Source organism: Zootoca vivipara, chromosome 15 (assembly GCF_963506605.1).
Source record: "Zootoca vivipara chromosome 15, rZooViv1.1, whole genome shotgun sequence".
NCBI lineage: Eukaryota > Metazoa > Chordata > Lepidosauria > Squamata > Lacertidae > Zootoca > Zootoca vivipara.
In genome coordinates this window covers 4247966-4362412 of record NC_083290.1, presented here as the reverse complement: position 1 = coordinate 4362412, position 114447 = coordinate 4247966, and the positions used below count along the sequence as shown (strand labels likewise).

General features: G+C 46.6%; 2 protein-coding genes across 2 annotated transcripts; both read right to left on the bottom strand.

The window, feature by feature from the left end:
• Window positions 1–17768: 17768 nt before the first annotated feature.
• YPEL2 (yippee like 2) lies at window positions 17769–73717 on the bottom strand. Its single transcript, XM_060268576.1, has 6 exons — window positions 73699–73717; window positions 70142–70290; window positions 37990–38304; window positions 27335–27378; window positions 26720–26828; window positions 17769–25890 (listed from the first exon to the last, which is right to left on the bottom strand). The coding sequence occupies exons 1-6, from the start codon at window positions 73715–73717 to the stop codon at window positions 25801–25803; spliced, it is 726 nt and encodes a 241-aa protein (XP_060124559.1). The 3' UTR covers window positions 17769–25800.
• A 7667-nt stretch (window positions 73718–81384) lies between these two features.
• Window positions 81385–112933, bottom strand: GDPD1 (glycerophosphodiester phosphodiesterase domain containing 1). The gene is made up of 10 exons (XM_035140108.2): window positions 112645–112933; window positions 101125–101167; window positions 94184–94319; window positions 92557–92602; window positions 92135–92253; window positions 91771–91860; window positions 91255–91388; window positions 88985–89044; window positions 87449–87500; window positions 81385–83916 (listed from the first exon to the last, which is right to left on the bottom strand). Exons 1-10 carry the CDS (start codon window positions 112778–112780, stop codon window positions 83770–83772), a joined length of 963 nt encoding a protein of 320 aa, XP_034995999.1. The 5' UTR covers window positions 112781–112933; the 3' UTR covers window positions 81385–83769.
• Window positions 112934–114447: the final 1514 nt, after the last annotated feature.

The window sequence follows — 114447 nt, the reverse complement described above, 5'->3', positions numbered from 1 at the left end:
GCGCCTTTTGGCACCCTGGCACAACCAACACGCCTCTGCACACACACACACACACAAATCAGACACTCTCTGCAGTGAGAAAAGTGCCAGGAAAATGTCCCGGGAAGTGGGGGAACGTCACCACGGCTTGACACACCCTTGCATAATGTCCCACAAACAAATCAAAAGACATGCTCAATAAACAGCCAGCGTCATATCTTCCTGGAAACTCTGTGCAAATGAAGCAGGGCAAATGTTCTTAGGAACATGGGAGCCTGGCTGCTGGGTGAGGCTAGAGGGGGACCCATCTAGGCCAGCATCCTGTTCTCTCAGTGGCCAACCAGGTGCCCCAATGGGAAGCAAGACTCGAGTGCAACAGCGACTCTCCACATTTGCAGTTCCCAGCAACTGGCATTCAGAGGCAGTGAGAACATAGGGCATTGATTGCCCTACCCTCCACCGATTTGACTAATCCTCTCTTAAAGTTGTCCAAGTTGGCGAGCATCACTTTTCTTGTGGGAGGGAGTTCCAAAGTTTTAGCGATGTGCTGTGTGTGTGGAGAAGCACTTCCTTTTGACTGCCCTGAACTGTCCAGCATTCAGCTTCACTGCATGGCCACAAGTTCTAGCATTTATGCTCAATAAACATGTTGTTGTAGTTCCCTCTAGGGTAGGGGCTCTGTGGCTTGAGTAGCTGCCTGGATGGCAGAAATTCAACAGGTCAAACTTATCACTGCATTGAAGCAGATTTGCATGGTATTTCTCTCTCTCTCTCTCTCTCTCTCTCTCTCACACACACACACACACACAGTGTATCTCATTCTGCTGTTTCCTGCCAGCATTCCATCTGAGACTCTGATCCAGCAAAAATCTGGCTCTATCAGCGCTTAACTCATCGGTCTATGGTTCTCTGTCTGTGCTGGCTACTGCCCCAGCGAATGAGTTTTTAAAAAAGGAAAACCGTCCTCTTCAAACCTCCCTTTGCAGGCCCATAAATCCAAGACTCTTTCTTCCCTGGCTGTAAGCATTTGCTGTTTTACTTACAAAGGCTGAATAAAAATAGCTCCATGATGGGGAAAGACCCCCCCCCAATCCCATCACCCAGTGGAAAAGAAAACATCAGTCTAACTTTCCAAAGGAAGCATGGAATGCTGTTCAAACATACATAGGCGTGCACACTCCTATATTGTATTATTTTTGAAAAGGGTTCCAGGCTCCGCATGGAACAGTCTGGCTGTGTACATTTTCCGTTGGGGCAGCAAAGCAGTTGCAAGAAACGCCAGGCTTTATCTCAGCTGAAACAAATGACCCATCTTCACTATATATTTAAAGCACTATCATGCCACTTTTAACAGCCATGGCTTCCCTCTCCCTCCCCCCCCCCAAAATAAAAGAATCATGGGAAATGTAGCTGCTTAAGGGTGCTGATTGTTGTTAGAGGAGACCCGGTTCTCTTCCCAGAGCTGTGATTGCATGGCAATGTCCCTCCCTCCCTCCCCGTGGAAATAATTGACACGTGACACTTTGAATAAGGTTAATGGGCAGAAAAGGCCAAAACTTTATTGGTTACAGATGTTGAGTGGTATTGGCTTAGGCATTGGACCCTAACCGGCTATATCCGACCCCAGCCCGTGTGCTGGGAGTCCGGGAAGGGTTAACCACCAGCCAAGGAGCCCAGTGATGCACATCGACTAGGAACTCCCCCTGGGGTCACCTTATCCTAACCTCCTTAGGCTTCGGACAGGGCCACGCACCCGGAATCCTTTAACAGAATTACCCTTCAATTTGCAGGGCAGATGATGGCGCTACCTCTACCTCCCCTCCTCACTTCTCAAGAAATAATCCAATGCCTAACCGCCAAACCAAGGGTTGTGACAAATTGCTACGAGGTAGGCGAAAAACCAAATGGCTGGTGCCAATTCGCCAAGTGGAAAAAATTCCTACCAGGCCCCTCAACGGCGACCAACCGAGGTCCATAGCAAGGTCAAAAGATAAGACTTAAAGGGCGGGTGGGCGCATATACACACATGCAATAACTGGTTATCTGAAAGTAAATGAAAGACAACGTAAGGTCAGGAGGATCGAGGATCGCAGGTCGATTACTGAGAGGCCCGAACGTACCCCTTGTAGGCATTAAGACTTCCACCTCCCCAAGTCTTTAATCCTTTCGGCAGACAACCTTTCGGCAGTAGTGGCGGTGCCAATTCTGAAGGAGATAGCCTTGTGCATCACACATGTGAACTGGTGGTGCGTGAGACGGGAGCCGTCCTGGTGAATTAGTAGTGGACCCGGGCCAGCTGGCCTTAGATAAAGTAATCGCCTAGTGTCTTTTACCGGGCAGGGCCCCCTTTGCCCGGTCGCCAGAAGGCGAAGATTGGCTCCCTCCCCCTTTTGTTGTTTCTGAGTGGCGAATATGCACGAGCAAGTGAGAACTGGTCAACGTTACATCGCTTAACATGATACCTTGGGCAGCGTCGGGATGATCTTCACATACTACCTCGCCGACCCCGAGTGCCCCAAAATAGGCTATAGAATAGGCCGCAGAAAATAGTCGTGTCTCGTATTTGGACCAACAAATATTCCTTAGCTGCTTATGAATTTGGTATAATCACTCAAATGTTATGGGCCTCCTATTATCGCTGGTGGGAGGCTGTAGCCTGTGCCAGCCCTTGAGTGCTCTCTGGACTAGAAAATCTGTGCAAGGATCAATAGAATAAGCAGCCTTGCAGAAGGAGATAGCTGCTGGCAAGGCTGCTTAGTACCTATTCGCGGCTGCTCCCTGGGAGGGGCCAGGGGCATTTCTGGGTCCCTGTTGGGAATTCCCCCTGCCACCCCGAAAGGACTGTATACCTTTGAAACAGGAGGTTGCTGGATGGAAACCCAAGCACTTCTCGCACTCATGCCTGTACTTACAATTAGGCCTCTGGCATATGCCCTTGTTATAGTCCCAACATACCCTGTGGTGTGGGCCCTTCCTTGTTTCGAATCTACCAGATTTCACTGGTTCCTGATGTTTCTTCTTTACATAAGGAACCACATGCTCCCTCCAGAGGTACTCATCCCTTTGGTCCCAACGTGTTGTTGGTGTAAAAGCAGCATTTCTCCGGAAATGTTCGTCGTATGTTATAGCTGCAGAATCCCCTGCTAACACATAGGCCCTCCGCACGTGAGACCAGTATGCAAATAAATGCATTCCTCTCCGGGGGTAAGCGGCAGACACCACCCCCGCAAAGACCAGGTAACCATCCAACCAATTTTCAAAAGTCCGCTCGGCACGGGGAGTCCTATACCTACCCCTGCCATAATTCCACTTTTTTTCACCATTTCCCATAATTCTAGTAGGCGATAAAAGGGTGAAAACATCAACGTAGTGCCCGTTTAAAATTTTTGCCCGCTTCCTTTTTGACAAATGAGTCCCCAGAATAATATCGGTGGACAGGTTGGTGGAAGTCTTTACCTCCTCCACCAAAGCTCCTTCCTTCCACTCCAGTGTTCCATTGAATGACCTCCGGTGGGAATTAGCCCTTCTTTCATGGACCCATAAAGGAAGCCCTGATTGGTCTTCCCCGATCCCCCAATACGTTCCCAGTGGGGTGTCACTGTCAGTGTCGGAAGAGGATGTACCTGTTCCGTCCTCCGTATCGGAAGGTCTGCTTCTCTTGTTCTTCTTTATGGTATGTTTCTTAGTCTTCCTCTTTTTCCCTTCGTCTTTGTCGTCCCCTGTATGCTGCCCAGACCCCGCAGGCTGCTGTATCACTTCTCCATCCCCGCACGTATCAGAACCTGCCCCCGCAGTTGGAGCCCTAGATTGGCACTGAGAAACCTGAACAATACTTGGGAAATCTGAGAGAGACTGAGAAGACACGAGGTGAGAATCTGATGAGCGAGACCTGCTACCAGAAGGTTGTGAATTGGAAGTGGCAGACCGCCGTGCCTGCGAACGCGTCCATGGGCCCTGAGCAGGGTTGCTAGAGGTACATGGGAGCTCCTCGCTGCTGGGCGCTGTATCAGGAATACATTCCGGGTTGTCCCCATCGGAAGAAGTCAAGCTATTGACCAAAGGACTCAGCTGCTGATAGAAAGTTTGAAAAGCTGAGAAAATTTGCAACAGTGCTTGAGCGTTGCTAAGGACACCCGAGCCCCCTGCCCCGTTTTGCCCACGGGACCTGCTAGCATTGGAGCGGTTTTTTGGGGGGGCAGAAGACGGTGCTTGCCGTTTACTCTTCGAAGCCATTTGACTGCAGCTGCTTGCGCCTGAGATAAGCGGAAGCAGACTTGTTGAACCGACTGCTAACGCTGTTGTGGAACAATCAGAAGAAATTAGCAATAAACCTAACTTGTCCTCCACTGTTATTGACAAAGGAACCGGCTGGCCGACCAACTAGTTCAGTACTGTCTACTGAATCTCCCACCGCTAGATTAAGGCGAATGAAGTAGATTTCTAATTGAAAACCTGTAATTCCTATTATTTATTTATTTTTATTATTAATATTGTATTTTTATTTGTGTGTGTGTGTGTGTGTGTGTGTGTGTGAAAAGCCAAGATTTGCTTTATAGACTTTTAAAACCAAGCAAGGAGTTCAAGTCAGCCTTTGATTAAAAAGCAGGTAAGGGAATGGAACTTAAAAGATTTTCCCAATTAACTTGCTGTGCTAAATTGGCAATGGAATGGCACTGATCATAAACCTTAAGATTAACTAAGGCAATAATAACAGGCAACTGTTTAAAAAGGCAAATGCTGAGGAAACAAGAAAACAACAGCAGGGTAAATTCCAAGCGGCAGATTATCAGGGTTTACTGGTAGGGATTCGCCCTGCACAACTAAACAATCGAGGGGCGAGCTAATATGGCTCTTGAGCCACGTGTTCCGTTCTTAAAGTAAGCAAATGCCGATTGCGTAAGCAAAGCCGTCTGTAAAGCAGCCGCGTTTTCCCTCAACCAAAATGGCCGCTGCAGCTACCCACGTGGTCAAATAGATTTAAAATGGCCACTGGGCCACACACACCCCACGGCCTACCGGTAATACAATAGTTGCCCACAACAATAATGGCCGCTGAGGCGACACCTCGTGTTTCCCTGCCTGAGAAAAACACGACCATGCGACCAGAAACACAAGGCGCGAAAGCGACCACTTTTAAATTCTTCCAAGTCACACGCGAAGATAAAAGGACTGGTGTAGCAGGGGAATCGCACAGCAGCCTCCAGAAAGCAGGCAGCAATCCAGAAACAAGGAAATGTAAAAGTTTTTTTTTTTACAAGCTGCACTACACTGCAGCCAAACTCAAACCACAGGAGCCCAAAGCAGGGGAGGAGAGCCTACCGTAACCAAGCGATGTGAGAAGAGAGTGAAGCAAATGGTGGTCGAAGCTGGCAATTCGGGTCAAATAGGAAGGACAAATGAACCCTTAGGGCCCCCACACACACACGCTCACGAAAACGGGGTTTGGGGTTTGCAGGCGGCGACGGAAGAGCAGCCGAGGAACTTGGATGCTTCCTAAAATATTCCTCCTCCTCCTCTTCCTCAAAACGCAAAACACACAGGCAAATAACCACTCAACCCCACACAAGCAGCAAACCGGGGCAAAATCAATCAGACCCAAAACACCCACATGCACAAAGACCTAGTTTCCTAACGCTCCTTTTGGGAGCGCGGCGAGGCGGGGATAGAGAACTGATCCGTGCAGCGCCTTTCAGCTGTTGATTCCAAACGCGCTTCACAGCTAACTTGCTGGAGCTTGCGGCTCCTCTCGGCGCCTCTCAGGTGTTGATCCGCTGCTAGCTGCAAACCAAGGCAGGCGGCTGGAGTTCGGTACCCACGCGGCAGCGCAGCGAGCGGGGGGGGGGTCCCCTAGCAAAGGGGGACGACGGCGACGCCGCGCTCCCGCCTCGCTTCCAGCAGATCCCAAAAGCAAAGGGAGCAGATGAAAAAGAAAAAAGAAAACCTAAAAACAATGCACACCGAGATGCCAGCTCCAGTGATTTCGGCCAGAAGAAGAATGGCGATCCGCGCAGGTTCTTGATCCGACGAAAACCAACGCAGCTGGTGAGCAGGGGATGAAGAGAGGGGAATTCCCTCCCGCGCCCTGTTTAAGTAACGCAGGACACGCCCCCGGGGAGACTGGATTGGTCGGAAGAAGTTCCCTCTTCCCAGGGAACTCTGGGAAATGTAGCTGTGCTGGAGTGGTTATGAGGGGCGCTTGTTCTCCTCGCAGACACTGCAATTCCCAGGGTGGTTAATTAGTTAATCCCTCTTCCTAGGGAACGCTGGGAATTAGGATCAGGCCTGTAGCTCTTCTAGTCCAACATCCCGTTCTCACACTGGCTGTCCAGATGACTGTCGGAAACCTGCAAGCAGGATTCGAACCCAAGAGCACTCTCCCCTCCCACAATAACAAAAAACTGGCATTCAGAATCATTACTGCCCCTAACTGTGGAGGCAGAGAACAGCCTTCATGGCTAGTAGCCATTGCAGCCTAAATTAAGTATCATGAGGACTGGAGCCTTGGTATAGTATTTGTAGGAAAGGAGCCTTGCCTTGGATTGTAGAAGCTCCCAGACCCAGTCTTTGGCATTTTATATTGTGATTTTATGTTGTGAACTGCCCTGAGATCTACAGGTATAGGGCGGTATACAAATTTAATAAATAAAATAATAAATATCCAAGTAGGGCTGCGAAAGACACTCTGTCTGAAAACCCTGGAGGAAAACACACATGTGCACAAATACACAATTCCAACCTTCTCTCCAGAGCTCACTTTATGCAGCGGTAAAGCATTAGCTAGTCCTGGCCCGCTTTCTAGACAAAAAATAAATGACATCTGCTCAGACCAGAGGAACAGGCACCAAGAAACGGTCTCCATCTGCTCACCTATGTGCTCTGCTCCCAAAAGAACCACACTACGCATCCCTCAGGGTTGTTCACCTGCCGTTCTTCTCCCAGGTGATGTTCGTGTCTGCTGCATTTGGCTGTTTCACAGATCCAGTCTCAATGCGACGATCCTTCTTTCAAAGTGACTTGGCATTCTTGCAGTCTCCGGCAACCGAGAGGCAACAAGACGGAAGGATACGGAGTCATGGAGAGAAAAGTTTCCTTCCCTCTCCCAAAGCAGTAGAACTCCGTGGGCATCCCATGTTGCAGGATTCAGGACAGACAAAAGAAAGTGCTTAACTGAATGTCAGCCACATGGAAGCCTTTTATTCATTCAGAGAATAAATGAATGAATGAATGAATGAATGAAATTTCTGGCCCTGTAGATGCTGTTGGACTCTATCTCCCATCAGCCCCCACCAGAAAAGCCAAGAACCAGAGATGATTGAAGCTGTTGCCCAGCAACCTGGGAAAGGCCACACATTCCCTATCCCTGCTACTATATATGTATTAACATTTAAGTGTGGCAGCCTCTACACTTTGGAACTCCCTCTTATCACCAGGGAGGTGTCTTCACTTAACTCTTTTTTTGGTGCCTGCTAAACAACATTTTTATGTAGGCAAAACTATCCAGGTAAGTACAATGTTGGCATGCATTTTAACCTGGCTTTTTGCTTTTTGCTTATTTAATACCAGTGTACTGGAAGAAGCAAAGATCACCAGTGTCGAAGCAATGATTCTTCAACATCAACTTCGTTGGACTGGTCATGTTGTGCGGATGCCCGATTATCGTCTTCCAAAGCAACTGCTCTATTCCAAACCTAAAAATGGAAAGCGTAATGCTGGTGGTCAACAAAAGAGGTTTAAAGACTGTCTCAAGGCAAATTTAAAAACATGTAGTATGAACACCAGCAATTGGGAAACACTTGCCTGCGAGTGCTCCAATGGGAGAACAGCCTTTATCAAAGGTGTGTTGGGCTTTGAAGACACTCCAACGCAGGACGCAAGGGAGAAACGTGCTATGAGGAAGGCACACTTGGCAAATCCACACTGTGATCAACTCCCGCCCAGAAACCAATGTCCTCATTGTGGAAGGACATGTGGATCCAGAATTGGCCTCCATAATCACTTACAGACTCATTGTTAAAACTGTGTTTATGAAAGACAATCCTACTCAGCTACGAGTGATCACCAAAGAATTATTATTATTATTATTATTATTATTATTATTATTATTATTATTAATGTTTTAAGTAGCTGTTTTTAACTGCTTTTTAACCTCTAACCTTATTGTTTTGGAAACAGCTTTGGAAACGTCCCCTGCATGCAAATACAGACCATGGTGGATTGAGCAGATGAGACCAATTGTGCATCCAAACGGTCAAGAAAGAGAGTTTCTGCACATGCTGTGAGGGGCAGGTGGGGCTAACCCACCTGAGAACATAGCCCATCTAGAAGGAAAACTCTGATCCTAAACCTCCTCTTCCCTGCAGGATATCTTCAGAAGAAAATGCTAAAGAGTAAACCCTACACAAATCTGGAATGGAGTCCCTAAGACAGTTGGATGGCACCTGGTACGCCTCCTTCCAGCAACTCCTGCAGCCGAGCTGGTGCCAAATGTCTTGCCCTGCTTTCCTTTGGACCACATCAGTGAGGCCAGGGTGTGTGTGTGTGTGTTGTTGTTGTTGTTGTTGTTGTCTCGGCAGCAGCACAGGACCTCCAGACACACTGCCCAGGCTTGTGCCCCAGGGAGATCACTTTGATGCAGTTTGACTTCACCCCTGGAGGCACACTCCATTGTCTCTCAAGACCAGGCATCCCCAAACTGCGGCCCTCCAGACGTTTTGGCCTACAACTCCTATGATCCCTAGCTAACAGGACCAGTGGTCGGGGAATTGTAGTCCAAAACATCTGGAGGGCTGAAGTTTGGGGATGTCTGCTCAAGACAGACAGATGCCATAAAGAAATAGCTTTGATTGTGTGTGGTTTAAAAAAGAAAGAAAGAAACAAGCAGTAGATATAGATATAGATAGATATAGATAGATATAGATATATAGAGATAGAGATAGAGGGATATAGAGATATAGATATAATGAAACGAAATATAGTCACAATAAAGCACACCCTCTTTGAATTCTGTGGTTTTACATATGAAGACATAATAACAATCATTTGTTCCTTAGCAGGTCTTCAAATTTGTTGTTGTTGAGTCGTTTAGTTGTGTCCGACTCTTCGTGACCCCATGGACCAGAGCACGCCAGGCACTCCTGTCTTGCACTGCCTCCCGCAGTTTGGTCAAACTCATGGTTGTAGCTTCGAGAACACTGTCCAACCATCTCGTCCTCTTCTCCTTGTGCCCTCCATCTTTCCCAACATCAGGGTCTTTTCCAAGGATTCTTCTCTTCTCATGAGGTGGCCAAAGTATTGGAGCCTCAGCTTCAGGATCTGTCCTTCCAGTGAGCACTCACAATCTCAGATGAACAACAATCATGACACCAAAGCCAAAATGGAAAAGCTGTGTGTGAAAAACTAAGTGCAGTACACATTAGGATTCTGTAGCTTGTAGAACCACCTTTGGCAGCAATAACATGAACCAATTGTTTTCTGTAGGACTTTATCAGTCTCTCACATGGTGTGGAGAAATTTTAGCCCCTTCTTCTTTACAATGTTGCTTCAGTTCTTGGAGGTTTGCTGGCATTTGTTGATGTTCTTAAGGTCCCACACAGCATTTCAGCTGGGTTGAGGTCTGGGCCATTGCAACCCCTTGATTCTGTTCTTTTTTTTTCAGCCATTCTGTTGCAGATTTGCTGGTGTGCTTGGGATCCTTCTCCTGTTTGCATGACCCAATTTCAGCCAAACTTCAGCTGTTGACTGTAGAATACTTTGGTATGCAGAGGAGTTCATGGTCCACTCAATGACTGCAAGGTCCCCAGGCCCCGTGTCTGCAAAACAAGCTCAAATCATCACCCCTCCACCACTGTGCTCGACGGCTGGTATGAGGTGCTTGTGCTGATATCCTGTGTTGGGTTTTTGCTAAACTTGGCATTGCGCATTATGGCCAAACATCTCCACCTTGGTCTCATCTGTCCAAAGGACATTGTTCCAGAAGTCTCATGGTTTGTTCAGATGCAACTCTTTAAACAAAAGCTGCACTGTTGTTGTTTAGTCGTTTAGTCGTGTCCGACTCTTCTACCATGTCCTTTTTAGAGAGACAGGCTTTATCCTGAAAACCCTTCCAAACAAACCCTACTTGTTTAGTCTTTTTCCACTTGTACTATAATGAGCTCCAATACTTTGGCCACCTCGTGAGAAGAGAAGACTCCCTGGAAAAGACCCTGATGTTGGGAAAGATGGAGGGCACTAGGAGAAGGGGACGACAGAGGACGAGATGGTTGGACAGTGTTCTCGAAGCCACCAACATGAGTTTGACCAAATTGCAGGAGGCAGTGCAAGACAGGAGTGCCTAGCGTGCTCTGGTCCATGGGGTCACGAAGAGTTGGACACCACTAAATCACTAAATGACAACATAATTAACTTTAACATTTAACCTGCTAACTGAGACCTGTAGAGCCTGAGATGTAACTCTTGGGTTTCCTTCAATTTCTCGTGAGCATTGCACAGTCTGACTTGGGGTGAATTTGCTGGGACGTCCACTCCTGAGAAGACTGGCAACAGTCTTGAAAGTTTCCCACTTTTGAATAATATTTCTCACTGTAGAATGATGGACTTAAAACTGGTGGGAGATGGCCTTAGAACTCTTCCCAGTTTCATGGGCAGCAGCACTTGCTTCTCTGAGAGCATTGTGTCGTCTTTGCTCCTTGAGGGACGCGGGTGGTGCTGTGTTCTAAACCACTGAGCCTCTTGGGCTTGCCGATCAGAAGGTCGGCGGTTCAAATCCCTGCAACGGGGTGAGCTCCCGTTGCTCTGTCCCAGCTTCCGCCAACCTAGCAGTTTGAAAGAACACCAGTGCAAGTAGATAAATAGGTACTGCTGCAGTGGGAAGGTAAATGGCGTTTCCATGTGGTCTGGTTTCCATCACAGTGTCCCATTACGCCAGAAGTGGTTTAGTCCTGCTGGCCACCTGACCCAGAAAGCTGCCTGTGGACAAATGTGGCCTGAAAGCGAGGTGAGCGCAGCAACCCCATAGTTACCTTTGACTGGACTTAACCGTCCAGGGGTCCTTTACCTTCCTCCTTGGCATCGTGTTAAAACACACCTGAATGCTCCAGACCGGCTTTTATAGAGATAGGCACACTTGCTGATGATTGATTAAGCAAGGGGATTTGCATTTTCAGTCCTTGTCTGTTACTTAGCTGCTGAGACCACATAACACCGGTCCTGAAAGACCTACATTGGCTCCCAGTATGTTTCCGAGCACAATTCAAAGTGTTGGTGCTGACCTTTAAAGCCCTAAACGGCCTCGGTCCAGTATACCTGAAGGAGCGTCTCCTCCCCGATCGTTCTGCCCGGACACTGAGGTCCAGCGCCGAGGGCCTTCTGGCAGTTCCCTCGCTATGAGAAGCCAAGTTGCAGGGAACTAGGCAGAGGGCCTTCTCGGTAGTGGCACCCGCCCTGTGGAATGCCCTCCCACCAGAGGTCAAAGAGAACAACAACTACCAGACCTTTAGAAGGCATCTCAAGGCAGCCCTGTTTAGGGAAGCTTTTAATGTTTGATTTCTGTATTTTAATGTTTTGTTGGAAGCCGCCCAGAGTGGCTGGGGGAACCCGGCCAGATGGGTGGGGCATAAATAATAAATTATTATTATTATTATTATTATTATTATTATTATTATTATTTCCTAGGGAAGCGGTATGAGTGTTATCATGGTATTGCTACAAGCTATTGAATCCTAAGGTGTACTTCTGTTAAATAAACCATGACATAGAGTCATACGTCATGTGTTGTTGTCGTTCATCTGAAGCTGCATTTACCTAATTTTAAGACCTGCTAAGGAACAAATGATTGCTACTATGTCCTGATATGTAAAACCACATAATTCAAAGGCAGTGCACTTTCTTTTTCCCCATGGCTGTAAAATAACCCAGGAGCAAGTCTTGTTGAACTGAATGGGACTTACACTTCTGAATAGAGGCATATAGGATTGCACTGACTGCCAGACCCCAAAATATGAACTTCCTGCCAGCAGGGGCCTGTAACAGGACCCAAGGACTTAGGCTCTTGGAAATACTGTATGTACTCATCTACGCCGGGTTCAGAATGCACCAACAGCCTGTGTAAAGCCTTTGGGGAAGCGGGGGTCACTGAATGGGAAACAATCTCCCTTTTGGATCTGAAATAGCACCTTGTGACTGGAACAGCTGCAAGAAATTGACCGGCTAAGCTGCTCGTGGGTCGTACACAGCTCTTGGGGAAGAAGAGGGCCGTGTGTCAAAGAATATTTGCTTGACAGGAAGGGAAGTATATGTCTTAATTTTTAAAAAAGCCTCTTGCTTCAATAAAAGACTTGCGGCATTTTAAAGACTAACAGATTTAGTGCGAGCACAAGCTTTTGTGGACTCAACTTCACTTTATCAGGCATGAAGAGCAAATCCAAACTACTGCGGCCCGTGTTTTGTAAGCCGAAAAATGGAAAACGAGCGAGGTCCCAACTAAAGAAGAATGGATGGAACTGATGGAATATACGCAGCTTGCAGACCTAACATATAGAATAAGTCAGGGGTCCCCAAACTACCGGTAAGGCCCGGGGGGCGGATGCGGCCCAATCGCCTTCTAAATCCGGCCCGCAGACGGTCTGGGAATCAGCATGTTTTTACATGAGTAGAACGTGTCCTTTTATTTAAAATGCATCTCTGGGTTATTTGTGGGGCATAGGAATTCGTTCATATTTTTTTCCAAAATATAGTCCAGCCCACCCCCCCAAGGTCTGAGGGACAGTGGACCGGCCCCCTGCTGAAAAAGTTTGCTGACCCCTGGAATAAGCGAACAAGAAGAACATACGTTTAGAGAAGATTGGAAAATGTTTATTGAATATATGGCGGGGAAATTGTGTACACTTGAAAACGTTGGCAGCATTAAGATAAATTCAACAGTGTGTAAATAAGTTTTGATGGATGTCATAATGGAATACTGAATGGTTGAGTTTATGTAAAATATGCAGGGATTTATGGTGTGCAAAATGAACCATGGAAAGAGAAGAAGGGAAGTCATTGATATTTTAAGGATGTTTGAATGAGTATTCAAAATTGTAAAACAGAACATTTAATAAAAATGATAATAAAAAAGGTCGTCAAAGACAAGACGCAAAGCTGAAATGCATGAAAGGTTAAGCCTAGCGACCGTTTTCAACAGCTGAGTGGCAACAATAGTGTTCTTCAGGTATACTCTGCTAATTTATCACCCATGGAGGGAGGCAGTGTGGTGTAGTGGTTAGAGTGTTGGGCTAGGACCTGAGAGATGGCAGGGTTCAATTCCCCTCTGGGCTAAGAAGCTGACTGGGTGAGCTCCAGCTGCTCTTGAACTATAATTACAACCATCCCTGACCACTGGTCTTGCTAACTAGGGATGATGGGAGTTGTCATCTAAAAACAGCTGGAGACCCAAGTTTGGGAAACATTGTTTCGGGCAGATGTCTTCTCCAGGCCTACCTGAGGATGCAAGGACCAAATCTCTCCCTTCTGCATGCAAACCAGCTGCTCTAAGCTGGTGGCGGCTGGGAGGCAAGAGAGAAGGCAGGGAGCCCAACATTTGGGGGAGGCAGAGTCAACGAGAGGCAGCGACAACTCAGCCTAGTTTTCTCCCCATCCTTCTTGCTGCTAAATTCTACAAGGTGCAACACTGAGACTATGAAGAGAAGGAAGCTGGCCGGCAGAGGCAAGCCCTGGACTGGTTGTAAGTAAGGACAGGAGAGAGGGGGGCTGGCTGAGAGGGCAGTCAGAGGTGGATGGGGCAGTGCCCCAATTGCCCTAATAAACCCGCCTTCCCTGGCAGACTCTCCAACATTTAGCCAATGAAAATAGGGACATCTTCATCAACAAACAACATTATTATTATTATTATGCAGCTTCCAACAGATTTTTAAAAATAAGAAAGCATTAAGCATTAGACAAACTTCATTCTACAGGGCTATTTTCAGGTGGCTTGGGGGGGGGGGTTGGATAACTCCATACCCTCCAACATTTATCAGATGAAAATAGGGACATCCTAAGGAAAAGCGGGACATTCTGGGATCAAATCAGAACCGGAACGTCTTCTGTAAATAGGGACACTTAGAGGGTTTGCACTGGCTCCCCCCCGAACCCCAAGTTACTGCTCTGCCCTTAACAACTACTGTATTGTACAAATATATCAAATATATGAAAGGATGTCATATGGAGGAGGGAGAAAGATTGTTTTCTGCTGCTCCAGAGAAGCGGACACAGAGCAATGGATTCAAACTTCAAGAAAGAAGATTCCACCTAAACATTAGGAAGAACTTCCTGACAGTAAGAGCTGTTCGGCAGTGGAATTTGCTGCCAAGGAGTGTGGTGGAGTCTCCTTCTTTGGAGGTCTTTAAGCAGAGGCTTGACAGGCATATGTCAAGAATGCTTTGATGGTGTTTCCTGCTAGGCAGGGGGTTGGACTGGATGGCCCTTGTGGTCTCTTCCAACTCTATGCTTCTATGATTCTATGTATTAGAAATTGACCTGCAATCAGTTTAAAATGTAGGGTGTAGGCAACTTTGCAAATGCAGAACTCAAGGCACCTTGGTGCAGAATTTGGAGTTATGTGGGAGGAGGCAGAGGAAGCAAGTAGGTGCTTGAAAATAGTGGCCAAGCCTCCTCCATTTCCTTAGAGATCTTTTGGCACCACTCCTGTGAACAGCGGGAGATGATGCCCGCTAGGCGACCTCCCCCCCCCCCTTGCAGCTGCTCTCTGCAAGGCATTTAATCTAGCTATGCCCTGTCCCAGGAAAAGAATAACCCACTGTGCTATTTATACCCCAAAGCGTACATCATGAACAGAAATAGCCCCCCGGGCGTCAGAACGCGCTCTCGAGCTTCAGGGCCCATTAGAAAATCTGCTGTTACCAGGAGCAGAAAACCTACGCCATCCACAATGTTACCTAAATATGTCACAGGCAGGGATGAAGCAAAAGAAAACAACCACCACTCAGCAGTCACCGAGGTTCCCAGAACCACAAGGCCCCACAAGCTCAGTGCCAGGACACCTGCTTGGAATGCAGAAGGCCCCCCAGTTCATTTTCAATATATTTAGTTTGGCTTGCCACATCAGTTTGCAGATTTGCACGAAAATCCATCAAATTTTAAATGCTGCAATATGCACATTTCTCTAAGCAATTTTGCCTAAGAGGAACTTTTGCAAAGCAAATTCCCTTACTTTAAATGCCAGCGTGTTGTAGTGGTTAGAGTCATGTACTAGGACTACGGAGACAGCAGGATTCAAATCCCCTCTTGGCCATGAAGCCCACTGGGTTGCCTTGGGCCAATCACAGCCTCTCAGCCTACCTCATAGGGTTGTGAGGAGGGTAAAATGTGACGAGAACCCACGCAGGCCACCTTGAGCTCCCTGGAGAAAAGGTGGGCTATAAATGTAACAATGAATTATAATACACTTCTGCATGTCATTTTCACAATTATATGCACTTTTATGAATACTTTACCCTAGTATATGCATTTGTTTTGTACCCATTACTTGGCTGGGTAAGTGCTCTACAAAATCCAGAGGAGGGGTGTGTTTCAGCTAGGATTAAGCAGGCTTGTACCTTTTCATGTGAACAGAACCTGATTTCTCTCCCATTGCTAGATCCTGTTAAAAAGATGTTAGGCAGAGCAAAGGATGGGGGAAAGTGCCTCCTCTCCTCTCTCTCTCTCTCTCTGTATCAAGCAGTTTCATACATAGAAGAAAACAATTAACACCCCCACCCACCACCCTGAGCCTTAATGACCCGGCTAGCAGCTTGGCTGTGACAAGATGAACAGATGCCAAGCCTTGCTCTCTGTCCCATGAAGCCATTCCTATTAGCTGAGCTCCTGTTCCAAGATGCAAACGGAATGGTGATTCATAGACAGGGCGGGTGTTTTATCTGCAGATTTGCTCCCTGGTCACAACAATCCCACGGAAGGACCGTTGCAAGGCTATGTTTTGCTTTATATGGTGTCTTGCCGTATGTCCATCCAGTTCAGTATTTTCTACATTGGCAGCAGCTTTTCAAGGTCTCAGCCAAGCAGTGCCTCTTCCAGCCCTGCCTGGAGAGGGTGAGGATTAAGCCTGGGGCCTCCCCCTAAAAATGAAGCAAGATTCAAGTCCTCATGGTTCTGAATTAAGGTCAATTTAATTGGAAACTGCAGGAGCTGCCTTTAGATACTGAGGAAGATCGTTATTCCACCTAGCCCAGTATTGCCTGCACTGACTTGCAGCAGCTCTAGAAAACCAGATGTTGTAGTGTGGAGCACACATTTAAAAGCATTCATTTCGGAGTAAGACCGGGAAAGACCTGGGTTCAAATCTCCATTCAGCCACAAAGCAGCAGCAGCAGCAGCTCACCTTACGATAGAGCGTTTTGAGCTCTCTCTTTGCCACCCGCCCAAACGCATCTTCACATTTCGGCAACACAACACCAAGAGGCTAGAGGAGGTGAAACCCAGTACCGGGGTATCATGTCACCATGGAAACAGTGGGCTCCTCCATCCCACTGTCATGGAAACACAAAGCTACAGAGCAGGATGAGTGAGAAGGAAGATTCTCTGCAGGAAAAGGTCAAGCTGTTTGGATTTGGGGTATAACTTCTGGCCACTTCAAAATACTGTAAGCCAGGTCTAAAAGGACTTTGCTGTCTGAGGGCGATGACAAGACATAGACACCAACAGCTGTTCAGTCTTGTTTTAATGGCATGCTCCTCCACCTGCCTCACTTTGTCCAAAGGTAGAATCATAGAACCATAGAATCGCAGAGGTGGAAGGGATCCTGAGGGTCATCTAGTCCAACCCCCTGCGATGCAGGAATCTCAACTAAAGCACCCACGACAGACGGCCACCCTACCCCTGCTTGAAAACCTGCAATGAAGGCATGTCCGCAACCTCCTGAGGGAGACTGTTCCACTGTCAAACAGCTCTTACTGTCTTCCTGATGTTTAGTCGTAATCTCCTTTCTTGTCACTTGAAGCCATTGGTTTGAGTCCTACCCAGAGCAGGAAAAAACAAGCTTGCTCTATTTTCCAGGTGATAGCCCTTACGATATTTGAAGGTGGCTATCCTATCTCCTCTCGGTCTCTTTTCCAGGCTAAACATACCCAGCTCCTTCAACTACTCCTCATAAGGCTTGCTTTCCCAACCCTTGGTCTTTTGCCACCCTCATCTGCACACCTTCCTTCCAGCTTGTCAATGTCCTTCTTAAATTGTGGTGCCCAGAACTGGACACAGTATTCCAGGTGGGGTCTGACCAATGCAGAATATTGAGCAGTACCATTCCTTCCCTTGATCTGGACACTAGAATTCTTCTGTTGATGCAGCCTAGAATAGCAATAGCTTTTTTTGCTGCTGCATCACACGCTTGACTCATGTTAAGCCTGTGGTCCACTAAGGGCTGGCACCTCTTCAAGCCTTAAAACCTGGAACTTGGGAGGTTTGCCAGGTGAGCTCAAAAAGGTCCTGGACCTGTGCATATGCCTATCACAATGGAGACAGAGATAATCACCTGCTAACTCAGGGGGCAGGGAATTTTTTCACCAAGGGCCATATTCACTTCTAGGTAACTTTCTGGGGGCCACATGCCAGGAGTAGGCAGGGCCAGAAGTAAAAATGGGTGGAGAAATCAGCATTACAAATCTCAGGTATTCTTTCTTAGAATCTCGATTCCCCCCCTCCTTTGAGACAATGCATACATTCAGAAACTGTAGAGTTCGTTTGTTTTAAGCAACAAATAAAAGGAAGACTGGAAATCACCACTACCGCAGAGCTGTGGCTTTTTAATATTGGAAAACTTTTATTATTTTATTTCTTTTCTCTTTCAAATGAGCACCAACACATATCGTAAATAGGTCAACAAATGCTTCCTTCCTTCTAATACTGAAGTACTATGTACAATTATACAAAGGACATGACGAGGTGAAGACCCCCCCCCCCAAAAAAGAGGAAATAAACCCCAAAACTATTAAAAACATTTATTACTGAAGCAAAAAAAACAAACAAACGACCTGAATAATATGCCAAACAATAAAAATAAAATACAAATAAAACAAAAACCCAAGAAATATGTACACACAGTTTGTAAACACAAGGGCGTCAACACGACAGGCTGGTATTGGAAATATAGTTGCTTCATTTAAAGAAAGCATTAAAGGTGCCCACTGTATCTTACCCATAATGCTATTCTGCTCACAGTTAAGTGTGCAGAGTTTTTTTAAAAATTTAAAGTTAAAAACCATTTGCTTTCTCCTTCTTCAACCGTTTTCCAGCATTCAACTTCCTTTTTCTTTAAAAAAAAAAAAGATTCCTGAAAGTCAACACACACACACAAATATTCCAGAACATTTCACTCCCCGGTTTTCTCTCAGGCAAGTAAAGCATTTCTTAAGCTACTCATCCATTTCTTTCATCATGAGCGGTGCAAAGCTGGGTGTGTGGGGTGGGAAGCGCGATTCTTCCCCATCATTGAAATGATACTATGAAATGTATATTTAATACATAATTATCTCAGTTCGAAAACACAGACATACACACAGGAATAAAAAAAAACAAGCAAACCAATATGCGAACACGAGGAAACAAGAGATTTCACCTGCTTGTTTTGTCGTTTAAAATGTGTGTGCACCAGAAAGTTTTATGGGAAGGGGCAGGGCGTGTGGAGAAATGAAACACATGCTGCATTGATCAAACATACTGCCAAGGAGTCATATTGCCAAAGCGCAATCCAATAATTTGTGCTGTTGGTCCACTTGGAGGTTTATAGAGCAATCAAAACTGGGGTAAAAGGAAAGATTTAACAGCGACGAAAAGAAAGAGAGACCCATTAACGCCAGAGATGTAAACATGTCGCCAGAATCTAGAACAGGGATGGCCAGACTTGGCCCTCCAGCTGTTTGGGGACTACAATTCCCATCATCCCTGACCACTGGTCCTGTTAGCTAGGGGTGATGGGAGTTGTAGTCCCAAAACAGCTGGAGGGCCAAGTTTGGCCATCACTGATCTAGAACTTACAGAAGCTCTGCAATTTGAAGAGCCTAAACGGATAGAATCAGAGGTTGCCACCTTTTCTTTCTGGCCCTGCTCCTGCGCCTTTAAATGACAGCTAAATAGAGCCGCTGAGATGTCACATGAGGGGAGGAAAAAGACCCCTCCCCTCACTAGTTCCTCCCCATGCTGAGAAATTTTGCTCTGCCTACAAACTTGTGTGTGTGTATGTGCGCGCACGCGCATGCGAGGGTGCTGTTAAAAAAAGGTGGCAATCCTAGACAATATCTGCTGCCGCACATCCCAAAAACCTAAAACAGGAGGCCTGCTTACAACACTAAAGAACAGGACAGGAAGCAGCTTGTGCTTTTTGGAGATATTATTATTTTTAAAAAGGACAATCTATGTTGCCAACTCACTAGCCTTGCTATGCTGCCCGCCACTTGAAACCAGATTCTAGAAGACAGTTTCCATATTATTCGCCTCACAGAATTAGATGGTTCACCTGGTACAACAGAGATTTATGGAAATTCGGCAGCAGAGATTCACGAGCTACTTCTTGTTGTGAACAGAGTACGGCCACTTCTAGTGCTACAGTGACTCCGGAGGCAATGAACAAGCTCTGAAATTGATTCTTTGGTCTGGCTCAGAGGAAGCCTCTACATACAGACATATAGACAGAGGTGGCCCAATACATTTGGTGGTGCCTAAGGCAAGAAAATCTAAACGGTACCTCCCTCCCGCCCCTCCACGGTAAACATGTAACGAAATAAATAAATAATAGACAAGTTTTTTTGATAAGAAATCATTCCTGCATCGTGCACCAAAACCTAGCTAATGCATCCAGAGGGATAGTCTGGGGCGGTGCGAGAAATTAATACCCAGCGAGTCCAATGAAGGGGTGCCTGTTGCACCTCTCTTGCAGTAGGGGAGGCGCATGCTGAACACGGACTCATGCAGAGACACACAAGAGATGGGCTTCTCGGGGGCAGCAGGGAGGCCGGTTTCACTGGTTGTGGCCGCTCCCACTGATGGCAGGGATAGAGGGGAGAGAGATGTTGATGGGCAAAAACTCCCTTCACCCCCAACACCACTAGCCGCGTCCGGAGAGCCATTGATGTTCCCTAGGCTGTCAATCAGGCTGAAAGGAAAGACAAAATAATTCACCCCTGTTTGGTTAGAGAACTGCTCATGTTAGCCTACAATGCCAGAAAGGAGGAAAGGAGACAGTGTCTTTCAAGAACTGTTCCTAGGTCCAGATGAGGGTCTCAGCTAGGCCACATCCGCACCCAACATTTAAAAGCAGTGTTATAACATTTTAACATACCCCTCAAGTGTCCTGGGGGGGGGGAGAGGGACACCCTGTTTCTTATCGCAAGAGAACAGTGGCCATTTGGGTTGCTGTGATCTCACGGCATGATCTCTCCTACGAAATGGTTTTTTTTGGGGGGGGGTTGCAATTTCACACAGTGCCCGAAACAAGTGCTGTGCCATTTTTGTCCGCCCGCCCCCGCCACAAAAAAAGCTCACAACTTTGCGGGTGTCAGGAATTTTACTTTTTGAAATACAGCAACCAATCCCTCTTTCCCAGGGAACTCTGGGAACTGTAGTTCTGAGTGGGTAATGGGGGTCTCCTAACCGCTCTCAGTACCCATAACAAACTAAGGCTCCCAGAATTCATTGGGGGAAGCCATGGCTGCCTAAAATGGTACCATAGAGCTTTAAATGTATGGTGCAGATATGGCCTAAGGCCCAGGGCACAGGTTTGCAGTGGGTTGAGGTGTTCCTGGGATGTCCCTGGACAAGAAGATCAGGCAGCTCAGAGTGGCTCAGGAATCTACTTTAAGGAAGCAGACAATCCCAGTAAATCTTGAGAGATTTCCCAAACAGAGGCTTCCCTCTAACACCCTGGACACAAAAGACTAGGCAGCCTGGTGCTATTTAAATCCAGAGCTTGGAACAGTCTTCCAAACGGCAACCTAAACTTCCTTGCTTCTAAGTATAGCTCCACATCTGTTTTTGCCTGCCTTGTGCTTTAGCCCCTTCCCTTCAGATGTAGGTACAAGTCACATCCCATCTGAAATCAATGAAATTCCAGATTATGCTAATGGAGTTAGAATTTTATCTTCAATTTTATCTTGACACTTCATTTGGCCCTGCCTTGGCAAATATATACGGTATGAGGGTCCGTTCCCTGTTTTATCCTAACAACAAGGCTGAAAGCTGGCCTTTCCTGAAGATACTTGGGGAGCTCTTTTGACACTCGAGTGTCCCGATTTGAAAACATGTTCCCCTGATTCAAACCTGAACACCCCAATTACTATATCGTACAAACATGTTTTCCACACTGCTCTCTGGGACAACAATGAGGGTGCTCCAAAGACAGAGACTTTGAAAAGACGAAAAGGCACAAGATTTAAAACAACGTCATGCAAAAGTTAGCAGCATAGCGTAAGCCATTGAACGGCACTCACTGAGATTATCAGGAGCTACCTATATACACTCAAATGGAAGTCCCGAGACAAGGAATTATTTCAACATCTGTCTCTGTCTACATTCAAGAGTGTGAATTACCGCGCGTCCCTGAATTTATTTATATACTTAAAAATGAATCCTTGCCTCCAGACGTTCCGATGGGCTTCTCATTAACCATCAAACTGACTGTATTTTAGTTTGTTCCCTGCCCTGCATTTCTTAAGGTCTTGTTTGATTTGAACGCAACTCCCTGCTAACAAACATCTGCCAAACATCTGCATTATTTCCCTTTAAATAATAGTTTGCAGGACAGAGAGAGAATAAAAGTTTAGAACAATTCAAAACTGTAACACGCAAAAGTGGTTGGGGTGTAAAAGCACCACATATATATTATTTTTTAAATTCAACATTATTAACATAAAAGGTACATATGCTACTGCCTTGTATGGTATGTAGATAATATAATCAGGGTGTCATTTTTATATGATCCATGAACCCATACAATTCCACTCAAGGGAAAAACAAAGTGGAATGGGCAAGGAGAGGAATAACCATATCAAATTCTGCAAGTCAGAAGGATATAATTCAAGATCTATTCTTTCTATCAGCCAAGGGAAACACTATGAGACAGGGACGGTGTTTCCACCTACAACCTGTAGGATTCAGGGAGGAAATGGTCATGGTTCTAGTCCTCATGATCAGGAGATAACTTCAACTCTCATTGCTTAATGCTCCCCCCCCCCCCCGGAGAAAACGGCTGACCTCTATAGTCTGCTACCCATCAGGAAAAGATGGTACCTATCAACTAACTTGGGGACAAAAAAAATAGCTAAGTTCTTTGGTCATGCTGTAAAGTGAGAAAGAAATCAAATTTCTAAAAGCCATTGATTCAGAACACAGTGTTTTTGAGCATAAACTCAAAATCACCGGGGGGGGGGGGGCATCCGGATGCTGATGGGCTTCCAACTCCCAGCAGCCTCAGTGGCCAGCATGGCCAATGGTGAGGGACGATGGAGTCCAACAACGTCCAAGAAGCACAAGTAGTTTAGGGCACCTACTTTGGGCTCTTTCCCTTCCATTACCAAACACAAAATGCTGTCACACGAGTCTGTACTCTAAGAGCAAGTGATGGGTGATTTAGCAGCAAAATCTAGCAAACGTTAAGGCACCCCCCAAACTGTGGCCCTCCAGATGTTTTGGCCTACAACTCCCATGATCCCTAGCTAACAGGACCAGTGGTCGGGGAAGATGAGAATTGTAGTCCAAAACATCTGGAGGGCCGCAGTTTGGGGATGCCTGGTTAAGAAGCACTTGAGGTTAATGTTTTAGCAGAGCAGGGAGACTGAAACTAGATCTCAGCAGGGACAGCCCAAAGGGTGCTCTCGATATCAGATGGTTTAGAGAGGGGCATGGGCTGCAGCCACACTTAATAAGAATGGGTGTCCTGGCAGGTAAACAACAGACGCTTGTAGTGGAACAGACTTGGATTTTGAGAGACTGGACTTCCCAGGTCCAAGCTGGGTATTGCACTGTTATTAGGACTAGCATGTAAACAGGTTGTATGGGGAGGTCTCAAGGTTTCTGCTTATCCATTCATCTGCAAAGGATCTCGCCCCACAGCCAGATCTGTGCCCTGAAATGCATCGTTTTGCTACAAAGAATGATTATGGGGGGTGCTTCTCTTGCACCATTAGAGCTAATTAATCAGCAAACATTAGTGATTGAACCAAATTCCCTCCTCACCCCAAATTTTCTCTTTGTTTATCACTCTCAAGCGGGCCTTTCCTCCACTGCTGCTAACCTGAGTTTCTGCCGCAGAAAAGGGAATCCCACGAAAATCTCCAGAACTCAACAAAAGGTTCCAAAGAGCCTGGGGGAGGCATTTTAAGAGCGGGACGGTTCTCAAAGCCTGCCCTGCCCTGACGAAAACAAAAACCCACACCAGGGGCTATACTAGATCTCTTTCTTGCCAGCAGATTGCGACAGATTTGCAGAGCAGATTAACCTACATGTGAAGATTTCCACCAATAAAGCAGGGGGGGGGGGGAATGAGAAAAATAGAGAGGCAGCGAGGGGGGAAGGATGGAAAGGAATTCATTTAGATGTGTACAAATTCAGTCTGACTTCCCTGTCAGACACCTGATCGCTTTGATGCAGAATGCAAATTCACAGTGTCATTGACAATGCATTGAAATGCAAAAAACGGGGGGCTCTCAAAGCTCTCCCCTTGCGGCCCCCTGTGTCCCCCCCAAAAAAACTCATTAACTTGACCAGAGGGAGGCCTGGAAGCAAAACAGGAGTGATTCAAAAGAGGGCTACCCCTCTGCCATGCACAACCCTGGCCCTACATAGAACATTGGCAAGTAATATTCCACATACACCCTGCAAATCTTAACAGACAGTTCACATGGTTTAGCCCCAAACTGCGGCCCTCCAGATGTTTTGGACTACAATTCCCATCTTCCCCGACCACTGGTCCTGTTAGCTAGGGATCATGGGAGTTGTAGGCCAAAACATCTGGAGGGCCGCAGTTTGGGGATGCCTGGTTTAGCCAGATCCAACGGAGACAGAAATTTCTTCTAATATAGTGGGTAGGGAGAGGCAGACAAGGATTCTTACCTTTGGGAAACTGAGGCCTGGCTGCTTTCTGATGGCCACTAAACCTTGGTGCAACATCAGGAGTAAGACAGCATCTCTCCTTCCCAACTGGGAAGGGCAATATTGGCAGTAGCCCCAGATGTGGGCAGGCTAAAATGGCCCGCCATCATTTGTGAACCTCTATACAGAGCCGTTCCTCTATCTCTCGCACCGAGTAGAGAGCACTACATAACAGAGTAGGGGAAAACTGTGGCCCTCCATGTGCTACTAGACTACAACTCCCATCATCCTTGACCCTTGGGCCATGCTGGCTGCTGGGAGCTGGAGTACAACGACACCTGGGGAGGCTGCAGGGTTCTCCACCCGGAGGTTTTTTTAGAGTCCTCTGCTTCTTTTGGAGCTGCCTCTGTTCAAAACTCTCTCTCACACACACAACCCCCCCCCCCCCCCCCACTGCTGAACCAGAACTTAACACACACTTAGGCTCTGAAACATTTGTTACTGCCCGAGTCCACCACCCCTGTTGTGTTTTTGTTCTTTTTAAGAGTCACACTGAACAGCACAACTGCAGGTCGCCAAACTTATCATCTGCAGAACCAATCCAGGTTTGTTTCCATTATCCTAATGAGACCAGTCACACACCCCCAAATCAAGCAGTCAGGAGGCTGCAAAACTGCCAGCAATTTTGTTAAGGATATAGATCACCACCTCCTTTTGGGGCCCCATCTGCTCCCCCCCCCCGCCTCAAATGTATTCGCTCCATTCAATTTTGAAGCAGGACACGCTTCCTGCACTTGAAGTGTCAACCTCGTGGGAAGCAAATGGCGAAGAGTTTCCGATCTCCCAACATCGGCACCGCAGTGTTTGGGTGGGCTTGCTCACTGGGGAACAGGAGACCAGGGAGGGCTAGGCAGAAGCAGAGGGTGTCGGAGAAAGAGCCACGATCCCAGGACCTGCGTTTTACACACACACACCCCGTCCTCTCAAATCAAACATTAGTACGAAAAAGACAAAAATCCAGAGATCACTTAAAAAGAAAAAAGCAAACCAACGAGGAACACAGACCAGTCTGGGGATGCCACTAGCGAAGAGTTTTTAGGCTACAGTCTTTGAGATGCTGAGAGGATACAGCCATGAGGTATATATATATATTTTTCTGCGGTCCACAAGTTTCAAGCCATGGTTGACCAGGAATTTTTTTTAAAAGGCCAAGCGGGGAAATGGTGGGGGCGATGGAACTCTCCTGCCCGTCCGACGTCTGAAGACCCAGCACTCCTTCCCTCGTGCCGGGACCCTTGGATTAAAAAACACACACACACACCACCCCAAAACCAGCCTTCAGTTTGTACTGAGACAATGTCACTTAGGGAATGGTTTTGAGGGGCATCGAGTTTGAGTCCTCCTTATATCTATACGCACCCCCAATGCCAGAACACAGAGGAGTAAGGGAGCTGGGCAGGGGAGGGAGGGAGGAAGAAGGGGACCAGAAGTCAACTCACAAACAAGAGACAAAAGCAAAGAGAGACAGAAGTTATTGAGGCCGGTCACCGCTAAGGATGGCAGGAGGAGTTCTGTGAGGAAGCATCTCAACATGACGACGACGACGACAAGCCCCCAAACACATGGAACCAAACGGTTGTCAGTCACTCGCTCATATATATATATGGGGGGTTTTTCGGGAGATAAAATGTTTGGTAGGATGACAAACTCCCTCGCTCTCTCGCCCGTGTGCGGCCCGTGTCTCGTCGCCATTCAATCCCAGCCGTTGTCCTTGATCATGTGAGCTAATTCAATGATGTATTTGCCTTCCTTATACTTTTGACTGCTTTCGAACGCGTGTTCCTGGAAAGGGAAAGAGACAGGATCAAGACAAGGAAAAGAAGGGGAGCTAAGTTCCTCCTGGTTCTCAAGTCCAGGGACTGTGATGTCTGGAAGCTCCAGTATGAAATGGCCAGTCACCACAAACAGCAGCTCAGCTTCTTTTAAAACCCAGCTGAAGTGTGCAAAAGCTATGGGCCCTTTCTAAACATTGTGTATTAGCAGTGGTTTGGAAGGAAACATACAGAGGCTCACTTTTTCTTTTTTGGTTCCTGAACTGCCCAACCGTGTTTTGGAAACATAATCCGATTGTTCAAAGGACGGAGGGTTTTAGCGCCTGGCTGGCGCAAACTCCCAAGGTCCCTTTTGCAACAGGATCAAGTTCACGGATTTATCCCAGAGGCTGAAATGTTGCTAACTTCCCCAGCTGCTCAGCAGCCGACCGCAACTCCAGCCTTGCTGAGGAAGAAGGCATCTCTCTGGGTCATTTAGCACACCTCAAAGCCAAAGTAGGCTTTGCCACGCCAAAAGGACCAGCTAGCTGGTATTCAGAAAGAGACCTTGTCCCCAAGAATAAGGCATGTGTTTTATGCAGAATCAGAACATTGTTGCATCTAGCTCAGTACTGTCTACACTGGCTGGCAGCAGCTCTCCCCTGGGTTTCAGGCAGGGGACATTCCCAGCCCTATCTGGAGATGCCAGGGAATGACCTTTCCTGCATACAAAGCAAGGGCTTTGCCACTGAGATACACAGCTTGTCCTCTAAAAATAAAAGGAGATTCCAGTTATCATGGTTTTGAACAAAGGGCTGAAGGGGACAAGGTTTTAAGAAACAGCAGCAGGACACACTCACGTATTTCCAGCCCAGCGTGGTTTTGCAGTTTTCACAGTAAATGTCGGCAACTGCATGCAGTCCTGTTAGCAAAACCCGTTCTTCCGCAGGGCCGCAACCCACATTAACTCTGCAAATGGGGGACGGGGGGGGAGGGGAAAGAGAGAAGTTTTGATTTACAGACCCAGGTCCATTTCACTGCAGCAGCTGTGTTTCTCACGAAGCACACGTCTGTTCTTACATGCATAAATCAGTATCATGCCACTTCAAGCAGTCAGGGCTGGTTAACTGAAAAGGGCAGGGATGGTAAAACCCGTGCGTCTCTAGACCAGGCACCCCCAAACTGCAGATGTTTTGGCCTACAACTCCCATGAGCCCTAGCTAACAGGACCAGTGGTCAGGGACGATGGGGATTGTAGTCCAAAACATCTGGAGGGCCGAAGTCTGGGGATGCCTGCTCTAGACATTGCTGGACTCAAGCTCCCATCCGCCTCAGCCAGCATGGACCAGCGCAAAGGGATGATGGGAGTTGTATTACAGCAACATCTGGAGGGCGGCAGGCTCTACCTCTCCCTTTCTGACGACAACAGTGTCAACGGAGCGGGGGGGGGGTTGTGGTGGAACCCAGACACTTACACTGAATTGAAGAGATAGGCCCGGCCTTGGCTTCCTTGAAAAGACTGTAAGGCAAAATAAAAATAGCGTTTGTAATGATGGAAGTCACACCCTGTCGACAACCTTAAAATAAAAATATCAGTCCCTGATGAATTATTAGGAGTGATCTCAGTTGCAGCAGCATGATTTTGCACCTGGGTGGGTGGGGGAGAGAGCATCTTTTAAGTCAGAAGAGGCTGGTGGCGATTAATTCACTCCATCCTTGCGGATCCTCTCTGCAAAGCAAAACAACAACAACACCCCAACTCCGCAGCCTGGTAAGGATTGGTGGTGGACCTCAGCGAATCCCTGACCTCACCACCCTCTGGAGCAGTTACAGGGAGAGAGAAAAGACCGAGAAGTGTCTGTTCAAGGAAACGTGGATTCTTGCAGTCTTCAGGTCAGAAAAGTACCAGTGTAGGAGGAGATGTTTAAGAGCTTGAGAGATCAGTGCAGGTTAGAGGTGGGGGGGGTAGAGGGAGGGAGAGAGAAGCTCAGATTCTTGTTTTAAGAGAGTAAAATGGGCTTTATTGACCCTGGATGGTAGCATCTAGATTACACACACAAAAAAAGGCTTGCAATATTTTCAGACTTTGGAACATAGTTAATTGGCATAACAAACCCCAGACCTTCTGATCCCAGGGTCCTATGTTGACATACCAAATGCCAGACCTCCAGATTTCAGGACCCCCCCTCCCCACTTCAGTCAGAGGTTTATGGCACCTCTGACTCGGTGTCCTCAAGTGACATTAGCAACCAGCTCTCCTCTGGCCTCATCCCCCCCCTTCAAACGCACAAATGTGCCAGACACCTTTTGATTGGTCCCCTGATGATGGCTGGCTTAATCACATGAAATGGCCCGCCCACAACGAGAATAAACAGGCTCTACCTCCATTTAAAGGGCTACCCCCACCCCCACCCCATCTGAGTTTTGCAGAGTGGAACAAAGACAGTTTCCCCTCCCCTCCAACCTCTGGGGGGGGGTGTTTGCAAAAAAAAGAAGAAAAAACACCATTTGGTTTGAATTAAATATGTGGCAGGGAAACTTTTCCATCTCATGCAAAGGTTTCAAAGAGCCACACACCCTTTGTGAAGACAGAGAACATAGTAAGCCAGACTATGGAAAACAAAACTCTCTCTCTCTCTCTCTCTCTCTCTCTCTCTCTCTCTCTCTCTCTCTCTCTCTCTCTCTCTCTCTCTCTGTGTGTGTGTGTGTGTGTGTGTTCCCCATCCCAGGTCAAAGAAATAGGTAGAGTTGGTTTTTGAGTTTCTCATCAAAAAGAGCCAAGAATAGTTCCTGCACTGCTAACTGTAAGGGAGACACTCTCATCTTCCAACAGAACAATTGCTTTCTTCAAAGTCTAATGAAAGATACACCAGCATATTAATTCTGCCTTGCAGCAACCAAAGTTTCTGGCCCACAGACATTCCTTGCTACCCTGCCTGCCCAGACAGAATTTCTAATAAACTAGGGATGGGTGAGCTGTTTCATTGCCAAGGGCAAAAAAAGAAAAAAAAACAACTCTCTGATTTAAAGAAGAAACCTTGACTGCCTGATCACCTAGAGGAAAACTCTGACTCGCCACAGGAGACTAAGCATACATCACCTCCCCCAGAACTGCAAGGCTGAGCTAACTAGCACAAAACAGGAACTGTTTAGCCACCCAGATGCACAAGATTGTTGTTGTTGTTGTTGTTTAGTCGTTTAGTCGTGTCCGACTCTTCGTGACCCCATGGACCATAGCACGCCAGGCACTCCTCTCTTGCACTGCCTCCCGCAGTTTGGTCAAACTCATCTTCGTAGCTTCGAGAACACTGTCCAACCATCTTGTCCTCTGTCGTCCCCTTCTCCTAGTGCCCTCAATCTTTCCCAACATCAGGGTCTTTTCCAAGGATTCTTCTCTTCTCATGAGGTGGCCAAAGTATTGGAGCCTCAGCTTCACGATCTGTCCTTCCAGGGAGCACTCAGGGCTGATTTAAGAGTGGATAGGTTTGATCTTCTTGCAGTCCATGGGACTCTCAAGAGTCTCCTCCAGCACCATAATTCAAAAGCATCAATTCTTCGGCGATCAGCCTTCTTCATGGTCCAGCTCTCACTTCCATACATCACTGCTGGGAAAACCATAGCTTTAACTATACGGACCTTTGTCGGCAAGGTGATGTCTCTGCTTTTTAAGATGCTGTCTAGGTTTGTCATTGCTTTTCTCCCAAGAAGCAGGGGTCTTTTAATTTCGTGACTGCTGTCACCATCTGCAGTGATCAAGGAGCCCAAGAAAGTAAAATCTCTCACTCCACTCCATGGACAAAGACAACATGCACAAGATAGGTATGAATTAATTTGATAGCTACTGACCCCAGTCTTTCAACCAAATCCACCTGATTTCATGGCTGTTTAACACAAGGTCCTTGCTCGGGTCTCTGCACTAGAGAGACATTAGGAATCGTAAACAAGGGACTGCAGGAATAATTCATTCTCTCTCTCACACACACACTCTCTGCAGGGTTTTCATCCGGCTTAAAAAAAAAAAATCTTTGATTAGCCCCAGAGAGGGACCCAATTACCATAGAAACACTTAGCAGATTTCAGATCCGAAAGGTCAACGCCGAAGCTGTTGATCCCCCTCAGGTCAGATGGAATGATTCAGATCTATTTTTAATCAGCATTCGCAGCTCCTACACCCACTCCATTTCCCTTCCAGCCCACCAGTTCAGAAATCTCCACCAGAGGCTTAAAAATAAAATAAACAAAGCACCCCACCCACACCCCAAAGAAACAGGCCACAAGATACCTCTGTAGTGTGCAAGGGGGCGGATAGTGGGGGAAGGACTTTAAATTAGTTGGAGGGGGGAAAGGAGGCCAAACCACAGAGTGGGAAGGAGCCGTAACTGAGTGGTAGGACATCTGCTCGAAATGCAGAAGGCCCCAATGGCATCTAAGAGCGGTAGACTCCTAATCTGGGGAACCGGGTTCGAGTCTCCGCTCCTCCACATGCAGCTGCTGGGTGACCTTGGGCTAGTCACACTTCTCTGAAGTGTCTCAGCCCCACTCACCTCACAGAGTGTTTGTTGTGGGGGAGGAAGGGAAAGGAGAATGTTAGCTGCTTTGAGACTCCTTCGGGTAGTGATAAAGCGGGATATCAAATCTAAACACTTCTTCTTCTTCTCCAGGTAGGGGCTGGGAAAAGACTCCCTTAACTGAAATCCTGGAGGACTGTGGACAGTACTGAGCTATGTGGACCAATGGTCTGACTCTGTACCGTATATGGCAGCTTTCGATGGAGATAGGGAATCAAGAGGAAAGGGAACTTTGGTCCCCCCCAAATTATGATTAACACACATTAGTATAGGGGCGGACTTTGGTAATCTTTCGTACTATGGAGCCCTGTGCAAGGCCCATATCTGGCACTCCTAAACGAGTCTTCTCAATTTTGTGCCCCCTCGGCTCGGCACCCCTCTTTGGGGGGAGCAGCCCTAAATTGGGCACTGCATTAGTATATAAATACGTGCATTATGCCCCCCCCCAGGCTGCCCTGCTATGGCAGGGCGTAAGTTCCTCTGCCCCTTGGGAGTCCTGGGCTCCCTCTGTAAGAAGGGTCTGATACAGCGCTAATACACCTGTAGCCAATCGGAAGCCACGTTGGACATTTGGGTTCCAAAGAACGTTCACAAACCAGAACACTCGCTTCCGGGTTTGTGGCGTTCAGGAGCCAACCCGTTTGACTCGCAAGGTGTTCGGGACCCAAAATATGACTGTATGTGCTTTTCAAGGGGTTCATACTCATTCTGCTACCAGACACCCCCAGACTTCGGCCCTCCAGATGTTTTGGACTACAATCCCCAACATCCCTGACCACTGGTCCTCTTAGCTAGGAATCATGGGAGTTGTAGGCCAAAACATCTGGAGGGCCGCAGTTTGGGGATGCCTGTGCTAGACTGTTTTTGCCCAGATTTGTCTTCCTGGGTGTCAAGAGAGGGACTGATTTGGTGGAAGGGGGAGAGATGTCCCTGGAGGTGGTGGCAGTCGCGGTACTTGCTCAAACATCTTCATGCAGCCGCTGTATGATGTAAACATGCAGCCAGCCATAATGCAATGTGGAGATAACACTGCTTTCTTTTACGTACCTGTTGGGAAGACTGCGGTGTTAATATTCACAAGGAACACTGAACACCCGGAGCTCTATATAAATGCTAATTCTTTTCACATAATACTGCCCTTACAGTTCTCTCTCTCTCGTTGGAAAACAGCCTTACAAACAAAAGAATCCTACTTCTGAAAGATCAGAAAACAGGAGAACGGCAATTTATTCCCTCAAGACTGACAGGTGGTAGAGGAAGCCAAACCCAACAAGTTATATCATACAGATTTTCTACTGGGGGAAAAAAAATTAAGCAAGTATACTGCCTTGGCCCAATAAAAAGCCCAGACGATTCGTGGCCCTGACATGAGTTATGAGATGATAAACGTGATCTGTGTGGTTTCTATCTGAAAATGAACGGAAATGCGGGTGCGAGTAAAACATGAGTCAGAAGCGTGACGCAGCGTCTAAAAAGGCTAATGCAATTCTAGGCAGCATCAATAACAAACAAACAAACAATAGTGAAGTGACCAAATAATGAGAAGTAATGGCAATGTTCTGCTTTGGTCAGTACTTACCTAGAGTACTCCAACTAATACAAGGCGCAGCAGGTTATCGGAAAGAAATGGAATGTTCCCCGCGGCAAGGAGATAAAAATGGCAAGGGGGTTTGGAGACCAAGCCATGTTTTGGAAAGTCAGAATATGTTTAGCCTGGAGGCAGGAACAGGAAGAATAACCTGCCAGTTCAGGCTGAACCCGTTCAGCATCATGATCTCACAGCGGCCAACCAGATGCTTATGGAAAGCCTGAAAGCAGGAACTGTGAGCAACACTTCTGGTTCCCAGTATACTGCCTCCAAGTGAGGGGAGGATTAGGGAGGGGAAGGGGCAAAGAGACAATGCAGAGCAGGCATAGGCAACCCTGGCTCTCCAGATGTTTTGGAACTACAACTCCCATGATCCCTGACCACTGGCCCTGCTAGCTAGGGATCATGGGAGTTGTAGTTCCAAAACATCTGGAGAGCCAAGGTTGCCTATGCCTGATGTTGTAGAGCAATGGTCCTTCAACTTCTCCCTCTACCTCGGACCACTTGGAACTTGGTGGACCACTTAATGAAACGCCCTCCCATCAGATGTCAAGGAGATAAATAACTATACAACTTTTGGAAGACATCTGAAGGCAGCCCTGTATTGGGAAGTTTAAAATATTTGATGTTTTATTATGGTTTTTATATGTGCTGGAAGCCACCCAGAGGGGCTGGGTAAACCCAGCCAGAGGAGTGGGGTATAACTATAATTATTATTATTATTATTATTATTATTATTATTATTATTATTATTATTATTCCTTTCATAAGAATTGTACAGTGCCTTGCTAGGTGCTGTATAGTTTTTAATTGCATTTTTACAGGCAGGTAAAACACAAGCCACCTCCTGAATGTGTCTCGGTCACAGAAAGGATTGAATGATTCAATCAGAATTACTTGCTTCCCTGCAAAGGAGTCCAATTGGAAAGTGCCCAGAGGATGGAGCTATGGATCACACAGAGATCCACCGGGAACCCTCCTCTGCAGGCCATGCCACACAGTTTGAGCTTTACTGTCCTGTTTTTTCATTTGCTTTGATTTTTCCTCCAGGAGGTTTGCAGCTGTGCCCAGAAAAGGATTCTTAAAAGGGAAGAGATTTATGGTGGGGGGTGGGGGGGTTTATTGAAAGGGCAGCTCAAAGCCTTACAAACGTCTCCAAGAGAGTAGCAGTCTGAGTACTTGGGCTGGGAGAGCCCATTTGAAGAGAAGGAGGAAAAAGGAGGTGTGGGAAGGCCGGCAAAAGCATTCCCCACATATTTCCATAATCAAGCACATCACTGTTTAGTTATTTCTTCTTCTTTTTTAAAAAAGAGAGACAGATGCATCCAAGTCAGAAAAAACCAACCTATTGGGCATGCATGTGTTTGAGAGAGCTACAATGTGTCACAAAAAATGCCAAATTTCCCTCATTTAGGGCAGGGTTGGGTAGAATCCCAGATGTGGCCCCCAGGCCTCTCTCTCTCTGGCTCTTGGAATTGTCTTGAGGCCACACCCTCTTTCCTCAGGCCACGCCCTTCACTGGACTTGCTGCACATCCTAAGTGAGGGTGTTTGGGCTTAGCTGAAAGGTGTTTTTGATCTCTGATCATAATAATATAATAATAATAAATATATTATTTATACCCCGCCCATCTGGCTGGGTTTCCCCAGCCACTCTGGGCGGCTTCCAACAGAAACATTAAAATACACTAATTTCTTAAACATTAAAAGCCTCCCTAAACAGGGCTGCCTTCAGATGTCTTCTAAAAATCTGGTAGCTGTTTTCCTTTTTGACATCTGATGGGAGGGCGTTCCACAGGGCAGGCGCCACCACCGAGAAGGCCCTCTGCCTGGTTCCCTGCAACTTGGCTTCTCGCAATGAGGGAACTGCAAGAAGGCCCTCGGAGCTGGACCTCAGTGTCCGGGCAGAACAATGGGGGTGGAGACGCTCCTTTAGGTATACTGGACCGAGGCCGTTTAGGGCTTTAAAGGTCAGCACCAACACTTTGAACTGTGCTCGGAAACGTACTGGGAGCCAATGTAGATCCTTCAAGACCGGTGTTATGTGGTCTCGGCGGCCGCTCCCAGTCACCACTCTAGCTGCCGCATTCTGGATTAGTTGTAGTTTCCGGGTCACCTTCAAAGGTAGCCCCACGTAGAGCGCATTGCAGTAGTCCAATCATGCCCCTTGCTTGCCAGGATGGAGGATAGGCAGAGAGGCATGTACGAGCGGGTGCAGAAATTAGCCTGCAGCACATTTCCCTTTGTTTCTCCACCCACCTTCCCCTCTGGCTCCGCCTACCACGTGGCCCTTGGAAGGTTGCTTAGTAGAGAACGTGGCCCTCAAGCAGGAAAAGCTTCCGTGTCCCTGGCTGAGGGCCTTGGAAAGCCAGTGGTTGTTGGCTTCTAAATGCAGAAGTAGTTCTCCGTCATGGACTGACTGGGTGCAGAGGCACCAGCTGGGAAACCCCCAATGGATGAAAGCTCAGAGCCCAGGAAGTGGCGGTGGGACGAGGAGGAGAGGTCAGAGGGAGCAGCCTGGGAAGAGGAGATGTTGGAAGATGAAGAGGCAACGGGGTTTAGTGAGCAGGAAGAAGATGTGGCAGAGAGCAGTCCAGAATCAGGGGCAGAAGTGGAAGCTGGAGAGGGGCGGGGGGCGGGGGGAGAGAAGGAGAGGCTCCATCACCGAGGGCCTTCTAGCCACGGTTCCCTCACTGCAAGAAGCGAAGTTACAGGGAATGAGGAAGAGGGCCTTCTCGGTGGTGGCGCCCGCCCTGTGGAACGCCCTCCCATCAGATGTCAAGGAAATAAACAACTATCTGACTTTTAGAAGACATCTGAAGGCAGCCCTGTTTAGGGAAGTTTTTAATGTTTGATGTTTTATTCTGTTTTTAATCTTTTGGGAGCCGCCCAGAGTGGCTGGGGAAACCCAGCCGGATGGGCAGGGTATAAATAAAATAATAATAATAATAATAATAATAATAATAATAATAATAATAATAATTACCTGTAGCAGCAGGTAGCAGGATGGTTCAGTGAGTAAAGAGGATGCATACATTCTGCATAATGCCCTCCACCGGACTCTGCTCTGTGGGTTTTTTTGAGTCAGCCCAAAGACCGGGAGGATCTGGGTTCTAAAAACCCACTGGACAGGGCAAAGGTGCAGTTGGTCGCTACCAGACCCACTGACCACACCTAGACATTAAGACATTTGTGAAAGCAAGTGGGATACAAGAATCCACAGAAAGAAACCATGCCGCATCTGCCCGTCGCCACTCTGCTTTCGCTTAAACCTCCTAAGAACTTTCTTGGCCAGACTACAAAGCCACTACGTAGATCTTCTTACAGATGAGATACAATGCAGCTGAAACAAAAGCCTTTCACCCTCACACCTGCCAAAGACAGCCGGGGGGGGGGGCGGGGACAGATGGACCCACCAAACCACCCAACGAGAAAGCAAAAAATGCATTTCCATATGCTCACTTCCTGGAATGGATTTAAGGGGCCTACTTAAAAGCATAGGGTGATCAATGTGCCTCCCCAAAATAGAATCTGCTAATTAAGGACCACATTTTCCTTTGGAAAGCAACACATCTATGTGCCAAAAAGTTTCAGAGAGATATATATATATATATTTGGTGGAGGGCAAGAGAGGGTCCTGTTGTCTTTGTTATTTCAATTTGATCCTTTTACATGGGTTTGTTTTGTGGTATTTTATGCATTGTGCCTTCCCATTATTTTCATTGATTATAGTTTAGTAATTCTTTATTGTAATTCTTAAGTGTAAAGAGTTTAATTATTATTTGCTGACCTTTAATTTTACAGTTTGCTATTACATTCTAACAGATAACTGCCTGTTGCTTTGTTCAATATGTTGTTAGTTTTAAAGTGATGTTTTTATTGTGACTTTTGCGTATGGGGTCAGAGTGTTATTAGGTGTGTGATTTGTCTCTCTATTTTGTTGTTCCTTCGATTTGTAAACCGCCTTGTGTATGGTGTAATATAGAAAGGTGGGACACAAATAAAAAGTGGAAACGGGAAAAGTGAAAGGAAAGGGTGGGGGGCTTCCAGACCGAGGGCCATTGATGGGCCCTTTGCACCACTCCACCTGGCCCTCAGGACTCTCCCCAGGCCACATCCCCTCCTCCAGCTCACCCCTTGCACACCCTCCTTGCATGTTTTTGCCTGGCAGAAAAATGTGTTCCTGGACTCTGTATTCTGCTCTGGTCAGACCTCACCTGGAGTACTGTGTCCAGTTCTGGGCACCACAGTTCAAGAAGGATACTGACAAGCTGGAACACGTCCAGAAGAGGGCAACCAAAATGGTCAAAGGCCTGGAAATGATGCCTTATGAGGAACGGCTTAGGGAGCTGGGTATGTTTAGCCTGGAGAAGAGAAGGTTAAGGGGTGATATGATAGCCATGTTCAAATATATAAAAGGATGTCATATAGAGGAGGGTAAAAGGTTGTTTTCTGCTGCTCCAGAGAAGCGGACACGGAACAATGGATTCAAACTACAAGAAAGAAGATTCCACCTAAACATTAGGAAGAACTTCCTGACAGTAAGAGCTGTTCGGCAGTGGAATTTGCTACCAAGGAGTGTGGTGGAGTCTCCTTCTTTGGAGGTCTTTAAGCAGAGGCTTGACAGGCATATGTCAAGAATGCTTTGATGGTGTTTCCTGCTTGGCAGGGGGTTGGACTGGATGGCCCTTGTGGTCTCTTCCAACTCTATGATTCTATGACTCTGATAACGCCTCTTGCTTGGCTGCATGGAGGGCCGAGAGCGCCGGACCAAGAGTGGCTATAGAAATGAGCCTCCTGTCTAAAGGTAAAATGCCAATTCAATGATCCACCCACTTTGTCCTCTGGTCCTGCCCACCAACAGTATGTAGTCCTTGGAAGGTTGGCCAGATGAAAAGCTGTGCCCTCCTCTGACCCACAGCCAGCCTCTCTGGGCAGCCAAGGCGACTCCTCAAGACGCCTGCAGTTGGCAAAGAGCTCAAGGCAGGTTCCCGGGAATGGTCCTTTCCACGGCGCTTTGCAGGCCAATAAACTTATCCCAGCCTGGCCTACCCCGCAGGCTTGTTGGCAGGATAAAACTAGAGGGTGGCGGAAACCTACACAGAAGAAGGGAGATAGATACGGGAGAAATAAATGCACTGAATTTTATAGCAAGCCTAACCATGCAATTATCGGAAAAGTCAAGGAGGCAGATGAGGAATGCCTCTCCGAGGGAGTGTGGAAGAGGCAAACTACACCACTGCTTTAGTACAGGAGTGTCCAACTAAACATCAGGAAGAATTTAATGACAGCAAGAGCTGTTTGACAGTGGAGCAGTCTCCCTCGGAAGGTTGTGCGCTCTCCTTCCTTGGAGTTTTTTTAAGATTGTACGGCCACCTGTCATCGCTGCTTTTTTGCCGAGATTCCTGCATTGCAGGGGGCTGGACTAGATGAGCCTCGGGGTCCCTTCCAACTCTACAATTCTATGATTCTACAGGAATAGGAACCGAGAGGCAGTGTGGTGCAGTGGTTAAGGTTTCAGACTAGGAGGGCAGGGGCAGGGGAGGGTGGGAAAGAAGCCACGGTTCGAACATCTGCATTCAGCCATGAAGCTTGCTGGGTGACCTTGGGCCAGCCTTGCCTACCTCGCAGGGTTATTAGTGAGGATTAAGAAGAACCTTATATGCCTTTGGAGGAGGGGGCAACATGATTCCATAAAACCTGGTGGCCGCCTTGTTGCAGCTCAGCTCCTCGGCCTAAAGCTTTCCACATGGGTCATTATCCAAGGCAACGAGCCGTTCCAAAATCCCCATAAGAGATGCCCGGTCCACACAGGAACATCGCAGAAGAACTCTGCTGGACCAAGACAAGGCTGATTCAGCCCAGCATCCCGGGGTCAACCCCGATGCCTCCAGGAAGCCCACAAGCAGAGCGGAGAGGCAACTGCCCCTTCTCCCCGCTCGCAAGCCCTGGAGTCCGGCGCTCCCAAGGCGTACCTTGGAAATGAGTTCGTCGTGGTTTGCCAGGTGGGCTCTGCAGTGGATGCAGCTGTAGGTTCTGTGGCACGAAGGCAGGTAAGCTTGGAACGTCTTGGACCGTGTCATCTTCACCATTGGAGCCACGGAGCGCTGGGTGAACTCGGGGGTGGCCCACGAGGCGCTCCCACAAGACGGGTCGCAGGGGAAACACTGGAACACGCAGGTGAAGGCCGTGGCTTGGCAGGGGGCGGGTGTGGGGCGGGCTCCACACGCTGGCGATGGCTTCGGGGGAAGAGAACCTGGAGCAGGGGCCGGTCGACGACCTGCTCGGACCTGCAGAGGGCAGAAGAAGAAAGAACAAGGGAGTGAAACAAAGGGTTTAAACAGATAAAAAGCCGCACAGGCAGACACCTGAAATTTTTCAGGTTCCGGCAACCCTGATATTTCTCCAAGCAGAAAGTTGAATTCAAACCTGGGTTTGCATGCATACACCCCTGAAATCTCTAAAGTTCCCGTTCTGAATGAGAAACACCAGGTTTTCCAATAAGGAAATTAAATTTAAGCCTGGGCACACACACACAAATGCACACACACGCAGAAACATCTATAATTGCTCAAGTTCCAGTTGTGAATGGCGAACTTGTGTTTGCAGAAGCACACACAGCTAAAACCTCTCATATTTGTTTCTTGCATGAGCAGCCCCAATCATTTTGCAATGGGGAAACAAATAAATTAAAAACCTGTCCCAGTTCACACATCAACACACACCTGGAATCTGTCAACTCCCAGTCCCCAATTATTTGCTGAGAAGGAAATGCAATTTGAAATATGCCAGGATTTTTCCCTGAGCTCCTAGAAACGGCTTTCCTTACGGCACAACCTTAGGTGGGTTTACTCAGAAGTTAGTCCGAGCAAAGCCAATGAAAAAGTTAGCAAGCATGCCAACGTCTCCAACACCAGATCTCTCGAAAGCTGTCTTCGGTGGAGATGCGAACACTAGAAATTTCCTTTTAAAAGAGAGATAAAAAATAGGGGTGGAGAAAAGAGCTTCTCCAGAAACATAGTTGTGCTTTCACAACACAGAATACAAAACAGGTTAGGCCTGTTTGCTTTCTGAGCAGTTTTCAAGTTTCTAGCCCTCTGTCTCTTTATTTTAAAATCAATAAAATGAAGCCTCCAGGGGTGCATTTGTGGGGCTAAAACTGACAGTTTTTACAGTGTGCAATCTCATCTACATGTTGACTCAGAAATAAGCTCCATTAAGCTCAATGGGACTTAAATTCCAAGAAAGTGTGCGCAGGATTTGTAGTCTTAGCACCTAAGTATTTCAAGTATGAGGAAGGGCCGCCTAGAGCTCAACGAGAGAGCGCTTGCTTTGCAAGCAGAAGGTCCCAGGGTTTAATCTCTGGCATCTCCAGGTAGGGCTGGGAGGCACTCCTGCCTGAAACCTTGGAAAGAGGCTGCCAGTCAGTGCAGACAATACTGGGCTAAATGGACCAAAGGTCTGATTCAGTATAAGGCTGGTTGCTATGTTCTCAACAGAGACGCGGGTTGCCTCCCAGTCAGGCCTATATCCTTTTACCCAGGGCAGGAAGGCGGGGGGGGGCAGGCGGGGGGGGGGCTGTAGCTTTCCAGATGTTGGTGAACTCCCACCAGTCTCAGGCAGCATGCTCAGTGGTCAGGGATGACGGGAATCCAACAACATCTGGGGCAGAGTTTCTCAATGTTTTTAGCTCCCCTTTTAGCTAAAAATCCCACGCTGCCCCTTCAAACATGGCTTGCCTGATTATTTTATTTGCATCAAAAAATTTTTAACTTAGGCTGCTGATGTTTTTTGTAAATCATTTTTATTAAATTTTCCACTTTAACCACCCAATCATATTCCAAATTATACAAATATCAGTTAATCAATTAATCCAAATATTCAGCCAAATTATGTTTTTTTGAAAACACTCACTCGCCCCTCCCCATATCTTCATAAGCACACACCCAAACACCCCCGGGGAGAGGCATACCTTCCTAGTTGAGAAACAATGATTGGGATGGATGTCACAGGTTCCTAAATTAGGGTCACAATTCAAAATATATTCATCATCATGTCCAAGCACCCCCAAACTCGGCCCTCCAGATGTTTTGGGACTACAATTCCCATCATCCCTGACCACTGGTCCTGTTAGCTAGGAACGATGGGAGTTGTAGTCCCAAAACATCTGGAGGGCCGAGTTTGGGGGTGCCTGGTCATGTCTCTAGTCCTTTTACTTACAGAGTTGGTCAACGGATGGGGTAATTGTCAAGGAACTGCTTTTACTTATTGAATAAATTGCCATATATTTGTGGGGCTAGAACCTCCATTTGCCTGAGGCTGATGGGAACTGAAGTTCCAAACATCTAGAAGGTGCCAGGCTGGTCAACATGGGTTTATGGTTTGCAACCCTATATAGTGGTGGCTTGCAAGACGAATTTAATTCGTTCCAGGACTCAATTCGTCCTACGAAATATTCGTCTTGCGAGTCACGGTTTCCCATAGGAATGCATTGAAACCTAATCAACGTGTTCCTATGGGCTCCGGGGGACTGGCCAAGGGGAAGACAGGCAGGGGCAGCCACCGCACCGCCACGCTTCGGCTCCGTCCCCCCTGGCAAAGGAAGATCAGCTGTCAGCATCCCGCGCTGACAGCTGATCTTCCTTTGCCGCCTTACTGCGCTACATTCTATGGCTGCGCTTCGCAAGAAAACCTTGCCGTCTTGCGAGTCCCTCGCGCAACGCAAAATTCTTTCATCTTGTGAGTTTTTCGTTGCGCGAGGCATTCGTCTTGCGAGATACCACTGTACTGTCAGCGATTGGGGGTGGTAGCAGTTGAAAAAATACTGAACGAAATAGGTCCTTTGCATGATTACTCAGAAGAAGGAAGTTAATTCTACTGTGTTCTACAGGACCTACATAGCAAGTGTGTGCTGTTATTGGGCTGCTATTTTTATTGATTTAAACAGTGCTTATATTTAGGCAAGTCAGTATATATATACATATATATGTATATATATATGTACCTTTAAAAACAACAACCTTCAAGCAGCAAGATGCACTATTTTCATATAGATATATAGTTTGGGGCATATGCTGATTCGATGCAGGTTTCAAATATATTAAAACCTCAGGCAATCGATCAACTGAGGACCAAATGACACAGTATATTTTTCATACACAGAAACTCGTCGTTTTTATTCTGAAGAGGAGATAAAAAGCAGCAGCCCCCATTTGGTCAAGAATGTGCCCCGATCAAGATTGGGGTCCACAAACCAGGTCCTTGCTGAAAATCATCTCTCCCCAAAAGTTTTCTGAAAAGAGCATCTTTGGGAGCCAAAAAGCACATGGATAGCATTGTCGCTGGACAATCCCTGATCTGCATTATGGCCCCAGCTGTTCTTCCTCCAATTTAGAAGTGGCCAGTTTAAACATCCTTCCGCATATTAAGCATTTCACCTATATTTGAAGTAACACAACCATTCTGCTAAAACCATAGGGTGTTCATTCTTCTTGATGTAAATACGCTTCCCCCCATCCATTGTATTACCTGGGTGGTTTTTTTTTAATCACTTTACTATCTGGTTAACTTGGAAGGGAAACTCCCCAGCAGACAAAATGAAAGGGGGAAAGCAGAAAAAGTTTTCTCTAAGCTGGCTGAAGTAACTTGCCAAAAGCAGAAGAATTGATCTCCCAAAAGGTGACCTCCAACTATTTCTGTCCTGCTGAAAACCATCTCCCTAACAAAAAGACCCCAAACCACAAATCTCAACACAATGAAGACGTTCCCCCAGCTCAGCAGAGGCAGGGCTGCTGATCACTCAGGGGGATTTGAGAGATACCACAGTGGGTGGAGATAGTAGGAGAGCAGAAGAGATCCCAATTGACCCAGCCGCCTGGATCACTAGACAGAAGGGAAGTTTCAACCACAGACTTCTTCCCCCACAGAAGCCCCCGGGGCGTTTAGAGGATGTGAAGCAGAAATATCCCCAAACTGTGTGCTGGGGTACCAAACCCTCCAAGTGTCCCTATTTGCGGCTTCGGACTCTCGTACCTACGGGGCCGCCTCTCCTGGTATGCCCCGCGGAGGACCTTAAGGTCCACAAACAACAATATTCTGGAGATCCCGAGCCATAAGGTGGCTAGATTGGCCTCAACTAGGGCCAGGGCCTTTTCAGTATTGGCCCCAACTTGGTGGAACGCTCTTTCACAGGAGACCAGGGCCCTGCGGGATTTGTCATCTTTCCGCAGGGCCTGCAAGACAGAGCTGTTCCGCCTGGCCTTTGGGTTGGATTCAGTCTGACCCCTGTGTTTTCCTCCCTCATGGTTTGGATTTATGGACTACTTAAAATGAGGCTGCATTTTAAATTTTAATATTGTATTTTAATCTGCATTTTAATTAATTGTTTTAATTGTTTTCTTTTCTTTTATGTCTTTTTGTAATTTCATTGGTGTTAGCCACCCTGAGCCCGGTTTTGACTGGGGAGGGCAGGGTATAAATACAATATTATTATTATTATTATTATTATTATTATTATTATTATTATTATTTTCAGGGACGTCCCTGATTTAGAGACACCCGGTTTCTGATTTGATCCCAGAATGTCCCACTTTTCCTTAGGATGTCCCTATTTCCATTTGAGGAATGTTGGAGGGTATGGAGTTATCCGACCCCTGAGCCGTCTGAAGGCAATCCTGTATAGGGAAGGTTTTTTAAAAAAGAATGTTTAATGTTTTATTATGTTTTCATATATGTCGGAAGCTGCCCGGAAGTTGGCTGGGGCAACCCACTAAGATTTGTGTGGTATAAAGAGTAAAATTATCATTGTGGAATGGGACATCAATATTTTTATCTGAGAAATGTTGGAGGGTATGGGGTACCATTGCCCCACAGGATGAGAAGCCCCCAGGCCCCATATGCACCATATATTAAGAGTGGGATCATACCAAGGAATTCTGGGAGCTGTAGTTTCTTAAGGGTGCTGAGAGTGGCAAGGAGGCCCTTCTTCCCATCACACAGCTACAATTCCCAGAGTTCTCTGGGAAGGTGGGGTATTACATGAAATAGCTCACAGCTCCTGTAAGGCCAGCGTTGCGGGGGGCTGGACTAGAGGATTCTTGAAGTCCCTGCCAACTCCGCGATTCTAATGCCGGACACTCCAAAAGGACGCTTTTCTCCCCAGCCAGCTACCGAGGATCCCTGCTCCGCTCTGCCCCAGGAGGGCAATGACAGGCACGAATGCCTCACTTGTCTCGTAAACTGCTGAGCAAGGGCCCTCTGCCATCACCATCGCAGTAAACTCAGCGCTTTTAAGCCTAAAAAAGAGAGAGAAAGGGAATGCAACACTTTGCAGAACTGCCAACTGAGCAGATCGGCTTTTCAGCAGGGGGGGAAAAGGGGGGGGAGCCCTCGAGATGCTCTGAGCTTGCCTGCCGCTTGCCAAACCTCTCCGATTCCAGACTATGGAAAGTGAGGCAGGAGATGGGGGTACACACACACAGGCTTGGGACGCAGGTGGGCTACAAGCCACAATGGCTGAGTTCAGCCTCCACTGTGGGAGGCAGCGAATCCCAGTTGTTGGGAATTAGAAGTGGAGGGAGTGTTTTTGTGGCGCTCAGGTCCTGCTTTTTGGGCTTCGCATTGGGGTATCTGGTCATAAAATCATAGAGTTGGAAGAGACCACAAGGGTCATCCAGTCCAACCCCCTGCCAAGCAGGAAACGCCATCAAAGCAATTTTGACATATGGCTGTCAAGCCTCTGCTTAAAGACCTCCAAAGAAGGAGACTCCACCACACTCCTTGGTAGCAAATTCCACTGCCGAACAGCTCTTACTGTCAGGAAGTTCTTCCTAATGTTTACCGTAGGTGGAATCTTCTTTCTTGTAGTTTGAATCCATTGCTCCGTGTCCGCTTCTCTGGAGCAGCAGAAAACAACCTTTCTCCCTCCTCTATAGGACATCCTTTTATATATTTGAACATGGCTATCATATCACCCCTTAACCTTCTCTTCTCCAGGCTAAACATACCCAGCTCCTTAAGCCGTTCCTCAGAAGGCATTGTTTCCAGGCCTTTGACCATTTTGGTTGCCCTCTTCTGGACACGTTCCAGCTTGTCCGTATCCTTCTTGAACTGTGGTGCCCAGAACTGGACACAGTACTCCAGGTGAGGTCTGACCAGAGCAGACCTGGTCTACAGTATTTGTTTACCAGCAGGGAGTTCCCGGCACCACAAACCCAAAAACATTGTGTTTTTTTATACGGATAGTGACTTTGTGAGTTTTAGGGCACAACCAACCCAGAGCTCCTACCTGACCCAGCCCATTTGCTAGTGTCTATTTAAGGTTCATTGGTCCGCCATCTTGATTCAACATGGCGTCTGGTTTCCAAACACAGATGAAGGCTGCTTCCTCCACCTCGGGGACCCTGCGTTGCGCGATGTCTTCAGAGGCCTCCAAATCAACAAGGGTTTCCAATTAACCCAACCCTTAACCCAGAATCGTGAGGACTGGGAGAGTGTTCTGTTTCAGTGGAAGAGCCTCAAGCTTTGCCCAGGCTCAATCCCCAGCAGACCTCCAAGCAGGATGGAGAAAGACCTGCATGGCTGGAGAGCTGCTGCCAGTCAGTGTAGGCAATCCTGAGCTTGATGGGCCAAGGGTCTGACTCAGGATTAAGGTAGCTTTCGGAGAAAATGGGCTGCCGATTTGTGGATCCTAATCCAACTTCCCGCTGTGTAAAGAGGCTGGTGTGAATATGCCCACACGTCGCCATTGTTGATCGCACAAAAATACTGTATATAAATAAAACCAGTTGCAGCCTCCCAGGGCCCCTTCTTTTATGCTTTGGCCAGCTCATGGCTGGATGGAAAAGGCCTTTTTGAGCTATTTAAAGCCCAGAGCCTTCTGTTTCTATTCCTGATGGGAGAGCTGCCGGAGTATTTGAAGATTAGGGAGTGTTTGACTTCCACTCCCTGCTCCTTAAATAGGGGCTTCCCTCAAATCAACGCCCCCTCCAGCGGTTTAAAGCTTTGTCGAGAAGGAGATTCTGTTTTTGGAGGGAGCCTTTGCCTGGGTGGCAAGGTCTGCTCTACCCACACGCCCTTTCCCTTTCATTCTCTCTCCCAAACACACATGAAAAGGCTTCCCCTGCCAATCTGGGCCAATCAGCTGGCTATTATGGGCAGAAGAGCCAGCCAGTATGAGATCTGTTGGCAATCCCTACTGAGCTGTAGATAAGTGTAAACTTGCTGAGAAGTGTGAATGATAGTGACCAGCTGGAATGTGTCCTTGAACTCTGATAGTGTCTCTTGCTAGTCTGGATGACGGCCAGAGAGAGGCTTGTGTGAGCGTGTCAAAAAGTGAAAATCTGGACACAACAAAGTTGTTGGAGCTACACGTCCGACATGAGCTGGCAACCCTACCCACTGTATGAAAAAGCCACAAAATTCACAAACAGAAAGGAGCATGGCCTTTGAACCAAAAACACTTCCCCACCTTAACTTATCCTGTAAGAATGTACAAATCACAGGCCAGATCATTTGCCCACTTAGCCCAATATTGCCTGCTTTGACTGGCAGCAGCTCTTGCCAGCTACCTAGGGTTCTTTCCAACTGGAGGTGCTGGGGATGAAATTTGAGGCAAAGCATATGTTCTATTCACTGAGCATTGGTCTCTTCCCCATATATGCACGACTCTTTTCCGGGTATAGAGCGACTGTGCCTTCTTATTGGACATTCTGCCCTCTGTGTATGCTCAGGGGCAAATTCTTACTACTGCTTGATGTGCATTTTAAACGTCTAGACTGCACTCATCTCACAAGGTCTGACATAGGTGCCAACCCCCTGGGTGTCCGAGCACCCACAAAATTCCCCATGGAAGGGCCGGGCACCCATAAATTTCTGTGCCAGGGCCATGCACACAACATGGTACCCAAGGCGCCAGGGCTCCCATGGTCAAAGGGCCATGTTGGCACTCCTGGGGTCTGGCAGGGAGGCCAGAGCAGAACAATGCATTTTTCCCCTATTTAGAATTATTTTCGATTTTATTTGTTTCCTGCATTTCCTCCAAGGAGGTAGTGTGCTAGGTCCTCCCCCCCCCTTGATAGGAGCAGCTTGATGATGCCAACAGCCCCTACCCCACCTTCAGAGGGAGCAGCTGTCTGTACCTGACCCACACTTGATGGGGCGGGGGGGAGCAACCTCTCAATGGATGGCGGGTGGGCAGGCAGGCAAGGAGCAGCCTCTGGCTTGCAGGCCAATCAAGGCCCGCAAGATGTTGTTTCAAAACCCATATTCACCTTCCACTCAGCCGGCATCGCTCTGATGGGGGCAACATCAACTAATGGATGCAGGTTCAGGGTTAGATCCTGTGCTACCTGCTGAACAGATGCATGCAGCACACAGCTGTCTGAAAGCTGCTTTCTACCCAGCCCCGGGCTGCTCTTCAAAGCTCAGCTTCCCAGAGGTTTAAAAAACAGCGCTGGACTTTTTGCAAAGGGGCTTTCCAACAGGCCCATGCTGCTCTTTGACGTCCTGACGGTTGGGGCTACAAAGCGCAGCCGCATCTGATGTCACAGTGAGGGCAGGTGGCCTCCTAGGCAGAAAAGTTTCCTGCCCCTGCTGTAGACTTGCTAAAGCAAAATTTTAAAATCCCAATCCTTAAAGAAAAAAATTAACATCCCACAAACCTCTTCCACCAAGCTTCATCCCTTCCTCACCGCAGTTTTTATTTTGCCAGCCCCCCCTCTTGAAGAAATGAGACACTTTTCACACATTCATGCAGCGAGGGACCCCAGTGAGAGATGCTGGCTGAATCGTGACTCACCCCAGTGTCGCACATCACTCTGCTGTGCCTTTTTATGGTGAGGGGGTGAGACAGAAGCTGTATCCTACTTTCCCATTAAATATATATATATATTCCACAAACATAGGAGGCTGCCTTATGCTGAGCCACACCATCTAGCTCAGTATTGTCGACACTGACCAGCAGCGTCACTCCAGATTTTTCAGGAAGCGGGTATTTCACAGCCCTACCAGGAGATGTCATTTGACATTGAACATTGGACCTTCTAGATGCAAAGCAGATGTTCTAACACCCCACCCACCCACCCACCGAGCTAGGGCTTTGGAAAGGAGAATATATTGTAGGTTAGGAAGCATCACATTATTGGGGGTTGCAGGGACACATAAATTTTATTTTTCTATTCCAGCATGGTCAGGCAGCCATGCGCCAAATAAGCGACTGAACTTCAACTTCAGTCGTGGCCACGGAATAGATCAAAAATCCTTTAAACTGGAAATCCAGAAGTGAAGTGGTGCTGATAAGAATTCCACCTCTTTTTTGAAAGCTGAAGACATATACTTGGGAAACTTCTTCAGCTCTAGGGCTGCACCCAGTAATGGGCAACCTTCCAAGGGCCACATGCCACAGGTGGGCGGGGCCAAAGGCAAAAGTGGGCAGAGCAACAGATGTGAATTTTAAAATCTTTGGCTAGTCACATATTTGGGCATTATCAGAATGAACAGACACACTCCTGCCCGGGGGGTAAACAAGGAAGGTGTAGAACTGGGCTGGCAAGAGTCCAGAGGGCCACATAGAGAAGCTTGGGGTCCGCATTTGTCCCACTGGCCGAGCCCTGCTGTAACACAGCCAGGTAATAGATTGAACCCACAATCCCATGTTTGGCTGGGTTGTTGGCATGTCTGTCTGTCTTGCAAGACAAACTGTTGGAGAGTTACACTGCCTGCCTACACTGTGGCTGTAGAGACCAATATGGGAGAGACATGTTTTGTTGCAGTTGGGGCAGAGGATGACGTCTGGTTGTGCTGCTACAGACAGCGTTTCTCCTCTCTGCGCTCCTCCCAGAGGGCATTCCTCTGGTCACTGTTTTGCATGCACAAACTGACTATCTATCCTTCAAGCACTGTGTTCAGGCTCCTCCCAGCAGCCATTCCCACACAGCAAGGTTGATGTTGCCAGCCTTCGTGTCATGTCTGCTGACATTTTTATACAGAGTTGGTCTGCCAACGGGCCTGGTGCCTGAAGCATGTCCTTGGGGACCCTGCCATCTTCCATTCTGTGAACATGACCAAGCCAGCGTAGACGCCGCTGAGACAGGACTGCAAACATGCTGGGAATGTGGGCTTGGGAGAGCACAAATTTGTTTGAGACTCTGCCCTGCCATTTCCTGGGTTCCATTTCCAGCACAGCAACTTTTAGGCTTCATCTACACTTTAAAGCAGCAACATACTTCAAACTGCCATGGCTTCCTCCAAAGCACCTTGGGAAGTGTAGCTTCCCTGGGAAGCGGGACTCATTGCTACACCGCTCTGGAAATTGTAGCGCTGCATAGTGTCTCCTAATGTCTTTCAGCACCCTTAACAAACTAGAGTTCCCAAGATTCTCCCTTCTTCTTTTTGTGGGGGAAGGAATACTTGACTCTTTATAAAGTGGTATAATACTGCTTCATATGTAAGGTGCAGATGGCGCCCGAAAGTACAGGTGAAACTCGGAAAATCAGAATATCGTCGAAAAGTGCATTTATTTCAGTAAAGCAACTTAATATTTTTATTTTATTTTAATTTTTACAAATGCTTCCTTTTGGAAATTCCACAGTACAGTGGTACCTCAGTTTACAAACACAATTGGTTCCGGAAGTCTGCACTTAACCCGAAGTGAACTTTCCCGTTGAAAGTAATGGAAAGTGGATTAATCCGTTCCAGATGGGTCTGCGGAGTACTTAAACTGAAAATACTCAAACCGAGGCGTACTTAAACCGAGGTATGACTGTAATAAAACAAATAGTTACAATAATACAAAAATAAACATCGCTATTACATTTCATCAATTGCATTCCATTTATAATTGACCCGCCTAACGACTATTTGTTGTAATTGTAATTATTTGTCGTTGACATATCTTGCTTTGCATGTCATGCATCTGTCTCATATATTGGGTTTCACCTTTTAAGTTGCGTTACTGAAATAAATGCACTTTTCGACAATATTCTACCATTTTCCGAGTTTCACCTGTCTGCTAGATCCATCAGATTCCCCACCCCTCCAGGCAGGATCTCCTCTCTCCCTGCTTCCCCAAAAAGCAGTTTCAATGTTGGGTTGCAACCAGCTTCCCCACCCCCCATCAGGATTGGCATGCATCCCACGGTGGCAGAGCAGAGGGCAGGGCAGCCCTCAAGCCCGCAGAACTGAGAGAGTTGTGAGCGCCTTTCCGAAAGGAGAAATGTTTATTTCTTACCCTTGTATTGCAGAGGGGCTGGACTAGATGACCCCCTTGGTCCCCTTCCAAGTTGACAGTGCTATGCATATAAAAATAAATGTCCATTTGCCCTTGCTTTTTCTGGATCGTGCCACATAATCGCCACCTCCTGGCATTGCTCCATGTGGAGCAACAGATGTTTCGCTGAGCACAGTTTGGCAGGCGGCCAAGAGCTGCTCGAACAAATATATTCTCTTGCTCTCCCCACCCCACCCCCCCACTCCTGCCATGGCGCTTCTCTTCCAAATGATCCAAGTTCAAACAGCTAATTGGAGCTTAGCAGGTCAGCAACGCAAGAACACAGCATCTCCAGAACGTGTGCGCGCATCTTCACCCTCCGAAGTGGTGACCAGAGCTTTTCCAAAACACTGATGGCAAAATTATTATTATTATTTTAAATGGAGATGTGTGCCAGTCTTGCACTGCTAAAGGTGTGGGCTGACTGCAGCCTTCGGCAGCCTGAACTACAGCTCTCCCATCTTCCCTGGCCAGCGCTGCTTCCAAAACACCTGGAAGGGCACCCGATGGCCAAAGGTTGGGCGTTAAAGGGGTGGCTGACTCGCAGTTCTCCAGAGGCTGCCAAAATGCAATACCTGGATCCCTGGCAGGGACCGACGTTCAACAGCAGCTGGGCCAGCCACAGATTTAGCAACTCAGATATATGAGCTAATCTAAGCCAAATGGTGATTAGCACAGTGCAACCCTCCCAGGACGTGATGTTATTTAGAGTCTCCTACACCAGAGGCGTTCCATGTCTACGGCCAATAACAGCAATTTCTCTCTCTTTCCCATGTGATAAATGCTTGGGGGGAAAAGATACGAGAAAATAGGTCCAAACCAATGGGTGTTCCGCGTGGGGGAACCATAACGAAATGGTTACCAGGTTTAGAGAGCTTGCACCACTGGCTAGCGTTGCGGGATTTGGGGACGTAGCAATTAAAGGCATCGAGGCAAGCCGATGCGCCGAGGCATATCTTTTGTACCTGAGTCATCCCCTGGCAGATCACAGAGAAATACAATGAGTGATCATTGTTCTGCCAAGAACTCATCCGTACCTGAAGGAGCGTTTCCACCCCCATCGTTCTGCCCAGACACTGAGGTCCAGCGCCGAGGGCCTTCTGGCAGTTCCTTCACTGTGAGAAGCCAAGTTGCAGGGAACCAGGCAGAGGGCCTTCTCGGTAGTGGCACCCGCCCTGTGGAACGCCCTCCCACCAGATGTCAAAGAGAACAACAACTACCAGACTTTTAGAAGACATCTGAAGGCAGCCCTGTTTAGGGAAGCTTTCAATGTTTGATGGATTACTGTATTTTAATATTTTGTTGGAAGCCGCCCAGAGTGGCTGGGGAAGCCCAGCCAGATGGATCTTAGGCAAGTGAAAAGCTGCAGTTTGCTAGTTTGGGCTGCTGCTACTGCTGCTCTGGAGGCTTTTGCTCTGGCAAAGTGGCAATCTAAGGATCAGTCCAGGAAGAAATGCACTCTGCATCTTTTCTGCACCATTGAACACCATTCCCTTAAACCTGAAGGTTCTCATTTCTCAAAGCTCTTTTTGCTTTGATCCAACATATGCTGGTCATAAAAACGTGGATTGCATTATCTATCCAAAGAAAGGCAACCTTAAGTGATTAAAGGGCCACTCTTTAAATTAAGGTCACTCTTTGAGGTAGGCCGTAAACCTTCATTTACAAGGAGCAGGTTGTCTATAACCACAGAGGCTCAGAACCTGTGGATCTGGTACACATTAACCATTGATTACTCCTTCATTAACCTCTCTTTTTAAAAACAAAAAACAAGGCAACATGAATTGCAAGAGCTTAGATCAATATACGGTATATTGAAACACGCACACACCTCTAGTAAATTATGTCACCAGAAGACAGGTCTAGAACGAGGTTGTAAAGTTACTTGACGGTGTTTTAAAAGCAGTCCCTGAGGTGTGGAATATATCCATTTACAGCCACAAAAGCAAATTGTTATCCAACCACCAACCAGAGGACATCCTTTGTTTACTCCTAAGACAGCCTGCCCCAACATGGCAACCTCCAGAGGTTTTAGCCTACAACTCTCAAAAGCCCCACTGGGACTGAACCATGGTTTGTTGTTGGCTTATGAACCCTGACTTGTTTTAACTATGGTTTGCAGTTATGTGTGAGCCCCACCACCCCTTCCTTAACCATGGTTTGTTTGGAGCAGCCCAGACGCTCCCCAAATTACAAAGATGGCAAACAAGCCATGGTTTGTCGGACCATCTGTGGGACAACTCATGGTTTGTTAAGCAAACCACAGCATAGCAGTGGCAGAAGCTGTTAGGAGGAGCTGGGGCCCTGCAGAGAACAGAAGTTTGAAGTAAATGCACCAAAGCAGTATTCAAATGTCTGACGGGCTGTAACACAGAAGAGGGACTTGTTCTCCAATTTTGACTAAGCCTCAGGAGAAGCTTCCCAGTGGTACAAGCTATGTGATAGTGGAACAGACAGAGTCAAGGAGGTGGAAGACTTTCCTTTGCAGTGGAGGCTGGGGCAGGGGGATTTGGTAGGGACTAGGTGAGCTCAAGGTTACCAGAGCAGGGGCCACTGAAGCCAGACTATCCCCATTCAGATTGGAGGGGGGAGGCGAGAGAGAGAGGGAGAGAGAGAGAGAGTTCAGCTAGGTGTGCAGATCATGTGCAGATCATTGAGGAACCCAACCCTCTTGGCAGCAGTGCCTGGTGCCCATTAGGACTCGCAGGGTAGAAGGCAGGGAGGCCAACAGCAGGTGGCGCCAGAGGCAATGACTAAGTAAACAAGTAAGAAGACCCAACAAGTTTTTGGGGGGAGGAGGCAGGGCCGTCTCACCCATAGGCGCTAGGGGTGTGAGGCACTTGGGCGCCGGGCTCTGAGGGGCACCAGGCCGAGAGTCCGGGGCCCGAGAGTTGAGTCCGGGAAAGAGCCCACCCGTCGGTCGGAGCGCTGTGATGGGCTCTTCTGCTGTGGGCGGCTCGCACCGCAGGTTCAGGGGCAACCGAGCCAGCAAAATGCTGAGGCAGCCAGCCAGCTCCGCCCTCCTGCACGCCGGGCAGATCTTTGCACCGCAGCGCAGCATATGCTTAAGACAGCCCTGGAGGGAGGCCAAGGTTGGTAGGGCAATGCACAACCTGTCCTACTAGACCAGGCCCATGACTCAGATAAACAGCAATAGGGACAGCGAACTTTAACAGACCTCCAAATATAACAATGGAAGGACATGGACCTTCATCTTCATCCTTCAGACACCTGTAAAGGCAGGTGAAACAAGATCACCTTTCCTAGGATTGGGCAGGGGGTGTGGATATGCAGGGAACCAACTCTGTACGGTATTGCTTTGTGTCCAAGCCCCTCATTTGCTGCTGTGGCCATCCATTTCCAATTTATTTTATGTTTTGCCCTACGAGAGCTCGATATATATTTAGCCCATTCAGTTTAAGGCTTGGCATATCATGTTACCAACCGAGACTGCTGAGCTGGTTTTCCACCCCCAACCGCCTCATTTAAATGTAAAGAGAAAACAGATCCCCTTTTGTCTTCTAAATCAGTTCAGCTTGCAATTTTCCCTCTCTCTCTTTTCTCGCCCTGCAGACCAAATCACTGGTTGTTTTATATTTTCCTGCCTGCCTGCCTGCTCAGTTTCTCACTCCCCCACCTCTGCCCTGGCAGTCTGGCATCCCAACTCTGTATCTGTCTGCATCTGTCTGCAACCATTATCTGATCGGTGGGGGGCCCAGGAGCCAGGAAACTGACCTGCCTACCGGAGGCAGCTGCCCTGCTCTGGTGTCACTGGGAGCACAGATTTGCTTTATTTTTCTGCCAGCTATAATGCCTGCCTGGGATGCCAGAACCAGGAAAGGAGGTGGCTGCTTCTGCTGTTCTTAGAAAGATGAGTTTGAGACCTGGCAAAGCTGGTACGTTAAGGACCCACCAACTTCAGCCTTTTAGAAGACATATGAAGGCAGCCCTTTTTAGGGAAGCTTTTAATGCTTGACAGACTATTGTATTTTAATATTTTGTTGGAAGCCGCCCAGAGTGGCTTTATCAGTACCTGAAGGAGTCTCAAAGCAGCTAACATTCTCCTTTCACTTCCTCCCCCACAACAAACACTCTGTGAGGTGAGTGGGGCTGAAAGACTTCAAAGAAATGTGACTAGCCCAAGGTCACCCAGCAGCTGCATGTGGAGGAGCAAAGACGGGAACCCGGTTCCCCAGATTATGAGTCTACCGCTCTTAACCACTGCACCACACTGGCTCTGTCTGCCTTGCAACCAGTTCACAGGGCACCTTCTGGACACCTTCCTCTTCCTCCTGAATCTCAGTGTTGCCCCTGCACAACTCAGGATGGAGACAAAACTATAATCTGTTGGCCCTGTGTCTCTGTGTCTTCCTACCACCGAGTTCTCTGTACTAACAAGCACGAGAGGCATACCCAAGGGTAGGTGAAATCAGCCTCCATTGAGGGCACATTGGGGGCAGAAAAATCACCTATCAATGGGGTGTAAGATGTCAGTGTTGGAAACTCATATATACAGTGGTACCTCGGTTATCAAACATCTCCTTTGACGAACGGTTCGGAACTTGTTACAGGTAGGTAGCCGTGTTGGTCTGGATCGAAGTAAAATAAAAAAATTCCTTCAGTAGCACCTTAAAGACCAACTAAGTTTTTATTTTGGTATGAGCTTTCGTGTGCATGCACACTTCTCCGTAAACCCGCTTCCGTTTTTGAACACGCCTCAGAAGTCGAACTGCTTCCGCTGAGGCACCACTGTCTTTTTCTCAATTTTCTCTGTAAATTTGAAGACCGCCCTTTGTGCCTCGGTTTTCGAACGGTTCAGAAGTCGAACGGTCTTCCGGAACGGATTACGTTCGAAAACCAAGGTACCACTGTATAAGCTAATTGCCAAATGGCGCCTTGCCATGACGGAAGGTCTAGCCGCCCTCCCCCCCCCCCCAGTGAAATTTATGTAGTAGTAATAGTATTCATGACATTTCTATACTGCTTTATATTTTAAAGGGAAAAAATCTCAGAGCGGTTGACAAGACCTTAAAACATCAAATTAAAACAACCCAGAATAAAATGAATTCAAGCTTCAAGGAAAATATTTCAGATCCTTCTCGTAAGTGACCATTATTACCCTTCTGCAATAGGTTAGTTGACCTCTGGTTTTAATTTTTTTTACCCAGTTTTTATTGTCTGTATGGCATGCATGAATGTTATAAACCACATTTTCGTAATGGATGGCAGTATACAATATTTTGATAAACACCACAGATAAACATCACCTCCATCATTCTGCCCGGTCACTGAGGTCCAGCACCGAGGGCCTTCTGGCGGTTCCCTCGCTACAACAAGCCAAGTTACAGGGAACCAGGCAGAGGGCCTTCTCGGTAGTGGCGCCCGCCCTGTGGAACACCTTCCCAACAGATGTCAAAGAGGAAAACAACTACCAGACTTTTAGAAGACATCTGAAGGCAGCCCTGTTTAGGGAGGCTTTTAATGTTTAATAGATTACTGTGTTTTATTTTTCTGTTGGAAGCCGCCCAGAGTGGCTGGGGAAACCCAGCCAGATGGTCGGGGTATAAATAATAAATTATTATTAATATTATATTGTTATTATTATTATTATAAAAGTCATGGCTGAACCAAAGGAACGTCTAGCCTAGCAACCTTTCCCCACCTGTATAACATCAGAAGATGCCTTGCCAGGAAACTCCTCCATCCTCTTTCTTCAAAACTTGGCCTCAAGAATCTCTGCTGACTCAGCGTCTTTGATTTCATGCTTAAGAGGATGCCACCTGCATTACTTTCCCCCCTGCAGTCATGAGGACTAGACACTTTGCGACTTGTTTTTCTTCTTCTACTAACAGGTTAACTTTACCATTGATCCAGCGTGCTCCAATGTACACCCAAAGTCCTGGTGTTTTGGACACATAAACAAATCACCCACTTGTTGAGCCTAGAACGGCAGTCACGAATTTAGTTGGGATGGGGAAAAGGAGGCTAATTGAGGCTTGCTAAATGACTTTGGATACTGTCATGCGGAAGGTGTGGGCGAGCTAAATATTATTACCATCCTGTTTCCTATCTGCTTTGGTGACACGGCAGGCAAGGTTACACCTGCCCTTTCCTTTCCAGGGGAGGAGGCACTTACAAAACACAAGAATTACGTTTAGGATAGCTGGCATGCAGAACGCCTGGTCCCAGGGAAAGGCTATAAAATCAGAGTTTATCCCAGAAAGTGCTGTGCGTGCATTCCCCGCCCCCAGTAATTAATGATGATATAAAGAACAATAATTATCCATGATACGTTATGCATTGGCAACATGCAGGCTCAGAACCTATCATTCTGCTTTGCTGTTGTTTTTTACAGCAGGTTTCTGGCCTCGAAGGCAGCCTAACAGGTTAAGTCTGCAAAGGTTACTCATATGGTTCCAGTATTCAAGCAAGTCAGCTGATTGGTACAAGCCGTTCCCCTGACTAATCTGAGCATCAGATTCAAAATACATATTTGAATGTACTAAACGCTGGGTCAATGGTAAAGTAATCCCATCTCCGTTAAAAGGAGAAAAACAAGTTGCAAAGTGTCTAGTCCTCATGACTGCAGGGGGGGAAAGTAATGCAGGTGTAAGAGCTGTTTGACAGTGGAATTTGCTGCCAAGCAGTGTGGTGGAGTCTCCTTCTTTGGAGGTCTTTAAGCAGAGGCTTGACAGCCATATGTCAGGAATGCTTTGATGGTGTTTCCTGCTTGGCAGGGGGTTGGACTGGATGGCCCTTGTGGTCTCTCTTCCAACTCTATGATACTATGATTCTATGATCCTCTTGAGCATGTCTATATAGAAACTTAAGATAGATGGGAAGCACAATTTTTTAAAAATTTTTTTAAATCTTTACTCTCACTCAAAAAAATCCCTCTAGGTCCTAGTAGGACTTCTTTCCTCTCTACAATATCACTTGAAAATCACAAATGGTCTGCAGCAGTCCACGTAATGTTTCAGCCTGTTGCAGCAATTGTAAGACACTGTGCTAGATGCTGTACATTTTTTAAAATTGTATTATTTCTTGCATCTTATATATTGCATTTTATTGTACAGTATTATGATTCTGAATTTCACAGAATTTCAAATTGCAGTACGAGACAGGAAATAAAAGATGTAATACAAACACTTTTAAAAAAAATTCCAATATTAATATTGATTGCGGATCCACTGATGACCAGCTGAATGAAACTTGTGGACCAAACTTTGGGAACCCCTGCCTACTTGAAGACACAGACACACCTAAAAAGTTATTCTGCTTGCTTGATAGCCATCCTCCCCCCCAAAAAATACATAATGGTTGATCCATCAATTAAAACTCACTTCTCTTATTCGCTACGGTAAGATTTCTTTCTGTCAGGTAAAAGCCATTGTTATCCTGTTTTCCTAAAAGTACAGTAGCCATCTACAACAAGCTGTCAGGTCATTTTTGACTGACTTCATGAAAAACCAAAGGAAAACCAACTCTCTTCCAATATACAGAAAAGGGCTATTTTTCTTTCCACTCCCTTGCAAGGAATTCTTCTCACCATTGGTGACTATAGACAAGGGGGTTTCCAGGTAAGCCATACACCAGGCATAGGCAAGCTCAGCCCTCCAGATGTTTTGGGACTACAGCTCCCATCATCCCTGACCACTGGTCCTGTTAGCTAGGGAAGATGGGGAGTTGTAGTCCCAAAACATCTGGAGGGCTGAGTTTGCCTATGCCTGCCATGCGCTTTCAAGATTGTCAGAATCCAGAGCAGGATCTGGGGTGGGATGAAGAGACAGGAGAGTTTTCCACCTTGACTAGCAAAAGAACACATTAGGAAGAACAGTCACATATGCAAATTAAACTCATTTGTTCCTTCAGTAGCACCTTAGAGACTAACTAAGTTTGTCATAGGTATGAGCTTTCGTGTGCATACACACTTCTTCAGATACACTGAATACTGGCCCCAACAACATCCAACATACCATCTCAGGACTATTTAATTGCTCATCTTCTAACATTGTGTATGCCATCAAATGCCAACAGTGCCCTTCAGCTCTCTATATTGAACAAACAGGCCAAACCCTACGCCAAAGGATAAATGGACATAAATCTGACATCAGGAATCACAAGACAGAGAAACCAGTAGGAGAACACTTCAATCTCCCAGGACATTCTATACAAGATCTCAGAGTAGCCGTCTTATTACAAAAGAAGTTCAGAAATAGACTGGAAAGAGAAGTTGCTGAACTGCAACTCATTACCAAACTTGGAACCATGGAGAGACCTGGTCTGAATAGAGACATTGGATTCTTATCTCATACATGATAAAGCTATCTTTAGCCATCTCACCCCTTGCTTTTTCATGCAAGACAAATTGCAGTCATTAACAGTCATCAACGAGTTTCCACACCTATCAGTCAAACACCCATTCCCACCACCCTCCTGAGAATACCCCTCCCTACCCTCACACTATATATAAGGGTCTGGAGACTTCTGATTCAGTGTACAGTATATGAAGATATGTGCATGCACACGAAAGCTCATATCAATGACAAACTTAGTTGGTCTCTAAGGTGCTACTGGAAGGGGGGGGAAATTATTTTGTTTTGACTACGCCAGACCAACACGGCTACCTACCTGTAACTAATTTGTTCCTATGATCCAGAGGCCACATAATTCATATTATTTGACCCCTGCGCCCCAGCACAGAGCATAGCATAAACACCTCTGAGCATGCACAAAATGCATCCCCCTTGCCACAGAAAAATTCAACACCTTGGATAAATCCTGGAGTCTTTCTGCACCATGAATTCCCCCCCCCCAAAGAAAACACAAGTTTAAGCAGATCAGTTTGTCAGGAAAGAGGAGGACAGAGCAAGTTTGTTCAGAGTCAAGTTTAATGTAAAATATTCTGGATGCCTTGCTACCTATTATGCAGACTGCCTGCATAATAATGAACTTAGAGGGCTGAGAACTTTAAGTCTTTCGGTTACCTGAACACCACAATCACCAGGACTTTCCAGATACCTGCTCAATCCATTCAGGTCTGTCACAGGCTGTGCATTATTGATATTACGTTACTGATACACAGATACTCAGAAGCAAAGAAGGGGCTTCCTGGAGGAGAGACCAAGGTAACAAACACTTGCAAAGCCCTTGCAAGAAAACAGCCATCAAGCTCACTTAAGCAAATTTAGCAGCCATAAACATTTTGTGAAATAAATAAAAATATGAATCTGTCTGCCAGCATAGCTGCCAAGTTCTCCCTTTTTTAAAGGGAAATTCCCATATGCTGAATAGGCTTCCTCACGAGAAAAGGGAAAACTTGGCAGCTATGTCTGCCAGTTGAGATCAGTATCAGAGGCCTTGGAACCCCTACACAAGATCAGACAGGTCGGTGACCAAGGCATGGCCTTCTTAGTGTTGGCACCAAGACCACATAGCTATCTTACCCAGGGAGATCTGCCAAGCCCCTTTTATTTTAGTCTCCAGCCAGCTGCTGAATTCATACCTATCTATTAACATATGCTTGATTTTAGGATTTACCAGCCTGCGGTTCCCTGCTTTCAATCCTGGGTGCTCTTTAAAACCACTTAACTTTCATTGCTATTTTACAAACATTTTATATCAAATGTTTTTATTTTACCTGCTATTTTACAAACATTTTATATCAAATTACTTTTTGATGCACTGTTAGTTACACGTAAACCATACTGTAACCTCATTAGCCCACATAACTCACTAAGCCTCTGCAGCAGAGATCCCAATTAAATTCAAGCGATCGCGGCCCGGTGGTTCCCTCCCTCTCATGCCCCCCCCCAGTGGTTGTAGCACAACCCAAGTTTTTATCTCCGCACTCACTGCAGAATCACTGTTGTATCATTCACTGAATCGCAGCTGGCATAGATGCCATTGATCCGTTGATCTCCCTGACCCTAGACATGCCAGGAAGAAGGGTGGTTGTGGTGGTTTGGGGAAGAACCGTAACACTAACACCACGTGGGGCGGGGGGGGGGGAACAGGCTTTGTAACGAGCAGATCATACTTTGAAAGCGATTTAATGGAGAGCGAAATCACCACCAGAAAAGTCGAATGAAGTCAAATTATACGGATTATCAGCAATAATCGATGACAAGAATAAGCACTTTAATGAAGGAAATCACTGCCAGAACATTTGAGCCGTCTCAAATGATAAATTAATTTATTGACGCTCGGGAGACAATGGAGTGTGCCTCTGGGGGTGAAGTCAAACTGCTGTGTTAGCAGCACTGAAATGACATCCGTGGGGCACAAGCCTGGGCAGGGTGCATGGAGGTCCTGGGCTGCCCAGATAACAAGACCCCCCCCTCTCAGCCTCACTGATGTGGTCCAAAGGGAATCAGAGAACCAGCTTGGCTGCAGGAGTTGCTGGAAGGAGGCGTACAAGGCGCCATCCAGCCACCTTAGGGACTCCACTCCGGATTTGTGTAGGATTTACTCTTCTCCCAAAAGCAGTGTAGGGTAGGATAACTATTAATGGATTTTAGTCTACTCAGAGACCCACTAGAAGTTAGCCATGCCTATAAATTTCAACAGGTATACTCTGAGTACGGCTAACGTTAGAGAAAACCCACAAATGGTTTAGAAAATCGATGTCCTAAAACTTGGGTCATCAAGCAAAGGCACAGAGGAGGATAACAATATGTTGAAACCGATTTAATTTAGGAAACCATTATCATAAAATCTGACTTGTCAAATAATGATAGTGCATAATAATGATTACATTAAGCCAAAGAAACAAAGCACCCACAATTCCTCCCCCCAAAACCTTGCCAAATCATTCAAATTGACGGCAAAAACAACTACAACACACTTTTGCAACCCTACACACGTCTACTCAGAAGTAAGTCCCATTGAGTTCACTGGGAATTACTCCCAAGGAAGTGGATACTGGATTGCAGCCTAAAAAGGACTTTCCAGACAATCTATATTTAGGAATTATCCAGCATAGATTGAGCAGTTTCAAACACGTTATTCATTTTATTGTCATAAATCTGCTTCCAGCCCATAAAGAAACCCCCAAGAGGACAGGCTCCCCCAAAACAATCGGAAAAGCCAGGCATGCATTTAAAAAAATAAAAAAATGCTGCAAGGGATTTGTTTTAATTTATAAAACAAGTTTCAGAGTTTACAGACAAAAAAGTTGTATCCACCACCAAACCACTGAATAGGAACACTGTAGGGGGAAAATGTTTTTGAAAATGTGTTTTCCCCCCAAGTGCAGAGCAGCCAGCAATTGGAAACATCATTCAGGGAGCAGTAAAAGCCAAGACAATAAAGGGATAATCTTAAAAGAGAGTTATGTGGCATAGAAAGTCAACCATGGACCTGTCCGAGAGATGGAGGGTCAGATCCCCACTCAGCCATGAAGTTAAGTAGATGACCTGGGGCTGCTTCCTGTCTCGCTTATTTATTGCAGGCAGGTAGCTGTGTTGGTCTGATGCAGTCAAAATAAAAAAATCCTTCCAGTAGCACCTTAGAGACCAACTAAGTTTGTCGTAGGTATGAGCATGCACACGAAAGCTCATACCTATGACAAACTTAGCTGGTCTCTAAGGTGCTACTGGAAGGATTTTTTTAATTTTTTTTATTGCATTTATATCTCACCCAGTACATGGTTCATGCCCCCACCCAATCCTCAATTAATCCCTCCGACCCTGTGAGGTAGGTTAGGAGTCTGACTGGTCCAAGGTCACCCAGTGAGCTTCACAACTGAGTGCGGATGCCACCCTGGCTTCCTAGAGTTCTTCTGCTATGGGGCAGCTCTATAAATCAAGTAAAGGTAAAGGTAAAGGGACCCCTGACCATTAGGTCCAGTCGTGACCAACTCTGGGGTTGCGAGCTCATCTTGCATTATTATTATTATATTATAGGGACCCAGGTGGCGCTGTGGATAAACCACAGAGTCTAGGGCTTGCTGATCAGAAGGTCGGCGGTTTGAATCCCTGTGACGGGTTGAGCTCCCGTTGCTTGGTCCCAGCTCCTGCCAACCTAGCAGTTCGAAAGCATGTCAAAATGCAAGTAGATAAATAGGAACCGCTACAGCGGGAAGGTAAACGGCGTTTCCATGTGCTGCTCTGGTTTGCCAGAAGCGGCTTTGTCATGCTGGCCACATGACCTGGAAGCTATACACCGGCTCCCTCGGCCAATAAATCAAGTAGGCAAACCAATATGGGGAAAGCAAAATGGTCACTTAAGAGAAGGATCTGAAGTATTTTCCTTGAAGCCTGTTCCTTGCTTTATTCTGGATTGTTTTATTTGATTTTTTAAATAAGGTGTTGTAAACGGCTTTGAGATTTTTTTCTTTAAAACATAAGTTGGTGTAGAAATGAAATTAATTAATAATAATATCCTTTGCAAAAAAAAAAACGTGATTAGGCATTCCCTTGTGGTGACCACAACTTAGGTGCCATTTGGTGATTAGCTTATACAGGTGAAACTCGGAAAATTTGAATATTGTCGAAAAGTGCATTTATTTCAGTAATGCAACTTATTATTTTTTATTTTTCTTTTGATTTTTACAAATGCTTTCTTTTGGAAATTCCACAGTAATAAAACGAATAGTTACAATGCTACAAAAATAAACATCGCTATTACATTTCATTAATTACGTTCCATTTATAATTGACCTGCCCAACGACAAATAATTACATTTACAACAAATAAAGGCTTGACATATCTTGCTTTGCATGTCATGCATCTATCTCATATATTGGTTTCACCTTTTAAGTTGCATTACTGAAATAAATGCACTTTTCAATGATATTCTAATTTTCCGAGTTTCACCTGTATATCTGCCTTTCAAACACTGCCCACCCCCACCCCCCCAAGTTACAACTGGCATGTGGTACCCAAAAGATCAGCCCCTCCAGCAGGGGGAGGGGGGAGGCTGACCAACCCCAATGCAAACTTTTCTGAGCTTTTTATAGAAAGAGTTTAAGAGAAATAAGATCATATCACGGAAGAATATCCCACCCAGATGTTAACTTTGTAAGACTCCAGCCCCAAATGGACGGGGCTAGGATGAAGTGACAAAACACTTTGCACGTGCTCTTGTTAACTCTTCCACAAATCACAACGCCTGGAACTGGCATCTGCAGAGCAGGCTGCCAGTACAGTACGCTGGCTCAAAGCAAGACACCCTTCCTTGCCCTGCTGCCCGGTCTTGGGTGCGAACCGTGCCAAGATTGCAGGGTCAACTTCCCACCAGCTGCCGTCCCTTTTCTGCTGCTGACGCCACCCACCCTGGGTCAGGATCCTCATCAGGCTAATGAGCTAATTAAATGGCTTGCCAGGGACGGCGAGCAAAGTAATCTGGAGCCAAGAGAGACGCAGAATCTGCAGGTAGGAAGATTGCTGCCTCAGCCTCAACGCGAGACGAACCCAGCCCCTAGCCAGCCAGCCGTCTCCACAGCTGCCCTGGGGTTGTTAGACAAGTTCATTCCACCCTCCACCTTGACAGAGACTCAAGAGCACAGTGATTCGCACACATGACACTTGGATAAGGAACAGGAAATGTGCTTTCAAACAGGGTGGTGCATCTTTCTCAGCCCGAGGGCCACATTCTAATATTCTGGGGGCCACATTCCACACTGCCATTCAGGCAAGCAAGAAGACATCTGGTGTGTAATAGTGATTAGTGCAGGCATCCCCAAATGGCAGCCCTCCAGATGTTTTGGCCTACAACTCCCATGATCCCTAGCTAACAGGACCAGTGGTCAGGGAAGATGGGAATTGTAGTCCAAAACATCTGGAGGGCCGAAGTTTGGGGATGCTCCCATCAAACGAAAGGTGGAGCATAACTAAATATTACACGTCAGGGACAGACTCCAGCCTGCCAGAGACACTCACAAGGGGTGTGAAAGCAACGCTAGCGAGGGCTGTGGGCTGGCGGGGGTGCCAAGAACCAGACAGAGAGGCCTGGGAGATTCTCCAAGCCTGGCTTTTGTTCTTTTAAGAAAGTAAGAATGGTGGTGCCAGGTCAAGATTTTAAATCTACCTAGCCCAGCAATCTGCTTCCAATGGAGGACAGCTCAAGGCTACCCGAGAGATCATAGAATCATAGAGTTGGAAGAGACTACAAGGGCCATCCAGTCCAACCCCCTGCCAAGCAGGAAACACCATCAAAGCATTCTTGACATATGGCTGTCAAGCCTCTGCTTAAAGACCTCCAAAGAAGGAGACTCCACCACACTCCTTGGCAGCAAATTCCACTGCCGAACAGCTCTTACTGCCAGGAAGTTATTCCTAATGTTTAGGTGGAATCTTCTTTCTTGTAGTTTGAATCCATTGCTCCGTGTCTGCTTCTCTGGAGCAGCAGAAAACAACCTCTCTCCCTCCTCTATATGACATCCTTTTATATATTTGAACATAGCTATCATATCACCCCTTAACCTTCTCTTCTCCAGGCTAAACATACCCAGCTCCCTAAGCCATTCCTCATAAGGCATCGTTTCCAGGCCTTTGACCATTTTGGTTGCCCTCTTTCATGCAGGGAATGAAAAAAAAGTCACCCCTGCCTGCAAGTCCAGATGGCAAGCCAGGAAGCTCACCCCTCCCCTTAAGAGTACCTGTCAGACCCCCCCCCCCGATGCACTAGGGTGACTGAGACAAGGCACATCCTTCCCCCACAAGCCCAGACCACTTGCCCCACAACCTTCAAAACACTGGCCACGGGCCTACTACTGGAGATTAGCAAGGAGGCGGCACGATCTTGAAATAGCAGGTCTTGCACATTAAGGAGGACATGTTCCCTCACCTCACTTCTTGCAATGATGGGGTGTTTTTTTTGGTGGAGGTGGTGGGGGTTTGCGCACAGGGGATCATTTAAATCAGAGGCCAGTAGGAGCCAGCCCACAGGCCAGATGAGGCACACAGACTCCCCCCTCTTCACCCCCAGACTCTAACCAGCATTGGAAAAAGCCTTCCGGCGAAACAAACAGGAGCTTGTTCTCAAGCCTAACTTCAGGAGGCAGGGGACTGTTATAGGGGGTGGGGTGGGGGTGTTGCAGCTGGAAAGAGGTAACTCTACCCTCTATGTATTGCGACAACTATGTCTATCTCTGGGCACATCCATTTAAAGGACACTGCTTCCCCCCAGAGGATCCTGGGAAATTTAGATTCCCCCATTATGGGGCTATAATTCCCAGCACCTGAAGTTCCCAGGATTTTTTTTTGGGGGGGGGGTTAAATGCACAGTGTGGAGGACCCCTAACATGCATGCCTGACTGTGTGTCTAGGGCCACGATACCTATAAAGCACTTTCTTCCCCCTCAAAGAATTATGGGTACGCCTTGAGAAACTACGTTGCCCAGAATTCTTTGGGGGGGGAGAGAAATGTGCTCTGAATGTGCTTTAAAGGTACAGTGTGTGTTTATGTGTGGCTCTATCCACTTCCAAATTTGGCCCTGCCCATCATTTGGGACCCATCCACTGCTGCAACAACAACAACAAATTATATACCACCCTTCATCACAAGATCTCAGGTCCACAAGATAGAAAATGCTCCTATTTAAAAAGCAAATCTCCCACCAAGTCTGAAGTGGTACAGTCCATATGAGGGGTTGCCAACACAGTGACCTCAAGAAGTTGCTGGACTACAACTCCCATCATCCCTGACCATTGGCCGAGCCAGCTGGGACTGATGAGAGGGACTGATGAGAGTTGTAGTCCAACAAGGTTCTGCGGGGCATCTCAATAACTACTCCTCTTCCAGATGCTACCAATTCATTCTGCTGCTTCTGTAGCCCAAACTTGATGTGAAACGTTTTCAGTACTCAAATGCTCTATAATAATAACCTACTATTTGAGCTCCAAACCCCAAGAACCCCAGATCCTTGATGTGCAGTTTGATTACCACATTGATATTCTAAAAAAGAGAGTTTTTTTTTAAACGGAGCAAGCTGTTAGGTTAAAAAAAGAAGCTTTAAACAGAAGCTACGGTAGCACACTCAGGCTTGTTCAAAACTCACAACCACCCTTCAAGGTAGGGCTAGGCCAACATGCAGCAACTTGCCCAACACAATTTGAACCTGGATCCCTCTAGTCAAATTCCACCCCCCACACCCCAATCAGAGTGCCATTTTTATCCTAGCAGTTTTTCCACTAACCAAGCTTCCTTCTGTGGTTGCTCTTAATATATGTAAGAGCATGATCAAGCAACCATCCCCTTTGTTACTGTAGCAAGGCCTGTTCTGAGGGAAAATCAGGGGAGTTTGTTGTCTGTTTTATTTTACTGCCTTAGGATTTTCCCTTCTGCCTGTATCTCAGAAACCACTGCCTTCAAGACATGCACTCAGAACATTTGCTGTCTCCCTCGGCCCCATGGGAGAGATAAAGCCAGCGACTGCATCTGCATGTTTTAAAAAATAAAATAAAATCCCTGGGGCTTCACAGGGCTCTTAATTTCATCTGCCCTGCTGGAAGCAGAGTCTGAAATGAGGGCGGGGGCACACGGCTTTTGTGATTCTGTGCCAAAGGGGATTTATTTGCAGTACAGAGCAAAGAGAAGCAAACTTTTATGGGAATAACACTTTAAAAAAAAGAGATTAAAAATTGTGAACTTTTAAGTAAGTTTACTGTCCTCATGGAAAGTTAAGGGATGCTTGGAAGCAGATCGGTAGGTGGAGTCTCAGAAGCTAGCGATGGCAGAGTAGAGTTTCTAAGGGGAGGGCGACCCACTGCCTGCCCCCATGATGGACAGAAGGAAAATCATGCAAAAAACGAACGGCGAAAATTAAAAGTTGCATGGTGTACAGACATTGAAAAATCCAGCTTCTTTTGGCATAGGGTCCTGATTTCCCCCCCTCCTCACCTTCGCCCCCTACTTTTGGCATACATTTGAATCCGAAAGAACAGCATTTGTCTTTCTAAGAGAAGGATCTTCTCATACCCAGCTCTGATAAAAGTGGGGGTCCTCCTGCCCCTTGGACTGGAAGACTTTGGTCAACGCATGGAAGGGGCCATAACTCTGTGGCGGAACATCTGCCCGGCATGCAGAAGGTCCCAGGCTCATTCCTTTGCCTCACCAGGCAAGTCTGGGTGGGAGAGACTCCTTGCCAGGCACTGTTGTGTGGATCAGAGTTCTGACTCAGTACAAGGTTCCTATGCTCCTATTACGGTAGGATCGGTTCTGAATTCAACACCATGAGGACTGGAGTCTTGGTTTTTATTTTTAGGGAAAGAGCTGGGGCTCAGTGGATGAGCATCTGAGCTAGATGGAGAAAGGTCTGAACTGATATATAAGGCAGCTTCCTATGTCCTTCTCTGCAGGGTGCAATGGGGGTCGGGGGGGGGGCCCTCTTGTTTTAAGGACAAGATGCACAGGAGGAAAGGCACCATTCTGTTAAAACATGGGGAACCCCCCCCCCTTCCTTGCACAGTAGATGAAATTGTGTACATAAAAATAGCACCTCCCTCTTTCGCGTGGTTAAGCCCTTTGCAGCACCAGACCAGCGGCAACTGTTGGTAAATAAATAGAAACATAATCACGTGGGGGTGGGGGTGCGGACGGGGGAGAGGAGGAAGAGAGGAGGACAGAAGTTAGCAGCTTAACTTCTGCAGGGTGTGAACAACTACACTGTGAGGAAGGGTGTCAAATACCCCATCCCACAGCTTCCATCGAAATCCTTGGGTAGACTTTCCTGAATTGCAGAAAGTCTTGAAGGCTTGATTGCTTTTCTTGGCCTTACATGGAGGAAAACCTCGTCCTGAGCTATTAAGTCCCATGTGATCCAAGTAGATCCACACACACAGAGAGAGAGAGAGAGAGAGATGATGCAAGGGGTGTGTGTGGATACAACATACTGCTATTTCAATCCCAGCCTTGCAAAATTCACAAGCAAGGTTTCTGTTCCACAAAATCCATTTACTGGCCTGTTTTGCCCCCACAGCTCAAAGTTATTCATTTGCAGTACATTAGTCCCTGGGGGGCAGGGGGGGGAGTACTTACTCCTGCCCCAACCATGTTCCTAGCTTGGTTACCTAGAGCTAACATTCACTCGCCACAGGTGAGTGGGCTATTTCCAATACAGCCACTTTTAGGACTTAATGATCCAGGGGTCAGCAAACTTTTTCAGCAGGGGGCCGGTCCACTGTCCTTCAGACCTGGGGGGGGCTATATTTTTTTGGGGGGGGGTGAACGAATTCCTATGCCCCACAAATAACCCAGAGATGCATTTTAAATAAAAGGGCATATTCTACTCATACAAAAAAAACACTAATTCCCAGACCGTCCGCACAGATTTAGAAGGCGATTGGGCCGGATCCGGCCTCCGGGCCTTAGTTTGCCTCCCCATGACTTAGAATCATAGAATCATAGAATCATAGAATCATAGAGTTGGAAGAGACCACAAGGGCCATCCAGTCCAACCCCCTGCCAAGCAGGAAACACCATCAAAGCATTCCTGACAGATGGCTGTCAAGCCTCTGCTTAAAGACCTCCAAAGAAGGAGACTCCACCACACTCCTTGGCAGCAAATTCCACTGCCGAACAGCTCTCACTGTCAGGAAGTTCTTCCTAATGTTTAGGTGGAATTTTCTTTCTTGTAGTTTGAATCCGTTGCTCCGTGTCCGCTTCTCTGGAGCAGCAGAAAACAACCTTTCTCCCTCCTTTATATGACATCCTTTTATATATTTGAACATGGTTATCATATCACCCCTTAACCTTCTCTTCTCCAGGCTAAACATACCCAGCTCCCTAAGCCGTTCCTCATAAGGCATCGTTTCCATGCTAGGGTTAATCCATGCTAGGGTTACAATGCTAGGGTTACACTTAATCCATGCTAGGGTTACAATGCTGGTCAAGCTTGAAAAAGCGGAGGCTTTCTCTGAAATATAATGCCTTTGTGTCTGTACAGAGTGCCCTGCCAAGGAAATAAGTCCACAGTCAGTTCCCACCCCCCCACCCCACCCCCGCACACTAGGACACACATCTTCCAAAAGGCACCTCTGTCCTTCCATAAACCAAACACACACAAACCAGGTGCCAATCCACCCCCAAGAAACTTTGATCCAAATACAGAGATCTGTTCCAGGGTTTTGGATCTGGGAAACAGCCAAGAGTTCTGGCCAAATTGGCTATGCCACACACTGGCTCCCCTGCTCAGTCTTCCACATGTGTAAAATGGGCATAAGAGCAACCTGATACTTGATGGGTCTGTGGCAAAAGGAGAAAGGAAGCAAGGGCTGAAATGTTGCAAGATGTTGCAGATATTGGAACATATTTAAAACACTGTTGTGGCTTAACGCTGCGATGGATTATTCCGCCCTAAATGTCTTCCCTGGACAGTTTTGCAATCGTGGACATTATAAATGGGGAAATAGGTACCCAGCCATAATTGTGAACAGCTCACCCCACAAGCTACAGAGAGAGAGAGAGAGAGACTTTCTCAAAAGCAGCCTCACTCAGGGTCCTCAGGACTCTTATATTGTGAAAGAGGGGCACCCAATTGCACCCTCTCCAAATCCTTTTCGAACTGCACAGTACCATTGATAAATCAAGCCCTGGAGACTGACGCAAACTGGAATCAAAACAGAGAAAGGCAGTCCTCTGCCCAGACTCTGCATTGATTCCATGTTGACCTATGGGAAAGCTTAAACAGCAGCAAATAAACCATTTCAAAACCTGGAAAGAAATGAAGGGGGGGGGAGCTGCTAGATCTAGGCTTCCTTCAGTAAAAATTCTGCACCTCTAAACACAGGGGTTGCGGTCAACTACCTTTTACTCAAGAGTAGACCTATATAAATTAATGGGACCATTTATACCCGGCCCTTCACCCTAAAGGTCCTTACAACAATCGAAGCACAACGTTAAAATCAGTTTACAGCAACTTATTATCACGTAAATAAGTTGGGTCTCAAACACATGCGCCTCAAGCAGAAGAGGTTCAGTCGCGGACCATTGCAGTCAATGGACCTACTCTGAGCAGATCTATCCAGTACTGGCTGGCTGCAACACGCAGTTACTAGGAATGGCATCCAGCGAAGTTCTACTCGAGAGTAGACCCATTGGAATTAATGGGTCTGTAATAGCCACGCTCATTTCAATGGGTCCATCCCATTGGGGCACAACCCAAGGGAGTGCAAACCCTACCGGCGCCCAGGAGGGCTTACTTCCGAGTAGACTTGCCTGCCATTGCACTGTGCCCACAGAATGGTTTTTTTCTCTCCACCCAGCTTCCCAATCCAAAAAGTGGGCAGGAGAGGAAATAAATGAAAACAAGCAGAAATGGCCAGGAATCAATCCAGGGAGCCCTAGAGATGCTCTTTTGAGGGGGGAGAGTAGGGACAGAGAGAGGGGGGGAGAGGAGGAGGGAGAGCGGCAGGAGATTAAAAGCGTAATAACGCCGGGTATTAAGTAGTGACCCTTGGCGAAGCTGGAACACAGCTCCAGACAGGGCCGTCACGTCTCCTGCGGTTCGCTCGGCGTGCGCCATCCCCAGCTTCCCAGGCGATTTGGCTTCTGGGCGCCGATCCAGCCCCCGATCTCCCTCCTGGACTAACTGAGTGCGGGGGGGGGGGAGGCGCGGCGGCGGCGGGAAAGAGTCCGATCTGGCAAGAAGGATCGCCCTCCCCACCCGCTTTCCCAAAATAATCCAGGGATCCCGGAGTTCTTCATTACGCACGGTGCGGAGCGCAGAAGGAAAACAACCGCCACCGTGCGCTTTTTCAAGTGCTTGGCGCGCCTCCACTCCCCGACCACCCGCTTTCTGGAGGTTGGATCCCCGCAACATGAAGAACAAAACAAAACAAAACAAAACACATAAAACACATTTTGTTATTATAAAAAAAAGAAGCACACAGATCGACCGGGACCATTCTGCACTCACCCGCACCTGCCCGGCGCTGGAGCCTCTCCACCCTCCCGCAACGCAAGCGGCGCGCAGAAGGAGCAGGGCCCCCCTGGAGAGATCCAGCCTCCTCCAGCTCTGCAGCTCCCTCCCCTTTCCCCGAAGGCGCCCCTTATTTCCAACCCCCGCTAGCGAACCCCCCTCCCCTTTATAAAGGACAGGCGAAGGCCCTCCCCCTGCTCCTCTGATGGCCACCCGAGCGAGCCAATGGGCGCGCCCTGGCACCTAGCAACACCCAGCCGGTTGGCTGCCGGCGGCCGCAGCCCCCTTTTTCCGAGGGGCCAATGGGAAGCGGCGGCGGGTTGGGTTCCCGGGGCTCTCCCCCAGCTCGGAGGAAGAGGGAGCTGAGAGGCGCAGGCAACAGCTGGGCGGCGAGGCAGCCAATGGGAAGCGCGGAGGCCCCGCCAGCATGGGAGGTGGGAGGGAAGATAACAAACCGAACGCAGCGCGCCTTAAAGGGGCCGCGGGGTGCAGCATCCCGGGCCAAGCCGGAGGAGCGGAGAATGGGCTTCCTCGGAAGTAAGCCCCGTTCACCTCAATGGGGCTTGCTCCCAGGTAACGGTTTGGAATCGTGCGAGGCGCGTGTGTCCCAAATTGCAGATCTGCAGTCCTATGGCTATTACTCAGAAGTAAATTGCATTGAATTAAATCAGGCAACCCCAAACTCGGCCCTCCAGATGTTTTGGGACTACACCTCCCACTATCCCTAGCTAACAGGACTAGTGGTCAGGGATAATGGGAATTATAGTCTCAAAACATCTGGAGGGCCGAGTTTGGGGATGCCTGGATTAAATGGTGCTTATTTCCTCCACCACCACCCCAAGTTAATTGGGTTTAGGATTGTAGCCTAGGCCAGGAGATAATAATCAGGAGAATTCCGCTTGCCGGTTGTTTACAGCAAAACAAGAACAACAAACCCCAAATAGTCTTGTGGCACGTTGAAGGAGCACGCATTTGTTGTTCTGGCCCTAGGTGTGCTGAACTAGAGTCTGCTTCATCCCATATATGGTGGGGATTCTCAGTTACAGGGGTGTGTACACACACTCACACATGCATAGCAGTGGAAGGAGAGTTGTATGCAATTGCAGTGGGGTCAGAGGAAAACAGAAATTCCAGAAACGCAGGTAGTGACCATTCAGATTAGAGCTGCAATGTAGGCAGGATAAGCACAGAGACTCTTTAGGGAAGCAGTTGATAGGCTATGAAATAAACCGACTTGGTAGTGCTGAGTGAATTTACAACTGCAAACCATTGTCTCTATTAAGTCCCAAATAAATTGCATTGAATGTCTCCAATATTTGTAATTTAGCAGTTTCACTCTGGAGCCTTTCTTTGAAATTCCATCCTTCAAGTCTGGCCATTTTAACATCAGTGGGGAATGCCCTGACACCTTGAAATGTGCTCCTACTAGTTTCTGAATGCTGCCATTTCTGAGGTCAGATTTATGTTCTTTTATTCTTTTGCTTAGGACAGCTTTTCCAAACCTGGTAGCTGCCTTCCATATGTTGTGGCTTACAACCTCCATCATTCTTGACCATTGGCCATGCTGACCAGTTGTTGGGAATCCCAGGTGGGCAGAGTGCCTAGTTCAGTCCCTGGCACCTCCAGGTAGGACTGGGAATGTCCACTGCTTGAAACACTGCAGAACTGCTGCCAGTCAGTGTAGACAATACTGAGCTCTGTGGACCAGTTGTTTGACTCAGAAGAAAGCAGTTTCCTGTTTCTAGCTTCCCTGTTCTCTTTCACACACAGCAACAACATCACCTCCAGGGGAGAGGGGAGATAGAAAAACAGGCCCTCTCCAGCTCACCTTCCAGAAGGGTCTCCAGCTAATAGCTCCTATGGCAGCAAATCACTTGTGCCCAGCCAACTCTTTAGTTATGCAAAGGTTCAAACAAAAGAGAATGTCCCAGACTATCTGTTTGACATGAGACACTAGCTTGACCATAAAAATTTTTTAAAAATGAAACCATCCTCTTTGGCAGACTCAAATATTAGGTAAAGGTAAAGGGACCCCTGACCATTAGGTCCAGTCATGACCGACTCTGGGGTTGCAGCGCTCATCTCGCATTATTGGCCGTGGGAGCCGGCGTACAGCTTCCAGGTCATGTGGCCAGCATGACATAGCCGCTTCTGGCAAACCAGAGCAGCACACGGAAATGCCGTTTACCTTCCTGCTGTAGCGGTACCTATTTATCTACTTGCACTTTGAAGTGCTTTCGAATTGCTAGGCTGCCAGGAGCTGGGACTGAACAATGGCAGCTCACCCCGTTGTGTGGATTTGAACTGCTGACCTTCTGATCAGCAAGCCCTAGGCTCTGTGGTTTAACCCACAGTGCCACCCCAGTCCCTGCCATCTCAAATATTACACAGTTGTAAAAACCACAAGATTGGTAGAGACTCCCAGAGGACCTGCAGCCCAGCCCCAATCCTAGAACAATTTGAATTGCATCATTTGAATTTACTTGTTAAGGCTATGGGCGTGGCTTGGCTTGGCTTAACCAAAGGAGGAATGACAGCCAAGACGAGTGCAGAGAGAATAAACCTGCATCAGCCCAACCAGACACCTTCCTCTCCCCCAACTGCAACAAAACATGTCTCTCCCGAATTGGTTTCTACAGCCACAGCAGGCACTGTAACTCCCCAACAGTTTGACTTTGCCCCAGAAGGCGCACTCCTCCACTGTCTCCCAAGACAGAAGGATGCCAACACAACAACATTTAGAGGTTCTATGATCAACGGCTACAGTTGTACCTCAGAAGTTGAACAGAATCCATTCTGGAAGTCCATTTGACTTTCAAAATGTTTGGAAACCAAAGCATGGCTTCCGATTGGCTGCAGGAATCTCCTGCAGCCAATCAGAAGCTGCAGAAGCTGTAGTGGATGTTCGGATTCCAAAGAACGTTCACAAACTGGAACACTCACTTCCGGGTTTGCAAAGTTCAGGAGCCAAAACGCTCGACTCCCAAGGGGTTTGGCTTCCAAGGTACGACTGTACTAGCCATGATGGCTATGCTCTGCCTCCACAGTTGGCAGAAGCCGTAATGCTTCTGAATACCAGTTGCTGGAAAATGCAGGGCAGGCAGTGGGGAGAGTGCTCTTGGGATGCGGTCCCTCTTGAGGTTTCCCCAGAAGCATCTGGTTCAGGGCCGGCTCTAAGGCAAGGCTGGGTGGCGCAATGCGCTAGGGCGCCGGGCCGCCAGGGGGGTGCTGCGCTGCTGTGCCTGCGATAGCCGCACTGGGAAACAGGGCGGGGGGCGCCGGAGGGATCGTCGCACCACGGCGCCAGGGCGCCAGATATGCTTAAGACGGCCCTGATCTGGTTGGCTACTGTAAAAACAGAATGCTAAATTAGCTGGGCCTTTGGACTGATACAGCAAGCTGTTCTTACATGCTGTGCAACTCAAAATAAGCCATCTAGCCCAGCCTATGACACTAGCATCCAGAATCTGGATAATTATACTCCCCTCACTGGCCTTGGGTGTAGGGCTTGCAATCCCTTGCAGATCACCTCCGAACCCAAAACAGCAACTCACCAGCAACAGCAGGACGCATAACAGGTGTCACGAGAGTTTATAAAATTATCCATGGCATGAAGAGAGTGGACAGAGAAAGGTTTTTCCTCCCTCGCTCATAACACTACAAGACTGAGTGTTGGGAAACTCAGGACAAATACCAAAGGAAATCTTGGCTCTGCCAATAAGTGGTTCTAGCGCCACCTAGTGTTGGGCTCCTTGCTTTCTGCCCTTCCATACCCTATAGCAGGGGTGGCCAACTCCCAAGAGACTGCGATCTACTCTCAGTGTTAAAAACTGGCAATGATCTACCCCTTTTGGGGGCTCCAGGTCAAAGTTGTTGAGCTCCTTTTAGGGAAGAGTAAGGCCCATTTTTAAAGGGGTTCAGGTCTAAATTGCGTAGCTTTTTTAGGGAGGAGAAAAGCCAGTGATCTACCAGTGATCTACCACAGATGTCCAGTGATCTACCAGTAGATCATGATCTACCTGTTGGACGTGCCTGCCCAATAGGCACCACAGCTACCCACTAAGTGCAAGGCTTCACGCATCTGACAAACAGGACTCTAGTCCACAAAGGTGATGCCATAAATAAGTCTGTTGGACTGAAGAATGGATAAGTAAGATAATGTGACTATGCAGAACTGGAAAAATTAACAGCAAAACTAAGAGGATCTAGTGGTGAAGGTTTTATGGAAGAATGGATGCCTTTTTTGGACAATTTAAAGAAATATTATACATGTAGTAGGATGAACTCACGAGCAGGATTTGAGCTATGAGCAACAGAAGTGATTAGATTATAATGTGGTTATGATTTAATAGATAGAAGATAGGGTGCAGCAGAAGGGGATAAACAACAACTCTATGGAAAACTGGGTGTGAAGTCAACAAAGATGAAATTGTGCTTTGATTGTATATGTTGAAAATCTTGAAACTTAATGAAACATAATGGAAAAAATGAAATGAAATGAATCTGTTGGACTTTGCAGGCCCCGCGAGACTTTTCTCTTTCTTATTGTGTTGGAGTCTGACCAAGCCCCTGTTGTTTCAAGTCTGCTGTTTCCAACCCCTGCTAGACAGATACTTTTAACATTTCATTTTTATGCTGTTTTAAAAATTAATAGCCCTTTATCTTTGTCAAAACGAAAACAAAACCTTGAGACTGAGGGGTGTTTAGCATGCGATAACTGCAAGGCAGTAAACACAGCAGAAGAAAAATAATTGAGCACATCACAGACAGTCTTTGTCTAACTAGCGCCTTCCAGATGTTATTGGACTCCAACTCCCATCAGCCCTGATCACCATGGCTGCTGGTTAGGGATGATGGGAGTCGGAGTCCGGTGACACCTGGAGGGCCAATGGCTCACCAGCCCTGGTCTACACCACCTGGCAGAAGTTCCTGCAGGATTTCAGACAGGGGTTTCTCCCAGCCCTACCTGGAAGTGCCTGGGATTGAACCCGGGACCAGCTTCAGCCAGCCAATGGCCACCCGCTTAAAAACCGCTCTGATCATGATTTTTGCAGCAAATAAATGAAGGGATCGCATTGCACACATGACCGACTGACAGCTCCCTTTGTGCCCAAGATTCTTTGGGTGCCAGGTGAAGCAGGATCATCCAGGTAAAGTTCATCCAGGGGCCTGACTCTTGTTTTGTATACAGTGCAGGAACCGCTGGGAGGTGCTGGTTGCATGTGAAATGCAGGCGCTCCCCCCTTGAGAGGACTGCAGGATCAGGGGGAAAGGACTGGGCGGTGTGGCAGGAGGCTGGTGACAACAGCCTTCCCCAGCCGAATGCTCTGGAAACATGTGAGTGGGGGGGGGGCTGGAGGCAGGCAGGGGAGGCTTTGAAAGGGAGCAGAATGCAATGGAAGATGGTATTCCCTTCAGAGGGGGGGGGACCACAGATTTTAAACTGTTTTATCGTTGATCTTAACTATTTTTTTAAATTTCAGATTGCTGTTTTTTATTGATAACTTTATTGTTTTATTCCTTTTGGAAATGGCATACAGGGTTTCTGTGCAATCAGACAGTATATAAATTTTTTATTAAATAAATAAAACACACAAGATTGATTGATTGATTGCATTTATAGACCACCTTTTTTTTCCAAGGAGCTCAGAGTGACGTGAACATGGTTGTTCTTCCCCTCCTCATTTAACCCCCTGCAACAACCCTGTGATGTTATTATGTGTTTTGTGTTTTTTATACTGTGATTTTATGTTGTGACTGCCCTGAGAGCTGTGGGTATTAATTAAAGGACAGAGGAATGGACAAATCTGTCCATTTCAGTTTCTCACTTTTCTAATCTGCTGTTCCCAGTTTGCTCCATTCCCAGTTTGCTCCATTTGTAATTTTTTTTTTATATTGTGGGACCTTCAAAAAAACAACAACAGCACTTTAGTCTCCCTTTCTCCTTCTACCGTATATACGTTTTTTTAATGCACCATACTCCGAGAGACGTGGGGACGCAGGTGGCGCTGTGGGTTAAGCCACAGAGCCTAGGGCTTGCTGATCAGAAGGTCGGCGGTTCGAATCCCTGTGATGGGGTGAGCTCCCGTTGCTTGGTCCCAGCTCCTGCCAACCTAGCAGTTCGAAAGCACGTCAAGGTGCAAGTAGATAAATAGGGACCGCTCCAGCGGGAAGGTAAACGGCGTTTCCGTGTGCTGCTCTGGTTTGCCAGAAGCGGCTTTGTCATGCTGGCCACATGACCTGGAAGCTATACGCCGGCTCCCTCGGCCAATAACGCGAGATGAGCGTGCAACCCCAGAGTCGGTCACGACTGGACCTAATGGTCAGGGGTCCCTTTACCTTTACTCCAAGAGACACCATCTCCCCAAATGCAATGCATTTTAAATGTCCTTTTCACTGTTGTTCTCTCCCCCCGCCTTTTTAAAGCACCTCCCCCCAAATATGCATGTTTTTGGTGGGAGAATCACATTGTGAAGTTTGGAGAACTGTGCGTTTCAAAAAAAAAAAGTATAGCAGTGTTTTGGTTCCCATACTGTTCTGAAACGTGCTCTTTAGGCGAGGGGCTGGTTGCATCAACATGTGGACTGAACCAAACTTCTCCCCCATCCTTAAGCACACAAGCACACAAACTATTTCTAGTCAATCAGGTTTTGGAACCAGTAACCTGTTTCCCTTGCTTATAAGAGGTGAAAGGGCGAGCGTACACACACCAGTGACTTCTGGGCCGGGGTGGTTAAGGTGGTGGTTTAAAGTCACGGTTGGACTACAGCTCCCATCATCCCTGACCATTGGCTGAGCTAGCCGGGGCTGATGGGATGAGAGTCCAACAGCAGCAGAAGGATCACAGGGTCCTCTTTAGATTTAGACCCTGGGGAGGCACTGGTGGAGATGGACAAATGCTTTGAGTCAGCTGGGGAAACCTAGCCTAATGGGCGGGGTATAAATACTATCATCATCACAATCCAGTTTCCTGAGAGTTCTGTCTGCAGCCTGAACCAAACTGGCTTGCAAATGAAACCCCAAAGCTTTGACGGGGGAAACATAGCCCCGCGATTCACATTCTACTTTGAACCCCATTTTAAAAATAAATACTCTTTCTGAAGGACGGCAGAGGCAATGCAGACACGGAGGCATTTACTATGTAATGTTGTGCCATGCCACCACACCTGGAAGTAAATGATTTGAAATGCATAATTGTGGTAAGAATTGTGTAGGAAGAGCCTGCTGGATCAGGCCATTGGCCCATCTAGTCCAGCAAGCAGGATCTGAACACAGGAGCACTCTCCCCATTGAGGTTTCCAGAAACTGGTATTCAGCAGCATTGCTGTGGCGGCAGAGCAGAGCCATTGTGGCTAGCAGACATTGATAGCTCCTTTCTCTACGGATTTGTCTACTCCTCTTGTGAAGCCATCCAAGCTGGTGGCCGTCACTGCGTCCTGTGGAAGTGAGTTCCGCAGTTTAACTTGGTGCTGGGTGAAGAAGTATGCAATGAAAAATAAGGGCAAAGAGCAAGCCACATTGAGGGAAAGCTCTAGGCACATGCCCTGTTAAGTAACCTCTCAAAATGAAGGGGCCACTTCCATGAGATCTCGCCACATGCCTACCAGCAAGCAACCTTTTTAAGCATCACTGTGAGCAGATTGGAGGGGGTTCAGCAGCCTGGACTGCCAACGCAACTTCAGCTACCGGAGATCCAACACCACAGTTCAGAACACCGGCCCAGCTCCCAGGATGTGCTAAGATCATTTGCTTTCCGCAAATCTGTTGGCTCTTTAAAGTTTGCAAGCACAGCAATAGTAATCTTGCTGGTGCTTCCCCATTTGGGGATCCAGCCTAGCTAATCCTGACAACCGTTGAGATTTACCGAAGGCTTTTTGAACGAAGAGTTGTGCATTATTATCTCTGCAATTCTCCGCCGAAGAATTGATGCTTTTGAATTATGGTGCTGGAGGAGACTCTTGAGAGTCCCATGGACTGCAAGAAGATCAAACCTATCCATTCTTAAGGAAATCAGCCCTGAGTGCTCACTGGAAGGACAGATCGTGAAGCTGAGGCTCCAATACTTAGGCCACCTTATGAGAAGAGAAGAATCCTTGGAAAAGACCTTGATGTTGGGAAAGATGGAGGGCACTAGGAGAAGGGGGCGACAGAGGATGAGATGGTTGGACAGTGTTCTCAAAGCTACGAACATGAGTTTGACCAAACTGCGGGAGGCAGTAGAAGACAGGAGTGCCTGGCGTGCTATGGTCCATGGGGTCACAAAGAGTCGGACACGACTAAACGACTAAACAACAACAACAACATCTCTGCAAGGCACACAACGACCCTGCAAACCGTGTCAGTGTCATCCTCACTGGGAATCATCTCCTGCTGCAGGACCATTGATCTGCCTAACTCAAATGTTGCCATCGCTGGCTGGCTGGCAGCAGCTCTCAAGGGAGTTTCCCCTAGCCTTACCTGGAGATGCTGGGGGTTGAGCCTGGGAACTTCTGCATGGGCTCTGGCACTCACCTGGGCTGGATAAACACACACCCCCCTACAGCAGAGGCTCCATGTGTGTCTGTACTCTGCACAAAGAAGTTTACTGCGTCTTGCAGCATCCCTCCGTCAACAAGGCTCAAAACATCACAGATATGGGGAGATGTTTTGTCTTGATACCTGGAACGTAGTTTAGGACTTCTCCTCCAGGGAAGGGGAGAAAACAAGAATAGCTTCATGCATGCACCCTCTGAGCCTGAGGGGGCTAAAACCCAAAAGTGTGGAACAAAAGCTATTATTTCTGCATAGATCCAATTACAGTTTATTGGGAGAGGGGCTCTTCAGGCCCATGGTATCAAATGCTTCCCTCTGGGTTTCTGGGTCTGGCCTTCAGAACTCTCCCCAGACCACACCCCTCACTCGAACTGCTTTGCGCCTTCTTTGAGTGTTTGCCTAGCTGAGATGCATCTTTGAACTCTGGTCCTATCTTGTGCTTTCCTGGATGGGGAAGCGAGACAGGGGTGTCTGTGTGTGTGTGTGTGTGTGTGTGTGTGTGTGTGTGTGTGTGTGTGTGTTTGTGTTTGCTGGCATGCAGAAACCAGTCTCCAGACTCGTTGGGTCACTCACTCTTACCTCTGGTCTTGTGGCACCTGGAAGCTTTCTTTGCCTTGTGACATTTACAGTGGTGCCTCGCTAGACGAATTTAATTCGTTCCACGGGTCTTTTCTTATAACGAAAAATTCGTCTAACGAATCCCATAGGATTGCATTGAATTTTTTTTTGCCCATAGGAACGCATTAATTGAATTTCAATGCATTCCTATGGGAAACCGCGATTCGCTAGACAAATTTTTCGTAAAACGAATTCGTCTAGCGAGGCAACCTCCACTAGAAAAAACCTTTCGTTAAGCGGAAACTTCGTTAAGCAGGGCATTCGTTAAGCGAGGCACCACTGTAATTCCAAGCAGGCCTTACAGGGAATCTTCTGCTGTAATCTCTTTATATCAACCTTCCTTCTGCATGTTTCCCCAGGAAGAGGAACAAACACACATCTCGGAAGACCATAGCCCTGCAGAACAGGCCTCTGGACAATTGGGATAATGCTGTTTCAACTTTTCTTTTAAAAGTACCCTGGAGGCTTTTGAAAACAAAAACAAAAAAAACCTTTTGCATCCTGCTATTCTACCTTTTAATATTGTCAGAAATCTCAATGCATATGTTAAAGCCCACCCACTAAAAGCATTTTTTAAAAAATGTGGCAAAAAGTAGCAGGATTTCTGGAGAGGCTGGAGGAGCATCTTTGGTTTCAAACAACATCAGCCCGCTGCATTGCAGATCCTGCATCATTCACAGGCAAGAGAGAGAGAAATACTCTCAGCTGATTTAATTCTAATGCACTTTGACTAGACTATTGGAGAGTAATGGAGAAAACACTGAGTTACTGTGACCCCTGGTGGCAGAGAGAGGTAAAGGTAAAGGGACCCCTGACCATTAGGTCCAGTTGTGACTGACTCTGGGGTTGCAGCACTCATCTCGCGTTATTGGCCAAGGGAGCCGGCGTACAGCTTCCAGATCATGTGTTCAGAGCAGCACACGGAAACACCGTTTACCTTCCCGCTTGGAGCGGTACCTATTTATCTACTTGCACTTTGACATGCTTTCGAACTGCTAGGTTGGCAGGAGCTGGGACCGAGCAACAGGAGCTCACCCCGTCACAGGGATTCGAACCGCCGACCTTCTGATCAGCAAGCCCTAGGCTCTGTGGTTTAACCCACAGCGCCACCCGTGTCCTCCAGAGAGAGGTACCGCAGCTTAAATAAACATGTCCCAGGGTGTGCTAAGCCATGGAAAATATTCACCTGCAGAGTGGAGAAAAGGTAGCTGCGTCTTTCTAGTGGCATCAGGGCAAGATGGCTCAAGGGTTAGAAGCGTGTGTGTGTGCGTAGCACAGTTCAGAGCAACCTGTCGGTTTGAAGCATTAAACCACAGTCTGTAGAGGTGGACCAGATGTTATGGGAAACAAGGCTTGTTCCATCAGCTTTGGCTATGCCTGAAATATGCAAGCTGGCCATCATAACAACTGTTTTAAAAATTGGTGCCCAAGTTTGATCCCCCCTCCCTCCCTCTCTCTTAAATTATTATTATTGTTTAGGGAAGTTTTTAATCTGTATTTTAATGTGTGTTGGAAGCCGCCCAGAGTGGCGGGGGGGGGGAGACCTGGCCAGATGGGCGGGGTATAAATAAAAATTATTATTATTATTATTATTATTATTATTATTATTATTTCCCCTAGTGTGCAATTTATTTACTTATTAAGCTTGAATCCACATTGGCAGAGTGCAGCTGAGGAAGCAAAGAATACCCAAGGAGCTAGAGGACCCTGCTGATAAATAAACCATAAATAAACCATCTCAGAATGTATGTGGCTACCAAATTTTTGGAAACTGCACATTTAGGTGAACTCAGGCTAACAATCTAAAACACAAACGTCCCTCGCATAGAAGTACTGCTTTGTTTGATTCCGGCTGAGGAGTCAAGTGGGCTTGAAAGGACGCTTTTTTCTTTTACGTCAATTCATAAAAGCTTTCTCAGTGCTGTTTGGTGCCCAGTGGGACTGGTAGGGCAGAAGTCAGGGAGACTCCTTGACGAGTTCTACGAAGGCAACACTGAGACTTGGAAGAGTTGACAGACAGTGGCCTCCCCATTACTGTAAGAAAGGCAGGCAAACAGATGAGGTGGGGCTGGGCTGAGGGTAGACTGAGGTTGGTGGGGCTCATTCGCCCTAATGGGCGACATCTACGGCCTAGAAGTGAGCATGAGAGTACACGGAGGGTTTAGAGAGTAGCATAAGCAAGTACATGCTCTCTGCCCCAAGGAACGTAGCAAGGATAACGTGCAGTGTGGGGCTGGAAGAGGGGAAGGCAACAGAGCTGAGGTGGCAACGGGCTTTCGATTCCCTCTCTAGGCAAGTGCTTCACGCAGGGTAGCAGGCAGGCAAGAACCACCACGTTCACTGGAAGAGGTGATGTGAACAATATCACTTCCCTGCTAGTCTGAAGTGGAATTTAAATGCTTTCAAAAGCCAGGCCACCAAGGTGCACAGGCACGGCTGGTTTGCAATGTCAGAGCGGTAGTGGAGCGCCCTTTCGATTTGAAAACCGTCTTCAGGTTAATGAGGGAAACCATTTCATCACAGACATGGCTCAGAGAGGTTCAGGTTTTTTAATCTTTTAATTCGCTGATCCAGAGACTGCTACGTCCCTCACAGTACAGTTTAAGCTAAATTTAGGAGAGGCGACACAGAAGTGTACTTCAGAATATACATGCTACAGATAAATGGCCTTTTAAAGTCACAGTTTGTATCAAATCCCTCCAAAGAATTCAGGGTGGTCTACAGTGCTGTGTTTTTTGTTTTTGTTTTAAATACCCTGTTACCCTCATAACTGCCCTGTGAGGTAGGTTAGGCTGAGAGATTGTGACTGCTCTAAACTTTCCCAGCTATTTTTTTTTATTTTAATCAAGCTGATACAGTATTTGAACCTAGGTCTATGTCTTGAACTGCACTGGTTTTCCATACCATTCTTCTGTGGCTTGCCACCCCCTTATATTTAAAACTTATTGACTTATTTTAAAGTAAACGTGATGCTATTTTCTCCAGATGTCAGTAGGTCAGAAGACATCCTTGTGCATGGGAGTGGAAACCAGCTTAGTTAACCAAAGCACACTTGCAGAGGCCAAGTTAAGATCTTTCCTCGGATCCAGCACTTGCTCCTGGAATCCTTAAATCAGAACTCTCCTGGGGAGGCAACAGTGTTCCAACAAAGTGCAGAGACCTCTTTCTACGTATGCCAGTCAATTAGGGAGGCTTTGTTTTGGGAATTTCAGCTTCTTGGTTCAAAACATGTGCTACTAGGCTTATGACTATCAAGGCAGGTGAGCCTGGAATCTACAGGAACGATAGCTTCTTCTACATTCTGAATTCAGGCCAGGGAAAAAAAAGGTTGCAGCCCTTGATACCGTCAGCCCCTGAAAAGCGATGCCACATCTTACTGTTATATGTCTTCTGCTCGCACTCGGAGTCAATGACTGCAGTGCGAGCCCTTCCCAAAAATGCTTCAGGCTAAAAAACACATGGCAGTGTGCCACGGCAGTACATACAACAAACTGGCCAAGACATCCCTACATTGATACAAACAGCACTATTGCTAGTTTTAGGGTTCGCTGTTGGTCTCTCTCTCTCTCTCTCTCTCTCTCTCTCTCACACACACACACACACACACACACATACACACCATAAAAGAAGGCTAACTTTCATGAGTTATGCTAGAGGACTGACCGTCATGAGTTCCCTGGCCAAGATTTGCTGTGCCCAGATAGCCTGCTCAAGAGGCAGGAATGGCGCATGGAGCAAACAGTGTCTGCAGTCAAACAGCGCTTGAAGCAGCCTACCGGATTTTTTTTGGGGGGGGGGGAGTAGCCATCGGGGAACAGTTCATCACGCCCTCTTCAAAGTTGTCCTCAGCAAATAAAACATGGATGTCAGACAGGGGCTTTTAGCAGAGAGAAAGGTCCGGCTTGTCCATTTTTCCAGCTCTTGCTTCTTTTCCTCTTTCTGCCTCACTAAGAAAACGTGGGATGACCAGACAATTACGGCTGCCTCAGCCAGTCCACTAAAGAACATTTTACACAGAGTAGGCAACGAAATAAAATTATTGTTATTATTATTATTATTATTAAAAAGTGTCCCGCTGGAATGTTTCCCATGTGCAAACTTGGTGGAATCTGAGCTAGCAACAAATACGGTTGAGTTACACCCACCACCCCTAGGAATTGCCCTGTCAGCAGGTTCCTTCCTAGAAACGTCTCGTCGGACCAGGGTACAACACCCGCCCATCAAGCTATTTACATAACAACTATGCCGCTTACATTTTAAAATAAATATAGCTGTGTGCAATCTCTAAGAGGTGTAATGACTTAAGAATGAGGTAATAAAACCCAGCTGCGTCTACGTCTCATTGTCGGGTGAGCGCGTGTCACTGAAAAGTCCAGGCAGGAGGGTGCCGGTGTGTTGGGGTGGTGGTGCTGCTGCTCCTTGGCTTGGTGCCGTCCGGGGATCATGTACTCTTCCCCCCTTCCTCTTTGCAAGAACTAGCCTTCCTTGACTTTCTGCTGCGCAGGCGTGTAGGTGTGCAAAAAGCTCTTCAGCTTCGTGGGGTAATCCGTCATCACGCCCGTCGCGCCCAAATCAAACGCTCGCTGGTACTCTTCGTCTTCGTTGAGGACCCAGATATACACCTGGAGGGAGAGAAAAGGCACACAATGGATGTGTGACCACTAATGCCTCCCAATACAACTTTTGCATAGGGCTTCTTTTGGCTTAGCTGCAGGGGTCAGCAAACGTTTTCAGCAGGGGGCCAGTCCACTGTCCCTCAGACCTTGTGGGGGGCCGGACTAGATTGGGGGGGGGGAATGAACGAGTTCCTATGCCCCACATATAACCCAGAGATGCATTTTAAATAAAAGGACACATTCTACTCATGTAAAAACACACTGATTCCTGGACTGTCCATGGGCTGGATTGAGAAGGCGATTGGGCCAGATCCGGCCCCCAGGCCTTAGTTTGCCTACCCATGGGCTAAAGGCGTCAACTGAAACTGAACCTGAGCAGGAATGCTGGCATTTGCTTACATTCATCCTTCATTAGTCTTGTCACCCACTTTTTAATTTTTATTTAACAGAATTCGTATACTGCCTGATGGTAAAACTCTAAGCAATTCTCTGTCTCTCCCCCCCTCCTCTCTCTCTCTCTCTCTCTCACACACACACACACACTAATAAAGGACAGTGAAAATTTATAATACAGTTAACATTTATAATGGTAAAAAACACAGAGAACTGCTTTCTCCTGAGTCAGACCAATGTTCCTACTAGCTCAGTATTGTCCACACCGAGTGGATGCAGTTCTCCTGGGAGGTGACATTTCCTAGCCCTAAGGGGAGATGCTGGGGAATAAAAAGCATGTTGATTTCTACAAGCTGGGTAGTTTGCCTGAACAAAAACATTATTGTATTTTAATATTATTATTAGCAGGAGCTGAAAAGAGTACCGTGAAGGTGTCTGCTGATGTTTTGAGCTTTGTTGATTTAATTTGTTGCAACAGACATGGCAAGCTCTTTGGGGCAGGCTCCCCCTCCTTTTATGTTACTTTAAATGGCCACATTGGCCAGTGGGTGGATACAGTGGTGCTTTAATGGCGCCCAGGGTGCACACATGCGCCAGGGGGGGAGGGGTGCGGACGGCAAAAGGAGCCCACTGCGCACCAGTCCTGCCCTCGCTGCTGATGCAACGGCAGCCACGAGCCACTTTGTAAGGCTGGAATGATTTCAGTCTTGTTAAGCGGTGCAGGGCTGGCTTGGGGAGGGTGGTATAAGAAGCGCCCCGTCCCCCCCCATGAAAATGTGCCCGGGGCGATTGCCCTGGGGTGGATATTCTTTTACTTCCTTCCGAGTTAAAACTCTCTCAAGGTGGCATACAAAAATATAAATCGCAAACTACTTGGATCAGTGCTGTTCTCTTCTCTTCAACAGCTGGCAGGGAGGGAGTCAAACAGAAATCAAAACTTGCTGGATCAGGCCTTGTGGCCAACCAAATCCCTGTGGGAAACCCACAAGCAGGACCTGAACACAGTCTCCCTCAGTCTCCAGCAAGTGGTATTCAGAAGCACTACTTCCTCTGACTGAGGAGGCAGAAGATAACAATTGTGGTTAGCAGCTGTTGAAAATACTTCTCCGTGAATTTATCCAGTCCTTTTTAAAAGCCACCCGAGGTGGCCGTCGCTGCCTCCTGCAAGAGCAAATGCCACAGTTTAAGTGTGCAGTGCATAAATAAGTTGGAGGGATGGGTCAACACTGGAAACATGACTGGGGGGCTTGTGTGTGGATAAACTACAAAATAGCGGTTTTGATCTAACTAAACCGGAGATGCTCAACTGTGGAATTTGGGTAGGGGGGGAAGAAGACTCCCAAATGGCCTATCATCATCTGCTATATCACTTACGGCAGGCATCCCCAAACTGCGGCCTTCCAGATGTTTTGGTCTACAACTCCCATGATCCCCAGCTAACAGAACCAGTGGTCAGGGATGATGGGAATTGTAGTCCAAAACATCTGGAGGGCCGAAGTTTGGGGATGCCTGACACATTTAATTGGCAATAGTTTAAACACGGAGGATTGGGAGCAGAGTATTAGTTCAATATCATTTATTATCCAACCAAGTCTCTGTTACACATGCCAGGTCAAGTCCTCCATCCACGATCAAGTCATGGATAGCAGTGGTCTTATGGCTCATTGACCTGGCATTGCACAGCAGCACCTTCAGGTCGTGTGGGTATCCCTTGCTGATTCCAGTATCCATCCGGTCAGGACCAGACCCGGAGGCAGGGATAGTCCTCAGACAACGACTAAACCTGCCTCCTCGGTAATGACATGGTCTGGTGTTAGCGTAACTCCTCCTCCTACCCGTGATCACTGAGATCGGTTGTCCCAGTGCATCCCCCCCCTGTGGAACCTGCCCCAGCCATTTTGTTGGCTGGGACCCACTCCCAGGCAGCCCTGACCCCTCCCCCTAAAAACAAATTAAAAACCTATATAAAACACACACAAAAAAACAATACTAACCAAGAAATAAAAATTACAAAGGTAACAAAATTAAACAAGTGCCGAAACCCAAATAAACAGCCAACCCACCCACCCCCACCATAACGTGTTTAAAATGGCAAAAAGAAAACTGTCCTCCTGGGGACAGTTGCTGTCCAGCGTGAACTGGGCAGAGTTCTTTTCAAAATGTTTTTAAAAAGACTGGAGGATCAAGACAAGAGCATGAAGCTTGTCCAGAGGTGAGAAGGTCAAGCATTGCTGCTCATCCACATTTCCCCTAAGTGGAAAAACAACAGCCAGCCCTGTTGTCATGAGGACCAGAAGCACGATCTCCAGTGTACAGGCGTGCTCCATGGTGGCTGTGCATACAGGCTGATCAAAGCTAGTATAATGTGAGCTGGAAGTCACTTGCTCAGGTACTAGGTCAGTCAGGAGGAGTTAACTATCTTTTGGCATCAGATAAGTCACTTTCGAAGCATCAGCAGCACATCAGAAAGAGGATGTTCATACTGGCTTTCCTTAGAATCCTAAAAAGCAGGGGTGGAAGACCTTTGGCCAGCAGGGGTCAATTTTTGGGCCTGCCAGGCCATGTCCCCCATGCCTACCTGCTTGTGAAGTCATCTGATGGGTGGGAAAGTGGGGCTAAATCCTGCATCAGCTGTACACCTATTACAGGCAACAGGGTGCACAGCCAAACTGAGCAGGATTCAACTTCTGCCTATCAGCTGATGAGCAGGGGTTAAATTGTGCTCTGTTTGGCAGGATTCCATGCAGACCAGATCCAGTAAGGAAGGGGTTCGCACACAATCTCCTGCTAATATGGGAGAAAAAAACTTCCTCTTAGCAGCTCTTTGCAAAGTGCTTTGAAGTTCCAATGTGACATCAAGTGACTGACAAGCGGAGGGCGCCATCGAGCTGTCAAATTCAGCCCTCAAGGCTGATCCCGATATGGATCTGGCCCAAGGAGGTAAGGAGGCTCCCCACCCTTGCTACAGGTTAAGCGGATGTGGGAAGCAATGTAGCGCTTGTGTGAACTATGTGGGATCCCACTTAACACATGCCAAGTTATTTAATGTGTTGTTTACAACAGACTTTTCTGAGGTCAGCTGGAGATGAGAACAGAACAGAGCAGCTCCCACACAAAATTTCAGAAGATCTATGTTACACCGTACCTGAATTCCTCGAGCAGTGAGGTGGTCAAATAATGCTTTCCTCATTAACAATCTGCAATGACAGGATAGTAAGATCATTGACATGCCTATCAAAGGTGTGATTTTATATATATATATATATATATATATATATATAGAGAGAGAGAGAGAGAGAGAGAGAGAGAGAGAGAGAGAGAGTGAGAGTGTTATACCTCCCTTTCCACTAAACTAGCACTCTAGGCATCCGACAAATTAATGCAATACAAGCTGCACTTAGACGTGGGGTTTATTGCACTAGTTTTACTGGTTATTACGCTAGCACTTCTGTCACGTCTTCTAACAAAATAATTTTTTTTCTTCCAGTAGCATCTTAGAGACCAACTAAGTTTGTCACTGGTATGAGCTTTCGTGTGCATGCACACGAAAGCTCATACCAATGACAAACTTAGTTGGTCTCTAAGGAGCTACAGAAAGAAAGAAAAATTATTTTGTTTCGGCTACGCCAGACCAACACGGCTACCTACCTGTAACGTCTTCTAACGTTCCTTTCACACTGAGGCACCTGGTGAGTTACGGAACTGTGGCTTTTAGAACGATAAAATTGCCATGTTCTACTCAATTTTAAATGGTGGGAAAGAACTGTATGCTGGAATTGCATGCAGCTGGAATACTGCCCCAAATGTCAGCATGTAAAATGACAACATGAATTCTCGAGTTTATGAGGGTGCAAACAGATCCATCCCCCCACCCTGAAAAATTAATACAGAAAAATGAGTGCCAAGCCTCCGCTAGATTCCACTAGATTTTCTGAAGTGGCTTTTCCAATGTGTGAAAGATCACATAGAAGGTAGAAATTGACCAGTACAGAAACACGGGGAAGACGGAATAAAGTGTTGTCTGAACGCAGCCATAATCTGATGATTTCAAAAGTATGGGTAAACAGGATGGGCTTTATTATCTACCAGGCCTCAGGTGCATTTAAGTCCAGCTTTGTCTACTCTGACTGGGAGAGGTTCACCAGGCGAAGCAACATCTTTAGTGTTTTGGCTCCTCCCCAAAGCAGCACTTTGTACATTATCAGCAGGATATGCCCCTGTGGCATTTTTTGGCTGTGCCTGCTAACTGGGAGGTGGCAAGGCTAGAGCAATGAACAGGCAACCTCCTTGGGAAGGAGGGGTCAGGTAATTCTACAGCACCAGAGGATGCCGAGATGCAGCAAAAAGAAAGAATAACCCACCAGTGGAGGCTAGTTGGAGCAAGGCACTGAAACATTCAGAGATGGGTGTTCTGGGCTCATGGGAGACTTGAATACTGTATGCCTAAGCAAAGAGCCTGACCATTTGGGATATAGAGCTGTGGGTCAGGGAAGCACTGTGAAGCCCAAGCAGCAAGAGTAGTGGGATCAGGGGAGGAGTTGGGGATAACGTTTGAAAACAGGCCCTAAGAGGTGTGGTTACTCCTTTTGAAGCACTGCATTAGGGGAGAGGGGTGAGGCCCTGCTCCAGAGGAGAATGATGGCACTAAGGACAAAGGGCAGAGGAGGACAGGTAGCCTTACGCGTCAGTAAGCCATATGGTAAACCGCTGAGTCCTTGAGATCTTCTCGGATTCTTTCAACCTAAGAAGAGAAGAGAAGAACTCATGTTTACAGCAGTGCCTTTTTAATACATGCTGTTAGCAACTGGGAAAACAGAAAAGGGATCACAATGGTCTCGGCGACAACAGCAGCCCCAGGAGGCCTCCTGTTGTTCCGTGCTCAGTGTAGCACAGATATCGAGCTGGTTGGGCTTCAATGCCAAGCGGCTGGAAGATGCACTCAGAGCCTGAGAAAGGCCACAAGGCCGTGTTGCAACACAGTTTCAACATGAAAAATGTAGGAAATTGGAATGCGAGCACCACCCTTTCAAAAACATATAGAGAAGCCCGGATCCTTTTTACTATCATCCCTGCTGGTGCAAGGAGCACACTGACACCCCTATATGGGTTTCTAGCCTTTCTCTCTCAGAAGTCAAGGGTGGATGAATGAGATTCCCCCCCCCAAAAAAAAAGCTGGGGACAAACCTTCATGTCTAGCTTCTTGCTCCTTCTGTGCTTAGCAAGAAATTAGCTTATGCAGAGTAATAACAGCAGTTCATTACTTTATGTAACTCATAAGCAAAAAATAGGCCTTTAAACAGTTTACAAGTATAAAAACTAAATTACCGTATATTCTGGCGTATAAGACAACTTTTGAACCCAGGAGAATCTTTTCAAAAGTTGGGGGATCGTCTTATACGCCGGGTATAAGATTCTGCGGTCACCGCATACAGTGGGGGGAGCTCAAAAACGGCCTGCAGACGCATCCCCGCCATATGCAGCGACCGTGTAAGCGGCTGCCGCTTTCTTTCCATGCAGGAAGAGGGGACGCGTGGGGCTTTCCTCCCTGCAGAGAAAGAAAGTAGCAGCCGCTTACTCACGTGTAAGCAGCAGCCGCTTTCTTTCCGTGCAGGAAGAGGGAACGCGTGGGGCTTTCCTCCCTGCAGGGAAAGAAAGCAGCAGCCGCTTACTCACGTGTAAGCAGCAGCCGCTTTCTTTCCATGCAGGAAGAGGGGACGCGTGGGGCTTTCCTCCCTGCAGAGAAAGAAAGTAGCAGCCGCTTACTCACGTGTAAGCAGCAGCCGCTTTCTTTCCGTGCAGGAAGAGGGAACGCGTGGGGCTTTCCTCCCTGCAGGGAAAGAAAGCAGCAGCCGCTTACTCACGTGTAAGCAGCAGCCGCTTTCTTTCCGTGCAGGAAGAGGGAACGCGTGGGGCTTTCCTCCCTGCAGGGAAAGAAAGCAGCAGCCGCTTACTCACGTGTAAGCAGCAGCCGCTTTCTTTCCGTGCAGGAAGAGGGAACGCGTGGGGCTTTCCTCCCTGCAGGGAAAGAAAGCAGCAGCCGCGTGCAGGGAGAGGGGACACGCGAAGCTTTCCTCCCTCCTCCCTCCAGGGAAAGAAAGCGGCACCCAATTACGTGTGTGTAAGCAACTGCCGCTTTCTTTCCATGCAGGAAGAGGGGAAAGAAAAGCACAGAAAGAAAGCGTGCACGGAAAACGGCAGCCTCTTTCTTTCTCCCCCCACCCTCGCCTCAGTGCCTGGAACAACAGAGTGCCAGTGGAGCAGGCTCCCTCCCCTTCTCCCTTTCCCCACCTCTCCTCCCCTCCCTCCGAATGAAATGCTACCGTAGTTCTTAGCATGCCTGCAAGTAAGTGCATTTAAACACCTGTGCATTTAAGCACTGATGTCTCTCTTTTGGCTTCATTTACTGGTGTTTAAAAAGTGGGGAGAGGAAGAGATACAGAAAATTTTTAATTGGTGTGCGTTGGAAGTTTGGGATATACTCATTAAGGTGAGTATATCCCAAACTCTATATTTTGACTGGAAAAGTAGGGGGTCGTCTTATACGCCCAGTCGCCTTATACACCGGAATATACGGTACTCAAGCATTAAGAATTGAATGGTGTAATTCTGTGAAAGCAACAGAAATAAATGTGCATGATTTATGCACAGATTATAAGAATTCAGCATTTCTTTTTCTTTTTAAATCAAAAAGCAACCAAAGGCTTCTGAGTGACACCACAGAACAAGGGTAGGATTTTTTTTAAAAAAAAATCATCTTATTTGCCTTTTCTCTAAACTAAAAAGTCCCAAACTCCACAACCTTTTCTTCAGAGTAGGCAATACTGGCTTACAGAAGACAAATCATTTGACCTGTTTTAAGGCAGCTTCCTTCTGTTTCTGCGAAAGCTTTGAGGAACCAGGTGAGCTTGGCCCCGCTGTGCCGCTAGCACCACTGCAAAACAAGCAACTTACTTGAGAATGATTGAAGGCATAGGAATCTCCAGGAACTCCTCCAGGATGGGAAAGAAAGGCAGAAGGCCAGTATAGAACAGGCCGAGGAGGAGCAGGACACGTCGCAAGCAGAAGAGGATAGGGATGTGGGCATTCTGGAGAAATAGAAAGTGAGAGATAAAATAAGGCACAAACACAGCAAGATTAATGCACAACTAAGGCCAGTTCGTTTGGCGCATATACAACCCAACCTTTACCACACGGCCCCAAGGGGGAGGGGACATGTATAGTATTAAAAGCTGCTAGAGCATCTGCTAGTCCTAGTTTTAAATCCCCTTTCAGCCACGGATTTCAGTGGGCGATCTTGGGGCACTCACAATCTCTCTCAGCCCACCCTACCCTCACAGGGTTGTTGTGAGGATAAAATGCAAGGGGCGGGGGGGGGGGGAGGAATAACTCTGTACATGGCCCTGAGGAAGGACAGGAGAAAAGCATTGACAGGAGAAAGTTTATCAGGATGAAATGCTGGACACTTACCTCTTTGTGACACTTTTCAACTATCTCATGACTGACGTTGCCCCAAACCGTCAGATGTTCTCGCTTGTAAAGGCTCACCAACTCTGAGACCTGAGATCAATATGAACACAGAGGGGCTGCTGTTTGTTTTTGGCAGTTACACAATGGGGAAGAGTTTCTTTAATGTTATTTCTCAGTCCTCAAGTCATTGTTTATTATTTCTCTAGATGAGGGTTTCCCAAACTTGGGTCTCCAGCTGTTACTGGACTACAACTCCCACCATCCCTAGCTAGCAGGACCAGTGGTGAATGTTCTCCCAGTTTGATGAAATACACAAATGGGCTTTTGAGAGGAACCAGACTGGGGTGGGGTGGGGGGGTCTCACCTTTCTAATCAGTACGTCATTGTTCACTTTGATGTCTATGTTGACAGGAGTGTGGGGGAAGTCCTCAAATACCTCTTTCAGGAGAGGGATGCGCTTGTCTTCACCTTCACAATGGCACTCTGATGGACACAAGCAGAATGTGGTTGCTGCTGGGGACACCCGCAAGCTGCCCTCATTTGTAACGGGGAGAGCTAGAGTTGTTTCACATGTTACATGGCAACAAAGCTGATTTGGTGCTGGGTAAACGTATGAAGCTGCTGTCACACCACCGGGTCCACCCAGCTCAGCATTGCCTACACTGGCTGGCAGCAACTTCCAATGACAGAAAGTTCAGGATAAAGAAACCCAACAATGCCATGAACAACAACAACAACAACAACAACAACAACAATTCAGAAGTGGTAAGGTCTTCCAAATATTACCTTTCTGGAATGTCACATCCAATCTGCAGAGGTAGGGTGGGAGTTCCTTTAAATAAATAAAAAAGACATGGATGCATTAACTCCACACAGATGCCGATTTACACAAACTGATTGAGCATCATCATCATCCAGAGACAGCCTTGTTTCAACCTCTCAGACCTTACACATCAGGCGCTCTGGAAAGAAATATCTAGAGAAGAGTTGTCTGGAATTTATTTTTAAGTCACAGGAACAAGAGTAATCTTTGCAGAGAAAGAACGTTTGGTCTTATTGTGAAGGAAGTAAACGAGGGGGGAATGTTATTAAACATACACAAACAAATTTGCAGAGGAAGATTAGGCTAGAAATTGACTTTTAAATAGAAGAACTAATCAAATACAGTGCTTTTTTCCTAGAGGGAGAGCTACCGGAGTGGGATGGAGGCTTGCTCAGCTGAGTGCTGGGAGCCCTCCGCGCCTCAGCTGACCAGCTTAAGAGGAAGCACAACAGAAAGATCCTGAAACAAGGAGACCACTGCAGAGCATCCAAGGGAGGAAAGAAATACCAGTGTTACCATTATGGAGCTCCAGAAAAAACATACAATCCATTTTCACCACTGAAGGAATCCCACCTTTGCTTTCCCATTAAATCAGGGGTAGGGAACCTTTTGTAGCCTAAGGGAACCTTCCAAGGACCACCATGCCAACTGGTGGTGCAGCCAGAGGCAAAAGTGAGCAGAACAACTAACACAGATCTTGCTTATGTACAGTAGGCTAGTTTTCTACACACATTTTCACACACCCCTCTGTACGCTCCATCCAGAAAAGCAAGAGGCATGATCAACCTTGCAGCCAGGCAAAAATATTTGTGGTACAGAGCAGGGCCAGGGAAGGGGTATGGAAAGTTCAGAAGGCTAGACAGAGGCAGCTAGAGGGTCACATTTGACCCCTGGGCCAGAGGTTCCCCGCCACTGTGTTGCATTTTATAATATCAGAGCCTGATGTGAGTTTTTCAAATGGGCATGTCCATTACCAGCCTTCTTAGCTACTTCAGCGAGCTGCAAGCCTCAGCAGGGGAGATCTGCAGGACTGTGGATGTGACCTTCTGCACTGTTTTTCTATATTTAGAATACTTAAAGCACATTATTAACTGTTTTCTAAGTCTTACAGACAGCCTTCTAGACCTTTTGTACTATGAGTCCCATGATTTGTATGCAAACAGCATCGAGTTATGCCGTCAATTTAGCAACATATACAGTGGTACCTCGCTTAACAAACAAACGCCCCTGTAAGACGAAATTTTCGCTTAAGGAAAGGATTTTTCTAGCGGAGGTTGCCTCGCTAGACGAATTCGTTTTACGAAAAATTCATCTAGCAAAGGGCGGTTCCCCATAGGAATGCATTGAAATTCAATTAAATGTTGTTCCTATGGGCAATTTTTTAAAATAAAATCAATGCATTCCTATGGGATTCGCTAGACGAATTTTTCGTTATAAGAATAGACCCGTGGAACGAATTAAATTCGTCTAGTGAGGCACCACTGTAAATCATGTAAACAAACCAACCCCAAACTGCAAGGAGTTGGAGTCTGATGACCTATGGAGTGCATAAGCAGTGGAGGAAAGAAGAGGGTGCTTATTTCAACTTACCGAGTATTCGAGGTCTGATATATTGACATCAACCCCGGTCGACCGTTTCAGATTCTCGTCATGAGACACGACAACTTGCTCATCCTTCGTCAAGTGGCAGTCAAGTTCCAGCATATCGGTTCCAACGTCAACTGCACTGAAGGCAGAAAGCAAATTTGAGCTTCTTTATTTTTGAGGGGGGGTGTGGCAGCATGGAGAGAAGTGTCCCAAACCTTAAAAAAAAATATGCAGCTTAGGTTTCAGTCCATGTCGCCTGCCGTTCTGAGGGCAGAACAGAGCTCCAGCCAGACTGGAACAGGAACCCTGAGGTCCCATTCAGGCCTGACAGGCAAGGGAGGCATTTCAGGAGAGGCGAGATAAAGATAAATATCTCCTTTCTCTCCCTGCCCCCCTTCTCTATGCTATATAACCCTACAAGTCTTGCAGAGTGTAATGTGAGCATTCTGTTGCTATATACTGCACAAGTGCTACCAGAGAGCAGGAAATGAGTCCTTTCCTTTCTCCTTATAAACCACAGTGGAGGGAGCTTTTCAGCCTCAAAATGTGCACCTGCACAAATTTAGGCCACCTGTACAAATTGAATGTTTAGATAGACACAGATGGGTGATTGATTATTTGTACCCCACCCATCTGAATGGGTTACCCCAGCCACTCTGGGGGGCTTGCAACAAATATAAAACCATAATAAAACATTAAATACAAAAAAAAAAAAACTTCCCTAAACCCGGAAACTGCCTCAGTTCTCTAGACATCTGCATAACCCAGGGGTTGTCAGCGAGACACCCATGGGTGCAGTGGTGCCTGCAAAGCCTCTAAGCCTCCCACCCACTGTCCCCTCAATCATGATGTGGTGAGGGCCGCTACCTTTTCCTCCCTCAAAAAGTACATGGAGCTGAAAGAGGCTGAGAGAGTGACGCTCTTTCCCACTTCCTCTCTCACCTCTACGTTCTTTTCCAGGGTCTGTTTAATTCCACTGGATCTCACTTTTACCCAGATCCCTTGAGCGCATGCTCCCCTTGTAGCAGGGGGCTGTTCCAGGGCTAGAGAAATAGCCAGAGGGGGTGATGCCTACAGCACTTGCTTATAAATTCCAGATCTGGCTGAAAATGTCATTGAGCCCTGGCTTAGCACATCATGGGACATTTTTTATTTAGGCTGTGGTACTTCTTTCTGCCACCAGGGGCCAGAGTAACCTAACTTTTTATCCATTGTTCTCCAACAGTCCAGTGCATTAGAATTAATTCAGCTGAGAGTATTTCTCTCTCTGTTTGTGGCCTGTGAATGATGTAGGATCTGCAATGCAGCGGGCTGATGTTGTATGAAACCCAAGTTGCTCCTCCAGCCTCTCCAGAAACCCTGCTGATTCTGCCACATTTTTTTAAAAAAAAATGCTTTCGGTGGGTGGATTTTAACATAATGACACACACTTTGAGATTTCTGACAATTCTGAAAGATAGAGAATAGCAGAATGCTTTTTTTCACACCAGCCTCAGAATTAGTAGGAAAATGTGATGCACCAATCGCTACTGACCATTTACATACTGGTTCTTCAAGGACTTGAAACTAGGGTTTTGAATAGTTTATTTTCCACCTATAAATAAGGTATACAAGATGCACTGCTTGGCGTTAGTGAACAGGAGTGCTAGATCGAGGCTAAATCCCTCCTTGCTGGGTGACCCTAAGGCAGTCAGTATCTTCCTGTTCAACCTAGCCTACGCCACAGGGCTGCTGTGAGGATGTATGGGGATAAACCCCAAGCACACAACTCTGAGCTGCTTAGAAGGCGGGATAAAAGTGCAAGAAAAAGCTAAAAGGATCAATGCGCTGGCTAGCTTGCTGAAATCAGACCCGAACACACTTGGTATGATAGAGCTGTTTTTAAAAATGCTGACAAACCTTTCTTTTTTTAAAAAAATGCTGCTAAACCACTCCGGTAACCAGTGTGGTGTAGTGGCTGATAAGCATCAACACTACACGTTCTTCCCATATCAGATAAAATATACAAACGGGAAACTTTGCACCCTGGAATCTTGTCTTCATTCAAGGCACTGTGTTTGTGCAAAACATCCGAGTGACCAAAGTCTCCATTTCGTTTCCCATAGGCTCCAATAAAGGCACTAATGAGCTCCTGCCGTATAGGGAACACTGAAGCCACCCAGCCCAAGTAGATGACAGCTCCCTTGACTGTCTTGGTTGCGTGCTTAATTAAACGAAGTTGCTGTGTAATGTTAAACACTTGCATTCGTGGCAACAAACACAACACAAGAACACTATGGAAGACTCTAAAGGCTTATCTCAGGTGGTGGCTTTGCAGGGAGCATATTCTGATTTGAATGAAGGCTGAAGAGTCACCAAAATTGGTTCTGTGCTGCGGAATCCCTAGAGGTAGAAAGTAATAAAGAATATTCTTCGCAGTTTCATCTATGAGGTTCAGGGACACAGATCCAGTGACAGCAACCTCCTTCTCCAAGGAAGAACAGACCCAAAGAAAAGGGAACACAGCTGCTCTTGCATGTGAGAAAAGTGCACGTTAAAACCACAAAAAGCCTTGCGGCACCTTAAGGGCTAACAAATTTATTATGGCATAATCTTTTGTGGGCCGACAATCCATTGAGTGTAATCCTGAGTTGGCAAGCCAGTGTGGTGCAGTGGCTCGAGTGTTGGTCACTGGGTGCCCTTGGGCCAGTCACTGCCTCTCAGCCTAACCCACCTCACAGGGTTGTTGTGGGGATTAAATGAGGGGGAGAAGCAGATATACCACCTTGAGCTTTTGGGGGAAAAGGTGGCCTGCAAATGCAACTAATACTACTAATACTAATAAATGCATTAGGCAGGAAGAGGGGATTGTAGAGTTCAGAGGGAACTGAAATGTCAAAAGGAATAGCCAACAAGTTTACCAAAAGCAAGAGAGTTGGCAAGCAATTAGCAAGGCACATCCTGACACTTCATTATTTATATAAAGCCAATCTTCACCACAATCTTTATGAAATCTGAAGAACCTCCCTCCGAGGTCTGCTTTAGCGGAGCTAAGGAAGAGAAGAGGGGAAACTTTGTTGTTTAGCTGCCATGGAGATTAGAATTGCCTGTGGCCCTTTTCAACAGCCTTGTTCAAGCTAGGAAAATTCTGACAATGCCTAGCACTTTGGAAGAAAGTGTACTAGCTGTGATAATACTACTAAGTACAAAGAAAAACTTTAAAAACCTGAATCAATTCCTGGGTTATAATCACAACTCCCTCACAAAGAATCGTGCATGTGTGGTTCCTTCTGGTTCCCCACTGAGAAATCTGTAGTAATTTGCCATTTTGCAAAGAGGAAATGGATGTGGGGGAGGGGGGGAGGCAACTCTAACATGATATTCTGAAATTACTGTAATGCTGAAATCCACAGCCCACACATTTCAAGGTAGCCTTGAAGTAATACCTACCGGTAGCAACTTTAATGAATTTACTGGAGAGTGTGTAGGTTGCAAAACAGCCCTGGGACTTCTAGCAGTTAAGAGCCATGCACCTGAGCCATGAGGGATGACCAATAGGAATGTCAAGGATCCAGATGGCCCATAGGATATCCTGGACTCAAGTTATTATGGGCCTTGTAAAATAATACAGTCAAACCTCGGTTTTCGCACATCTCAGCTGCTGAACGTTTCAATAGCCGAACACCGAAAACCGGAAGTCAATGCTTCAGTTTTCGAACGTGCCTTGGAAGTCGAATGGCATCCAAGGCAAGTTTCTCATTTTTTCCCCCATTGAACTTGCTGACAGCCCTTTGATCCTCAGTTTTCAAACATTTCGGAAGTTGAATGAACTTCTGGAACGGATTACGTTCGAAAACCGAGGTTCCACTATACAAGGACACTGAATCTGACCTGGCAACATATGGGCAGTTAGTGCAAGTTTTTAATCACTGGACTTTATTTCCATCCTGTTTTTCCTCCAATGGACCCCTGGACGGTTAAGCCCAGTCAAAGGCAACTATGGGGTGCAGTGCTAATCTTGCTTTTCAGGCCAGACAGCTTTCCAGGTCATGTTTAGGGAGGCTTTTAATGTTTAATAGATCACTGTGTTTTATTTTTCTGTTGGAAGCCGCCCAGAGTGGCTGGGGAAACCCAGCCAGATGGGCGGGGCATAAATAATAAATTATCATTATTATCATTATTATTATTATTATTATTATTATTATTATTATTATTATTAATGTGGCCAGCATGACTAAACTGCTACTGGCATACAGAGGACCGTGACGAGTCCCAGAGCTCACAGAAACGCCATTTACCTTCCTGCCGCAGTGGTACCTATTTATCTACTTGCACTGGTATGCTTTTGAACTGCTAGGTTGGCAGAAGCTAGGACAGAGCAATGGAAGCTCACCCTGTAGTATGGATTCGAACTGCTGACGCTCTGATCGGCAAGCCCAAGAGGCTTAGTGGTTTAGACCACAGTGCCATCCACATCCCAATGAGTTCCAGGTGGCATATATATTCACCCTCCCCCCACATTCTCCTTACAACAACCCTGTGAGGTAGGCTAGGCTGAGCTTGACTGACTGTCCCAAGGTCACCCAGTGAGTGAGGATTTGAACCCTGGTCACCCAAGTCTTAGTGCAGCACTCTAACCACTGCACCACCCTGGATTGTTGTTGTTGGCATCCGTCTGTCTTGGGAGACAATGGAAGAGTGTGCCTTCAGGGGTGAAGTCAAACTGCTGGAGAGTTACAGCGCCTGCTGTGGCTGTAGAGACTGATATGGGAGAGATATGTTTATCTGCAGGTTTAACTACGTCTGGTTTTGCTGCTACAGGTGTATCATGGCAATTCAGGATTACACTTAATGCTGAAGGTGACTATGGCCCGCTGAGCTTATGCCACAATATATTTGCTAGCCTTCAAGCTTCCACAAGACCCATTGTGGTTCCAAATGCTTAATTTCAGTACACCTTTTTCACATGTGATAACTGAATGTGTTTGCTTTTCATGGCGTCTGTTCTTCTTGGCAAAAAGAGGTTAGTCCCTGGAGACGTGCACCTGAGTCCCTGATCCAGATAGACAAATATTTTTTTATCACTTCATACCTCTAGGGATTCCACATCACAGAGCCAATTCTGCTGATTCTTCAGCCCTTGCTCAAATCAGGACACACACCACACTGATTTGCTGGCAGTACTCTGTCCCCATCATCTGTCTAGTCTAGTATGTGCTATAGAACATATGCAGTCTGTGTGCCCTGTGTGTTTTGCCTCTAAAAGCATTGGGATATTAGGCAACCATCAGCCCAGTACTAGGGAGAGGGCTGGTTGCCACACAGGTCTGACTCTGGCACATTCAAGCCTGCATGGATCACTTTCCCCTGCCCCAGACTGCAGCCACTTGTGGCATCTCTGTTGAAAGGCTGGGTGTCCTCTTACTAAAAGGTTAATTAATCCAGGGATATTGTCTATGAAATACAAGCTTTGACATTCACCCACCCACCCTGGATTTCTTTTGTTTCAGAAGCCACAGCTCTCAGTGGCAAATAGGAAATACATTGACCTTTACTTCTCTGTGACCCTTGCAGCAGACTGTAAGGAACATCTGATAACTTTAGCCCACTGAACAGGTGCCTCTTCTCACTGCCCTCTGCTGTAACTTTTTTCCAATGTGTATCCATGTGGCAAGGAGGCTCACGGCAAACTTCTGCACGGCATTCCCAGCCTCAAGGCCAAGAAGTAACACAAACGTATTAAACTATCTAACTTTCACAACAGTGACCTTCTGTGTTCAGGGCTTCAGCTTTGTTGAAAAGCCAGCACTAGAAGGCAGTTTTATGTTTTGGTTTGAAGGTAACAGAAACTTTTCTCCTGGGTTCTACTCTCAAATGTTATTCTTAAGCAAGCAACCTTGGGCAAGCCACAACTTGCACACCAGTATTGCCTCCACCACATATTACTTTCCAAAATATTAAGAGAAAATCCATTGGCTGGAATTCAATTAATGTGTTCCATTGATGCAAAGGTTCGTGTTTGTGCAACTGGTCTTCCTCTCTCCCTGCATGAACTCTAAATCTGTTCTAGGGGTTCCTAGATTTACAGCTATTACTTTTTTTTGGGAGGGCCATCCGACTACAGATGGAAGCTGGTGAGGAAAGCAAGAGAATCCTCTCTCTCATCTGTTTTTATTGTGGAAGGAAGGAGACACCTTGACAACACAGAGCCCACAAGACATCTGTCTGCCACTACAAAAGTGAAAAGATATCTTGGAAGGAAGGTGGGGAGTTGAAGGGAGAAGCCTCTCCTTCTCCAGCTTAGGCCTGCCTCCCTGACCTGGAAAAGCCAACCCCACCCCACGTGCTGGATGGCTTCCTTTCTCAAGAGGAGTTAATAGAAGTTAACAGAAGGGAGGATGTCATTATGTCCTCTGCAAACAGCAGCTCTTGTTTATACATGAAAGGAAACGCTAAAGTATTTCAGACACACAGACCCTTCAAAGGACACCGAATGCATGCAGGGAATGTGGAATGCCACCTGCAGGAAATGAGGAATGCCACCCACATCTCTGTAGCTCAGGGAAAGGACAAATGAATAAGCCTATTGCCCAACCTGAACATTTTTATTGAGATAATTTATAAGCAAGACAAGAGCCTCAGGGGGTCTCTGCTGTAGCTCTGAAACACTGGATCGGATTGGACTGAAGCTAATCCAAGTGCTATTGTCCAAGAACAACTGGCTGAGTAAGCAGGTCATAGAATCATAGAGCTGTAGAGTTGGATGAGGCCCCGAGGGTCATCTAGTCCAACCCCATGCAACGCAGGAATCCTGCCCACAGCCATGCCTGGGTGGACTCAAACTACCAACCTTCTGGTTAACAGCCAGGCACACTGACCCATTGTGCCACTAGAGATGCACATGTGTCAACTGTCTGTGTAAGCAAATAAGGTACTGTACTGATGATAAAGATTGTGATACTCACTGGCGAAATGCTGCCATGGTATTTTCCAGATTCTCTCCAGCCCCTGTAGGGGAAAAAAGCATTTTAAAGGAAATAGCAACCACTTGGCTTATAATCATGGCTGCATGTTTTAAGAGCTGCAAGGGAGCTAGGTGAATTTTGTGAATTCAAAAACTACTAAACAGGAACACTTTGCAACTGTTTTGAAGATGCTACTGTTTTAGTGGCTGGATTGTTTCATTGTGCATTTTGAGGTTTGTACTGAATGGATGTTTGTATTTTAATGCTTGTGGAACAGTTCTTCATATTTTGCAAACCACAGAAAGCCTGTTTTGGCATCAAGTGGCATATAAAATAATAAAATAATATTTTAAAGACATTTCATGAATTTTATGGTTTGCTTGGCTCACTCACCGAAAGGGAAAATAGTGCCTAGTTTCACCTCACGGGAATATATATATAATATATATAATGAAACAGGGATGCATAACACAGACTTAAAACCAGTGACAGAAATGGCACAACTTTAAGACAGCTGCTTCCACCTACTATTGCTAAATGGATTTAACACTGTCAAAACTGGCCAGACATCTAAGCAGCACTTGCAACGAATTCAATCGCCTATACTACTCTGTTCCAACAAAAAGTTCTTTGTCTTTCCTTCTTCATCCTGAAGGACCCAGTTTCACTGCACAGTAAGTGCCAAGCTGGGAGGCATGAGTCTGACACAGATTCTTGCCAAGGACTGCAGTAAGTGAGTGAATGTGGGTGCAAAGCTGTGTGGGGTCGATGCCAGTTTAAAGCCACTTAATATGCACTCCATGCAGCAACTCAGAACTCTTACCTCCAACATCTTGAACGTGCAATGTTTGTTAATACAACATACAGCTGTGCACCAGCTGCTTTCAATAGATATCCTAGACAAAATGTATTGCGTGCGAAACTGTCTGCAAACAGACACTGCAATAGGTTAAGGAACAGGCTTTAGCACACATTTGCCATCCCATCCTTCCTCTCAAAAAAGTCTAATCTACTGAGATATATTCCGGCGTATGTGTCAAGCATAACCACTCTTCAGAGGCACTTGAAAAGTGGAAAAAGTACAATTTAACCATGGTCCCCTAACATTTAGAACTGTAAGGAGATTCAAAGCTTATTTACCCTCACCCACTCATTAACGCATGTGCTCACTGCCCTTCCTCCTTAAGGCTACAGTTCATAGGTCACACTCAGCTTAAACATACCAAATGCCTGTTAAATCAGGAAGCAGATGCATCAGCTCCACCTCCTCAACAGAGAAAGAGAAAACATAAGCTACGAAGCAAGGAAACCCCATCGTAACAATCCCTGTTCTCATTCTTTAAACACTGGTGGCTGGTACCCATTGGGAACGACAGGGTGGAAGGTGTTGTTGTTTAGTCGTGTCCGACTCTTCGTGACCCCATGGACCATAGCACGCCAGGCACTCCTGTCTTGCACCACCTCCCGCAGTTTGGTCAAACTCATGTTCGTAGCTTCGAGAACACTGTCCAACCATCTCGTCCTCTGTCGTCCCCTTCTCCTTGTGCCCTCAATCTTCCCCAACATCAGGGTCTTTTCCAAGGATTCTTCTCTTCTCATGAGGTGGCCAAAGTGGAAGGTAGGGAGCCCCATATTAAGTGGCCAATTTTGGGTTTGCCACCTTCCTTCTTCCTGCTGATTCTATAAAGGCAGAACAGGGTGAGGAAGAGGAAGTCTGGGCTCATTAGAAGGAAAGGAATAAGCCAGGTACCTCTCCGTCACACCTAGGTACAGATCAACACCTGCTGAATGACAGCCTGGCACATAGATGTAAAAAGCTTTGAAGAACAGGACAAAAAGATGACAAGCACACCTGACATGATGTACTGCTTGCGGAGGGCACCATGCTGACTATCCTTGGTATATGGCATGGGAACAATTTTGTTGGACAGGGGACGTATGGATCACAGATAGGTGCATAAAAGGAAGATTATACTGCAAAATTATTTGAATGTGCATATACCTGTTTAGTATATGAAGCTAATTATATTTTATAAGCTGCCTTTGGAGGGTTTTCCCCTCAAAGGCTGGATATTCTTGTTGTTTAGTCGTGTCCGACTCTTCGTGACCCCATGGACCATAGCACGCCAGGCACTCCTGTCTTCCACTGCCTCCCGCAGTTTGGTCAAACTCATGTCCGTAGCTTCGAGAACACTGTCCAACCATCTCATCCTCTGTCATCCCCTTCTCCTTGTGCCCTCAATCTTTCCCAATATCAGGGTCTTTTCCAGGGAGTCTTCTCTTCTCATGATGTGGCCAAAGTATTGGAGCCTCAGCTTCAGGATCTGTCCTTCCAGTGAGCACTCAGGGCTGATTTCCTTAAGAATGGATAGGTTTGATCTTCTTGCAGTCCATGGGACTCTCAAGAGTCTCCTCCAGCACCATAATTCAAAAGCATCAATCCTTCGGCGATCAGCCTTCTTTATGGTCCAGCTCTCACTTCCATACATCACAACTGGGAAAACCATAGCTTTAACTAAGGCTGGATATAAATAGCTTAAATAAAAATTCATGGATTTGATGAAATGCACTCTAATCCACCTAGGTCAGGGGAAAATCTGTGTCTTCAATGCACCACCAAGGTTTCTGCTGCAACTTATTAGCATGGCCACCTGCCCACTTAGTTATTCATCTAATTACTATATTAACACATCTTGTTAAGTGGCTCAAGCACACATAAATATTACCACACTCAACTTCTACGGAACAGTCATGTTTTCCCCTTACTAATTACCATTTCTACCTTTGCCATGCTCACATAGTGCGATGGAGGAATTAGCAAAATTACAATGGAAAATAAACAGAAGACTATAAATACTTGATTGTGTAATTATGTTTTCAGCTATATGATCTGAGCGCCAGGATTAAGCAACCATTGAATCTGAGATCTGATCCACATTAAAACCCTTGGCTGGGTGTGGAGTGAGGCGAACTTCCTCTCTAATTAAAATACGGAAATCATTACTAGAAGAGGTGATGATTGCTTGTGCCTTAGATGGCTATTTTAAAATGTGTTAGTCAAACTTGGGTATTAGTACATCATAAAGCCTCCATATTCAGAGACATTATTCCTCCAATTTTTAGATGAGGGCAAGCAATAAGTGATCCTAGTCAACCGCTTTTGGAAACAGAAAGTTGGACTACAAAACACGTACTGTACCAACTACCCAACGTACTTCTGCAAGGTAAGAGACACAACTTAGCACAGTACTTCATCTATGAGATCAGTCTCCCACAACCTTTTGTGTTCCAGATGTTGTTGAACTACAACTCCCATCATGCAGGACTCCGCTTGGGCCTGGTTTGGAAGTTCCAGCTGGTGAAGAATTCGGGATACCAGGCTTCTATTTGGCTGAAAACATGTGGCACCATTGTTAAAGCACCTGCCCTATCTGTCTGTCTGCTACCAAGCCAGGCTCAAGGTCTTTGTATTAATTTATAAAGTCCTGAACAACTTAGGTTCAGGGTACCTCAGGGATTGGCTGAACCCCTAATATCCCAGCTTGATAACCGAGATCATCTGCAAGAGTTGGAAAGGCTCAGTTGACAGCTACAAGTACAGTGGTACCTCGGGTTACAAACACTTCGGGTTACAGACTCCGCTAATCCGGAAATAGTACCTCGGGTTAATAACTTTACTTCAGGATGAGAACAGAAATCGCACGGCGGTGGTGTGGCAGGCCCCATTAGTTAAAGCGGTACCTCAGGTTAAGAACGGTTTCAGGTTAAGAACAGACCTCCGGAACAAATTAAGTTTGTATCCAAAGGTACCACTGTACCAGATTCCTTAGTATCATCAGTCCAGTGTTGTGGAATACTTTGACAACAGAGATTCAGCAGGCATTGTGTCTGCTTTTCAGCACCTGCTGCAAACTTTTCTAATGCATGCATCAAGTTTACACAGGCAATTAAGAGAACCGTACATCTTTCCATATTAGTTGGTTGATTTTTAATTTTAACATTTTCTATGGTGTTTTTTTTACTGTGTGGTTTTATGCATAACTGTAGCAAACTACTCTTGATTTTATTTTATCAATAGTGGTATATCATTATTTTCAGAAAGAAATAAAATCTTCCCTGACTATTGGCCATGCAAAGTGAGGCTGATATGAAGGGACAGAGGCTGGGGAAGGATGCAATAAAGTAACCATTACAACCACATTGTACAAGGCTGATTATACATACTAGTACATATTCAGAGAAGAGTGCAATTTTCTACATGCCCACCCTAGTTCTACCTGCAGGGCTCAGTAGTAAGAGATAAGAAAAAATCACTTTCTCCCAGAAACCCAGAGAAGCCTGTGCCAGGTGTGTGTGTGTGTGTGTGTGTGTGTGTGTGTGTGTGTGAAACTGGGCTAGGTGGAAAAGAAGCACAAGGCAGATTCTTTTACAGCTCAGGGTTTCTTAGGTTCTTAGCAGTGTCTCTTAAGTCACTTTGTCACATTAGCCCTTTGTAAGAAATAAAAAGCACATGTTTGGGGAACAAACATGAACAAAGTTGCTTTTTATTTCCACATGCCAGAGAACTGAGTTGCATCGGCCAGCTGAGGATGGAACCTGGAATCCCACATTACAAAGTGAGTTTAAGTCAGAGGACCAGCCCAGCTTGCAGAAGATTCAGGTGCATTAGTGGCTGATCTTCTTACCTCTATCTATGTAATTTAACTCTGATGAAATGTGACCTAGATAAGTGCCAGGCACTCTCAAGGCAAGCCTACATCACTTTGTTATCCTGGGAAAGAAGGTCTTTAGACATGGTTCCCTAGAAGGGGAAATGTAAAAGAATGACTATACCACAATAAGTGCCGCTTGGGGGCAAATCCTATGCAAGTCAATGAAAGTGTGCAGTGAGTGGTTTTTAGATCTGATCTAATTTCAACTTGGCATCTTAAACCAACTCTCAACAACCCAACATGGAAGAGAGCCGTCACTACTTATCTATGACCTGTATCTTGAGCAATTGGAGCAGCCTTATGGTTCAACATGGACAGGGGACAAAGAGCTTACTGGATCCTTCTCGGTAGTGGCACCCACCCTGTGGAATGCCCTCCCACCAGAGGTCAAAGAGAACAACAATTACCAGACCTTTAGAAGGCATCTTAAGGCAGCCCTGTTTAGGGAAGCTTTTAATGTTTGATGGATTTCTGTATTTTAATGTTTTGTTGAAAGCCGCCCAGAGTGGCTGGGGGAACCCGGCCAGATGGGCGGGGTATAAATAATAATAATTTATTATTATTATTATTATTATTATTATTATTATTATTATTATTATTATTATTATTTCCAGGCCCAATTCAAGGTGTTCACATTAGTGTTTAAAGCTCTAACTGACTTAGGCCCCAAATATATGAAAGACTGCCTCTTTCCCTACGGACCCTTTTGGATGTTAACACCAGCAGATCTTGGACATTCAATCACCCTCAGAAGTTTGGAATGGCGGTGGCCCAGAAGAGGCAGCTCTAACACTGTGGAATTCCCTTCCCACATAGGTGTGCCTGGCATTGGCCTTTGACATCTAAGACACATATTTTCGGGACTCACCCTATGCCAGTAAAGTGCAATTTGTTTTAAAGTCTTTTTAATTTTATATATTACTGACTTTTTGATTACTTGTAACCTGCTGTGGGACCTTATAGTAAAAGGGCAGGTAAAACATCAAATAAATATAAAAGCAATAACAATAAGAATAAAACCATTCCTGATTAAACAAGCCCACTTTTCGACAGGCCAAACAAAGGTCTCATATTTGCAAGTTTGGCAGCTCTGTTACTGAACCTCCACAAGCATCTTTCATTCAAATCTACTCAATAGAAAGCATATTGTGTAGCCCAAGTAAAAAAGAAAGCTCATCCACTCAGGGATGGGAGATTCAGGGCTCTGGCATAAGAGTATCTGAGAGCTCAGTTACTCATCTTCCAGAACAGTTTCTTAATGCAGGACTGTCTACTAATAATAGATGAGGAACTTCTGTGAAGGCTTGTAAACTGAGACTACTTGAAGCATTCATGTTGATGCTCAGGATGAGGCAGAGTTTGATTTCTGCATTAGATGTGAGGCAGCAAACAAGGTGGCTTTTATATGGCAGGTAACAGTACAGCCAGCAGCTAGAAAGATTAAAAGGCCTTAAAACAAGGCACATCACATTCATCAGGACAGAAGGCATTGACCCAATGCAAATAATAAAACCTCCCTTTTCTCCCTCTGCCTGCAAAGAACCAGTATCTGTGCCCAGAGAGCATTAAAAAATCTAAATAATGGAAGACAAAAATGAGATTACAGCTTGATGGAGGAGCAGAGGTGAGGAAAGTGTCACTTCTTCTGTGATTACAACCAGCAAATGAACATAAGGACACAACAAGGAAAGATTTTGCAGGGGGCGGGGAGAGTCTTAATCTGGCAAGTTCTAGTTACATTCCAGGTCTAGGGGATGCATGGAAGGCAGCAAGTGGAAGTACTGTATAAGCAGGTGAATGGAGCAAGGAAAAGATGACAAGGATCTTGTCATCCAGATGCCTAAAATTCTTCTGATGGTGCTGAAAAATCCTGATCATCCTTGCACGCGGCTGTACTTAAACATCTGTACTTTAAGGGAATCCCTGCAGAAAACAGTCTTGGTCTGGCCAGCCTCTTCAGGGACAATACAAGAACCAGTTCAAACAAGGCAAGTATCCCACTTCAACTGAAGGTCACAATGTTGTTTGGCCACATCTTACTGTTGCACAAAAGAAGTGGAAGGCATTAGCTTTGCAGGATTATCTTCATGGAATGCGCTGGTGAAGGTTTACTCTTGGGAAGCTTCATCACGCAGAAAGCAGCCTCAGTTCAGAGTGCAAGGCAGGTATTAACAGCTCAGGAATGGACTGCAGGTTCTGTGATTACTTATATGCCCTCATCCATTCATTTAAAAGCTTCTGGATTAGAAGCATAGAATTGTAGCACTGGAAGGAACTCTGAGGGTCATCTAATCCAACTCCCTGCAATGCAGGTATCTCCACTAGTTCACACATGACTTCAACCTCTGCTTAAAAACCTTCAAGGAAGGAGAGTCCACCCCCTCTTGTGGGAGTCTGTTCCACTGTCAAGCAGCTCTTACTGTCAATAAATTATTCTCGATGTTTAGTTGGGGTTTCCTTTCTTGTAACTTGCAGAAGAAAACAAGTTTGATCCATATTCCATGTGATAGCCCCTTACAATATTTGAAGATGGCTATATTTCCTCTCAGTCTCTTCTTTACCAGACTAAACATACCCAGTTGCATCAACCATTCCTCATAAGTTTGTTTCCAGGCCCATTATTATCTTGGACACCCTCCCCTGCAGACATTCCAGCTTGTAAATGTCCTTATTAAATTGTAGTGCCTAGAACTCAACAGACTCCAAGGCAGAACGGATCGAGGCAGAACAGGACTAGTACTTCCCTTGATGGGGACACTACTGCTGATGCAGCCTAAAAGCATTAGCTTTTTTTTGGCTGCTGCATCACTCTGCTGACTCGTGTTCAGCTTGTGGTCTATTAAGACCTCTAGATCCTGTTCATAGGTGTCCCCCATCTTATATTTGTACAGTTTGTTATTCCTTCCTAAGTGTAGAACTTTACATTTGTCCCTATTGAAATTCATTTTGTTAGTTTGGGTATGCCACACTTTGAGAACCACTGAACTTTCTGATGTTCTCCCAAACCCTTTTAAAGATGGGAACAACATTTGCCTGCCTCTGCAGGGCAGAGGTCTGGGACCTCTCCTGCTCTTCAAGAGTTCACAAAGTTTATACTGTAGACAGATGCTCTGAGATTACATCTGCAAGAGCCTTTAGTACCCTTGGGTGCTGCTCATCAGGCCCTGGAGATGAGAGTTCATTTAAAGCAGCTAGGTGTTACCAGCTCTTTTCCTATCTTGGGCTTCATGTCCCTCCTTGCATGATTGATTGTGTTATTTATTGTGTTGCATGATTTACCAGATTAGGCGCCACTTTCCTTTTGGATGAAGACAGAGGCAAACTAGAAGTTGTGCAGTTCCACCTTCTCTCTGTCACCCAATAAAGGTAAAGGTAAAGGGACCCCTGACCATGAGGTCCAGTTGCGGACAACTCTGGGGTTGCGGCGCTCATCTCACTAAGCTCCTTGACTAAGCTCCTTCTGGCGAACCAGAGCAGTGCACGGAAACGCTGTTTACCTTCCCGCCGGAGCGGTACCTATTTATCTATTTGCACTTTGACGTGCTTTTGAACTGCTAGGTTGACAGGAGCTGGGACCGAGCAACGGGAGCTCACCCCGTCACGGGGATTCGAACCGCCGACCTTCTGATGGTTTAACCCACAGCGCCACCCGCATCCCTCTGTCACCCAATAGCACAGGCTAAACAGACTAGAAAGTGAGTCAAGTGAAATCCCTTGAGGAAAGATGACATTTTAAATGCCATTGGCTGCTAAAATGACCTAGCTGTGCAATTACTAAGATAAAGTGTAGGGTTGTGAAATATACCATTAAAGGATTCAGAAACCCCTCTTGCAGAAAAGAAGCATGATGACCAACCCTTCTAAGGAGGAAATTTGGGGCCCATGTACTTTACATCCTACCTCTACTCTCAGAGGCAGTATGCTTCTGAATGTAAGTTGCTGGAAACCTTAGGAGGAGAGAATGCTATTGAACTTAGCTTCTGTTTGTGGGCTTCCCATAGGCATCTGGTTGGATGCTGTGAGAACAGGATGCTGAGCTAGATGGGCTCACTTTGGCCTGATCCAAGAGGCTCATCTTATGTTCTTATTTATTATAATGCTAACGAACACATAGGTGCTGGTACCTCTTACCGTTTTATTACTTCCTTTTCAGCACATGCAGTTGATATTCCACTCTAAGGAAGCTGATATCAAATGGTGAGAGGTAACAGGTTGGGGATGGGGGAGGATAGACCTTCCTGTCATAAAGGGGTAGGGAATAACTACTGCAAGGTACATGCTCACAAAGTTATGAAGGGTCCAACACAATTTAAGCACAGGTTGCTCAATAATGGTCTGGCATGCATATGATATGTATTGTGTTTTTATACTGTAAACCCTGTGATCCTTGGATGAAGGGCAGTATAGAAATATTGTTAATAATAATAATGCCTCTCAAAAAGACAGGCACAGGATTATAGTTCATTGATTTTTTTAAAAAGCCCTATCTCATATGAACTTGGGACAGGACCCAATTAAAAGACTTCTTTGAAAACAAAACAAAATTTTAAAACATGCTGTCCATTAGCCGCCCTGAAACCTACCTACTCCCAGCTTAACCCTGACCCTTCTGCCCTCTCAGTGCTGCTGCCTGTCTAAACAAGGCAGATTTTGCAACATCTCTAAAAAAGAGAATATTCTGAAATTGCCTATTTGAAGCTTGACAGATGGCTGACAAGAGAACAGGGCATCGGGAGGGGGATGTACAAAAAACGGAATTCAGAAGGATACAAAAAGGTGGAAGGAGTTTAGGAAGCAGACAAGTTACAGAAGGGGGAGGAGGTTGGAAAATCTAAATGATACTTCTGAAAGACACTTCTGAAATCCGAAGCAGAGAAGTGTCTGACAAAAGGGAGGGCTTGAGGAGGAAGAAAGGGGAGGAAGAATGCAAGGGATACTAGAGGAGAGGACTGCATAAAGGAGTGTGTGTGAGAACTTTAGAAAACAAAGCTGGCCAGATTTGGGGGATGTTGGAAAAGGCAGATCCTCTAAGACAGGGTCCCCAAACTAAGGCCCGGTGGCCGGCTGCGGCCCAATCACCTTCTAAATCCGGCCCCCAGATGGTCCAGGAATCAGCATGTATTTACATGAGTAGAATGTGTCCTTTTATTTAAAACGCATCTCTGGGTTATTTGTGGGGCATAGGAATCCGTTCATATTTTTTCCAATACTGTATATAGTCCGGCCCCCCACAAGATCTGAGGGATAGTGGACCGGCCCCCTGCTGAAAAAGTTTGCTGACCCCTCGGAGGGGAGAGAGAGGAACGAAAACTTGCCATTGTGTGGAGGAGGTGAGAAGCAGCCCTGAGAGAGCCGATGATGAAAAATAACAGTGTAACATACAAAAACAGAATATAATCTCCATTTCAACATTCAGACATTATCATCACAGTAAAATTTGCTTGCTGATGTCTGAAGAAGTGTTTTTTTTGGGGGGGGGGAGGCTAGGCACGAAAGAAAGGTAGCAATCTCTCCACCCCTTTTCTTAGGGGCGGGGGAGCGAGGAGGGGGCACAGATTTCAAGGTCAGCTTTTTTAAGAGAGGAAAAGTGAGCAAGCAAGGCCAGCATCACGGCCAATGTTCTCCCTTTCTTCTCTTTAAATTTCCACTGAAGTCCCTAGGACAATCAATTGCTTCAGCCGGAGATTTTCAGGGCTGGGGTGGGGGTGTAACCTTGTACACACACACATTTTTCATCACCCCCAAGGGGGGAGGGTAAGCGGGTCTTCTCTCTCCTCTACCATATCCCCCCATTCAGTTCCTTCCTAAGAAGACTGTATTATTTTTCTATCTCAATCTGTTGCTCCTAAAGTTCTTTGTAGCCCCCTTCCACCCCTCATCAGAAGATTTATCTCCATTTGTTGCCCCCCAAATATTTTCTCCCAACTTGTTGCCCCCAAAATGCTCTACATTCCCAATGTTATTAGAATTTTTAGGTATTATATTTTACTTATATCACCAATAATAGTTTTCTCTCCAGTTGTTGCCTCCCCGCAAAATATCTGTCCCCCACCCAAAAATCTGCACTGCCCCCAAGAACATTCATTACCAATATTATATTGTTGAATGTATACAGCTTCCCTCCCATCAATAAATAGCCATTTGGACACTTATAAATAATATTTTTAAAAATGTACTTAATCATTACAAATAGATAATAAGACAAATCCCCCTTCCCCACAAAATTATCATTATTATATTATTAAATTCATCTCATATTCCCTGGGTGACTAACAAATAACATTAAAAACAGTGCATTCGATAATTACAAATAAATAATATGCCAAGACCCTCCCCCCCCAATTTATATGATTTTGTATTTTTTGTATATTGTTTTTCTCTGTTTATTTTATCAGTTTGTTCCCTGCTCTGGGATTGAAAATGTTCAGTTAAGAGAGAGATATAAATACTGCAGCTAATATTATTAGTAAGGCAAGACCCTACTCCCGTCCCCAATTATCATTACTGTATTGTATGATTAAATTTGCAACAGCTTCCCCCCCCCCCATATTCTTCGGGTGACTATGGAATAACCTCAATTTAAAAAAATCCGTATTTAATAATTACAAATAGTAAGGTGGGCAACCCCCCCCAAAAAAAAACCTCTCCACCAGAGAACACCCCGCTTTTTTCTCTCTCAATTGCTTCGCCCACTCCCCAAAATAAAGCTGCGCCCCCTTCACAAAAGAAAAAGAAAAAACCCTGCCTCTCGATTTGACAATATATATGCATATACATGAATACAACGACGCCCAGCGGCCGCCCTCACCGCCGCGGTGGGAGATGTGCCGGCATCGGAAGCGGTGGCGCTTGGGTCGGTGGAGCAAGCCCGGGTACTTCAGCAGCAGCGCCGAGGCGAAGACGTAGCCGCCCAGCGTGGAGAGGAGGTAGAAGATGACCGACATGGTCGCTCCTCCTCAGGCGGCCAAGGAGGAATGGAAGACGGCAGGCGCCGAGAGCTGCGGAAAAGCGGGCCCCCCTCTCTGAGTACCGCCCGCTCCCTCCTGAGCGGGGGTCTGAGGCGACCGGCCACCTCTCCCTTGTCTTTTCTCCGGACCGCCGGGGAGCTCCGCCCACTCCGGCAGCGCATGCGCCAGTCCCAGTTGCGGTTGGTGTGTGTGTGTGTGTGTGTGTGTGTGTGTGTGTGTGTGTGATTATAATGATAAGGATAGCGGTGATGAAGATGGGAGGGCGAGAGCGCTCGGCGCGCTGATTGGTCCGCGAAGCGCGCGGTCCGACAATAACGATTTTTAACAATAATGTTGGCGGCGGCGGAGGAGAGATAGGGATTGCTGCTGGCCTGCGGTGATGGCTCCGCTGTGACATCACGGGCCGTCGCTAGGTCGCAGACGCCCCGCCCACCGCGGCCAATCCGGTGTGTGAGGTAAATCTGAAATAACGGTCACCTTTCCCCTCACCGCGCTTTAGAACGGCGAACGCCACCAACGTTTAAGGAATAATAAACAACAACACGTTAAAACAGTACTGACAATAAAGCTTAGTATTTCTAAGATAGCAATGATAATAATAATAATAAAATAATGTCCAAGCAATTGGGTAGTATTCAGTGATCATCCTACTCAGGCAAGAACCATTGAAAGAAATGAGGATGACTTTGATTTAGGTCCATCAGTTTCAATGGGGCTACTCGTGAGTAGAACTTAGATGGATACGACCCATTACTGTTATTGATGTTATTTCCAATTCTTACCCTCCTTCACCATGAGGTGCCAGAGTGGAGTTCCAGCAGTCTGTAAAGTATCTTCTTAGCTATTCTTCAATTATTTTTATTTTTTAAAAGCTACTTAATTAAGGCCACACTAAGGTTTATACTTTTGGGCAGTGTCATATACAAAAAATATTCAACAGACTTGCACACGACAATTACTGTATTAATTCATCCTGACTTAAGACACTCCCATTTGCTTATGCTTTTTTATGTTTTTGCCCAAACCTTTAACTCCATAATAAGGTTTTAATAGACTAAAACAGACAAACACAGATACGGTACTAAGCAGTCGCTCTATTAGTTGCAGCTACTATTTTGTCCAGGATGCAAAAGAGGCTGTGATTAGTACTGTATGGTAGTTCTAATTTAACATTTGGGGTGTGTGGGTATTTTATTTTTGGTGATCATGTTCTGGCTCAATTGCTCAGTAGAGCAAGAGACTCTTAATCTCAGGGTTGTGGGTTCGAGCCCCACTTTGGGCAGAAGATTCCTGCATGTCAGGGGGTTCGACTAGATGACCCACACGGTCCCATCCAACTCTACAGTTCTATGATGCTCTATGTGAGCAGAAGCTTATGAGAACAGCTGTACGATGCCATTGCTCTTCATTTCTGCTAGCCCTTCCTCAAAACCTACCTTTTCCATTAACACTTCAACACAACCCTCTACTTCCCATACTCTACTGCAGGTGCAGCTTAAAATGCCCTTCAGCTATCCTTGGATTACAACTCCCATCAGCCCTAGGCAGGCAACATTGGCCAATGGTCAGGGACGATGGGAGTTGTAGTCCAGCAACATCTGGAGGGCACCATGTTGGATACCACTGCTCCCCTGTAACAAAGC

What these genes read in the sequence shown, in the direction of transcription:
- GDPD1 (XM_035140108.2), bottom strand. Translation starts at nt 112,780, where the DNA reads ATGTCGGTCATCTTCTACCTCCTCTCCACGCTGGGCGGCTACGTCTTC. An exon ending in GCACATCTCCCACCGCGGCG is followed by an intron (nt 101,168 to 112,644) that starts GTGAGGGCGGCC and finishes TTTCCCCTACAG; the next exon opens with GGGCTGGAGAGAATCTGGAA. An exon ending in ATGCCTTCAATCATTCTCAA is followed by an intron (nt 89,045 to 91,254) that starts GTAAGTTGCTTG and finishes TTCTCTTCTTAG; the next exon opens with GTTGAAAGAATCCGAGAAGA.
- YPEL2 (XM_060268576.1), bottom strand. An exon ending in ACGACGAACTCATTTCCAAG is followed by an intron (nt 27,379 to 37,989) that starts GTACGCCTTGGG and finishes TTTGCCTTACAG; the next exon opens with TCTTTTCAAGGAAGCCAAGG. An exon ending in GCCTATCTCTTCAATTCAGT is followed by an intron (nt 26,829 to 27,334) that starts GTAAGTGTCTGG and finishes CCCCATTTGCAG; the next exon opens with AGTTAATGTGGGTTGCGGCC.